Source organism: Callionymus lyra, chromosome 18 (genome assembly GCF_982586985.1).
Source record: "Callionymus lyra chromosome 18, fCalLyr1.hap1.1, whole genome shotgun sequence".
NCBI lineage: Eukaryota > Metazoa > Chordata > Actinopteri > Syngnathiformes > Callionymidae > Callionymus > Callionymus lyra.
In genome coordinates this window covers 19,315,657-19,436,027 of record NC_141835.1, presented here as the reverse complement: position 1 = coordinate 19,436,027, position 120,371 = coordinate 19,315,657, and the positions used below count along the sequence as shown (strand labels likewise).

Below are 120,371 nucleotides of genomic sequence, written 5' to 3'. Positions count from 1 at the left end.
CGCAAGGCTACTGTACATTAAAAAGGTAGTTGTTACGCTCTACTGTATAATGAAAGTTCAAGTTGTTTTTGTGGTAAATCAACAAGGAAAACGCAAGGCTTATTAGAAAATATTTATTACCCTCTACTCCTGAATGAAAGTGCGTGTGTGTGACCAGTTATGTCATTACAGTACACTGTTCTTTAACTTGTTACTTTCAAAAATCAAGTTATAACTTTGTTATTCAACACTTCTTGTTGTCTGCAGAGGTGTGTGTGAGGGGGGGTGTTTTTAACACCTTGGATGGCCAGTGTTTTGCACAACAAAGCTGGGGGGAAGGGAAGGAATTTGCTCAGGACAGACACTTGTCTCCACTGTCTCACTAACTCTGCCTGCTGTGTACGGGAAACTCCATTTTCCTGACAGGGATTAATAAAGTCTATCAAATCTAATCTATCACCAGAAGTAACAGTCCCTTTTCCCTTTTCAGAATAATGTATGCATATCCGGTTTTTCGGCGGGAGTCGACCCACAGACTCCTGATGGCACCTTCGGAAGAGGTGCAGAGCCGCGCCTCCTGGACTCCACCTCTTCTGACACCACCAGCGTCCTGGGTTCCTTCCTGAAGATGGACTCCACCAAAAAGGTATCACAGCACCTATTATAATGTCATATAATACTATGTTTTATTTATACACAGAATAGTGAGTGCATACACACCGAATAGTTTTTGACTCTACTCTTTCGTATTTCGTACCGCTGCTCACGGTTCGCCTGGACATATGGCACTTAATGCACCGCTTCTCCGCCAGCGTCACCACGGAGGCCCATCCACTCTATGGCATTTTCGTGGCCTGCCTCTCGAGGTGCATCTTCGAGTGGGATCCGGAAGTTGCATGCCAAAAAGGACGAGATGGCGGCGCGGGGGGCCGGTCACGTCTTGGTGGACGCCGTCGACGGTCTCATCAGCCGGAAGGGTTCGACACGCCACTGCCAGAGGAGGACCAGGGGGACGAGGAGACCATCAGACAGATCGGTTTGCTGATCAGTCTGTTTGACAGCGCGAGCGGGAAGGAAACTTTGGGCATTTCGTTGAAGGGACCACGAGCGGATCCAGCAAATGTGGAAGGAGCAGCGGAGAAACGTGCCATTTATTCAGGAACCCAAGGGTGTGTCTTTGAACGTGAAGACGGGCACCTTGAGGAAAGGCGTGGAGCTGCCATGCTACAGGTGTGCCCGTGGCTCCACGTCCCCGGAGTCCTTCCACCTCCACCTAAACTGGTTCATCCCAGGTTTTATCAACCTGTCATACTAAAAGATATACAGTTATCATATAACTTTATTACACAGCCACCTCTCTCTGTTACATCTGAACAGGTGAGGAGAGAATTAAGGCGACTGAAGATCAGGAAAGCTGCCGGTCCAGATGGACTCAGCCCCAGACTGCTCAGGGACTGTGCTGATCAACTTTGTGAGTTGGTCACACACATCTTCAACCTGAGCCTCAAACTGGAGAAGGTCCCGGTCCAGTGGAAGACCTCCTGTGTGGTTCCGGTTCCCAAGGCGGTGCACGCGAAGGAGCCAAGCCACTTCAGACCAGTCGCCCTGACCTCCCATCTGATGAAGACCTTGGAGAGGCTGGTACTCCGCCATCTACGCACGACGGTGAGCTCTGCGTTGGATCCGCTGCTGTTCGCCTACAGGCCAAAGATGGGGGTGGATGACGCCGTCATCTACCTGCAGCACCGGGCAGTGACTCATCTGGAAGCCGCCGGTAGCACTGTGAGAGTCATGTTTTTTGACTTCTCAAGTGCTTTCAACACCATCCAGTCGGCGCTGCTAAGGAAGAAGATGGAGGACGCAGGAGTTGGGACACAGCTGGCAGCATGGACGATGGACTACCTACTTATTTCATTGTATTTTTTTTTTTTTTTTTTTTTTTCATTTCATTTCATTTCATTTTATTTTATTTTATTTTATTTTATTTTATTTTATTTTATTTTATTTTATTTTATTTTATTTTATTTTATTTTATTTTGTTAATAGTGTTAAATTTCCAATATTGTAAATAATTTGTATATTTTTAAGATTGTTTTACTTTTATTTTTTTTTTATTATCTCTTTTATTATTTCTTTTTTCCTTGCACTTTATTTTTTTCAACTGTGCTGTTGTAAAAGTGTGTTTCCCCTCTGGGGATGAATAAACATTTTCTATTCTATTCTATTTTCATTTTTTTAGCATTCAATGGTATCAATTATAGGCATCTCTGATGTTACAACTGCATTGATGGTTGGGATGAATACTATGGGAGCATTATTCAAAATGACATTCATCAAATTGTGCTTTATTGCAGGTTTCATATCAAACAATTGTTCACAAGTCATTACAAATGTCACGAGTAACCATCAGAGGGAATCTGCACGACGTTGATGGTCTCATCCTCAGCGAAGACTAAGTATATATCATTTGTGCCCTGCTGATGAAAAGAGTAGAAACTTCAAATGATGAACGGTTATATGTTTTTTGATTTTTGAAATGATTTAAATAATTTGTTTGTCTAATACAATATTGTCATTTTTGTTGATTGTATGCAGCGGGACAGCCGCAGTGATGTCGCTGTACATCGTTAAAGTCCTGGTGCTGATGGAGACGATCCGGTGGACGCATCCGTCATCCTTGAAGGCGTGGAGATGCTGTCGGGATGTCGCAACTGTGTCAATGCTTGCGTGATGCTTATGGGACTGATCTACACCCTCAATCTTGTTTACCCATCAAAACTGTCCTGCTGCATACACATTTGAGGTATTTCAGAAACTTTTCTTTGAACTGGATGGGATCAAGCTCTCCCCAAAAGTGCAAATTGGGAAAGTTGCTGTCTTGAAGGGTGCTAATACACACACAAACATGCCCACCCATTCACCTGTTCACTTTTTTTCGGTTAATGTTGACTTTCGGAAATGTGCTGAGGCACTTGTTTGCACTTGCTTCTCAAGTTAAAATTTCATGGAAAAAAAATGCATCATTGGTGACAATGTTGTGATTGTGCAGTTTCAGTGCATCTGTGTTTTGATATGCTTTTTTTTAAGATTGGTTTACTTTAGTACTACTCCAGATTTTTGTCTTGCTTCGTTATTAATCTGCCATTATGTGAAATGTGTTTTTGCACTTAAAGGAGAAGTTCTGTGTAAAATTACTCCATGAGTGTTAAAACATAAGGTGTAGTTATCTGGTGTAGAGCAAAATTTTACTAGTGTACAGCAAAAACAGATGATTTCGTGAACTGGGGACAGAACTGGAGGAGCGGACAAGCGGCAACAAGGCACAGAGAGGGAATGTTAGTACCGCGGCTGCTAACGGCTTCTAGCTCCATAGGCTGCCCCAGGACACATTGAGTGGTTTGGTCTGCGACTCAGCTCGGCGGCTGGACGTGTGTCCCCTCCTCTGGTTCAGTGCCCCGCAGGCTGTGTGTCTAAGCAACGCCAAGCTCAGATTAAACAAACATAAATAAATCTAGGAAACATTTGGTTAAGACATCAACACAGCTGATCTTTTGTCAGGGGGTCACTCCACAACTTTCCTCAAACTGATCCAAGCGAGTTCTGTTCCTCTTCACGTCGGCAAAACTCTGGTGTATGTTGCAACACAGAATGTCACTGTTGTGAGCGAGTAGACATGTTTTGGACAGATGACGAGGTTTTTAAACCTGTGGGAATAACCGGTATGGATCAAAATGAATGCAAGAGAAATGATACATCCCCACTAGAATTAAAGGAACACTATAAACGTCAGACAACTTGATATAATGCGTGTTCTAATGTTTTATTAGATGAACATAAGAACATATACAATAAAAAAAATTAAAAAAAAACTGTATATGGAATACAATGTACAATAGACAAATAACGGTGATAAAATATCTTCAGATTGCAGTGGCGGGCCGTGCATTTCACACGTAGGCCGTCACTGGTGTCCAATATGAACTAATCCACCTCTTAATGCCATCATTATGACTCCACGGCTATAGAAACCATTAATATCACACAGAAATGCAGTATAATAATAATAATAATGTCTACTTAAATAGCGCCTTTCTCGACGAGGGTCATAAAGCGCTTTGACAGCCATTCACAAATACTGATGGGAGGAGGCTGCACACATGCAATAAAAAATAATAAATAAAAAATAAAATAAGAAGAAGAACATAAAGAGAAAGAACAAGATGACACAATCTAAGTCTAAAGATAAAGACAAAGAACATAGGTCAAAGAAAAACAACAAAGACAAAGGATACAAAGACTAACATAGAACAGAACATCCAGATACTCTCACTCCACTCCTGCCCCCGAACTCAGAAAATGATGATATGATCCTACATTTACTTGTTTTCATGCTTTTTTGCTAATCTCTGGATGAATATCTCTATTCTAGAGAAAATACTGTGAACTGGCTAATCTGTAAACTAAGAACCAACATTTGAAACTCAAGCTGGGAAGTCTTCAAGGACAGCTGGCCCAACAGAATGAACAAATAGAGCAGTTGAAAGGACAATTTACATCTCCTCAGCATCCAGAATCTCCACAAAAAGGTTCGTACTTACATATTGTATTCTTAGTCAAAAACATTTAGTGACATATATGCTGTTCCATCGGTTCTATCAGTCTTTATTTTAATAGCAATTCCATACAGCAACTGAGAAAAAGTGCGCAAAGAACCAAGCTTTATTTAAGGGGTATTACATGCATATTTAATAAGTAAAAGTTACGCTTAAAAAGGTATTGCTTCTTAATAAATGTATTTGCGTCCGCCAACCTAAAGAGTTTTTTAATGTCAGAAATTGGTAGAATTATAAGGTAAGGTAAAAGGTAAAACTTTATTGATCCCTCAGGAGGTTTTGGAACCCAATGGTACAGAACTAAAGCTGTGTGCCTTGTTTTCCTTAAACTCGGATAGTATGTATTTTTAATATTTTGCATTCTGGCTTTATTCAGTATCTGGTTCAGGTTTAACATTCACAGTTATAAATGTTAAAGTCAAGAGTTGTACTTTGTTTTTATTTTGCCCTAGCATTTTAATAAATCTTAGTAATGCTGCTACACAGGTTGTAGACCATAGTTAATTTTATTTATTATTATTTAGCACATGCCTTAAAACATGTCAATCTGGAAGGTAAGGGCCGGTGGTGAGATAAGGTGCAGTTGTTGTTGCTAATCGCAGTAATAATATTTATAATTTTTACTGTAGCTCAAATAAGCTTCGGTTTGAAACTGACGACAATGAGTCTTTATTCTTTGGCACTAGTGGAACCCAGTCTAACTCTTGTGTGAAATGTCGCAGGCCATCAAGGAAATATGTGCATTTATAATGTGGCATTCATCTTGGAAACATTCATCTTACTCAAATAATACTTATATTATAGCTCAAAGTATCTATGGGTTAAAAACCGGATCAGGTATAAATGCTATTTTTTTTTAAGTCGACATTTCAATATTTAACCTAATCACGACTTGTATCATATTTTGGTTAATCCTCACAATTGATCTTGTTTTTTTTTTTATTCCAACAGTGTTGATGCTGCCAGCGTTGGCCAGAGGGACCCAATAGAGCCGAAGAGAAGAAGGCGAGGTTTGTGTGTCCAAGACTAAGTGATAACAGTAGATTTTATTTCAAGGCACCATTCTGGACACTCAAGGTCACCTCAGCGCAGGAGGTCTCCTTCGGGAAATTGTTTTTTTCCGATAGCCAGCAATTTTTCATAAACAATAAAAAATAATAAATAAAAAATAAATTAAGAAGAAGAACATAAAGAGAAAGAACAAGATGACACAATCTAAGTCTAAAGGTAAAGACAAAGAACATAGGTCAAAGAAAAACAACAAAGACAAAGGATACAAAGACTAACATAGAACAGAACATCCAGATACTCTCACTCCACTGCTGCCCCCGAACAAACAAAAAGGTTCGTACTTACATATTGTATTCTTAGTCAAAAAAATTGAGTGACATATATGCTGTTCCACCGGTTCTATCAGTCTTTATTTTAATAGCAATTCCATACAGCAACTGAGAAAAAGTGCGCAAAGAACCAAGCTTTATTTAAGGGGTATTACATGCATATTTAATAAGTAAAAGTTACGCTTAAAAAGGTATATTAAAAACATGTTTTTCCTTTCCAATACCAGGGTGTGTCTCTTATGGGAATAGATGAGCTACAGACTTCTTGGCGATTCAATACTGAATGGAGGATGGGTAACTAACAACACCTTTTTGTTTTTTTTGTGGTTTAAAAAATATATATTCCACATGCAATAAAGTAAATACAAGCAAATGTTTGATAAAACATGATTCTGGTAGTATGTTCATGTTGACCTAAATGTATCTATTTTCAGTGGTTTGGTTTCATAAAATATTTAACTAATTAATAATGTGAGGATTGCTCAATTAAATTTACAAAAATGTTTTTTTTTTTTTTTTTCTTTTGCAGATAAAACGAGAAATGAGAGAAAGTCGTCTTTGCAGACTTCTTCGCCTCCTTTGGCCAGGAGGTTCAGGCAAGTGGTTTGTTGTTTGAAATCAAACCTTGGACTCTGATGGATTCACCAAGACCGTTGTTTTAAATCGATGTTTTCTTTCGATTCTGAATTATATTTTGACCATTCATAGTGGTACAGTGACCTCTGCTGGCCTCCCGGACATGGAGCGGAAAGGTTCCCTCAAGCTCCTCCCCTCACGACCCTCCCTTAAAGTCGGATCACAGAACCCTGACCGGAACTGCACAGCACTTGGACACAACCGTCTTAACAAGCCAAGTCTGACCGTGGAAGAGGTTATTTTGCTTTATACTATTATCTGTAGAATATTGATTGTAAACTGCACTATGTTATTATTCGGGGTATTCATTTTCTATTCGCTAAAAGAGTATTGCTTTTTTAAGTAATTAGCCCGTTGTTATTTATTTTTGTTTAAAAATGAGATTCTGTTCGGATAATATAAAGTAGTTGAACACAAACTCATAATCACAGTTTTTATTTTATTGTTCTCTTAAAACGGCTGCTGTGTGGTAAGAGTGAAGAAGCAGAGAAGGATGTCGAACACAACTTTATTCTTCACTCAGCAAAACCAACTGCAGGTGTCTTGCCCAGACACAACACCCTGATGGGTGAGATGAAACCGCGCAGGTCCTAGTGCCCGCCACACCACCCCCCCAGAACACCCAGAAGGGAAAACTTAGGGTCTATATGGTGCCTTTATAAGCCTCCCAAAACGGCTGCGTCGTCCGTCTGCTGAAGAGTGAGCTTCAGCACCAGTGTCCACACTCTGAGCAGCTTCAGTCACTCTCTTGGAAGGCGGTCGGCCCCGACGGGGAACCTGTGCCGGGGACAAAATCTCATCAGCCACCATGTGAGCAGGCTTGAGCCGGTCAACAGTCACATGCTCTCTTCGGCCCCCCATGTCCAACACAAAATACTTTGGGCCTGGCTCAAGAACCCTAAAAGGTCCATCGTATGGCGGTTGAAGTGGTGTGCGGTGCGCATCATGACGCACAAAAACAAAAAGAGCATTCTGTAGCTGAACAGGCACAAATATTTTAGGGAAACAGTGATGAACAGGTCCCGGGACCCTAGCTCCGTCCGAACTATCGGTCACACGGAACTGTGGAGCAGAGTTAACATGCAAAAATTCCCCAGGGATGCGCAGGGGCTGTCCAATGACCAACTCCGCGGCGGATGCCTCAAGATCCTCTTTCGGAGCGGAACGTAACCCAAGCAAAACCCAGGGTAATCGATCCACCCAGTTCAAATCCGTAAGCGTAGCGCGTAAGGCTGCTTTTAACGACCGGTGGAACCTTTCGCACATGCCGTTCGACTGCGGGTGGTACGCTGTAGTGCGGTGTGTCCGCACGCCTAAGGATCTCGCTAGAGTCGACCACAACTCTGAAACGAACTGGGGGCCCCTGTCGGATGTTATATCAGAGGGCACCCCAAAACGAGCAACCCAGGTTGAGAGGAACGCTCGCGCAACGTCTGCAGAGGTCGTGGAGGAAAGAGGGACAACTTCAGGCCACCGAGTTGTTCTATCCACCATGGTGAACAGGTGAGTGAAACCTTGCGATGGCGGCAATGGACCAACCAAGTCCACATGCACATGATCAAACCTCCTGGCAGGAATAGGAAAAGGCTCAAGCGGGGCCTTCGTGTGTGTGTGGACTTTCGCCCGCTGACACGCAACACAAGCGGCTGCCCACTCCTTAACATCCCTGCGTAGCCCTGGCCAGACAAATCTAGCACTGACCATCTTGACTGATGCCTTAACCCCGGGATGTGAGAGGGAGTGTACCGAATTGTAAACACGACGACGCCAAACTATCGGAACAAGGGGCCGTGGGCGACCGGTAGAAACGTCGCAGAGGAGCACGGGACCACCTTCTTGAACCACAGCTTCCTCCAGCTTAAGGCTTGTATCTCCCGATCGGAGAGAAACAATATCTGGGTCGGTGGCTTGGTCAGCAGCCATGGCTGAGACATCAAACCCCAGCTGAACAGGGCACACCAGCGCACGTGACAAACAATCCGGCAGTGGTTAGACTTCCCAGCTACATGTCGAATATCGGTCGTGAATTCTGAAACGGCGGCAAGATGGCGCTGTTGACGGGCTGACAAGGGCTCAGAGACCTTCGACATAGCAAACATCAAAGGTTTATGATCCACGTACGCGGTGAAAGGCCGACCTTCGAGCAAGAACCGAAAATGGCGTGTAGCCAGGTACAGTGCCAGTAACTCTCGGTCAAAAACACTGTACCTGCATTCACTGTCTCGAAGCTTGCGGCCAAAAAACGCTAGAGGCTGCCACACACCTCCAACATGCTGCTCAACCACAGCTCCCACAGCTATGTCCGAAGCGTCTGTTGACAACGATAAACGCGCAGCCGGTTTAGGGTGTGCTAGGAGGGTTGCTCGAGCTAAGGCCGATTTGGCCGACTCGAAGGCCTGGATCCGTTCCGGGGTCCAGTCGACAGGATCCTTAGCTGCCCGCTTGCGCAAAGCGTCGTACAGGGGCTTCAGGATGTGGGCGGCATGGGGAAGAAAACGATTGTAAAAATTGACCATGCCCAGAAACTCCTGAAGGCCTTTAGTCGTGCTGGGCAAGGGAAATTCCGCGACGGCCTGAACTTTTAATGGCAAGGGAACCGCACCTTCTGCCGAAACGTGGTGGCCTAAAAAATCAATAACGTGCAGACCAAATTGACACTTGGTATTATTGATAATCAAGCCATGTTGCTCGAGCCGCTGAAAAACCTGCTTCAGGTGGTCTATGTGCTCTTCAGCCGACGTGCTAGCCACCAATATGTCGTCAAGATAGACAAACACAAAAGCGAGGTCCCGCAAAACAGAGTCCATCAATCTCTGAAATGTCTGCGCTGCGCCTTTAAGACCAAAAGGCATGCGGAGGAACTCAAATAACCCAAACGGGGTTATTACTGCGGTCTTTGCTACATCGTCTGCATGCACCGGAACTTGGTGATAACCGCGCACCAGGTCCACTTTTGAAAACACACTAGCACCGGCTAGGTGTACAGAAAAGTCCTGAATGTGTGGAACAGGATAACGGCCGTGCGAAGTGATGTTATTTAGACGCCGAAAGTCACCACACGGTCGCCACGAGCCATCAGCCTTAGGTACCATGTGAAGAGGCGAGGCCCACGGGCTGTCAGAACGCCTGACTATGCCTAAACGTTCCATGGTGGCAAACTCTTCTTTGGCGATGGACATTTTCATGGAATCAAGACGACGTGCACGTGCAAACACTGGAGGACCAACTGTTGGAATATAATGTTCCACACCATGGCGGGCCACTGCAGCCGAAAAAGCAGGTTTAGTAAGCGATGGAAACTCAGCAAGTAACCGTTGATAAACATGCCCGCAGCTAAAAAGTTAGCGTGTGGTACATGCACAGATCCCCCAGTAACACATGGAAAAGTGGTGAAAGACACAGAATGAATCAAACGCCTGTTAGCAACATCTACAAGTAACCCATTTGCACACAGGAAGTCTGCGCCAATAATAGGAACAGTAATTGAAGCTACTACAAAGTCCCACTTGAATGTGTGTCCCTGAAAATTCACAGTCACGAACCTCGATCCAAAAGTTGAGATGCTAGATCCATTTGCTGCGCTCAACTGCAACCCACATCCCTGAGTCTTCAAGTCCCGGTGGGTCGCAGGGAGCAAACTTTTCTGAGAACCCGAGTCCACCAAAAAACGAGTCCCGGAGACTGAATCTTTGATGAACAGCAGCTCTTCATGGTCACCAGAACCCACAGCTGCTACTGGGTGCTGGCGCTGGCGTTTCCCGAAGCCTCAAAAGAGCAAGGTGGAACACATCGTCGTGCTCTGCGGCCAAAACGCTGATGGAAATGACACCAGCTGCTCTCGCGCCTCTTTCTCACTCCCGCCACCACTCCAGCGTCGCCGACCTCCGGAACAGTGGAGACACTCTGCACGTGGAACTGTGTTGTCGCCAGCAGGACACGATCCGCTTCTTCGGCCAGAGCACGACAGTCTCCCGCGGTCAAGCACGCGGAGTTTGCCAGTGCAGCGCGCACAGGAGGAGGAAGTTGACGCAGGAACAAATGAAGAAAAAGAAATCCACCTTCATCTGGTCCCATTAGAGAAAGCATTCTGTCCATCAAATCCACCGCCGACCCGTCGCTCAGACCCGACAAGGACAGCAGTCGTTCTGCCCTCTCGGCCGCCGAGAGAGAAAATCTCCGGAGCAGAAGATCTTTGAGCGCGACATACTTGTGACGTTGTGGCGGATCTCTAAGCAGCGCCATGGAGCGACGAGTCGTCTGTTGATCGAGTGCAGACACGACCAGGTAATACTTGGAGTCATCGTCGGTAACTCCGCGAAGGTGAAACAGCGCCTCGACATGCTGGAACCAGGACGCGGGATCACTTTGCCAGAAGTTCGGGAGTTTAACAGCGGAGGCGGGGGCAGGCTGCGCAGGTGAGCGAGACACGTCGGAGGAGGAAACTCCGTGGTCTTCGTCACCAAACATGCTCAAAAACGGGGTCACCAATGTGGTAAGAGTGAAGAAGCAGAGAAGGATGTCGAACACAACTTTATTCTTCACTCAGCAAAACCAACTGCAGGTGTCTTGCCCAGACACAACACCCTGATGGGTGAGATGAAACCGCGCAGGTCCTAGTGCCCGCCACAGCTGCACCTTTAGCTGTTTTGTCTCCCTTCTGTCCTCCGATGCATGTGATATCAATGGAGTTCTACGTTTTTATTTTGCCCTAGCATTTTAATAAATCTTAGTAATGCTGCTACACAGGTTGTAGACCATAGTTAATTTTATTTATTATTATTTAGCACATGCCTTAAAACATGTCAATCTGGAAGGTAAGGGCAGGTGGTAAGATAAGGTGCAGTTGTTGTTGCTAATCGCAGTAATAATATATATAATGTTTACTGTAGCTTAAATAAGCTTCGATTTGAAACTGACGACAATGAGTCTTTATTCTTTGGCACCAGTGCAACCCAGTCTAACTCTTGTGTGAACTGTCGCAGGCCATCAAGCAGAACAACAAGGAACACTACAGGCGCTTGCTGGAGATGTTCAAAGAGAAATACAGCAATAGTCAACCGCTACCCTTCAATCAAACCAAACCACAAGCGTGAGTGTGATCTGCTACTTGGAGGAAGGGAATTCAGGTGAAAACCTTTTCGATTCTCAACCAGCTTTATTGCTTCCATCCCACTAGGCTGTTGACGTCAAAGAGGGAACATAAGAGGACATTTTTAGACAAAGCATTTGAGTCGGCGCCAACACGGACTGGTTACTCTGGTGAGTAATGTTACATAGATATATTTTTTTCCGAATTATTTTATCTATTTCCTCTTAAGAATTAGTTTCAATGTAATTTCTACATCAATTACGGTAAAATCAAAGGAACATAGGAGATCTGACGACACCTTCATCTCCAATTGGCTCGACGTCTTCTATCAGCAACAGAATGGGCCAGTGATGGATATGGCAGCAGTGAGTAGTGTTGGAGCAGAGGAGTGAATCTCCCAAGATCTTTTAACGGTTCGAGTCGTGGGGTCGAACTAAATATATCTTAAAACATTATCTTATTATATTATTATTATTATTAGTTGCTCAGTCTATTTTGATTATATCCCAGTTTGTCCCATCAAATGCCATCAATCTTATTTGAAGTCATGATTGTTGACATCCATAATCTCTTTTCCTTACTTTATCTTAACATGGACATTGATTCTGAGCCAACCTTATTTAATAAAATTACAAATGTGTTTGAGGCTGAGCAAATAATTTGATTAAATTAGTTTTTTAATTATTTTCATCGTTCATTTTCAGACGTGAGCTCTGAATTGGGAGCAAGGTCGCGAGAAGAGCTGGAGCAGACGGAGCGCCACGACGCTCAGTTCGTGAACTACCTCCGCTGTCGTGGCATGAACCCTGCCACGAACACAGACAGTGCTGCTGGCAGCATGAGCTACAGTGATGACCTCTTGTCACCTGAACTTCAGGTATGTATCAATCACATGGATCCCTTTTGTGAGCTCCAAGTTATCACCATCTGATGATTTGTTTTTCCCCAGGCTTTGTGGAATCGGGGGAGATGCCGATTTCTTACTCTCTCCCAACGTCCCGCTACATCCTCCTCTCAAGCTTTCGTGTCAGATCTGGGGTCGCTGTCACTGAATCATGCCGAGGCGTGTTCTAGTTTTCTGGATCATCGCGGTGATTCAAGCAATGTCGCACCGATGACCTGGCAGCAGGAGAAGAGGGCTCTGCAAGAGACCGTGATCGCTCTGAGAGAGTTGCTGGCGCAGAGACGCACAGACGTTAGTAGTTTTCCTTCACACACTTTTGTTTGTGGTTTTTATAGTTGTATGACTTGTAAATAGAAGTATATGAGTGCCATCCTAGTATTTAATGGTTGAATTCAATTGATTTTATTTTTGTATATATATATACATATCGTTTTTAATTTTAGAAATGATTCAATTCAATTATTCAATATTCTGATTACGCTTATATATCCCTGTAAAAATATGCTTTTTTTTCTTCTCTAGAATGACTCCAGAGTGGATGGTGAGAGCGACGAGAGCCAGAAACAGTTGGAATGTTCCCATGAAATGCAACAAGAGCAAAGGAGTAAAATACAGTCACTGAGGTGCAGTTTTCTTTTTTTGGGGTATTTTGTATTGTAATTTCAAGTTTTGATTTCTGTCGTAGGTCGACTATAGAAGAAGAGCAGGAAGCTTTGAAGAGTGCCCAAACCACAGTTGAACACATGGAGCAACTACTGGAGCAGGAAAGGGTCTTGAACCATCGCAGAGAGCGGGAGGTGGGACATCTGCGAGAGGTTCGTATCGCAGGTTTCACCTTCTTTTCCTTTTTTTAATCTGTAACCATCTTCCCCATGCAGGCCAAACATGAATCTTGTGAGCAACAAAGGTCAGAGGTCATGACACTGAAGGGTCAGGTGGAGCAGGGGAATGTAGCCTTCAGCAGCCTGAGACGTGAGCTACAGATGGAACAGTCCCGCAGAGTTTGGCTGGAGAAGCGCTTGGCTGAGACTCGGACCCAAATGCAAAAATGCAATCAGGCCTTTGAGTCGGAGAGGGAAAGATCAGGGCTCTTAAAAGTGGAGGTAAAAGAACTTGAGAAGAAAATTCAACTGATGAAAGGGAAGGAAAAGGAGTGGGATGATAAGTGGGAGAAGGAGAGAAGAAGATGCAGGCAGGAGGAGATTGATGGGGAGAAAAGACAGGAGCGGATGAACAACAAACTGGTAAGACTTGAAAGTTCTATTTAATGTTCAGACCATCTGTATGACTTGAATATCTCGCACCACTAACTACAGTTGGAGATGTTGAGGCAGCAGGAGCAGCAGCGCATGCAGGAACTGAAGGAAAATCTGGAAGCGCTTGGCGAGTTAGATAAAGCAGTGAGGATGTTTGAACAGACATCTTCTACCTCGCGACCTTTCAATGACCTCCAGGGTGGAGGTTCACTGCAACACAGCAAGGTACCTCCTGCCTCTTAGGCCAAGCTTTTAGAAACAAAACCTTTTCTAAAAAGCTACTTCTTATAACTCAGATGTCGCCAGCATCTTCCCGCTCCCTGCTGGACACCCTGATGAAGGAGAACTCTGAGCTGTCGGAGAACTTGAGATCCCTGAGTCAGAGGAAATCTTACAAACGGAAACTCAGCTGCACCAAACCGAGAGGTCTCCGTGGAAAAAAGAAAAAATAGCCGTGCAACGGCGTTTGTAGGATCCAGAGGAGGTGAGCACAGAGGGTGTGCATGTGCTTTAAAGCTGACACGGTGTTAACTTATACTTGCCACGTGGATGAATTGTAAATCTGCACTGGTTTTAGAGGGTGCACTGGTTTCAAGGTCCTGCTCCGAGATCAGAAAACATAGTCTTTTGTCTTACAAATCAACTTAAAATTGGCTGATAATTACAAACCAAAAGGTTTTTATGATTTAAAAAGTTGAAATACTGTGTATCTGATCTCATCAGCTGCGTCAATAATACAGTTTTACCTCAATCAGCAATGCTTTGGTGCTTCTGACCAATTCTGCAGAAAGTTATTTTCCATCGTCTGTAAAAGAGACTCATTTAGTCCCGCCAGCAAAAGAGGACAGGAGGATACAGTCAGCCTGTTCCCCTGATATGATTGGTTATCGGCGCTGGTTGCAGGAGAATAGGACATGGGTGTACCTGAGCTGCTTGTCGCCCCTATACCTGGACGGTCCAGGTGAGTGTGAGTGTGCAGACTCACTCCAGCAAACACTCGAGTCATCGACAGATATGAACAAGATCACTTCTGGGTTTATTGGGAGGTTTTATTTAGTTGACAGAATTTCCCCACATGTTTAGAGAAGAACTAATTGAGGTTGATGGGAAAAACCCAATAGTTCATTAGAATGGGAGTGTTTCCAGTCTGCTTGACAGGACTTAAAAACCATAAGCATCACTGTGTAGGTCAGACTGACAACTGTATACCAACTTGGTTACAATGTTGCGTTTTGATTTTGATTCAGGCAAAAATATTTGTCTAAATGTGTATGTATTTATATTGGCTTTCCCTTCAATCAATGGTATTCACCCTGAAATAGTTTGGTTTCAATTAATATTCTCGAATTCTTTGTCTTCACAGATTCGTCCGTTTCACCATCCGACCCAAAGAAGCTTGACCACTGATTCAAATGGAGTCTGCAGACCCATATTGTTTTTTAGAGCTCTTGATGCCTTAAACAACTGCACTAAAATGATTAAGCCGTCCATGTACAAGGGATTTTCTTCCATTTTGTTCTATATTTTTTTTTTAATGTTTTTTTACTTTATTTTTCTAAAGTATGTTCTGAAGGTCATACTGGTTTTCAATTGATTTATTTTTAATAAAAAGTTCTAATTGCTTATTTTCTCAAGATTGGTCGTCGTGAAAACCACTTGGATTTTTCCTCACATATGTATAGCAATGTTTCCTGGTGCAATAGCCTCACAATATTTGAGTAATTCCTAGGGAGACACTTAATCAAATTCTATTTAATTGTATTATTTCGTTATTATATTTAAATATTGAAACCTGCTTTTTTTTTTTAAATAATTTAAAACCCATTTATTGGGTGACAATCTTAAGTCGTTTAACAATCAATAGATATTGCAAAGATAAATGAACTAATAAATGATAAGATTAACAAACGTACATTTAAAACATTTCATTTCAGAGAATCAGGGATAATGGAAATACAACTGATGGTCATAATTCGAAAGCCGGACGTTTATTTCCTCCTTAACGACGTTTGGGGAATTTATTGCACACTTTAGATAAACTTTCCAAATAGAGTGCGGCTCATGACAGGAGAACCACTGGTAGGTTGACAGCAATTTGATTCCGTTAATGTACGATGAGTCGACCACTCACTGTTTCCATAGACATGTATACATAGACGCCGCATCGACTGTAGACGGATGTATATAAAGCGCCACCATCTTGGTAAGTAAGTCTCGTTTGAGCAACTGCGATCGGTCCATATCCCGAAGAAAGATCCAAAGTAAGCTTGTTCAACCACGCGATTGGTCGTTTGGTCCTACATAGACTTGCATTGGTGCACACATCGGGCTCCTGTAGACACTGTTGGGACTCCTCCCTTCACCCCCTCCTGACATACAAAAACTGATTATTTACCCTCTATTCTTGAATGAAAATGTTTTTTTTGTGATAAATTGAAAATAACGCTAGGCTTAAAAACGATGGTTTTTCAATGAAAGTTTAGCTTGTTTTTGTGGTAAATAAACATGAAAAATGCTAGGCTACTGTACATACAAAAACCTATTATTTACCCTCTATTCTTGAATGAAAGTGTGGGTTGTTTTTGTGATAAATTAAGGTAAGGTAAGGTAAAACTTTATTGATCCCTCAGGAGGTCTCCTTTGGGAAATTGTTTTTTCCAGTAGCCAGCAATTTTTCATAAACAATAAAAAATAATTCATAAAAAATAAAATAAGAAAAGAACATAAGAGGAAGAACAAGATGACACAATCTAAGTATAAAGATAAAGATAAAGAACATAGGTCAAAGAAAAACAACAAAGACAAAGATACAAAGACTAACATAGAACAGAACATCCAGATACTCTCACTCCACTCCTGCCCCCGAACTCAGAATTGTACAATTTAATAGCCCAAGGGATGAATGAGTCCCTGAGTCTATTTGTTTTGCACCTGGGTAGGAGCATTCGTGCACTCGTTCTGCTTCTCTGCTCACTGATGACAGAGTTCAGAGGATGACTGTCATCATCCATGATGGACAGTAGTTTGTTCAATGATCTCCTCTCAGCAACTGTCACCAGTGAGTCCAGCTTCATTCCAACCACAGAGCCAGCCCTCCTGATCAACCTGTCCAACCTGTTGACACTCCTCTTGGACACATTTCCACCCCAACACACCACAGCATAGAACATGACACTGGCCACCACAGACTGGTAGAACATGCAGAGGAGCTTCTTGCAGATGTTAAATGATCGAAGCCTCCTCAGAAAGTACAGTCTACTCTGAACCTTCTTATATACATGGTCTGTATTGCAGGACCAGTCCAGTTTACTGTCCATCCACACACCGAGGTACTTATAGTTGTCCACTATCTCCACCTCGTCGCCTCTGATGGACACTGGACGTGGCTTTGTCCTGGACCTCCAGAAGTCCAAGACCTCTCACTCCAGTCCACAAAGTCACTTATCAGACTCCTATACTCGTCTTCGCTGTTGTCCCTGATACATCCAACAATGGCAGTGTCGTCAGCATACTTCTGGACGAGACTCAGCTCTGAGTTGTAGCAGAAGTCTGAAGTGTAGATGGAGGAGAGGGGCCAGTACTGTCCCCTGAGGTGCTCCTGTACTGCACACCACAGTGTCAGACTTGATATCCTTAAGCCTGACATACTGTGGTCGATCAGTAAGATAATCCGTAATCCAGGAGACCAGACCAGGGTCCACATGCATCTTAGTCAGTTTGTCCTGCAGCAGAGTGGGTTGGATAGTGTTGAAGGCACTAGAAAACTCCAGGAACAGGATTCTCACTGAACCGCTTCCTTTATCCAAGTGGGAGTAGGTCCGATGCAGGAGGTGAAGGATGGCATCTTCCACACCAACTAACAATAACAACGCTAGATTTCAATGAAAGTTTAGCTTGTTTTTGTGGTGAATAAACGTTAAAAAAAACGCAAGGCTACTGTACATTAAAAAGGTAGTTGTTACGCTCTACTGTATAATGAAAGTTCAAGTTGTTTTTGTGGTAAATCAACAAGGAAAACGCAAGGCTCCTCTACATTAGAAAATATTTATTACCCTCTACTCCTGAATGAAAGTGCGTGTGTGTGACCAGTTATGTCATTACAGTACACTGTTCTTTAACTTGTTACTTTCAAAAGTCAAGTTATAACTTAGTTTTTTCTGTCCATTTTCCATTGTTCGATTGTTGTTTTTCAACACTTCTTGTTGTCTGCAGAGGTGTGTGTGAGGGGGGGTGTTTTTAACACCTTGGATGGCCAGTGTTTTGCACAACAAAGCTGGGGGGAAGGGAAGGAATTTGCTCAGGACAGACACTTGTCTCCACTGTCTCACTAACTCTGCCTGCTGTGTACGGGAAACTCCATTTTCGGTTCTCGATCGGTTTGCTGATCAGTCTGTTTGACAGCGCGAGCGGGAAGGAAACTTTGGGCATTTTGTTGAAGGGACCACGAGCGGATCCAGCAAATGTGGAAGGAGCAGCGGAGAAACGTGCCATTTATTCAGGAACCCAAGGGTGTGTCTTTGAACGTGAAGACGGGCACCTTGAGGAAAGGCGTGGAGCTGCCATGCTACAGGTGTGCCCGTGGCTCCACGTCCCCGGAGTCCTTCCACCTCCACCTAAACTGGTTCATCCCAGGTTTTATCAACCTGTCATACTAAAAGATATACAGTTATCATATAACTTTATTACACAGCCACCTCTCTCTGTTACATCTGAACAGGTGAGGAGAGAATTAAGGCGACTGAAGATCAGGAAAGCTGCCGGTCCAGATGGACTCAGCCCCAGACTGCTCAGGGACTGTGCTGATCAACTTTGTGAGTTGGTCACACACATCTTCAACCTGAGCCTCAAACTGGAGAAGGTCCCGGTCCAGTGGAAGACCTCCTGTGTGGTTCCGGTTCCCAAGGCGGTGCACGCGAAGGAGCCAAGCCACTTCAGACCAGTCGCCCTGACCTCCCATCTGATGAAGACCTTGGAGAGGCTGGTACTCCGCCATCTACGCACGACGGTGAGCTCTGCGTTGGATCCGCTGCTGTTCGCCTACAGGCCAAAGATGGGGGTGGATGACGCCGTCATCTACCTGCAGCACCGGGCACTGACTCATCTGGAAGCCGCCGGTAGCACTGTGAGAGTCATGTTTTTTGACTTCTCAAGTGCTTTCAACACCATCCAGTCGGCGCTGCTAAGGAAGAAGATGGAGGACGCAGGAGTTGGGACACAGCTGGCAGCATGGACGATGGACTACCTACTTATTTCATTTTATTTTATTTATTTATTTTTTTTTTCATTTCATTTTATTTTATTTTTTTTTATTTTATTTTATTTTATTTTATTTTATTTTATTTTATTTTATTTTATTTTGTTAATAGTGTTAAATTTCCAATATTGTAAATAATTTGTATATTTTTAAGATTGTTTTACTTTTATTTTTTTTTTATTATCTCTTTTATTATTTCTTTTTTCCTTGCACTTTATTTTTTTCAACTGTGCTGTTGTAAAAGTGTGTTTCCCCTCTGGGGATGAATAAACATTTTCAATTCTATTCTATTTTCATTTTTTTAGCATTCAATGGTATCAATTATAGGCATCTCTGATGTTACAACTGCATTGATGGTTGGGATGAATACTATGGGAGCATTATTCAAAATGACATTCATCAAATTGTGCTTTATTGCAGGTTTCATATCAAACAATTGTTCACAAGTCATTACAAATGTCACGAGTAACCATCAGAGGGAATCTGCACGACGTTGATGGTCTCATCCTCAGCGAAGACTAAGTATATATCATTTGTGCCCTGCTGATGAAAAGAGTAGAAACTTCAAATGATGAACGGTTATATGTTTTTTGATTTTTGAAATGATTTAAATAATTTGTTTGTCTAATACAATATTGTCATTTTTGTTGATTGTATGCAGCGGGACAGCCGCAGTGATGTCGCTGTACATCGTTAAAGTCCTGGTGCTGATGGAGACGATCCGGTGGACGCATCCGTCATCCTTGAAGGCGTGGAGATGCTGTCGGGATGTCGCAACTGTGTCAATGCTTGCGTGATGCTTATGGGACTGATCTACACCCTCAATCTTGTTTACCCATCAAAACTGTCCTGCTGCATACACATTTGAGGTATTTCAGAAACTTTTCTTTGAACTGGATGGGATCAAGCTCTCCCCAAAAGTGCAAATTGGGAAAGTTGCTGTCTTGAAGGGTGCTAATACACACACAAACATGCCCACCCATTCACCTGTTCACTTTTTTTCGGTTAATGTTGACTTTCGGAAATGTGCTGAGGCACTTGTTTGCACTTGCTTCTCAAGTTAAAATTTCATGGAAAAAAATGCATCATTGGTGACAATGTTGTGATTGTGCAGTTTCAGTGCATCTGTGTTTTGATATGCTTTTTTTTAAGATTGGTTTACTTTAGTACTACTCCAGATTTTTGTCTTGCTTCGTTATTAATCTGCCATTATGTGAAATGTGTTTTTGCACTTAAAGGAGAAGTTCTGTGTAAAATTACTCCATGAGTGTTAAAACATAAGGTGTAGTTATCTGGTGTAGAGCAAAATTGTACTAGTGTACAGCAAAAACAGATGATTTCGTGAACTGGGGACAGAACTGGAGGAGCGGACAAGCGGCAACAAGGCACAGAGAGGGAATGTTAGTACCGCGGCTGCTAACGGCTTCTAGCTCCATAGGCTGCCCCAGGACACATTGAGTGGTTTGGTCTGCGACTCAGCTCGGCGGCTGGACGTGTGTCCCCTCCTCTGGTTCAGTGCCCCGCAGGCTGTGTGTCTAAGCAACGCCAAGCTCAGATTAAACAAACATAAATAAATCTAGGAAACATTTGGTTAAGACATCAACACAGCTGATCTTTTGTCAGGGGGTCACTCCACAACTTTCCTCAAACTGATCCAAGCGAGTTCTGTTCCTCTTCACGTCGGCAAAACTCTGGTGTATGTTGCAACACAGAATGTCACTGTTGTGAGCGAGTAGACATGTTTTGGACAGATGACGAGGTTTTTAAACCTGTGGGAATAACCGGTATGGATCAAAATGAATGCAAGAGAAACGATACATCCCCACTAGAATTAAAGGAACACTATAAACGTCAGACAACTTGATATAATGCGTGTTCTAATGTTTTATTAGATGAACATAAGAACATATACAATAAAAAAATTTAAAAAAAAACTGTATATGGAATACAATGTACAATAGACAAATAACGGTGATAAAATATCTTCAGATTGCAGTGGCGGGCCGTGCATTTCACACGTAGGCCGTCACTGGTGTCCAATATGAACTAATCCACCTCTTAATGCCATCATTATGACTCCACGGCTATAGAAACCATTAATATCACACAGAAATGCAGTATAATAATAATAATAATGTCTACTTAAATAGCGCCTTTCTCGACGAGGGTCATAAAGCGCTTTGACAGCCATTCACAAATACTGATGGGAGTAGGCTGCACACATGCAATAAAAAATAATAAATAAAAAATAAAATAAGAAGAAGAACATAAAGAGAAAGAACAAGATGACACAATCTAAGTCTAAAGATAAAGACAAAGAACATAGGTCAAAGAAAAACAACAAAGACAAAGGATACAAAGACTAACATAGAACAGAACATCCAGATACTCTCACTCCACTCCTGCCCCCGAACTCAGAAAATGATGATATGATCCTACATTTACTTGTTTTCATGCTTTTTTGCTAATCTCTGGATGAATATCTCTATTCTAGAGAAAATACTGTGAACTGGCTAATCTGCAAACTAAGAACCAACATTTGAAACTCAAGCTGGGAAGTCTTCAAGGACAGCTGGCCCAACAGAATGAACAAATAGAGCAGTTGAAAACACAATTTACATCTCCTCAGCATCCAGAATCTCCACAAAAAGGTTCGTACTTACATATTGTATTCTTAGTCAAAAACATTTAGTGACATATATGCTGTTCCATCGGTTCTATCAGTCTTTATTTTAATAGCAATTCCATACAGCAACTGAGAAAAAGTGCGCAAAGAACCAAGCTTTATTTAAGGGGTATTACATGCATATTTAATAAGTAAAAGTTACGCTTAAAAAGGTATTGCTTCTTAATAAATGTATTTGCGTCCGCCAACCTAAAGAGTTTTTTAACGTCAGAAATTGGTAGAATTATAAGGTAAGGTAAAAGGTAAAACTTTATTGATCCCTCAGGAGGTTTTGGAACCCAATGGTACAGAACTAAAGCTGTGTGCCTTGTTTTCCTTAAACTCGGATAGTATGTATTTTTAATATTTTGCATTCTGGCTTTATTCAGTATCTGGTTCAGGTTTAACATTCACAGTTATAAATGTTAAAGTCAAGAGTTGTACTTTGTTTTTATTTTGCCCTAGCATTTTAATAAATCTTAGTAATGCTGCTACACAGGTTGTAGACCATAGTTAATTTTATTTATTATTATTAAGCACATGCCTTAAAACATGTCAATCTGGAAGGTAAGGGCCGGTGGTGAGATAAGGTGCAGTTGTTGTTGCTAATCGCAGTAATAATATTTATAATTTTTACTGTAGCTCAAATAAGCTTCGGTTTGAAACTGACGACAATGAGTCTTTATTCTTTGGCACTAGTGGAACCCAGTCTAACTCTTGTGTGAAATGTCGCAGGCCATCAAGGAAATATGTGCATTTATAATGTGGCATTCATCTTGGAAACATTCATCTTACTCAAATAATACTTATATTATAGCTCAAAGTATCTATGGGTTAAAAACCGGATCAGGTATAAATGCTATTTTTTTTTAAGTCGACATTTCAATATTTAACCTAATCACGACTTGTATCATATTTTGGTTAATCCTCACAATTGATCTTGTTTTTTTTTTTATTCCAACAGTGTTGATGCTGCCAGCGTTGGCCAGAGGGACCCAATAGAGCCGAAGAGAAGAAGGCGAGGTTTGTGTGTCCAAGACTAAGTGATAACAGTAGATTTTATTTCAAGGCACCATTCTGGACACTCAAGGTCACCTCAGCGCAGGAGGTCTCCTTCGGGAAATTGTTTTTTTCCGATAGCCAGCAATTTTTCATAAACAATAAAAAATAATAAATAAAAAATAAATTAAGAAGAAGAACATAAAGAGAAAGAACAAGATGACACAATCTAAGTCTAAAGGTAAAGACAAAGAACATAGGTCAAAGAAAAACAACAAAGACAAAGGATACAAAGACTAACATAGAACAGAACATCCAGATACTCTCACTCCACTGCTGCCCCCGAACAAACAAAAAGGTTCGTACTTACATATTGTATTCTTAGTCAAAAAAATTGAGTGACATATATGCTGTTCCACCGGTTCTATCAGTCTTTATTTTAATAGCAATTCCATACAGCAACTGAGAAAAAGTGCGCAAAGAACCAAGCTTTATTTAAGGGGTATTACATGCATATTTAATAAGTAAAAGTTACGCTTAAAAAGGTATATTAAAAACATGTTTTTCCTTTCCAATACCAGGGTGTGTCTCTTATGGGAATAGATGAGCTACAGACTTCTTGGCGATTCAATACTGAATGGAGGATGGGTAACTAACAACACCTTTTTGTTTTTTTTGTGGTTTAAAAAATATATATTCCACATGCAATAAAGTAAATACAAGCAAATGTTTGATAAAACATGATTCTGGTAGTATGTTCATGTTGACCTAAATGTATCTATTTTCAGTGGTTTGGTTTCATAAAATATTTAACTAATTAATAATGTGAGGATTGCTCAATTAAATTTACAAAAATGTTTTTGTTTTTTTTTCTTTTGCAGATAAAACGAGAAATGAGAGAAAGTCGTCTTTGCAGACTTCTTCGCCTCCTTTGGCCAGGAGGTTCAGGCAAGTGGTTTGTTGTTTGAAATCAAACCTTGGACTCTGATGGATTCACCAAGACCGTTGTTTTAAATCGATGTTTTCTTTCGATTCTGAATTATATTTTGACCATTCATAGTGGTACAGTGACCTCTGCTGGCCTCCCGGACATGGAGCGGAAAGGTTCCCTCAAGCTCCTCCCCTCACGACCCTCCCTTAAAGTCGGATCACAGAACCGTGACCGGAACTGCACAGCACTTGGACACAACCGTCTTAACAAGCCAAGTCTGACCGTGGAAGAGGTCATTTTGCTTTATACTATTATCTGTAGAATATTGATTGTAAACTGCACTATGTTATTATTCGAGGTATTCATTTTCTATTCGCTAAAAGAGTATTGCTTTTTTAAGTAATTAGCCTGTTGTTATTTATTTTTGTTTAAAAATGAGATTCTGTTCGGATAATATAAAGTAGTTGAACACAAACTCATAATCACAGTTTTTATTTTATTGTTCTCTTAAAACGGCTGCTGCACCTTTAGCTGTTTTGTCTCCCTTCTGTCCTCCGATGCATGTGATATCAATGGAGTTGTACGTTTTTATTTTGCCCTAGCATTTTAATAAATCTTAGTAATGCTGCTACACAGGTTGTAGACCATAGTTAATTTTATTTATTATTATTTAGCACATGCCTTAAAACATGTCAATCTGGAAGGTAATGGCAGGTGGTAAGATAAGGTGCAGTTGTTATTGCTAATTGCAGTAATAATATATATAATGTTTACTGTAGCTTAAATAAGCTTCGATTTGAAACTGACGACAATGAGTCTTTATTCTTTGGCACCAGTGCAACCCAGTCTAACTCTTGTGTGAACTGTCGCAGGCCATCAAGCAGAACAACAAGGAACACTACAGGCGCTTGCTGGAGATGTTCACAGAGAAATACAGCAATAGTCAACCGCTACCCTTCAATCAAACCAAACCACAAGCGTGAGTGTGATCTGCTACTTGGAGGAAGGGAATTCAGGTGAAAACCTTTTCGATTCTCAACCAGCTTTATTGCTTCCATCCCACTAGGCTGTTGACGTCAAAGAGGGAACATAAGAGGACATTTTTAGACAAAGCATTTGAGTCGGCGCCAACACGGACTGGTTACTCTGGTGAGTAATGTTACATAGATATATTTTTTTCCGAATTATTTTATCTATTTCCTCTTAAGAATTAGTTTCAATGTAATTTCTACATCAATTACGGTAAAATCAAAGGAACATAGGAGATCTGACGACACCTTCATCTCCAATTGGCTCGACGTCTTCTATCAGCAACAGAATGGGCCAGTGATGGATATGGCAGCAGTGAGTAGTGTTGGAGCAGAGGAGTGAATCTCCCAAGATCTTTTAACGGTTCAAGTCGTGGGGTCGAACTAAATATATCTTAAAACATTATCTTATTATATTATTATTATTATTAGTTGCTCAGTCTATTTTGATTATATCCCAGTTTGTCCCATCAAATGCCATCAATCTTATTTGAAGTCATGATTGTTGACATCCATAATCTCTTTTCCTTACTTTATCTTAACATGGACATTGATTCTGAGCCAACCTTATTTAATAAAATTACAAATGTGTTTGAGGCTGAGCAAATAATTTGATTAAATTAGTTTTTAAATTATTTTCATCGTTCATTTTCAGACGTGAGCTCTGAATTGGGAGCAAGGTCGCGAGAAGAGCTGGAGCAGACGGAGCGCCACGACGCTCAGTTCGTGAACTACCTCCGCTGTCGTGGCATGAACCCTGCCACGAACACAGACAGTGCTGCTGGCAGCATGAGCTTCAGTGATGACCTCTTGTCACCTGAACTTCAGGTATGTATCAATCACATGGATCCCTTTTGTGAGCTCCAAGTTATCACCATCTGATGATTTGTTTTTCCCCAGGCTTTGTGGAATCGGGGGAATTGTAACTTGTAAATAGAAGTATATGAGTGCCATCCTAGTATTTAATGGTTGAATTCAATTGATTTTATTTTTGTATATATATATACATATCGTTTTTAATTTTAGAAATGATTCAATTCAATTATTCAATATTCTGATTACGCTTATATATCCCTGTAAAAATATGCTTTTTTTTTCTTCTCTAGAATGACTCCAGAGTGGATGGTGAGAGCGACGAGAGCCAGAAACAGTTGGAATGTTCCCATGAAATGCAACAAGAGCAAAGGAGTAAAATACAGTCACTGAGGTGCAGTTTTCTTTTTTTGGGGTATTTTGTATTGTAATTTCAAGTTTTGATTTCTGTCGTAGGTCGACTATAGAAGAAGAGCAGGAAGCTTTGAAGAGTGCCCAAACCACAGTTGAACACATGGAGCAACTACTGGAGCAGGAAAGGGTCTTGAACCATCGCAGAGAGCGGGAGGTGGGACATCTGCGAGAGGTTCGTATCGCAGGTTTCACCTTCTTTTCCTTTTTTTAATCTGTAACCATCTTCCCCATGCAGGCCAAACATGAATCTTGTGAGCAACAAAGGTCAGAGGTCATGACACTGAAGGGTCAGGTGGAGCAGGGGAATGTAGCCTGCAGCAACCTGAGACGTGAGCTACAGATGGAACAGTCCCGCAGAGTTTGGCTGGAGAAGCGCTTGGCTGAGACTCGGACCCAAATGCAAAAATGCAATCAGGCCTTTGAGTCGGAGAGGGAAAGATCAGGGCTCTTAAAAGTGGAGGTAAAAGAACTTGAGAAGAAAATTCAACTGATGAAAGGGAAGGAAAAGGAGTGGGATGATAAGTGGGAGAAGGAGAGAAGAAGATGCAGGCAGGAGGAGATTGATGGGGAGAAAAGACAGGAGCGGATGAACAACAAACTGGTAAGACTTGAAAGTTCTATTTAATGTTCAGACCATCTGTATGACTTGAATATCTCGCACCACTAACTACAGTTGGAGATGTTGAGGCAGCAGGAGCAGCAGAAGCAGCAGCGCATGCAGGAACTGAAGGAAAATCTGGAAGTGCTTGGCGAGTTAGATAAAGCAGTGAGGATATTTGAACAGACATCTTCTACCTTGCGACCTTTCAATGACCTCCAGGGTGGAGGTTCACTGCAACACAGCAAGGTACCTCCTGCCTCTTAGGCCAAGCTTTTAGAAACAAAACCTTTTCTAAAAAGCTACTTCTTATAACTCAGATGTCGCCAGCATCTTCCCGCTCCCTGCTGGACACCCTGATGAAGGAGAACTCTGAGCTGTCGGAGAACTTGAGATCCCCGAGTCAGAGGAAATCTTACAAACGGAAACTCAGCTGCACCAAACCGAGAGGTCTCCGTGGAAAAAAGAAAAAATAGCCGTGCAACGGCGTTTGTAGGCTCCAGAGGAGGTGAGCACAGAGGGTGTGCATGTGCTTTAAAGCTGACACGGTGTTAACTTATACTTGCCACGTGGATGACTTGTAAATCTGCACTGGTTTTAGAGGGTGCATTGGTTTCAAGGTCCTGCTCCGAGATCAGAAAACATAGTCTTTTGTCTTACAAATCAACTTAAAATTGGTTGATAATTACAAACCAAAAGGTTTTTATGATTTAAAAAGTTGAAATACTGTGTATCTGATCTTATCAGCTGTGTCAATAATACAGTTTTACCTCAATCAGCAATGCTTTGGTGCTTCTGACCAATTCTGCAGAAAGTTCTTTTCCATCGTCTGTAAAAGAGACTCATTTAGTCCCGCCAGCAAAAGAGGACAGGAGGATACAGTCAGCCTGTTCCCCTGATATGATTGGTTATCATCAGCGCTGGTTGCAGGAGAATAGGACATGGGTGTACCTGAGCTGCTTGTCGCCCCTATACCTGGACGGTCCAGGTGAGTGTGAGTGTGCAGACTCACTCCAGCAAACACTCGAGTCATCGACAGATATGAACAAGATCACTTCTGGGTTTATTGTCAGGTTTTATTTAGTTGACAGGATTTCCCCACATGTTTAGAGAAGAACTAATTGAGGTTGATGGGAAAAACCCAATAGTTCATTAGAATGGGAGTGTTTCCAGTCTGCTTGACAGGACTTAAAAACCATAAGCATCACTGTGTAGGTCAGACTGACAACTGTATACCAACTTGGTTACAATGTTGCGTTTTGATTTTGATTCAGGCAAAAATATTTGTCTAAATGTGTATGTATTTATATTATTAATATTCTCGAATTCTTTGTCTTCACAGATTCACCGTCCGACCCAAAGAAGCTTGACCACTGATTCAAATGGAGTCTGCAGACCCATATTGTTTTTTAGAGCTCTTGATGCCTTAAACAACTGCACTAAAATGATTAAGCCGTCCATGTACAAGGGATTTTCTTCCATTTTGTTCTATTTTTTTTTTTTAATGTTTTTTTTCTTTATTTTTCTAAAGTATGTTCTGAAGGTCATACTGGTTTTCAATTGATTTATTTTTAATAAAAAGTTCTAATTGCTTATTTTCTCAAGATTGGTCGTCGTGAAAACCACTTGGATTTTTCCTCACATATGTATAGCAATGTTTCCTGGTGCAATAGCCTCACAATATTTGAGTAATTCTTAGGGAGACACTGAGTTAATCAAATTCTATTTAATTGTATTATTTCGTTATTATATTTAAATATTGAAACCTGCTTTTTTTTTTAAAATAATTTAAAACCCATTTATTGGGTGACAATCTTAAGTCGTTTAACAATCAATAGATATTGCAAAGATAAATGAACTAATAAATGATAAGATTAACAAACGTACATTTAAAACATTTCATTTCAGAGAATCAGGGATAATGGAAATACAACTGATGGTCATAATTCGAAAGCCGGACGTTTATTTCCTCCTTAACGACGTTTGGGGAATTTATTGCACACTTTAGATAAACTTTCCAAATAGAGTGCGGCTCATGACAGGAGAACCACTGGTAGGTTGACAGCAATTTGATTCCGTTAATGTACGATGAGTCGACCACTCACTGTTTCCATAGACATGTATACATAGACGCCGCATCGACTGTAGACGGATGTGTATAAAGCGCCGCCATCTTGGTAAGTAAGTCTCGTTTGAGCAACTGCGATTGGTCCATATCCCGAAGAAAGATCCAAAGTAAGCTTGTTCAACCACGCGATTGGTCGTTTGGTCCTACATAGACTTGCATTGGTGCACACATCGGGCTCCTGTAGACACTGTTGGGACTCCTCCCTTCACCCCCTCCTGACATACAAAAAACTGATTATTTACCCTCTATTCTTGAATGAAAATGTTTTTTTTGTGATAAATTGAAAATAACGCTAGGCTTAAAAACGATGGTTTTTCAATGAAAGTTTAGCTTGTTTTTGTGGTAAATAAACATGAAAAACGCTAGGCTACTGTACATACAAAAACCAAGGAGCTGGTCTTGGATTTCGGGAGGTCCAGGACAAAGCCACGTCCAGTGTCCATCAGAGGCGACGAGGTGGAGATAGTGGACAACTATAAGTACCTCGGTGTGTGGATGGACAGTAAACTGGACTGGTCCTGCAACACAGACCATGTGTATAAGAAGGTTCAGAGTAGACTGTACTTTCTGAGGAGGCTTCGATCATTTAACATCTGCAAGAAGCTCCTCTGCATGTTCTACCAGTCTGTGGTGGCCAGTGTCCTGTTCTATGCTGTGGTGTGTTGGGGTGGAAATGTGTCCAAGAGGAGTGTCAACAGGTTGGACAGGTTGATCAGGAGGGCTGGTTCTGTGGTTGGAATGAAGCTGGACTCACTGGTGACAGTTGCTGAGAGGATATCATTGAACAAACTACTGTCCATCATGGATGATGACAGTCATCCTCTGAACACTGTCATCAGTGAGCAGAGAAGCAGAATGAGTGCACGAATGCTCCTACCCAGGTGCAAAACAAATAGACTCAGGGACTCATTCATCCCTCGGGCTATTAAATTGTACAATTCTGAGTTCGGGGGCAGGAGTGGAGTGAAAGTATCTGGATGTTCTGTTCCATGTTAGTCTCTGTATCTTTGTCTTTGTTGTTTTTCTTTCCTTGACCTATGTCCTTTGTCTTTGTCTTTAGACTTAGATTGTGTCATCTTGTTCTTCCTCTTTATGTTCTTCTTATTTTATTTTTTATGTATTATTTTTTATTGTTTATGAAAAATTGCTGGCTATTGGTAAAAAACAATTTCCCAAAGGAGACCTCCTGAGGGATCAATAAAGTTTTACCTTACCTTACCTTACCTTAAACATATTATTTACCCTCTATTCTTGAATGAAAGTGTGGGTTGTTTTTGTGATAAATTAAGGTAAGGTAAGGTAAAACTTTATTGATCCCTCAGGAGGTCTCCTTTGGGAAATTGTTTTTTCCAGTAGCCAGCAATTTTTCATAAACAATAAAAAATAATACATAAAAAATAAAATAAGAAAAGAACATAAGAGGAAGAACAAGACGACACAATCTAAGTATAAAGATAAAGATAAAGAACATAGGTCAAAGAAAAACAACAAAGACAAAGGATACAAAGACTAACATAGAACAGAACATCTAGTTCAACTAATGTCTTTCCACGAGTGAGATCATCTGCTGGATTGTTGACTGTGTCTACATATCGCCACATGTGTGTCGCTGTTAAGACTTGGATCTCAGAGACTCTGGTTCCAACAAACACTTTGAATTTGCAGGACTCTGATGTCAGCCATGTCAGGACGGTGGTTGAATCTGTCCATAGCACAGTCTCAATAATCTTCAAGGAGAGTTCTCTGTGGATGAGTGATGACAGTTGGGCCCCTGTCAAAGCCGCACACAACTCCAACCTTGGTATTGATTGCTGGCGTTTTGGAGCAACTCTTGATCTTGCCAGTACGAATGACACGTTGATCGTGGCTCTGACTCTGTTAGTGAGGTAGGCGACAGCACCATATGCTTGCTCTGATGCGTCACAAAACACATGCAATGTGTACTCTACAGTTTCAGTGGCATCTACGGGAAGAGTGTAGGCCCGTGGCAGAGTGATGTTTGTCAGCTCGGGGAGCTCCCTTTCCCAGTTGGACCAGGCCTCAAGGATATCTGGGGGGAGATTTGGGTCATCCCAAGTCCTCTTCTTTGCCCACAGTTTCTGAACAAGAACCTTTGCTCTGGTCGTAAAGGGTATGATGAGGCCTAGAGGATCATACTGTCGGGCAAGCACCTTGTATATGTAACGCATAGTGGGAGCCTCTGTCCTTTCTGGTTTAGACTTGTACCCTAGTTGATCTGTGGTGCAAATCAATCGCAGACCCAGGGTTGGTTCCTGGGGGTCGGTACATTTCTCGGTCAGCCACAGCTCAGCATTATCAGATCTGGCCTCTGTAGGTAGATGAGCGACAACAGATGGGTCATTACTTGTCCACTGACGGATCTCGAAACCCCCTGATGCCAGGCATCGTCTCGATTTGTCTACAAATGACCTGGCAGCTTCTGGTGATGAAAAGCTATGCAAACAATTGTCTACGTAGAATGACTGTTCTATGGCTTGCATGATATCTTCGTTATCTGCCACAAAGTCCCTGACATGCTTCTGCAATGCAAACGTTGCGCAACATGGGCTGCATGTCGTACCGAAGGGCTGTACTTGATATTGATAGATATCTGGTCGAGCATCTTTGTCGAGGTTTCTCCACGCAAACTTTAACAGTGGCTTGTCTTCATCAAGGAGGAGAACTTGGTGGAACATAGCTTTTATGTCTCCACTGATTGCAATAACATGCTGGCGGAACCGGAGGAGAACCCCGATCAAAGATGGTCCAAGAGTTGGTCCAGCTAGAAGTTGCTGGTTAAGAGAGAGACCATTGTACACAAAGGAACAGTCAAACACTAAACGGGACTTTCCATTGTGGCTGACAAGGTGATGAGGAATAAACCAAGATTCGTTATCTGCAGTCATCTCATCCCTTTGGAGCTTTCTCACTTGACATCATCAATGAGTTTCTGGATTTCTGCTTTGTAAACTCTGGCTTGATCTGGGACCTTTAACAGGCGCCTTTCTGTGCTGCGAAGGAGTGGCAGAACTGCTTCGATAGGAGCCCTCAGACGCGGTGCATTCTTTGCTCGTAGCAATGGTGTAGCATAGCGGAAGTCGCTATCCACCTGTACTCTTTCTGTGCGTGTCTCCAGGGTGTTTACAGCTTCTTGATCTTGGCGGGACCTCACTGCTAATCGTTCACTTTTAAATGGCATAATGTCAAGTTGCCAGAGACGTTCAACATGCTGGTAGAGATCATCTGAGGCAGGTTTCAAAGTGGTTAGGTAGCATGATGCTGAGGTTGAAGTGAGGCCATCGGGGCCCTGTAGCGCCCACCCAAGTGCTGTGTTGAAAGCTGCAGGTCCCCCATTAACACCGACTCTTACAGGTTCTATTGCAGTAATCAGATGTGTACAATCCGCACCAATCAACAACAATGGTTGGACTTTAGTGAGGCTCACTATCGGGAGGCCTCGCAAATGTTGGTAGCGTTTCTGAAGCATTGCTACAGGGTAAGACTGTTCAGAGAGGGCCAGCTGGTCTGCTGTCAAGGCATTCTGGATCGTATAGTGCTCATCAGGTTGAGCCGAGGATGCAACTTTGAAATCCACTGATGCCCCTTTAAGATGAGCTACATCTTGCCTTATAGTTCGCAAGGACAGAAACTCTGCTCGACCATCAAGTCCAAAGTGCTGAGCAGCATCAGGCAATAATATCGTTCGCTCAGCTCCATCATCAAGAATGGCAAAGGTTTGTAGTGACTTTCTTTCGTGGCTGATAATAACGGGCACAACTTTGAGGTAAACCTTTCCTCCCTGCTTGGAGTTGGCAAGGGTTGCTCTATTCTTTGGTGTTATTAGATAAACTCCAGGGCCTGGTCTTGGTCGATTTGCATCATTGAGAACTCTGAGGTGTATTTCTTGACACTCTGAACAGTTCTTCTTTAAAGTGCATGCTTCCCGTTTGTGACTAGTGCGACCACAGTTCCGACACCACTTCCCATCTACTAGCCACTTGCTCACCTCCTCCGGGCTACGCTGGATGATGTCTGGACACTGTGACAAGTAGTGATCTTCACCTTTACAGAAGAGGCACATCTTTTTAAAGCGCTCCTGTCTGGCCTCCTGACGCCTGGATTCTCCTGGGGGACCACCATCTGATTTCCATCTGTTTGAGCTGTGGTGAACTGAGACTGGCTGATTGTGTGGTCTTACAGGAGGATTTTGCTTTTCTCTTTTGCTTAGTTGTGGCGTTTCTGAGTGATGCCGTTGTGCCAGGTTTGCAGACAGTCGCTGAGCTTCTGCCTTGACCTTCAACCATTCAGAAAGGTCACGTAAGCTATATGGGTTGAGGCTTCTTGTCCGTAACCGTCCCTTCACCTGTAGGTGCTCAACAAAGCTGTCTCTATAGTTCCTTGGGAGTTTGCTAAGGAGCCGATCTACATGGCCAGTTGACATGGTTTCCATCCCATTAGGTCCTTCTAATGAAGTTAACATTCCCACTAGTAGGTCAACACTGAGGGCAAAGCTCTGGAACGCCTTAGAGTCTCCTGCCTTCAGATCAGGGGAGTTCAAGATGGCTGCAATCTCACTTTGAGCAAGTTGATGTGGCTGTCCATATTGCAGTTGAAGTGCCTGCATAGCTTCAGTGTAGGGCTGGCTGTAATGTCAACAGGACTGAGCAATTAACTTGGCCTCCTCCAGGATTAGCAGTTCCATCAGTACTCGGTACTTGTAATGCTCAGAGAGTTCAGTATGTGGATCCAGAAGGTGATCGAGCGCCATCTTGAGATCAGCAAACTCTCTTTCGCTGTCGTGGATTAGCTTTGGAAGTTCAGGTACTGGTACAGGTTGACTTGGTGGTGGAGACACAAAGTGTACTGGTGGGATTTGGTACTGTGGTTGAAAGCTCTGCTGTGGCGGAAGGAGAGGTGCAGGCTGATATTGTGTCTGGTCTGGATGCGCAGAAACAAACTGATAAACAGACGTGTTTGGTAAAACCTGCTGAGGTTGAAAGTTTGTTTGTTGATTGTGATTCACTTGATACATCGGCAGGTAAGGAGTCTGTTGCATTGGTGTGCTGTGCGTAAGTGGAGGCACGTTGTTCCAAGATAGAGGCACATTCTGTAGGGGGCTAACCTGCGTGTTGGATATTTGATATGGCCCCTGGTGAGCTTGTACGTTGCTCCTAACAGTGGTATGGTCACCACTGCTGTAAGGCGTTGGTATCTGCGACAGTTTAGCTTGGAATGTAGCAATAGACGTAGGAGTGTATTGGTAGGAAGCCAGGGTAGGCTTTACTGATTGATCAGTATGCATTGGAACTATTCTTGTTGAAGTATGCCCATAAACAGGGGCTTGAAGGGTGGATGGTGATGTGGCAGGATTGTTGATCCGAAGCGATGCACCGAATGAAGGAGCTGACGATAGTGTAGACGGTAGAGCTTGGGTTAAAGAGTAATGTTCTTGTCTTTGGCCTAATCGCAAGGCAGAGGTGGTTTGATATGGTTGAGCTGTTGTGGCTATAGCTTGACTGTGGGGTATGCGACGCCAACTGTGCTGGTGTTCCTAACATCAGAAGATGATGTGGCGAGGCTATACTCACTGGTGTCAGGTTCGAGCAGCTTGAAATGTTCCTCTCAAATGGTGTCATTTGTGGTATACGAGGAGATCGTGGTTCGCCTTTGCTTGAACTATATTCTGTGGGACAATCAAAGGTCCGATCAGAAAGAGCTGGTGAGTGAAGTCTGACACCTGCCTGTGGTTGGTCATAATGTCCTGTGGCCCACATTGAGTCTTGAGTCATCTTATCGACTGCTCATGGGACTTGGTCACAGAATTGATGCTCGAGCATAGTTTGGGGCTGGTCACATGTGGCAGAACTTGTCTGAAGGTTTAGTGACTGCAGCTGACTTATGCTAGCTATCTGACTGTCGACATGACTGGAGGCAGTAAAAGGCATCAAGGACTGTGGTAGGCTGACCTGGTAGCTCTGCAGATGAGCTGGTAATTGTCGGATACGACCAACACTGTGCATGTCGAGTCCCTCCAGTGATCTTGTCCGGATGTCCATGGCGAGGTTGTGGGTAGAGGATCCGGCTCGAAGGACCAAAATGTTCTGAATGTTTTGTATCAGATGAATAATTTGCCGGGTGAGTGTCTACTCACAACCGCCGCTCCGATTAGAGAGCCAATAAGGACACCAGATTTGTCACAAACGAGTTATATTTCAAGGATTCATCCAGAGAATGGTATCTGTAAATAACAATACAAACATATTACAATATGTACAAAACAAATACGGTATATGTTGACATTAACACTGTATGAGAATTCTATTTCTAAACAATCAAAAGGCGTTTAATATAAATAAAGATGTCGTCAAATCTCTATTGAGGCGCATCTATAATCACACAAGAACCGCAGCTGCAGCCGCCTGCACAAACACACATACACGCGGCTGACACACCCCCCACGTGCAACGTCCCGCATGTAAACATTAACATCACGCATGTAAACATTAACTTTACATTAACTTGCGCGTTTACCAAACTACAAGTTAGACTTACTTCCTCACAAACGCATTCCTAGCTGGACTTTCCGTCGAACAGGAGGGACAAACTTTTCATGGGAGGGACAAACTTTGCACGGGTCGACTCACTTTCTACTCGTGTCACTTTGATCTAGGTCCGACCTAAACATACAACGTAACGAACAAAAAAATATGAGAATCTAAATAATCGCGAGATATTTAAGCTGGTATCAGCAGCGAAGACGTGTTTATCCTCCTACTGCTGCTGAAAGTGCACCTGTAAGTATATGCATATATATGCATTTATATATGACGTAACTTCCGTTTAAAACGTCACTAAGATGGCGGCTGTTTAGTGTGGTTAGTGTCCATCGAACCATGCTCAGTTTTGTGGGCGTGTTAGTACGCCAATTTAGTGTGCATGGCGCACTAAATTTCGCATACTAAGAATTGAGACGCACTAACGCACTAAAAATACTAACTTTTAGTACGCTAGTATGCGATTTGAGACACAGCAACTGTAAACACTTGATTCTAAGATGGCCACACCTGGTCGTCGTGGAAATTTACCAAAGGTTGTTGTCTTCTTAGAGAGAATCTGTTCCCAGCGACTTGCTGGCCTGTTGTGTCTTTCAGTGCGAGTTCTCAAACAGGTGTCCAGAGACTTGCTGGGAATCTGGGATTGTTTAATCTTTGTTTGTGTGTGCAAGGCTTAATTTGACCCGGGCCTGTGTTGCAGTCAGTGAATGCAATGCAAGTAAAGGATTATTTAATATGAAATAAATATGAAAGATTATCTGGTGATTGCTCCTGATGATACGATTCCAGGGTTGAGTCAGTACTTGGGTGACTTAGGTCAGTCTGTCAAACTGAGCCTGAGAAACCTGGGTGTTGTATTTGATAAAGACATGTCTCTTGTTCAACACTGTAGAAAACTGACCAGAAACTGTTTCCTTCAACTGAGAAAAATCTCTAAACTTAGGAAAATGCTGTCACAACATGATCTGGAGCTTGTAATCCATGCGTTTGTTTCTTCTCGTCTGGACTATTGTAACAGTTTGTTTTCATGTCTTAACAAGAAGGAGCTGTCTCGCCTGCAGTTGATTCAGAACTCTGCAGCGAGAATTCTGACCCGCTCTAGTAGAAGAACTCACATTTCTCCGGTCCTTAAAACTCTTCACTGGCTTCCAGTTTCTTTCAGGATCAACTTTAAAATTCTGGTTCTTACTTTCAGAGCTATTCATGGTCAGGCTCCTCCTTACATCACTGATCTGATCCAGCCTTACACCCCAGCTCGGTCTCTGAGGTCTGTGGATCAGAATCTACTTATGGTTCCACGCACACGGCTCAGGACCAGAGGAGAGAAATCTTTTCAGGCTGTTGCTCCTAAGCTTTGGAACAATCTTCCTCTCTCTTTGCGCTTGATGGAGTCTACTGACTCCTTTAAGAAACATCTTAAGACGTTTCTATTTGTTCAGGCTTTTCCTTGAATTTCTCGAACTCCTGTGTTGTTCTCGGTGTTGTCTTGATCTTTGAAGTATGTACTGTTTTGAGTATTGTTTTGATTGTTAAAGCGCTTTGTGACCCTGGTCTCGAAAAGCGCTATATAAATATATATTACTTACTTACTTACTTACTTACTATTTGAAATGTGTGTTAAATCTAAATGATTGATTACAGTAAAGTTGTCATTTCCTTACACTGTAGAAAACGATAATATGTGTTTTAAATCGCCATGACTTACCTTTTGACATGTTGCGTAACATTTAAATAGCTATTCCTCAGCAGCCAATCCATGAACGAGTTCACGAAGGTGCCTCGACTTCTTGGGTATGCTCGTTTTATTTTTACTATCACAGCGACGCATGAACGCGCGGGTGGAGTTTGATCCTCCCACGTTTACACTCCGCGTGTATAACTCCGCTACGTCGTGCGCTCCCGGTAAGCAAAACGCTCGCCTTAGTTGAACCCCCTCGTCACATGACGCACATCCTCTCAGAACAGCATGCTAGGCTAAGGTAACGGTAGCTCGCCAGTGGCGCACATCATTGTCTGGTCGTGAACCGAGGCCGTTAAGCGACCTGGCCGGCGTAGAAAACATCGCTACACTACTCTTGTATTTGTCGGGGATGTATGGATGGATAGTCGACGGAATCTCGTCGCTTTTTGAGCCCCTGACCGGGCTAATTCCCATCGAGGAGAGGTCCGCGCTCCACACTGACAGGACCCAGCCGCAGCAAAGGCTCGACAGACCGGCTAAACGTAACTACCAGAGGTCGGTGCTATTTTATTGGAGCCACTCTCATGTCAACAAACAACCTTTTGCAAAGTTGCAGCTCAAACCAGAACTTCTGCTGTTACATACGTGCTTTTAAATGTGACGAGACGCAGTGGTAACAACAGTAAACATGTGACTATTATAACTCTATGTGGTCTTTGTTGCGAAATAGTTTATGTGTCGCACCTGCCGGTTCTTGTACATATATTTAACGTAATGGATCGTTTATTCATAGTTATTCTTGGATCTAGAGGGAAAATAGGAAAGTGGAAATATGTGCATTCATAAAGTGGCATTCATCTTGGAAACATTCATATTACTCAAATAATACTTATATTATAGCTCAAAGTATCTATGGGTTAAAAACCGGATCGAGTATAAATGTTATTTTTTTAAGTCGACATTTCAATATTTAACCTAATCACGGCTTGTATCATATTTTGGTTAATCCTCACAATTGATCTTGTTTTTTTTATTCCCACAGTGTTGATGCTGCGAGCGTTGGCCAGAGGGACCCAATAGAGCCGAAGAGAAGAAGGCGAGGTTTGTGTGTCCAAGACTAAATTATAACAATAGATTTTATTTCAAGGCACCATTCTGGACACTCAAGGTCACCCTACATGTACGTTTAAGCCAGCAAGGCACATTTTAACATTATAAAAATGCATTAGGAATTTATACTAACCCAGATTTCCTTCCATGAGCCTCCCTGGACTCTGCTGCTCTACTCTTTACTCTCCTCCCTTCTTTCACTGTATCCTCTCTCTCCTTTTTGTTCATCTCTCTGTCAACCCTCCTTCACCCTCCCAGCGGGCCGTTAACACTAAGTCTGGTTCTGCTTGATGTTTCTGCCTTTTAAAGGAAGTTTTTCCTCAGCACTGCGATGTATTGATTCACTCTTTATTCAGTTGCTAGGATCTGTTTTCTTTTCTACCATATAGTCCTATTTCAAATGTTAAGCGCTTGAGATAACTTTATTATGATTTGACACTTTAAATACATTGAATTGAACTAAATGCATTCAAAGAGAAAAGGCAGCTGCAAAGAAAAGTCTATAAAATGGCAGAAAAGGTGGAGAAAATGAAATCCGGTGTCACATGTCATTGTACACAAGGGACTTTAAGAATTGTGTTTATTGTCATTGTACCAGTACAATGACGATAACGGTGTATTTAACAATTGTGCATTGTGTTCCAGATGTAGTGGTGAGCTTTGTGAAGAAGACTGTTGCTAGTGTGGCAGGTCTGCTCAGGATACCAAAACCACAGATGACCAGTTTTGAAAGACACAGACTCTATGAAGACTCGCAGGTTTGCTGTTCACAATTTGAAAAATATTTTGTGTTGCAAAAGGGACATGTGTTCAAGTATTTGATTATCGTTGTTTGTTTTCATTACAAAAAATGTTCTATCCAAAATAATAAACGTATCTAATTATGTGAGAAAAGTTGGTTTTGCATTTCTAAATATTGAAAAAATATATTAAAAACATGTTTTTCCTTTCCAATACCAGGGTGTGTCTCTTATGGGAATAGATGAGCTACAGACTTCTTGGCGATTCAATACTGAATGGAGGATGGGTAACTAACAACACCTTTTTGTTTTTTTTGTGGTTTAAAAAATGTATATTCCACATGCAATAAAGTAAATACAAGCAAATGTTTGATAAAACATGATTCTGGTAGTATGTTCATGTTGACCTAAATGGATCTATTTTCAGTGGTTTGGTTTCATAAAATATTTAACTAATTAATAATGTGAGGATTGCTCAATTAAATTTACAAAAATGTTTTTGTTTTTTTTTTCTTTTGCAGATAAAACGAGAAATGAGAGAAAGTCGTCTTTGCAGACTTCTTCGCCTCCTTTGGCCAGGAGGTTCAGGCAAGTGGTTTGTTGTTTGAAATCAAACCTTGGACTCTGATGGATTCACCAAGACCGTTGTTTTAAATCGATGTTTTCTTTCGATTCTGAATTATAATTTGACCATTCATAGTGGTACAGTGACCTCTGCTGGCCTCCCGGACATGGAGCGGAAAGGTTCCCTCAAGCTCCTCCCCTCACGACCCTCCCTTAAAGTCGGATCACAGAACCCTGACCGGAACTGCACAGCACTTGGACACAACCGTCTTAACAAGCCAAGTCTGACCGTGGAAGAGGTTATTTTGCTTTATACTATTATCTGTAGAATATTGATTGTAAACTGCACTATGTTATTATTCGAGGTATTCATTTTCTATTCGCTAAAAGAGTATTGCTTTTTTAAGTAATTAGCCTGTTGTTATTTATTTTTGTTAAAAATGAGATTCTGTTCGGATAATATAAAGTAGTTGAACACAAACTCATAATCACAGTTTTTATTTTATTGTTCTCTTAAAACGGCTGCTGCACCTTTAGCTGTTTTGTCTCCCTTCTTTCCTCCGATGCATGTGATATCAATGGAGTTGTACGTTTTTATTTTGCCCTAGCATTTTAATAAATCTTAGTAATGCTGCTACACAAGTTGTAGACCATAGTTAATGTTATTTATTATTATTTAGCACATGCCTTAAAACATGTCAATCTGGAAGGTAAGGGCAGGTGGTAAGATAAGGTGCAGTTGTTATTGCTAATCGCAGTAATAATATATATAATGTTTACTGTAGCTTAAATAAGCTTCGATTTGAAACTGACGACAATGAGTCTTTATTCTTTGGCACCAGTGCAACCCAGTCTAACTCTTGTGTGAACTGTCGCAGGCCATCAAGCAGAACAACAAGGAACACTACAGGCGCTTGCTGGAGATGTTCACAGAGAAATACAGCAATAGTCAACCGCTACCCTTCAATCAAACCAAACCACAAGCGTGAGTGTGATCTGCTACTTGGAGGAAGGGAATTCAGGTGAAAACCTTTTCGATTCTCAACCAGCTTTATTGCTTCCATCCCACTAGGCTGTTGACGTCAAAGAGGGAACATAAGAGGACATTTTTAGACAAAGCATTTGAGTCGGCGCCAACACGGACTGGTTACTCTGGTGAGTAATGTTACATAGATATATTTTTTTCCGAATTATTTGAACGTACATTGTTCATATGTTTGTCTTTCCTTTTTTTTTCAGCAACTCCAAATAATTTTTCCTGGAGAAATCCATCTGCAACAATAGAGAGGTGAGTTAAGATACGGGCTCTCAAGGTGCAACATCTCTAACCTCTATCATTTTGTTCCAGAAAGGAAAGTTTGACTAATGGCAAGCAGTTCACTGGAGCCTTCGAAAAAACGGAGACGGTGCGGCGTGCAAAGGTGAGTTTTACATTTTTATATTTCCATTTGGTTATTTCAATACTAAAAGTCCATTTTTGTCCCAGTTTGACGTCCATCATGAGTGTGACCTCTCTGCTGAAGTAGCATCTCGCCTGAGTCTAGAGAGCAAGGATGGTCCATCTGAGTCGAGCCACACACGCGTTACTCATGGAAGACACAGTGATGAAGAGATTCCACGACTTACGAAGGTGATATTAAGCTCTTATTCGGTAGCTTCTGAGCTCTGACAATGATTTGTGTTTGTGTGCAGGAAATGGCTGCTCAAGTGAGTGCGTCCTTGGCTCAGAGGGATACCAACCTGGTTTTGAGTTCCGCTTTTAAACTGCGTATTACACAGAGGGACCTGGTCACGCTTCAGGAAGGAGGTTGGCTTAATGATGAGGTACTGTCGACATGTTTATATTTTTGCAGTTTGGGTCAGTCCTTGATATAAACAAGTTCCTATAGTGTGTATCATTTAAATATTGGTCATGATTGTCTTTTGTTATTGGCTATATGAAATTATTTTTCCATAAATTATTGAGTTTAAAAGAGAAATTATTTCGTATCAAGGGAACCATGTTTGTTGGCAATTATACGTGTGCGATATATTATAACCATATTATTTATATATAAGGTTTCTCCCCTAGTGACGGATTAGTGTAACTGCAATTCCAATTCTTCATTTGGCTGTTGCTATTTTACTGCGTGAAAATTTGTTTATATAATGGTATAATAGTTTAGTATTTAAATAATGGCTAGAGTTATCAAACCCAGTTATTACTATTTAAAATTAAATTTGGTCATTACAAGAAATATGTATTGTGATCAGGTCAGTGACGTGCGTTGAGGTTCATGGTTGAGGCACTGACTCCTTTACTGTCAGTTTACAAGTGTACAATTTATTCAATTGGCTACTGGTTATTTCATATCTCATCAGCATCCTTTACACACACACACGCATGGTCTTGGATGACATTTTTAAAAGCCGATATCTACGATTTAATATAATTTTTATTAGTCTACATTAGATCTTTGGATGTATTCGATTGTGGTTAATTATTGATTTATAGCTTCATAAACCATCTGTCATCTTTGACATTGACATAAGAGTCATAGCTGAAATATTATATTATAATTATCAATGAATTTAAAGTTATGTATTCAAAATCTTTAACCTCCCTTTTTTAATTATCTGAGACCTTTCAATTGGCTGAAAATCTGAATTTGTTATAAACAATCAATAGATGTAGAAAAAATTAACTGATAAATAATTTTAAAAGGATTAGCAAACATGGATTTAAACTATATAGAGTATTACTGTGATGATAAAGGATTACAAGGAATACGCAGCTGATTAAATGCTCTTAATTTGAAAGCCGGGCATTTATTTCCTCTTACTGAAGGGAATTTACCTTAAAGTTAAGCTAGAACTCTCCAGATTTAAATTGGGTTCAAGTGTGAACAACCCCAAGCGATAGTTATCTTGACAGAATTATGATGACAGCACTGTATTTGTATAAAAATTTTAAGTCACGATGACTCGACCACGCGTTGTTGTCAGTGTTGACTAGTAATGAAGGATGGACCCGCCATATGTTGTTTCTGATTGGTTAATATTTCATTGTGCCTTTTGTGATTGGCTAGATCTATGCAAAAAGGCCTAAAGTTTATTATCATGAAAAGATAAATATTGAGTATTAATATAAGGGTGAATAAAACGAATCATATTATATTTAAGGCCAAAATGCAGTTTTGAAATATTCTATTGTAATTTTCTTATCTCTTTTTTATACCATTGAAATTAAAAGCGTTTCTGCTCTTAATTTTATCTGTAGATAAAGTCCATACGCCTTTCCTTCACCACACTAACCTCCGTTACCTTGTTGTAAAAGTCCCCCTTATTTCCTTTAGTTTTAAAAGTCTCCACCTCATTGGAGATGTGACGTATCGTGTGGAGGCACAGTAGTGTGGGCCTCAAGCTTTGCCTTTTCACTTCGGTTGTAAGTGTTGTGCAAATAAACGTATCTGTTAGCATTATATTGGCGACGTACAGAGATAAGGCAACCGGCGCGTCACTTGCATGTATCAACACAGTTTGTGATGGATTAGCATTGAGAGGTGAGACATTGCCTCACCTGCCTCCCCTGACCGCACGTCCCTGCATTCAATGTGATTCACATTTTTTTTGTTGTTTTCTCAGAGGCCGTTTACAGTTTTGGTTTCAAAGACTAGATTCTTCTTTATATAATTCTTTAATGATTTTAAGGATGAAACGAAGATACAATTGTGCTTGTGTTCTGTTACTAATGAATCACATTGCATTATTTTCTCCAGGTCATAAACTTCTACTTCTCTCTACTGATGGAAAAGAGCAGAGACAAATCATCCGGCCCGAAGGTCTACTCCTTCAGCACCTTCTTTTTCCCGAAACTACAGGGTGGTGGACACTCTGCAGTGAAGCGCTGGACTAAAGCTGTTGATCTATTCCTGCATGACCTTATTCTTGTACCCCTGCATCTTGGCATCCACTGGGCACTGGCTGTGAGTTTAACACCTAACTACATAACTTTTGGCATCACATGAGAGTATTTTTCAGCATAAAACTGAAACTAATGGGGCTTTTTCTTATTAATTATTTAACTATTGTGAATTAGCAATATTTCAGGAATATAGAGCACATATGAACATAAGCCAGGCCAACTAAATATAAAAGGAAAAATGTACGTGAATAGGCTGCAGTCGGCCTCAAAAGGTTCATGGGATAAGGCTTATAATCTTTTACTTGGGGAAATCAATTATTTGCAAATACTGGATAAATGTTCCTCCATATCGCCTTAATATGGTATATTTATTTATTTGAATGTTTACTATAAACAAAAAAAGGTTTTCAAAAGAAACGCCGCTTGTTTTAAGAAACTTGTTTGACTTATTTAAAAGAAAAGTTTATTTTGTTGGTCGTGGAAGACAAAAAAGAAATAAGGAACTGCGTGAAACTATTGATCTTGATTTTCACCAACCCTACGAATAATATAATAAGGGTTTTAAACCAATCCAATGAAGCGTGCCTCACTCCATCCATTACTCTATTTTCAGGTAATAGACCTGAAGTCCAAGACTGTGAAGTCGTACGACTCTATGGGTCAAAGGCATGATGACATCTGCAGTCTGCTTCTGTGAGTTTTAAAAAAATATAAAAAGAAGTTACGTTAATGTAGGATGAATCTGAAACCATGTTGTTGTTTTCCAGGCTTTACTTGGAGGAAGAGCTGAGAATAAAAAAGGGCAGAGAGCTGGACAGGGTGAAGTGGAGCGTCTGTAGCATGCGAGCTTCTGTGAGTTCAACATTGATGCATAACAAACCTGAATATTATTACTTTGTAGTCAATTATTCGCTCTGTTTTTCATCAAAGGAGATTCCACAGCAGACAAACGGCAGCGACTGTGGTGTATTTGCCTGTAAATATGCTGAGTATATCACAAAAGAACAGCCGTTCACCTTCAAGCAGGTATGTAGGTTAATCAGTCGGTTAGGATAAACACTAACTGTTACACGTAACTTTCGTTACAGTGTCACATGCCTCTTTTCCGGAAGTTAATGATCTGGGAGATTCTCAATCGGAAGCTGCTATGAAGATCTTCTGATCCACGCTGGAATGATGTAAAACATGCCAAAAAGAACTATGACTGAAAACTCTGGAGGAAGGAAAAGTCTTAAGTGTGAACTATACTGCTACATTTTTTTTGTTACTTAAACAATCGATCTCTGAGTTGTAATTGGAGACATTTATTCACCCTACGGATTTAATGCATTGTTCGTTGTACATTGTTTAAGTATTGCCTTAAGTGCCTTCTCTTTAACATTATTTTACTTGATGACTTAATCAGAGAGTTGGTTGGCCTCTCAGTAAGATCAACTTGTCAAGAGTGCGTGTGTAAATAAGTGCTAAGAGTTTTATTTAAGATATTGTTTTGCCTTTTCTCATGCATTAATTTACAGTATTGTGTACTGTTGAGCAAGCTATTGTACATGCATGCATATTTTATTTCATGCTTTAATATTGTATGTCCCTCTGAAATAAAATATTTTGTTACATACATGTTTTTCATTATTTCAAAGAAGAGTTTGATACATATTTGAATTCATATTTTTAGATATATCTGCAAGTATAACTTATATTTGTTTTGTTCACATTTTAACGAGTGCTATTGTGTAGACCACCTCAATGGTTTTACTTTTGGAAAACCGGAACAGGAAATAATTTATCCGAACTTTACGAATCACGCCGTACCTACTAGTAACATTGAGGTCTTTCTTTGAGTTGCTCATCTGTTGTCACGGTTGTCTGGTTTTGTGTTTGTGGGGCTTTTGTTGTCTGCTATTGTTAAAAATGAGCGATAACGAAAAAGACTTTGCGGATCGGGTGAGTTGTTTTTGCCAAAAAGATATGTATCATCGTTCGAGGAAAAAATGCTAACTAACGTCGTTATTTGTATTGAATGCTAGTTCTTTGTATTTTGCATTATTTTTTAAATGTGTAGCTTTTAAATGTGCATATGATTTTGCCAATGCTGTTATCCGATAATGTTAGCATTTCGTACTAGCATGTTAGCTTAACCGCACGGCCTACTCCAACGATGTCGACGCCATTGCATTATTTTCTGTTTAGAATTGTGTCCTTGATGTAACTCCATGTTATTTAAACACGTGTAATTGTATGTTTAAGCTAACACTCATGTTATGAAAATATGTACATTTGCAAAAATGTGTAAATAACATTACAGTGATGTATAACGTGCTATCTTTTTGTACCTATTGGTTTTCTTTTTACAGAGAGCAACTTGCCTTATCATCCTTGTTTGTTCTTTGTTAAGGTTGAGTTTGGAAGAAGGATAAAGACTGAAGACGTTTCAGATGTGAACTTGTTAATGATTGATGCATGCTAATATTTTGGCTGCTGAACAGAAGTCATCAAGATCTGAAGCCCCTGCTAGTGTTTTAATGGCTGGTGGTAAATTGGGCAAGAGGAGGAAAGAAGTCGTAATGTCAAAGAGAAGAAAGAAGAAATGAAGTTGTGTTGTATGAAGTAATGAAGTTGTGAAGTTAAGATCAGAAGTTGGAAAGGGTATGAGTGATTTTTTTTTAAAAGTCATTACTCAAATTTCATAATGTTTCTCTCTGAACAAATGCATGCTCTTCTTTTCTGACTGGCCAATAATGTATCTCTTCACTTTAAATGCTATCATTTCTGTAAAAATGTTTCACAGCTAATCTATGTTTTAGTCTCATATTGGCCTTGCATACTATGATTTGCTATAGTCTTGTTTTTAGAACTCCCTCTTCAAAGAGGGTTTTAGGGACGAGGACTTCTGCCCTCTGTCTCATTTTGTATTCAACCTTGTCAGATGTTGACAGTTTTAACTCCTGATGTGGCGTCTCCAGGACTCGAGGCATGACTCAAGGAGCGTGTCTCCTAGGGGCTCAAGGAAATCTGCCAGCCGCTCACCAGCTCGCTCTAAAGATGACTCGCACCATTCGAGATCAAGGTCTCGTTCGCGATCCAGATCCAAATCAAAGTCGAGGTAAAGCCATGTTTCCTTCTTTTTAAAAAAAATATTTGTATAAAATGTCACTCATTTATCGTTCTTTTGGAATATGCAGATCCCGTTCTCGCCGAAGCTCACGCAGACACCACTCACGCTCACGCTCTCGCTCTCACTCTCACCATCGTCACTCCAACAGCCGCTCGCGCAGCAGGGGTCGGCGCCGAAGCCACAGTCGATCTCCCATGTCAAATCGTCGCAGACATGTCGGCAACAGGGTATTTTTTTTTTTCAGTCAATTATCACAAGTTCCAAAATGTTGTCCTTGCATAATTTTTACCTTATTTTCTCTTTCTTTTTTTTTTTTAGGCCAACCCAGATCCCAACACCTGTCTGGGTGTGTTCGGACTGAGTCTGTACACCACCGAACGGGATCTGAGAGACGTGTTCTCTAAACATGGGCCTCTGAGTGATGTCAATATTGTGTACGACCAGCAGTCCCGCCGCTCGAGAGGCTTTGCATTCGTCTACTTTGAAAACTCTGCGGATGCAAGAGAGGTAAGCCTCCTGGTGTTGTAGCTGACGGTGTATAAAGGTGGTGGGTGTGTGTCTCTCAGGCTAAAGAGGGTGCTAATGGAATGGAGCTGGATGGGCGCAGGATTCGAGTAGACTTCTCCATTACAAAGCGAGCGCACACCCCTACACCCGGAATCTACATGGGGCGGCCCACCTAGTAGGTTCACGAAACGCACATTAGGAACGAATAGTTTTGTAAAAACTGTGTACAATTTTTCATTTTTTTATTTTTTATCAGTGGTGGTGGTTCCTCAAGACGGGTGTCCAGGGACTGTGACAGAGGCTATGATAGGGGATATGACAGAGGTTATGAGCGAGATTATGATCGTAATGAATATAGATCGTACAAGTGAGTTCTGTCCTACCTTTTTATTTCAATACATCTCGTTACCAGTAATTACATTTTAGACCCATATTTTTCCCTAACAGACGCAGATCCCCATCCCCGTATGACAGCAGAGGCTACCGCTCTCGGTCCCGGTCCAGATCCTACTCCCCGCGTACGTTGAAATATTTTTGCTTCTCACGTCTTCAAAGTATTTCCTGAAATTTCTTTCACTTTTTTTTTTTTTTTAAACCCAGCGAAATATTGTGTATGTTAACCCTTGTGTTATCTCAGGGTCACAGTGACCCAGATGCCAGAAAACAACCTGTGTTGTGTTGTCTCTGGGCAAAGGTAAACGATCTCCCTGGCTTGCATAAATACATATGCAGAGAGTAGACGCTTTTCATCTTGACCCAGAGACAACACAAGGGATACCACAAACACACTTGTTTTCGGCCTTTGGTTCACCTTGATCCTGAGATAACACAACGATTAAAAAACTATGGATGTGCAAAATTGTATTTTATGATCCATTAAAGGTATTGGCTCCAAAAAATTGGACCATGTGTTGAAATTATTATTTATTTATTTTGGTGAATTTTATAAATTTCAGAATAAAATCTGTAGCTTTGCAACATGCGTTATTTGTTGGCACTATAAAAAAGTGTTCTTGTATACATATGCTAATCTTTCTATCTCTATCCCCTCACAGGTCACTACTAAACACCAGAAATCAGATCCCTATTTTTGTTTGTTTTTGATGAAATGAATCGCTCAGAAGTCAGTCCAAAGTAAAACAACTTCCTACTTCTTTTAAAATTGGCTGCCATTTCAAGGTCACTGGCGGGACGATGAACATTGTTGCAGGCCTTTTTTTGAAAAACAATCTGCAGTGTTTTGTATCAAACCCGAATGTCACAAGCCCGCAGGATTTCCCATTCTTGGTCCTGACTTTGACCTGCAGACGAAGAACTCAATTGCGGGCGATGATGAAAGGAAAGCTGGACCAACGACAGAGCAGTTTCTTTTTCTTCATTTTGTTGGTCATGTGTAGTTTTCAACGACTGTCAGTATCTCGGTTTGACTTTTCTTCCAAATGAAGTGTTTTTTTTTCTTATCTTCACAGTGAAGTTTTCTGTTTTGTACATAATAAAGTATGTTGATGGTTATTTACCAAACAATGTATTATTTTTTAGTTACAGTGAAAATGTGTGTGTGTAAATATATATATAAGTTTATTAACACTCTTGATCTTTTCATCCTTAAAATCTGAAGTAAAAAAAAATGTTGTTTGGAAGTAGAAGTTTCTTCAACGTTGTACTCAATTCCCAAGTAGACAGAATGAAAACCCACTTGAAGAAACGTCATCTTGATCAGTACCGCTGTGTATAATCTTCTACCCGGGATAGTAAAAGAGAGGGAAAGTCACTCAGTGACTGAAAGGTTGTTGGGTCGAATCCTATCATAGAATGTTAGTTTGCTGCTGAGCAAGATATATGAACCCCAGATTTCATCTAAATGGATGTAAAAAGTTCACGCACACGGCTCAGGACCAGAGGAGAGAAATCTTTTCAGGCTGTTGCTCCTAAGCTTTGGAACGATCTTCTCTCTTTGCGCTTGATGGAGTCTACTGACTCCTTTAAGAAACATCTTAAGACGTTTCTATTTGTTCAGGCTTTTCCTTGAATTTCTCGAACTCCTGTGTTGTTCTCAGTATTATCTTGATCTTTAAAGTATGTACTTTTTTGAGTATTGTTTTGATTGTTTAAGCGCTTTGTGACCCTGGTCTCGAAAAGCGCTATATAAATAAATATTACTTACTTACTTACTTATACAACATATTTTTAAACCAGGTCATAAAAGGACAAGATTTAACTTCCAAATAAAAGACTTGATGAATATTAATCAAATGCCTATATCTGGACAAAATTTTTTTTTAAACGTTTATAATGTAAACAAAATATATATATAATAATAATATATAATATATTTAAACAATTTCCCGAAGGAGACCTCCTGAGGGATCAATAAAGTTCTTTTTACCTTACCTTATATATTTGCCAAAAAATGTAAATATACTTTTAAACGCGACTATTTCAATGCGGCATGAATTGAAAACTTTTGAAATAAATGTATTTGTTTATGGCAAATATAATGTGAAAATATATTTTTTATTACATTCGTGCTATGACCTGTTATGCGTAAAAAAACGTCATCTTTCGTGTAACTGGACACGAAACCACTTTGATCGAATGGCTTTAGTCCACTTATATGGGCTCAAATGAAAGGTGTATTCAGTGCATAAATGCGGAATTTCCTAAACCTCAACACTCCAGTCATAGTAAAATGAATGAGGACGGAAAGGATATCGAGGAACAGGCGAGTTAATACATGACTATCGTAGATACGAAAATATACATACTAAACTGATTTAAACAACAAAAAAACGAGGGAGGAAAACGAACATCGGCAGAAGGTTAACGTTATCTTTCTGCTCATTTTCTTTAAAAGAAAAAGTACATTAAGACTCTGAAATCAAACCATACACACTGTATATTATATCAAAATAAATTCAAAAAAATAGTTTTTTTATTTTACTTTGATATCGAACGACTCCAGTATTGAGTCGCCATCTTTTATTTAGCGTGTAATAGCTAACTTAATGACGCTATGAGGCTATAGAAACCCTAATGTCCTTTCATTTTTATAAAGTTATTTCCTTAATTTATTTGCCTATTTGACCACCAAACTCAACGGACACAAACTATTTAGTAGTGGCTCCAGAAAAACAAATCAAATAGTTTTTGCTCAATAATAGAGGCAGAATTGTGGGACGAAATGAATGGATAAATAAATACTTCCATAATTAGAAAATATAAAGACACTTGTTTTACTATTGGGGTACAAAACATTGTCAGTCATTTATCATTGTCAATGATTTTATTTTGTTATACATACAAATCAAAGGAAGAAAACACTTGTTTTTATAAGGGTGCAAACAATGTAAGTAAGTAAGTAAGTCATTTTTATTTGTATAGCGCTTTTCTATACCAGGGTCACACAAACAACACTTAAACAATCAGAACAATATTCAATAAAGTATATACTTTAAAGGGCAAGATAAAACTGATAACACAACAGGAGTTCCAGAAAATCAAGGAAGATGTCAATAATTTATTGTTGTCTTTACTAATTTAATTTATTTTTTATACTGGCCCACACTATTATCTGTTCTCCCATTTTTAGGATGAGCTTATTGGCAAGTGAATGTTGTCATAAACTTGAATTTCGCCCGTCAGTTTTATATATTTCTGGTTGTCCAGGATGGGGAGCTTGAGCTAAAAAGTCTACCCAGTGGGGGCTCGGAGAAATCAGCCAGCCCGTCGCCCTCACACTCTGATGGTTCCCAGCAATCTGCGTCGAGATCTCGCTCGCGATCTAAACCCAAATCTAAGTCCAAATCAAGGTGAGACAAAGTATGTCCGAACGAATAGAGCATTTGACAAAAGCTTCTTGTTTTGAAATGTGTTTATTTTTGTTTGTGTTTGTTCAAAGGACTCGCTCTCTTCGTGGCTCTCGCCGACACTACTCACGCTCCCGGTCTCGCCACCGTTCAAAATGCCGCTCCAACAGCCACTCTCCATTGTCAGATCGCCGTAGACATGTTGGGAACAGGGTAACTGAGCCTTTCAATGTCTTCTTTTTATTTACTTTTCGCATTGCCCATCAGGGGTTGCCACACCATCCTCTACTTTAATCCATCTTGATAACCCTCACTAGTCACTCCCCAATTTCCCAAAGGAATTCTTAACGTTATATCTATCTTGATAGTGATAGAACCTGTAGTCTGAAGATTTTTTTTTTCTATCCTCTCTCTAAGACCAATCCACAACCTAACTCCTGTCTGGGTGTGTTTGGTCTGAGTTTGTACACCACCGAGAGGGAGCTGCGAGAAGTTTTTTCTAAGTACGGAGCCCTGGACAACATCAACATCGTGTACGACCAGCAATCACGTCGCTCAAGAGGCTTCGCTTTCATCTACTTTCAAAACTATGAGGACTCAAGAGAGGTGAGAAGAATTAGAGACTGAAGCAAGAGTGTTTTTTTTCTTGCTTTTTTGTTTTTTTTTTAAGTAATTTTTAGCCTTTTTTTGGTACTTTTTCCAAGAGATGCTATAACTTCTGTGACATGTTGTCTCTACTGTAACTAAATGTTAAGATAACAAACCAAACCTCGTTTTATTTGTATTCAAGTCCGGACCCAAGATTTCCTCCCACAGTCCATTAAGTGTTTAACAAACTACAAACTAAGCCATTTTGCACATTTTCTCTATATATTGAAAATAAACATTGAAGATTGGCTCATATCTAGAAAGTGCAATAAAGAGTTAACATATTCATTCAAAATATAATTACATTCCTTAAACCACTTGAAACCAAACTCTTTAGAATAACAATTATTTATTATATACAAATAAATTGGAAAAAATTAAGCCAGTCCTTCAGTTTTACATACAAAAAAACAACAACATATTCTTCAGTTTCTTCAAGTTTAATCACACACAGCAGATGACATCAGAGGCTAAGATCTCCATCAGGCAAGTCCCCACACAACTGTTTTCAAGAGTAAGGAATGGTGGGTTCATAAACCGTCGGTTTTAAACTCGTGGTGTACTTGCTAGTTTGGCTTAACACTTTGTATATTTATAATTTCAAACATCCAATCGTGGACATGATATGGATGACTGATGGCTCTGCTGTAGATTATCTAATAGTTAAATGCCTTTTGCTTTCTATACTACTGTAGTCCAATCAGGATGCCTGTTCAGATTAAGTATTCCAAATATGGAAGCAAAAGCTTCATGAGCATGGCAGCTGTAACAGTGAGACATAGTGAGCATGGACATACTAACCGTTCTATAGACGACAAGTCTCCCCCACTGTGTGTTCTGGAGCACTTGTAAAAGTGGCAAATCCTTTTTGCTTTAGGTTTATAACCTTGGGCCGACTTGAACCCGGACTTCCAGGTAAAACTCTACTGTATGTGCTTCAAAGTTCATCACAAAGGATCCTTTATGATGTTCATCTGTAAAAGTTAACGATTTCGCCATGGTTATTACCATTACATGTTATTAAGGGGCAACTAACATAAAACTCCGTCTTTCCTGTCTCACTCACGTTTTAAATGTTCAAGTCTGCCTCTCCAAGATGCAGTAAGTCCTTCATCATGGCCATGTATAAAAGTTATTACTTTATAAAGTTCGCCCCCGGCCAACGAGAGGTTACGAAAGCTGAGTCCATTATGACGTAATAATGGGCTTCACTACTGCAGCCAGCTGTAATCACACCCCAATTTTTTTAGACAACGAGTCACTTTCCGGGATTGATGATGCGTGGTGACGTACATTGATGTTTGACCAATCACAGCAGAGTGGGTGTGATTATGGTAAACAAGATTTAATTTCCAGAAAGTGTTTTCGTTGGTCGGGGCATAATTACATTCTCTAATGTAAATATTTCAATGAAACGAGAGTTTTGTACAAACAGACACATATTGATGATACAATAGAGGTTCAAGATCCGTTTAAGAAACGCTTAAATCAACACAGGTTGCACTTTAAAGATAAATAAAGGTCAAAAGTCGATCAAGTTACAAAAAAGTAACCATGTAGAAAAGACTTACATATTTAATTTAATATTTATTAGTAATTTAAGTTTTGACTAAATGCCGTGAATCCAGAGGCAGAACATGCTTATATAAATAAGTGATAATACTAAATGTAATGTCTGAAAATAATATTTTGATATATTTATAGTACTGTAATATAGTTTGTGTATTTACAAAAATTAATATATCTAGAAATACAAATAAATAAATACTGCTTCAATGGTAAATGTTGTTTTTTAAAACAAAGGTAAAGTCAACACAGATTGGCTTTGTAGCTTCATGTTCTACGGTCTGTGTCTCATTCAGGCCAAAGAGCAAGCTAATGGGATGGAGCTCGATGGACGCAGAATCCGGGTGGACTTCTCCATCACCAAGCGGGCTCACACTCCAACTCCTGGCATCTACATGGGGCGGTCAACCTAGTCTGTGTCCATTGCTAGTGAGGAACTGCGATGTATGTGACGAACCATGTCCGTTTTTCAGCGGCAGCAGTGGCTCATCGAGGCGGTCTTCGTTGGATTACGACCGGGGCTGCGACAGAGGTCAGAATAGAAATTACAACCGAGATTACAGTCGCTATGATGACAGGGAGTGCAGAACGTACAGGTGGGTTCTACCTCAGACCTATCAACATCAATGGATATATTCATAATGCCTCATTTGAGGGGTTTGATTTTTCCTCAGGCGCAGATATCAGTCTCCTCAGTGCTACACAAGAACCTACTGCTCTCGATCCAGATCTTATTCACCGCGTATGTTGGTTATGATCACACATGATGAACTTTTCTGTGACTTCACATATACAGTATATATATATATATATATATATATATATATATTTAACTACTGCTTCTATTCTACATTATTTACAACAGCAATGTTATATTTTATCATTAGATAGACAGCTAATATTGAACTTAATATAATCTTTTTTTCCCACAGGTCACTATTAGCTCCAGAGGAGAAACTGGAGTCAACATGGTTTTCAATTCATAGCTTAAGAGTGTTTGTAGCAACTGTTTAATGAAATATATTTCAACAATTAATGTGACATTTGAATCTTGTGTACAGTGAAGAGCGTCTTCCCCATCACATAACTGGACTATTAGAACTGAAATGTTTGTTTGAGTTGCTGTGTAAAAATATTAGACATCTTTTCATCTATATGCATTTCAATCTTGTACTTATCTCAACATTTAAAGTTGTAAGTGAATGAAAATGCAAAAAATAAATTTGGAAATAAGTATCTTGTATCTGTCGTATCTAATGTTGGTGGCCACCAAAAAGTATTTAGCAATGACAAATTCTACATGACAGAATGTAAAAAATCAAGATGTTATGTGTCTAATCGTGCAGAAACAAATATTTGGTCAATAACAAAAATGCAATACTTTATAATATAACCCTGGTTGTCAGTGCCAGTCAAACGGTTCCTGAAGTTTACACACACTTTAGCTGATGTTTTGGTACATTCTTACATCCTGATCTTCACAAGAACTGTGATCTTTTATGGCTTGTCACCAGGCTTTCAACTCCCTCTACAGATTATCTATTGGATTGCATGTCTGGGGACTGGCTGGGGGAGATCAATCCAGAATCTTGAACTTTTTTTTTAAACCCACTTCTTTGTTGGCGATCCAGTGTGTTTGAAATACATTTCATACAGGAGGATCAATCTACGTGTCAGCCTCAATACTCTTACTAATAGAAGGTATTTGCACAAGGTCTCAAGATACATTCATTCTTATCGTAATACAGAAACATTTATTTTGTCATTATTGCCAACAAAGTACTTTTTTACTGAGAAAAATCTCTAAACTTAGGAAAATGTTGTCGGAACGTGATCTGGAGTTTGTAATCCATGCGTTTGTTTCTTCTCGTATAGACTATTGTAACAGTTTGTTTTCATGTCTTAACAAGAAGGAGCTGTCTCGCTTGCAGTTGATTCAAAACTCTGCAGCGAGAATTCTAACTTGCTCTAGTAGAAGAACTCACATTTCTCCGATCCCTAAAACTCTTCACTGGCTTCCAGTTTCTTTCAGGATCAACTTTACAATTCTGGTTCTTACTTTCAGATCTATTCATGGTCAGGCTCCTCCTTACATCAGTGATCCGATCCAGCCTTACACCCCAGCTCGGGCTCTGAGGTCTGTGGATCAGAATCTACTGATGGTTCCACGCACACGGTTCAGGACCAGAAGAGAGAAATCTTTTCAGGCTGTTGCTCCTAAGCTTTGGAACGATCTTCCTCTATCTTTGCGCTTGATGGATCTACTGACTCCTTTAAGAAACATCTTAAGACGTTTCTATTTGTTCAGGCTTTTCCTTGATTTTCTGGAACTCCTGTTGTGTTATCAGTTTTATCTTGATCTTTAAAATATATACTTTATTGAATATTGTTTTGATTGTTTAAGCGCTTTGTGACCCTGGTCTGGAAAAGTGATATATAAATAAAAATGATTTACTTACTTTTGTTATGTCAGTACAGAATAAACGAGTAAAATAAGAGAACAAAAAAGGCAAGATAAATACAACCAAGCAAAAAAAAAAAAGCAGCAATTTTTAATTAATGTAAACGATTTAACAACAAAGACAAATACTGATAAATTGTAAGAAATGCTTTATTGGGTGACATCCGTCTCTTGGGTTGTTCTGACCAATCAGGAAACGCCAATGTCAAAACACTTCCGGTTTTTCTTCCCATCTGCCTTTTCCAGCAGGGGAACGGCCGGTGTGATCACACATCCACTCAGTCCATACCACGTAGAGCTAAGGCCCGCGCACAAACAGAACAGGTACACTGCTAGAAAAGTTGGGATTATAAAAATAACTTTTAACGAGTGAAACCAGCGGTCGTGGACGAGCCACATGTTCGAGCTAGCACGTTGCGAGGACTGGCTGCAGCTAGCCACAAGCTAACTTTAGCACGTCGCCTCAATGGCTAATGGATATTAAGGCATACACTTGACAATAAGGCTGCAGTCAAATGAACAGTTTAAACTTGTCATTACATTTTCCTGGAGCAGATCGATCTTTTTTTAACTACTGTTTTTTTAACACAACAGATGGCCCCGAAGAAGGCAGACGCCCCAAAACAGCCTGTGTTAATCGGGCGTTTTGGTACCTCGTTAAAAATTGGAATTGTTGGACTACCTAATGTTGGGTGAGTAACTTGGGCAACACATCTGAGTGGATATGGTTACTTTCTTACTCACTGTCTCCAAAATGCCCCATTTAGAAAATCAACATTTTTCAACGTATTGACCAAAAGTCAAGCCTCAGCTGAGAACTTTCCATTTTGCACCATTGATCCAAATGAGAGCAGAGTTCCTGTTCCTGACGAGAGGTTCGATTTCCTCTGCCAGTACCACAAACCACTCAGGTATTTTAGAAAAACATCGAATTCAGCCTGTCAAGGTTCAATGGCAACTTCTCACTGGCCTTTGTTCATGTGTTGCAGTAAGGTCCCTGCCTTTCTGAATGTTGTGGACATCGCTGGTCTTGTGAAGGGAGCCCATGCAGGACAAGGTCTTGGAAATGCTTTCCTCTCTCACATTAGTGCATGTGATGCCATCTTCCACATGACACGTAAGTTATGACCCCCGCAGCTGTTTTAAAGTGACTGTTGAATGACAGGTGTGTCCAGACTGTCAGGTTAGGATGGTTGTGTGTTTTCATGGAATAGAGCTACAGCTGCTCTTGTTATTATGTTTAGTAAGTTCATTTTATTTTTTTTTAAATCATGCTACATCTCCTAAACCTAAAAAGCTCAACAAAATATTCATGTTTTAATGTAATATATTTACTTGAAGTTGATGCTGATATTTTCAAAACATTTGTAAATAATGGTATTAACGCAATAGTAAACGTGAACGGAGGTCAAACACTGTACGATCTTTATCCATTGTGTACGTATTACAAAAACATCTGTTCATCGTGTCACACCATTTCTGACGTAAGTTTTTTTTTGGATTACTAAAACGGTGTTAGCCAGAAACAAACCTATTAATGCATACCAGGGATTCTTCCAAAAGTCGCATTTTTCTAGTGGCGCAATGATTGTTAACCTCAGACACTCGCATATATATATATTTTTTAATTGTCAAAATAAGTCTCGAGTGTTGTGCATACACTACAAAGAATATGCAGCAAAGAAGATGATATGGAGAACAAAACGTATATAACAGCATGTGAGACAGACATAAGCTATTTTAAAAATTCTAATAATGATAAAATTAACATATTCATTAAAAGTGTCTACAGACCAGAGCTGCATACAAAATTATGTTATTAGCACTTGATAAAATGTATATCCCGAGTCCTGTGATATGTTCTATTATTATATAAATAAGTTATATGTATTCCTTTCCTACATTGCTTAGTAACTCCAGATATATCAGTTTATATATTTTGTATTGGATAACATTCAAATTACAAGGCTCGTGCTGTTCAGTATTCTCAGTGTAAAAAGGTTTTGTGGGTTGTCCTGGCTAAATGGCAGAAGTCTCAACATAGTTTCTATAAATAATGTTTTATTTGACTAATAAGTGTAGCGCTCAGCGTCAATACTTTAAGTGCCATCTTGTGGTGTAAATCACAGAAATGTGCTAACGAATGTCTTTTATGTGTGCTTGTGAAATTGATTTAATGTGCAAGCCATGGAAGTTGTTGGTTCTTTTTGTATCGAGTAATATCTGGATCGTCTCGCCACAGGTGCATTTGATGACGAAGACATTATCCATGTGGAGGGAAATGTTGATCCTGTGAGGGACATGGAGATCATCCACGAAGAGCTGCGGCTGAAAGACGAGGAAATGATGGCTCCCATTGTTGACAAACTGGAGAAAATGGCAGTCAGGGGCAATGATAAGAAACTCAGACCTGAATATGTAAGTTGTCTAAAGTTCACCTCTAATAAATTACATCTAGACGAAGACAACCATTTAATGTCCACATCTTTTGCTCAAGGATGTCATGGTGAAAGTCATGAAGTGGGTCGTGGAGGATAAGAAAGCAGTTCGATTTTACCCTGACTGGAATGAGAAAGAGGTACGTTGCTTCATGTTGTTTATTTTAATTTCCATCCCTCCTTTTATCTATAGTTACACGAAGGATTTCTGCTGTTTTTTGCAGATAGAGGTGTTGAACAAGTATCTCTTCCTGACATCGAAGCCAATGATCTACCTTGTCAACCTTTCTGAGAAGGACTACATCAGGAAGAAAAACAAGTGGTAAGTAATGTTGAAACTGTTCATTCACATTCAAACCCCTCTTTTTAATCCGCCAGCAATAGATTTTTTTTAATCATCCCCAGCTTGCACGAGTATATTGATGAGCAAAATAAACACTATGACTAAATAACATCTTAGTTGACAGTCAAAATAAAGATTTTCAACTGGAATATATATTTTCTTCAGTTAGATCTATATCCTGGTTTGAAGCAGTTACTGTATTGAGCTTATGTCCATATACTTTTTTTTTTTTTAAACAGACACGTGTCAAAGAATTCATTGATTAAAAACACAAGCAAGGATTTCTTATTTCAGTTGCTCAGGTATGTCTGCAAACAATAGTGTCCCTAATTTCAGTTAAATCTTTTTTTTTTTCAATCAACAAAAGCTCACTTTTGACTACTTTGTGTGATCTACCATTGAATGACATCTTCCTTAGGATGGACCTTTTGTGCTTGTTCCAAATGGCTCCAGCATTGTAAAAAATAAAAAATGTCCTCATGATTCTGTGCAATCTTACAGTCCTATAGGTGGCGTCATTGTCTCCCATTGATCAGTAAACAACTATCTGGGGTCTTTCTTGCACTAGGATTCTCTTTTCTTTACATGTCCAGCCTAAAAGTTATTATTATCATTCACCAAATACTTGTGTGCTGAAATAAATAAGATAAATCATGACTTTATTTTCAGGTTGGTGAAAATCAAGGAATGGATTGATGCCAATGACCCCGGCGCTATAGTCATTCCTGTGAGTGGAGCGTTGGAATCCAAACTGCTGGACATGAGTGAGGATGAGGGGAAGAAGTATTGTGAGGAACTGAAAACCCAGAGGTGAGACAAAACAAAGGTTACTGTATTGCCCTCAAGTTAACTGAATTTTGAGCATGTAAATAATTGGATAGGATTAAATATAACTTGATTGAACCCTTGGGAATGGTCTGCATATGAGGTGTTCCAGGAGAATAGTCTCTGGCCTTTAATAAGCCAAATTTGACAATTTCTTGAATTTATTTATTACATTTTTATACTTAAATTAAGAGTTGATGTTCATCCACATTCTAGTAAATAGTTGTTTTTTTTGGATTAAATTTGAATTAAATGGATCAATTATTTAAACAAGTCAATTATTTGTTTCACCCCTATTTGGAAGTTTGTGTTCTTTCTAATGGTCTTTAAATTGTGTTTTTAAGTGTTCTGACCAAGATTATAAAGACTGGCTACGCTGCACTCCAGCTTGAATACTTCTTCACAGCAGGACCAGATGAAGTGCGAGCGTGGACTGTGAGGGTGAGTTTGGTTTACATGATCCACTTGTACTTTCAATCAGGTTAACGTGGATCATCTCTTGAAGCTGAAGATCTCACACTTGTTCTCCACAACAGAAAGGTACTCGGGCTCCTCAGGCAGCTGGCAAGATCCACACTGACTTCGAGAAGGGATTCATCATGGCAGAAGTCATGAAGTACGTTGACTTCAAAGAGGAGGGCAGTGAAAACGCAGCCAAGGTTTGTCTGTTGTTTTACTTCTCATTATCATTACAAAGACAATTAACAAATGTATGCGTCTTGCTTCACAGTCTGCTGGAAAATACAGGCAACAAGGGAGAAACCATGTTGTGGAGGACGGAGACATTATCTTTTTCAAATTCAACACACCCAACGCACCCAAGAAGAAATAAAAAAATTCAACAGGAGAAGAACTATAAACTAATCTGGTTCTGGTCAACAGAATGTATCGGATGCTGCAGTTTTTATTTAAAAGATAGTTCCCCACTCTGTATTCAGTAATACTACTGTCCAGGCATATTTGATCAAATATATTATATCTGAACATGCTTAAACCTAAACATGAATTCATCACTTTCATCTGTAATAAATTACAAGGATAATTCAGAGGCATCGTTCACTTCTTAAGAAGAAAGTCGTCAGACTTGTTGGCCCACAATGTGGGGAAAACTAGCAGAGATACTTTGGAACTCAGCAAAGTAACTGCTAGTTTCCAAGTCATAGATCTTGATTGACACCTGTAATCTTATTGACATGAAAAAGTCTTTCGTTTTTGATCAATGATTGATCACTTGAAGTTTATCTCACGCAGTACAAACGGAAGCTATGTTGTTTATAACAAGACACAAATAATTGTGAGACTCTCCTCAGAATGTTGATCCAGGTTTTGCTTTATCATCTCACCATCATCACAAACTTTCTTTAAAAAAAATAGTGAGCCACTGGATAAACCATCCGATGCTTCTCGTCCATCTTCACTGCCTTTCATCTTCATGTTTGTACACCGAACATTCAGCTACATTGTGGGACACAAGCCTGTGCTGGGCCATGTTGAGCTTTCTGTGTGATGCACCAAATAAAGTAACCAGGTTCTTCAATGAAAAAGCGTTAATAAAACAAAACTCAATATACCTTTTGTAATGACAGAACTAAGATTTGTTGGAAGTTGAATGCATTTTATTATTTTAGGCTTATGAAACATTAAATCAGGTTAAATTATATATTACTTACAAAGTACAACGATTTAAGTGAGGTTTTACCTTTAAATACGTATCAAATTGGAACCGGAAATACTTTACTAAAAGTTTAGTTCACATATATTCTCTATTAAATTCAAACTTCAATTCAAAACTTTTTTTTTCCAGATTGATGGAACCTTATGTTAAACTTTAGGTAGTATTCTTGATTTTTAAATAACGAGTAGTCCACAGTGTCAAAACGCACTTTTATTTTTATTGGCCAAATACTTTTAAAACAGTTTGATATGCAATTCTGATTAAAATAAAATGTAATAATGAATAGCATTTGCTCAGCTTACAATACATTTTGTTCTACTTTGTTTCAGTGGACATTAAAGTATGAGACAAACTTAGTTATATCGACATAAGTTCGTTTCTCGGCAGAGAATTAAACGTCTGCATTCCTTCTCCGGGCCATTTCGTCAACAAACAGGACGTAGTTCTATGAAAATGAATGACACCTCGTTAAGCCAATCACATGTCAACGAGGCGATATCTCAGCCAGTCACGCGGTACTCCATATCCACCGCGGCCAATCGTCTTAGAGAAGAAAGGCGGGACGTCCTGTAATGTGATGCAAATTGCTAAGTCCCGCCTTTTTGTGTTTCCCGCACCGTCAATCAAAATAGAAAAAAAATCGACCCGAATTCTCCGATCAACACTGGCCGCCTTTGATTAAATAATCAAGTTCGGAGTTTAGTGGACCCGGTTCTCCCCTCGGATGCAAACATTAACCCCATGGATGTGAACATTTAGCGCATCGACGCGGTGAGTTTGCGTTACTGCGTCTTTTTATTATCTTTGGCTCCGCGGCTAACAGGCTAGCTATGGGGGAGCTAACGGAGTTGACAAAGTAAACAGTCGAGCTGGGCCCCGAAAGCGCCGCGCAATATCCGCCGCAAAGTTTAAAAATCGCAGTCGTCTGCCTTCGGACTGAAGAGTTGGGGATGCTTTGCGGGATTTTCTGGCACATTGGAGTTGAAGAGTATAGAGTTGTGCTGAGTTTCCCCCGCGTCTCTCCTTGCTAGCGCCAGAGCTTCTGTAACAAGGAGAAATGGCGTCCGCGGACGTGGACAGCAGTCAGAGCGAGTTCCTGCAAGCCGGCGGATCGACGGACACACAGGTAAATCCCGGGACTCTTTGTTCGTCTTTCTCGCATGCGGGTAGTGTAGTTTTTGATCAGAGCACAGAGTTCACACGTTTTAAGAATTTGATGGCATGGGGTGAAAGCCGTACACTTCCTGTGTTCCCCTCAATAACGGCCACCCACTTCTACCCCTGGAAAACCCGCCCATAGTGGGGAGGACGCTGGAGTTAGTCACTCGGGTCGACTGGCTGGAGGATCGCCGGTATACCGTGTCCACGGTTAAAGGTGTTTTAAAATGGGAGCAGAACACGACCAGAACGAGAAAGTGTAGCGATCAGTTGTAAAGGGAAAAAAGTCACCCATCCCCCACCGCTGCTCTCCACCATTACTGTGCTTGTTATCTCCGTCGCTGCTAGCATGTAGCTGCTGGCTATTGATGCAGCAATTACTGCTTTTTGATCTACATGGAAGAAGGCATTGTTGTTTGACTTTTAACCACGATTTAATCTTTGGTCATGGTCCAAAACGGTCGAGAACAGGGCTCTCCAATTTGACCCGTGGCATATTATGTGGCCCTCCATTTATTGTATTTTTTTATGAGTGCAGTCAGAGCAAAGCGACTGACTCTAAAATTGATATACATAGCTTTTGATAATATAGTTTAGTTGACTATTTTCAACTTACAATGGAAAACGCACAAAAACATTAAACATCAAAATGTGAATGGAATTTGCCAAAGATCCCCCCCCCCATCCTGCAACCTCTCCACAAGAATTGACCACTGCTCAGGTCTACATGGTGGATGGCACCACACTGTACACTAAAGTAGGAATGCTTGTATTTTTCTTTATCAGACCATAAAGTTGGAACGTAAGGTTTTGGCTTGTGATATCCAGTTTTGCGCTTACAATCACCGTAATTTAACCCACAAATAGTTAATTTGTATGTTAAATTCCATGTCTTAACTTTATGCACTTGTACTTCTGTTTATATTATTATTTCTATTCTATATTTACAAAGTTTAACGTACGAAACATTGATTTCTGATCCATTTTTACAACATAAAGAGACCAGAAAAGGGGGAACGTAAGATGTAAGATGTGAAGAGGAGAGCTGCCAATACTTTAAATACTTTTTTGATGGATTTCTTTCGTGTCTGTTAAACGCACATGTGTAATGCCTTAACGCCTTCCTGTGATTCATTCATTCATTCAACCCTGTGACAGGTTGCCTCACAGGGCACTAAAAGACCATTCTCGCACAGCTCAGACAATTTAGAGTACTCACTAGAGTGCCTTCAAGCGAGGAGGAACATACAACCTCCACACAGGAAGCACGTAGGCTTTCTCAAGTTGTAATTGATCCTGCATCCTTCTTGGTGTAAACAGCTAGCAGCACATACTTTGTTGCACTGTTTTCTCTGACCACAGTGATGTGAGACAGAGGTTCAGAGTTTACTTCTAACCTTCCTTTCTTTAAGATGGATCTGTGCTAATCTGCTGTCTTATGTTTTCCTTTCAGACCACAGACATGTCCTCCATCCAGCTGACGGGATCGGACCGATGGGAAGTGTTGACTCCCGTTTCGTCTGGCAAGGATGATCAGGGAGTCGTTCACATTCAAAACTCTGGCATCGTCACGTCAAACGGGCAGTACGTGCTTCCTCTCGGGAGTCTTCCCAACGAGCCCATCTATGTCACAGCATCCGGTGACCAGGCCACTGTCAACGGAGTGTCAGGAATTCAGTACCAGGTACGAGCAGATGATCTCCCTTAACCGCCGTGGCATGTTTGTGACGTAGTTTGTGTCACAGGTCATCCCGCAAATCCAAAATGCAGACGGAACGCTCGCAGGATTCACAACGCAGGGCCTGGATGACGGCACGGGACAGATCCAACTCCTTCAGGATGGCAGCCAGGGCAGCATCGGGATCAGCTGCGCCACCACGACGACCACAGACCTTCTCTCGCAAGCGGGCCAGGTGCAATCCATCCCGCTGGCTCCGGGCTCGGCCTACAACAGCACCGTGGGTCTCCCCGGCAACATCACCTTCGTGCCCATCAACAGCGTCGACCTGGAGTCGCTGGGATTGACGGGGGCACACACTGTTCCCATAGCGACGGGGGTGACGCCAGAAGGTCAGCTGATCATGAGCGGGCAGAGCCTAGAGAGTCAGGGTCAAGACAACGGCACCAAACAGTCTCTAGTAGCCGTCAGTGACTCGAGCACCAATCAGGAGCTGTACGTGCCAACCACCACCAACTCGTCCATCGTGCCCCACCTGCCAGAGACTATTGACGGCACAGGAGTCTTGACCCAGGCTACCGCTGTGTCTGCAGGCGTGTCGGACCCCTCCACAGACAATTTTAACTCCCATCACAACCTGCAGCAAATCCAGGTGAGTCAACATCGATGATATGAAATGAACCGGAATATTGAACACAGTAACAATCAACCGTGGCAAGATAAAGTAGAAGACAAAGTTATTATTGTTATTTCACTTCTGTCTTTTTATTTGGCACATCTGAATTTCACTTTAATCACCTTACATGTCGCTTCACGCATAGTTTTTTTATCGCTTGGTCAAACACTCTTTCTTGCCTATAAGTAAGTAAGTCATTTTTATTTAGCGCTTTTCCAGACCAGGGTCACAAAGCACTTAAACAATCAAAACGATATTCAATAAAGTATATATTTTAAAGATCAAGATAAAACTGATAACACAACAGGAGTTCCAGAAAATCAAGGAAAAGCCTGAACAAGTTTGAGTACTTGAAATTTTACGTTACTTTTTATGTTGCTTATTTTATTTTTTGGTCATTATTGTTCCATTAATTCAAATTCAAATCCTGCAGGCAATGAGTAGCATTAATTTCCTCGTGTCATTCAAATCCTACATTCCCAAAGTATTTTAAAGTGGTTTATTCCTATTTTATCTTTCAATCTGGAATATTTTAAGCTGTTTAATGAATTGCTCTTTTCTGAGCTTAACTTTAGTAGTTTCTATAGTTTCTCTTCAAAAATTAATTTAGCTATAAGAGGGGATAGATCTACCTAATTGTTATATATGTTTGCAGATCCCAATTTGTGTTGTTGGATTTTTCTTTATTCTGGTCTTTGGGTTGAAATAAAAACAACTTTCAAATAAATAAGAATTTAAACCAGATTATTGTAAATTATTTTCTATTTATTGTAATAATCTTCCTTGAACAAAAATGTACAAGAAAAGAGGAAATGTGTTTATTTAAAACATTAAACAGTCGGAAATTACGTTTTTTTTCCACTCAAACGTTTATCCACATTTCTCTGGCCTTGCTATCAACTTTTCACCAAGCTACTAAGACAAAATTCTGTCCAACAGAAGCGTGATCATTTGTTGATTTAAATAAAGTATCACTATAATTTAGTGACTATAATTAATACAAAGTCAAAAAGCCAATCTCTAGAAAAATTGAAGAAAAACTTTGACACTGATCTCCAACTAATTCTGATATTCAAACACTAAAAGTGAGTACATACCCGGACACACACGAGCACACAATGTGAAACGGAAACAAAATGTCTGGTTGATCAGGTGTCCTCCTCAAACTCCAACACCATCTCACAGCCCATCCTGCAGCTCTCCGGGGACGGCCAGGCCCAGGTGGCAGGCGGCCAGGACATGACGGGTCAGGCACTACAGAGTGTCCAGATGGTCAACTCCGGGACCTTCCTCTTCCAGGCCCAGACGGTGTCTCCGACCGGACAGATCCAGTGGCAGACCTTCCAGGTGAGTCCCGGGAGAGACTTTGTCTTCCCTGCCCTCTTACACCTTATTCCGTTCTTCTTCTAGATTCAGGGTGTTCAGGGGCTTCAGCTGCCTCAGGGTCAAGGTCAGCAGCTGACCTTAGCCCCCGTCCAAACCCTCCCTCTAGGCCAGGCTGGTCTTCCAAACTTGCAAACGGTAACGGTGAACACCGGCGCACAAGGTGGAGTCCAGTTCACACAGGTTGAAGACGAGAGCAGTCCATCAGGTACCAGACTCGCCTCCTCCTTCTTCACGCCACTGTCCAGCGTCCCTCACACTGTCATCACCCCTGCAGGTATTCATATCAAAGAAGAGCCGGATTCGGAAGAGTGGCAGCTGACCGGAGACTCCACGCTGAATCCCAGCGACCTGAACAATCTCCGAGCTCAGATGGCGGACGACGACATGGACACGATGGGCGGCGAGGGGAAGCGGCTGCGCAGAGTGGCCTGCACCTGCCCCAACTGTAAGGAGTCGGGAGGAAGGTACGACGACGACGATGATGATGATGATGATGATGATGATGATGATGATGATGACGATGACGATACACACAAAGTAGCAGTGACCTGTAGCTGACCTCTCTGTGGAACGCCTTACAGAGGTTCCGGCCTTGGCAAGAAGAAGCAGCACATTTGCCACATCGCAGGATGCGGGAAAGTCTACGGGAAGACGTCTCACCTTCGAGCCCACCTGCGCTGGCACAGTGGCGAGAGGCCGTTCGTCTGCAACTGGATGTACTGCGGGAAGAAATTCACCAGGAGTGACGAGCTGCAGAGACACCGGAGGACACACACAGGTGAGTGGACCACTGTGGCTGCAGCTCAGAGAAAGTCCTGATTCAAATATTCCATGAATGTCACCTTTTTAAAGTAGCAGCATTAGCCAGTGACTGCCAACACGTCTTCCTCAGACATCGTTAAACCACCAGTGCAGACTTTAACTTTAACAAGAAATCCCAATATTTGTCATTTTTCATACAGTATAGCAATTAAAATGTATTTAAGAACATTCAATGTTTTTCTGTCATAATCTCCTCCGCAATTTGATGAAGAAATCAAAGGTTTGTTGTTTGGAGGGAAGTGTGGCCACTAAAGAGGATTGAACTAACTAGTTCTGCTTTTTTCTGTCGAAATCAGCACTGCTACTGCTACGTGTAATTTAATCATCTTAAAATATCTGACATGAAAATGTGTGAAGGGTTAGTTTTAGTTCAGGTCACACTGATTCATGACAGTTCAGTGCAGGAATTTAAAACCATTTAATTTCAATGTTTTTCAATATTTGTGTGAATTCTTTTGCTTGTCAGGATGTCAAAAGAAATCCGGATCAGAAGACTTTATTCCCTACGTTGTGAACACAACACTGTAATTTATTGTGATGTTTATTACAAAATATAAAAATGAAATGCTGTGAATTGAATAGAAGGATTAATTCAATAAAATACAGTAATCTCTTTTAAACAAAGTGCATTTTCACTTCTCATGAAGCAGTCAGATCAAATCTCTAACAAAAAACACAAAGCTTAAGTAAGATAACTTAAATGAAGTAAATTAATATCAAATCACACAGGGATTTTGGTGGAATGAAAAATGACTTAAACCGTGTTATTGCTAAATGGCACCATCTAGTGACTAAATCAATTGTATTCATGGGGCGTTTATAATGTTCATTTTTATGGTTAATTGCATCCTGATTAGCAATTTTACTATGATTAAATAATATTTAGACTAATGGAAAGATGATTCACACGTTAAATCTGCACTTTGGTGTAGTTTTGTTATTAATCCTCAGCTGTCGTCTCACTCTCCTTGCAGGCGAGAAGAAGTTTGTGTGTCACGAATGTTCGAAACGGTTCATGCGAAGCGACCACTTGGCCAAACACATAAAGACTCACACGAACAAAAAGGTCCTGGCCGCGGCACAGACACCCACCGACACCCTCATCACCGCAGACGGGACCACGCTGATCCTCCAGACCACCACCACCCACGACCTCGTAGCCAACCAGGACATCCCGCTGCAGCTGGTCACCGTGGCGCCCAGTGAGGTGATGGAGTGAGTGGGAGAGGGCAGGGGAATTGTGAGAACCTCAAGAGACTTCTCGGCTTCTTTATTTTAGTTTTTTTTTTTTTTCTTTTTTTTTACATATGAATATATACGTAAATATATATGACAAATATATATATTTTAAGTAAAAGTTGTCATGACTTCGTTTTTTGCAGTCTTTTTATAGGCCAGCAAAAATATTAACATTAATACGTGGTCGCAATGTACACACACACAAACACGCACACACCCACTGACACAAAGAAACACTCAACACAATGAAATGCCTTATTTTGTATCATACTCTTGTATAAATTGCTGGAGGTGCATGTGTTTTTTAAGCTTTGACGATGTAACTGTAACGACACACGTGTTTGTGGAACACACGCGACACTTGTGATGATGTAATGATGGACGTTTTTTTAAAGAACTGTCACCTGGAATGGACATAATGTTCAAAATTCAAGACTTGTTCACAGGTTTTGGGAAATCCATTGGTATAACGAAAGGATCCAGAGTGTCTTTTTTTTTTGTTTAGAATCCACACAAACTACTTTTTATTTTAGTGGTGGCAATCTTTCTTGGCCATTGTTGGTGTCCTGAACTTGTGGTGGACTTTTAATCATGTATCTTAAGTTTGTTTCATTTATTTAAATTTTTTTAAGCGTTTAAATGATCAATTGAGGTGAATCTGCGTCACTAGTCTCATCCAAAATTAACTTTACCAAAATTACTAGTTTAAAAAAAAGGATGCAAATCATTTTGAGAAATTTTTCTCTTGCAATGTCAGAACATTTTTACTTGTTTTTTTTCACCCTGCTTTGAAAACGATCCAGTAAATCAATGGAACATTCCAGTCGATCTCAAGACAAATTAGTTTCTGCAATAATTAAGATGATAAAAACAATCATGTGTTTATTTGATTTAATGACCTCCGTTTGTCTTCATGTTCATTTACGTGTATATTCTCCTGTTTCCATGTGTTGATAGAAGCCATCGCTTAGTTACCCCGTTTCAATGTATCAAAATATTTTAAATGATTTTCTTTTTTTTTTTAATGAATTGGTGTAAAAATCGAATGTTACCTTTTTGTAAAACCTTTTTTTCAAATGGATCACAATAAAGTATGAAAGCCTGAGTGTGAACGTTTGGAGGGAAATGTGGTCACTGTCTGTGTGAAGGATTCACAAAGACATGCGCACTGGCCGATACCTTCATGTGTCTATAGCGACCACTGGGACAGCACCTCTTAGTCCATGGTTCTCAGTCGGAATAAGCTGATAAACCTCCTTTGAATATAGGATAGGATTAATTTTGTTTCTACGTGTGGCACTTTCAAAAACATACATTTATTGGAAAACATATTATGGTAAAATAGCCAGGCCATAATAATGACATTTTTATATATATATATAATATTCTTGCGTAAACTTATCCGTGCTGTCTTAAACTGGAAATATGTGTCTGGTCAAGAATGACGTCAGCCTTTAGTCTCCCATTCACTTCCTTAGAAACTATCGTGACCCCGGAAGTTGTTTAACTCCCCGCGAAAATAAAACCAACCATATTACCTTGAATTCGAGCGGGTTTCGTGCGTAATGTTTTGTTGTTTTTGATAAGATAATGCAGGGTAGAAAGGCTTCTGTGAGTCTGGAAGTAAAGCGCGTTATTGCGGCTCTTTGCAGACTGTTGGTCGCTGCTGGACTCACCTCCGTCCCAGCAGCAGACATTTTCAGGCGAGCAAAGTTCGGGGATGTCGCCGCGGTGAGTGTTTTTTTTTAAAATTCGAATCAAAATGTATAAACGAGATAGTAAACTCTCCCTGGAATGTTAAGATTATGATATATTATAGCGCATTTTTTAACAAGAAGTACCTTGAATAAAACCTTGAAGTACCTTGAGAATATCAGCTTTACTTCGCACTGAATGCTGTTGGGCTCGACATATAAAGTACATACAAATATAGTTCGATTTCTAGTTTTACTCTTATACAAACTAAACACTGCATTGAGGCGTTATTTAGTTGAAATGGGTAAGATAAATACTGCTTGTCATCAGCAGGTGTTACAACTTGATGTGTTTTTGTAATATACTATATATATATATGTGTGTATATATAATTTTCTGGCTGAATTCAATAAGTAATATCTTACAATTCTCATTACATTAATCCATGGAATTATTATTTCAGGTTTTGTTTTGTTTGACTATATTGAATTTGTACTAATCGCTTTGGTGTGATCACAACACAAGATGGGCAGAATTTACCATAAGTATTTTTTTTTTAATTAATAAAAACCTCCTAATGTGTTTGAAATAATCCTAAATAATTATCCTTAAAGGAGCTGAAACGCACATCTAAGCCTTGCAGGCATCTATTCAATTGAGTTTTTCAATTCAATTGTATTTAAAGTGTCTTATCATAACAAGTTATCAAGTTATCTCAAGACACTATACAGTTGTAGTAAGACTATAGTTGATTAAGGAAAAACAGATACAAGCAATGTCACTTTACTTAGAGGTTCAACTATGCATACAAATTCTCAAGTGTCAAGTAAAATGTGATAATATTCAATTAATTTTCTTTTTTATTCAGTGACAACTTAAACTCTTATTAAAATAGTCTTATTTTATCATGACCCAGGTGCTGTTTTTCATAGAACAGATACATTAATCTTGAAATGTACATCCTTTGTGAATCTCTAATATTTTTGTGTGAGTCTTCAATATATACAAATTTGGTACATTTAAGATCAGAATTACTGCTGATACCATCATGCCGAGCAAAAATACTTTTTAATTTAAAGATGTCCTTCACTCTAAATTGCAGAAACAACAGTTTCGATAATGGTAAGTAGAATTAAGGACCCAATATATCGACCCGAAACAACAAATAGAACATTTCTGGTGTGTGACAAAGTTGGCCCCTTAAAATCTTGGTTCCTGCAACAGTTTGAATGTAGTCATCTGCTGTCTGTGGTCACTTAAGAAAACGGTGTATTGAAAGTAAACGACACATATAATGCAAACCGAGAAATGACCTAAATAAAAAATGTTTTAATATAGAGTGTACAATTTATATTGAGATGGAGATGGATTACTTATTACATTAAGAGAATGGAGAAACCTGTGAAACAATCACAACATTATACATATATTTGTTAATTAAGTGTTCAGGGCTCCTCTGGCAGTCGTTGTCTTTTTAAAAAGCCGATTTAAGTGAAGGTTTTTAAATTGCCTTTTTTTGTATTTGAAGATTCAAATTATTCATATTTCGTTTATTGTTTGCACGATTAAGTATGTAAAAGATGCATGCTTTATCTTGTTTACAACGAAGTAAAAATTAAAAATCAATAAAAACACAGCAACTACTAGTACAAGTACCTGGTGTTGCCCAAGGATTTATTTAAGAAACAAAATCATGAAAAATGTTTTAAATGGAAAATGCCAATGCCATGTGATTTAGTTAAAAAAAATGTATTGTCCCTAATGCTTGCATGGACTTGAAAGGGTGCTAGTATAATCGTCCTCAAAAGCCTAATATTTGATCCAAAGAGCTTTAATTTAGTTTAAAACCTTTCTTGGAATGAGACGAAGAATTAATAATGAGCCAGTGGTGAACAATGTTTTTGAAATTAGGCCAACGAGAAAAAAATCTGTGTTAGTCCAGACGCGGAGCAGTTCATGGCAGTCATTTTGAGCCAGAAAGTATCTCTTTAGGACCCCCAGAGGGTAACATTTTCAGGTCGTAATCCATTTTGTATTTTTATTTCAGGAAGAACCACTTTTTAAGCTGCTGCTAGATATTTTTCAGACATCTTCAAATATAACCCCTGAATCCTGCAAAGAAGGTAAATAGTGGTGAAATTTAACTTCGTATTATCTGATTTTATGACGTTTTTCCTCTATGATAATGAACTTTTGGGGCAATTTGTCGAATTGGTTGTATTTAACCTGCATGTTTCTAATGGACATAAACCGATGTTCACTGGAGCCTTGTGTACAAAAACCGTCGTTGTTTACAAACTTTCCACAATGGGACAATCTTACAAGAAGTGTTTTCACTAGTCAGTGTTTAAAGTTTGATTTTCAGTTTTAGATGGTTTGACTTCCTCAAAGTTTTCCAGCAAGACCCTGGTTTTCTCTGTGAGAAAAGGACTTGATTGAGGGTCGATAGAAACCTTTTCCCTGGTGTTTGAAATTAAAACTCGAATGAACTCTATTGATTTTTCCTCTCTTTCCAAAAGTAGCAGTTATAGTCCAGGAATTATGCAATTTCTGTTTTTGTTCTTCCAGAAAGTAGAAAGCAACTGTCGACATGTCTTAGGCAGGCTGGTTACCATGCCAACTGGGTGCATGAGGAGGAGGTTGGACGGCCCTCCAGCAGAGATCTTCTGCTGGCTCTGGGCTGGCTGCTTGCGATGGAAATGCCAGAGAGGCTGATGACTAAACGAGTCCTGAAGCTGGACACAACTCTACAAACAATTCCCTGCGTAAGCTCGGCTCCAAACAACGATTCATTGCCAACTGTGAGATCCTAACTTCTTCATCGTTTCCTTGTCAGGTGAACTCTCAAATCAATGCCGGAGTGAACTGTGACTCGCTAAGGAAACTCAATTGGCTTGTTGGATCTTTAAAGAACCAGGGACGGATCCTGTTATCGATGATAGAGGAGCATGCTAGCATACTTCACGCTGTAAGTTATCAATGTGGGTTTATCTTCTTGGGATCTACAATATAGGCACTAAATTGGTTCCTTTTTTCAGTGTTTGTTTTCATACTTGTTGCTATTTAATTAAATTTATTGACATGTGTGTTTTATTTTGTAAACATCTCTAACCTTGATATTAGTCTCAGCAAAATAAAACTGTCAAAGCAAAATATGTCCATGAAGGTTCTCATTCTAGAGGTTCAAAATTGAGTCAACTAGACTTCCAACCTAAGACGACGACGTTCTCTGCTCCTCTATTGTCAAGAACCTGGTAGTACGATACATATCACGATACAGTATATCGTGAAATGTCTCGACTCTGGTTTTGTTGAATTTAAGCACGCTTTACAAATTCGTTACTGCTTTTATTTGTTTTTAAACCAAAAGTATGCCAAAACGCTTTCTTAAAAAAGCTGCTGGAGACTAATGTATCCTCTCGTCCTCAGTCAACACCAGAAGTTCATGTTCAGATAGCTGTGGTACACGTAAAGACTGCTGCAATCTAGCGACAGGATGTTTAATTGCAAAAAAAAAATGATAAACGGCGTGAATATTCGCATGTTAATTGTAAAAACACATTTCTTAACTGTAAAAAAAAAAAATTACGGTAACATAATATATGATTTGCAGGCCAAATATTCAATTTTGAGGAAAAAATATGATATATCACCATATCTATATTTTTATAACACTAGCAACTGAACATCATTTGTTTGTTTTGTTGTTTCTTAGGTCCTCTCAGCCAGTCAGAGTTCCAGTTTTCAATGTGCGTCTTCATCAGCTCATGCGTCTACTCTGAAAAAGGTAGAGGAAAATTGTGGAAAGCATTTTCTAAAATACTTCTGTCATAATGTAATATTTTTCTTCATAATTATGATGTTTTTCTGGCAGGATTGTGCTGTGACGTCAGATCTGTGTGAGCTTTTCCAAGCCTATTTGGAATGGAAATCAGGGGAGAACGTTTTCTGGACGTGGATGGTGAGTTGTTGAAACGACCAGACAAAAAACTCTTCCGAACTAAAACATGTAACCCTTACCCTGTTTTAACATTTGTACCCGTAGGACAGCGTTGTGGACTGCCATCAGAAAGATCCAAGTTTGGAGGTACAAACACATGCAGCGAATAGGAATGCATTGACCCGTCACCATGGTTACCAGGAGCCTCAGTTGCTGACAACATCGCAGGTGATGAAGCACATTTCACCAACATGTCACTTGGAAAAAGAAGTGATCACAACTTATATTTATTTTTTTACCATTTACAATGTGTCCCATTGTTCCAGGCCATGCTTATTCTGAAGGTTAATAGTTCATAAAATAGTAATGGTGATCTTGGTTAACTTGCAATCATACTTAATAACTCATCTTCATTCCCAGGATTTCTCAGAAGCCACATCTGTTCTCGCGAACGAAAGATCAGGACCTGTACTCTTCCAGACCTACAGAGCTAGGCTACAGGCAGAGGCTTCCAGCAGACACAGCAGTCTCACAGCTGAGGCCTCGACTGCTGTAGGTTTGCAAGTTATTCCAGCCTCAGAGATTAGGCTTAGTCTTGCCGATCTGGAGACACGACTGTTGGAGTCGAGGGACAGACAAAGACAGCGCACCAGGACACATCTGCAGGACATGATGGGCAGGTTGGAGGGACTGGTGTTGATACCACCCTAGATCCTCATCAGTGCTGGAGAGTCGACATACGAGCACGAGTTAATCTGAACTTTTGACGACTATAAAAGGTGATCCATAAAACGGGCTGAATTTTGATTATTAAATGTATTTCGTATTAATATCATCAAGAGGTGATGTAATGGTCTAACCTCATAACACGTACATAATGAAAAAGGCTTCTAGTTAAAGGGTATTTTAAGCATCGCAAGGTCTGCTAGAAATTTAACACATTGGGTTTGTGTACAGTGGCCTATTGCAGTCTTTCACATTAATAAATGTATAATGCACATACTGTAACTACCCCCACCTTACTTATGGTAATTTAAAACAAGAGAAAATGTAAGTGGTTACTACTTACCAGATTCTGTTTTATGCATGTTTTTTTTTTCAGAACACAAACCTTGCGATAAATGGAATGTCAACCATTGGAAATATTACAATATTTCTATGGTAGATTTTTTTTATTAAATGTTGCTTCAATCAAATAGTAATTATATTTTGTAATTAAAAATGTAATTCTTGATTATTTTTTTTCATGTGATTAATAAAGAAACAAATATATCTCTATAAAACACTAACACATTCATCATCAGTTTTACTCTTATTGGAATTATATGTATAATTTTTTTAAATCCATAATTTATGTTTCATATTTCATCTTAAACTTTTATCTCTACAGTTTACTGTTTCAACATTAAAGTAAATCTGCTTTGATTTTTAATAAATCTATCAGGTGGGCCACATAGAATGAGTTGGCAGGCAGGATTGGTTGCTATATTGCTATGCTATAGTAACAAGGATATATTTGTAGTATTAGTACTTAACTCTATTAACTCTATATTTACCGACCACATGACTCTTGACCAAGTCATAACCTTTTCCATTTGTTATGAAATCGAAATATGTCCAAATATCCCCTTTAAAAGCTGCTGGAGTATCCTCTTGTCCCCAGTCATCTCCGGGCTCTCACCTAGTTTCACTGTTCCTTTATCGGCAGAGGACATAATGACTTCCACCATCTAGGGGCCGGAAGTTTAAATGCAACACAAAGATGAACAAACGCTGTAAATATTTGCATGTTAATTGTAAATTTAAAAGATATTCTGAACACACTTTATTGAAATCTAAACCATAAAAGCAAAAACAGAAATTTAATACAGTATTGTACAACAAAGATGTGTATATTTTCCAATAAGAAATTCATAAAAATGTTCTACCCACAGACATGTTGTATTTGTTATAGACTTTTAAATTGAATGTGCAACATTTTATTCAAACTATTACTTGTTAATTTAGAAAGTTGAGTTTGTTTTTGAATCTCTTTGTACAGTTTTGTACTTTTATATCCACTGTATGTGAACTACGGTGTCTGCTTAACCTGTACCAAGATGGCGGTTGTACTGTAGGCACCATATCCACAGACAATCATGTTCATTTTCCAGTTTCAGTGAAAATGTAACAATCATCATTTCTTTGTATTTTTTTTTATATCTTGAAGCAGAAGAAATATTGAGCAAAACAACATTTGTCAACAAGGTCTCACTGAGATTTCACCACAAGAAGTTTCTGCATGTAGGAGTTGAGCCATTTCTGTCTCTCCAGTGAGGTGAGCAGTTTGCTCTTCTCTCTGAAGGCAGCGTCGTCAGCCACCACCATGTTCCTCTTCACCATCCCCACAGATGGAGGCGACCAATCAGAAGACCAGCCTCTCTCCAAGCTGGACAGACAGGTAAAGCGTCAGATGATGTAATGAATTCACCGAGTCATTTTGAATGACCTACCTGTCTTTTGTACTATCTGGAGGAAAGGGCCAGGCCTCCCTCATGAGCCCGGGTTTGAAGTTACTGATGGCTGTTGTGTCGATACTTGGCTGTGACATCATCTTAATGCTCCAGTTATGGAGGGACATGGACGGGAGGTCCAGACTCCAACCATTTTTTTTCTGCTCTGTGTTTCGGAAATCGGAAGAACTGAGAGAAACCAAGCAAAGTCAAACGTACATGCTATACATAGAACAACGGATACATTTGAATAATTGCTAAACTGATGGTCAAGAGCTTTATTTTTGAAGTAGATGAACAACAAAGTGCTGTGTTGTATTAAGTAATGAGTTATGAGTTTTTAAGTTATTTCTTTATAATGTTCTCCCCCGTCTGAAATCCAAGCGAACAAGGGGTTATGAGATCGGAGTCCATTATGACACAATAATGGCTTCACCTATAGCTGTAATCACATCCAGCTCTTCTTCAAGCTGGAAGTGACCCCGGCAACCATAGAAGATGGAGGTGAATTAGATGGAAATAAACAAAAGTTATATATATTTTTTATGTTTTTTGAATGCTGAGTAAAAATATATTCTAAAGAAGCGAGCAGTAACGGAGGAGACTCAAAAATATCTGTTCATGCTGGAACAAAGGAATGTCAAAGCTAACCAGGTTTATTTATTTTTAATTTGGGATAAAACATATTTGTGTCTGTATTCTCCTGACGTGACGCTACAAATGTGGTTTTCATAGAAGTCCTTCACTCTTTACTAAAAAGACTAATGACTTAGAGAGAATGAAATCCCAATCTAAGTGTCTTAAACTAACCTGTTTTATAAGACGTTTTCTCCCGACTGCTCTTTTTCAATCTGGACAAGTCAATATGAATGAAACAAAATATGAAAGAAATACTACAAAGATGCAAAAATATGGACATATTGATCCATCAACATAATAAAGAGTTTTAATATCACCTTACAGTACATCTGATGAAAAAAAAAAAAAAAAAGTTCCCTTAGAAGTGAGGTTTAGTAGTGTCCACCAAAAAACAAAACCATTTTAATATTATTCCAAAACGACACCAATAAATCAAATTTGAACCAGTGATTAGAAATCATATTAATTTTAAAATATTGTGAAGAATGAAATAGATGTTCACAGATATATGTGTGAGGCAAGGTATTGTGTTATAAATAATAATGCAAACAAATCGCATAACACACAAGATACACATTAGTCAAAATGATCAATTGAATCGAATAGAAAAGTACTTATGAAGACCACCTGAAAGAAAGTCGGGGCTGTGGGAAGCAGGAAGTCCTGGCGATCCAAATGGAAGTGAGCAATAGCAGAGACGTGGATTGCCAGGCAGGTGAATGCAGCATACTGGAGGGAAAGAAAAGTTTCTCAATTAGAAATGGGGACAACTGGAAACGCATGTATAAAGCGTCTCTAATTGACTAATTTTGTTCTTATTTTCCAGTGAAACATTGTACTTACAAGTCTATTGAGGAAGATAGTTGATGAATACAAGATAAAAATCATCTCACCTGCTTATCAAAGACATAGGATCCCAAAGAGAGTCAAAGGTCTTTCTGCTTTCCCCACGAAGTCCACTTTCTCTTTGACAAAAAAAAACTTTGTCTGAGACTCCTCAAGATTCAAGCCACTGGTGCGTTGTCTTATATACATATATTCTGCACTGTTTAGCCCCCCCTCGTCGCACCTTGCACACACCTCCTGCACGTTAACTAGGTCGCAGTAAGGGGTGCAGGGACGGCCTGCAGGAAATGCAGCTTGTTAGTTTGCTATTTCAAACGAGCTTGTCATGTTGTAGTCAGTAAACAACTCGTTATATGTTGGGGTTTTTTTATACATAAAACACAGTTTCTTGTGGACAGTCTTTCTCCTAAATGAGACGTTTCCGGGGAGTAAAACTGAGGCTTATTTAAACCCCTATAAGAATACAATGGTGCCATTTTTACCTTGGGTTTTTATCTTCTGGATGCTCTGGAATCATCCATTTTAAGAGTTAAACCTTACGTAGGATACATACAACTAACAATGAATTATTTTCACACTAAGCCCTTGTGTCATCTCAGGGTCAGGGTGACCCGAAGATCCGAAAACAAACGTGTTTATGGTATCCCTTGTGTTGTGTCTTTGGGTGAAGATGAACTTCATCCCTGGCTTCCAGAAATGCATATGCAGTGGTGGAGGTCGTTGACCTTGACTCTGAGTTAACACAATGGCTATGGCATAAACCAATATTAATATGAACCCTTTTTAAAAATGATGACCCAGTTGCCATTTTCAATAGAGATTTGACATTAGAAATTATAGGTTTTTAATTTAATTTAAAAGTATTTACAGAATTGAGTTAGTCTTAAATATATACAAAGTTTTAAAGCGTGACACTTTTTTATTATTTCAGAATGACTACCATTGCTATCAACTAGCTGAGCAAGAATACTTTTTATTTGAAACCGCTCCTAAAATAAAAACGTTTCCGCCATTGTTTGAAGAACCCAATATAATGACTTAAAACAGCAAATAGATCATTTGGAATGTGGGAGAAACTTGACTCACGCAAGGGTTTGGAGTATGTAATCTGCTGTCTGTGCTCACTAAGAGAAACAGTGTCTTTGTAATAGTCGAAACATGAAATGCAAGCAAAGAATTAAGCTTTTAATAAAGAGCGTACAAGTTATATGAACACAGAAACATGGGTTATTCTTTCAGAAACGCAGAAGTCTATGGGTTTGTAGAATGAATGATGAATACAACCTCAAACAAATGTGTCATGTGTACCAGTCTATGGTGTGGAAGTGTAGTGGTAAAATGGTCTGATAGAAAAGTGAAATTCAAATATTAATTAACTTAAGAGAGCTTAAAATGAGAAAGAGAGAGACACAAAATAGTATATTAAGCTGATGCTGCAGGATCGATATTATGCAAAATAAGTGGATAAAATATTTGAACAACCAACAAAATACGTTGTATAGAAACTGAATTTGATACTTAATCACAACATTCCAATTGGGACTAGTTCAAAAATACTCAATACACAAACTTAACTTAACATTTTCCAAACAATGCACAAAGAAAACCCTTCAAATACGGGCAGAGTAGAGGAAGCTGGTTACCAGGACCTCGTTATGTAGCCGGAGAAATAATGAAGCGCAAACAGGAAGCAGGTGGACCTGAGAAAGAGATGCGAGCAAGATGACTTCAGTCACTGAGCTGATCCCTCCCACCTCCGGCTTTCTTGTCATTGTCATTCTTAAACTTCTCTCCGACATCAGCTGTGACGTTTAAACACTTGTGCAAACAGTCACATGGTGGAAGTATTCAGTTCTTACCATTAGGTCGATGGTTTACAACATCAAACATATCAGATATATCTTAAATGACTGCAACAAGGTATCATTGATTTATATCTAATAGCTTTGTAATGTAAAACATCTAGTTCTCAGTTATTTCTGTCTTTCTTCTAGTCTGTCATTTTTCCTCACCAATACAGGTCATATGTAGAGGTTTTTACTTACTGGGATTTAAACACGTGTTGACCAATGATGGAAAGACATATTTTGCAAATACAGTGCAAATTTTCCTTTTATGTCTTTTTCATTTCTAATGTCTTGAGAGTTCACTTATTTGTGGTGTCTTGTCTTGGTCTTAATGGTCTTGGTCTTGGTCTCCATTTACTATCTTCTTGGTCGTAATGGTTCTGGGTTTGTCTTGTTCTTAATGATCTCTATCTTGTCTTGCTTTTAATGGTCTTGGTCTCAAGGGTCTACGGTCTCAGTCTTTTCTTGGTCTATGGTATTAATGGTCTTGGTCTTGGTTTCAATGTACTATTGCCTTGATCATAATGGTTTTGGGTTTGTCTTGGTCTAAATGGTCCCAGTCTTGTCTTGGTCTTAATGGTCTTGGGTTTTTCTTGGTCTTAATGGTCTCAATGGTCTATTACCGGGTCTTGTCGGAATGGTCTATTATCTTGATCTTCGTCTTAATGATTTGTCTCAATGAAAAAAATCTTCTGCATTTACCAACATTAGATTCCACAGCAAAACTGTTAAATAATAAACCACCACAAAAATGTGTTTAATGAAAGAAATTGCTTTATTTTACAACATAACAAAATGTAAACATGCAAAAAACAAACAACAAAAAGGCTGAATGATACAATTGCGGCATGTGTGCTTAAATCTTGAGTGCAAATATAAATTATAACACTGACTGCAAATTTGCAAACATTTTGAGATTCTTTCATGAAGTATAAAAATGAGCTTCATGAACATGACATACAGTATTATGCTGTTTATTTTACATAGGTCCATTAATCTGTGCAACCTCCAATAGCATTCCTAGAATGGGTAACAGATGCTCTTGTCGGTCAGACTGTCTTACTAGACGGATAATGGCAGATGTTGATTGGTTGTTCTAAATAGTGTTTAGAGTATTATGTAGGTATTATGTAAGAGTATTATGGTATGTGTGTTTTGAGGCTCAATCTATCTTAATTATCTCTGTGTATGTTCGCCAAACAAATTAATTTCCTTCAAAGCCATTTTTATTGTCATCTCTCTTCCTTATCTTACCACAACATCTTTAAAGTTTACCATATCAACATGAATCTGCTTTGATTTGGATAAGAATAAATGTCTGGCAAGCCATGTAAACGAACATGGCAGAGTTTGACACACTGTATAACATGGTATGGTATAAGAATAACAAACAAAGGCACTATAAAGTAATGTCGTATTTATGAACAGGACCGACTGCTACCGTTGAGACCATTATGAAACCTTTGATAAACAGAGGTCATTGGAAACTTTTACGGTTTTGTAAATAGTATAACGGTTTTAAAATTCTGTCAATAGGTTCATGGCCTTCGCGGTAAATAAAACCTTGACAGACATGCAAAAAACGATATTGGACGTTATTGATATTGATCGAAATGTGCTAACCAGAGCAAAAACAGTCACTTTTACTTAAGTGGCCCGATAGAATCATGAAGCCTAACACTAACAAAACATACAAAAAAGTATACTAACATGCTGTTAAGGCATTATTATTTCGGTTCAGTCGGAAAAAGTCATGATGGGACTAAAATGATTTGTACACCGGGTTGTCAAGGATGGTGCTGTGGTTTTGGTTTGGACAACCATTTACTAGAAGAGACTAAACTTGTCTTGTCTAGGTATGATTTCAAAAACCCAAACCCTTCTTCAGAATGGTAAACATTTTGTTACGATAACCATCAACTGAAACTGTTTTGTTCGTAGTAGAGATAAAGGTAATTCCGGTAGCGATAACCGTATTCGAAGATTTTAGTTGAATTATATATTATACAAGTATTTTCCTTCTGATGTAGTTACATCGTAATACAGTTAAAAACTGATCAAGCTGTTATCTTCTTCTTCATCTAAATCTGTAGAACCAGCAGTGGACGTTGGTTGTAAGAAGCTAACTGAGGGAGGATGATCAGAAGGGTCAGTGGGGCAGCTGGCTATGGGTTCTATGCCTGATTGGGAAGCTGGTTCAGTTGGGATGCTACCAATTAACTGTGGGCTGGATTTCTCAGCTGGTTTGGGAGACTGGTCAGTGGCGCAGCTAGTCATGGACTCTAGGCTAAACTGGTCAACTGGGAGCAGTGGTGTGTCGGTGGGGGAGCTAGGAAGGGTTGGTAGGATGGACCGGGACAGTGGGTGCGGGGTCAGGGCAATGGGGCAGCTTGGAATGGATGGTAAACTGGATGGGGCTGTCGGGTGAGAGGGTGGCTCAGTGGGGCAGCTTGCAATGGATGGTAGGATGGATGGCGCGTTCGGGTGAGGGGGTGGAGCAGTGGGGCAGCTTGGAATGGAAGGTAAACTGGGTGGGGCATTCGGGTGAGGGGGCGGAGCAGTTGGGCAGCTTGGAACGGATGGTAAGATGGATGGGGCGTTCGGGTGAGGGGGCGGAGCAGTTGGGCAGCTTGGAACGGATGGTAAGATGGATGGGGCGTTCGGGTGAGGGGGCGGAGCAGTTGGGCAGCTTGGAACGGATGGTAAGATGGATGGGGCGTTCGGGTGAGGGGGCGGAGCAGTGGGGCAGCTTGGAATCAAAGGTACGCTTGGCGGGGCTGTTGGGTGAGGGGGCGGAGCAGTGGGGCAGCTACGGGTGGATTGTTGACTAGGTCGTCTAGCTGGGTGCGGCGGTACTTTGGAAGGACGGGTATGGATGGACTGCTGGACAGGTCGGTCACTTGGGTGAGGCGGCGGGTCACTGGGAAAGCTTTGATTTGAGAGCTGGTTGGGTTGGTCAGCTGAGTGAAAGACGAAGCAGTATGCTCCCCGTTTGCAGTTGCTCTTGACAGTCAGTGCCAAATCTGTTTGGGCTAGTGGCTGGCACACACCGTCCACGTAGATGCTGAGAACGTAGGAATCTGGAGGAGAGAAAACGGTAGAGATGGAACGATGATGCATAAGAACAATAAAGTCAAGGGACGTCTAACCTTGTTCAAACCGTGCAGCACACTCTTCTGTCAACTGCTGGATGGTAGTTGTAGGAAGAACTCCAAGAGTTTTGGGGTTTGATCCAATATCAGGAGAGCAAACGGTCAAAAAGTCCTGCATAGCCCCCCCAAAAAAGTTTCAATACATAGATGAGGAAAATCCATCAAATGATGTTGTTGAAGTGTCTCAATAGTTACATATTCTCTCGGTTCAACAAATAACAAGTTAAGCCATCATGTTCACCTGCACTGAACTCTGAGCAACCCTCTCCTGGTTAAGTGTCCGTCTTCTCTCCCAGCGATGAATAGAGTCTTGGATTTCTCTGCTGAGCTGTCGTGTTGCTGACCTCTGCTGGTCAAATGTCTTGATGTGCTCCAGCGCTCCATAAGTAGTGGTGAGGTAATATGAACCTAGACGTGCACATACAAGAAGAACGCTTGATGAAAATAGAAAATCTGAAATGTATAATATGTTTCCTATATAAGAGATCTGATCCTCACTAAGAGAATCTAAACATACAGCATGAGAACATATTATTTTGGTTGAACCTTCTCCATGTGTGAGAGCAGGATCCATCAGCTCCATCATGTACTCCACGTCCAGCTGCAGGGCAGACAGATTGGATCGAGCCAGGACGTACATCATCACAGGAAGCAAGTCATCAGCGCCGTGGGCCCGCCCTAAAACACATGCAATTTCTTTTTAAACACAGGTATTATTGAACTCTGGCTTGCTTGACATCCGAATTTGGAAAACGGAAAAACTGTTAGAGAGATAGTTAAGATAATATGAGACTGAAACTTCCTGTTAGGTAAATATACATTTTGTTTGGCTCTTGAGCTTGACGGCTTTCTCTTTAAAATATTTTAATAAAATCTATTAGTGCAGGCATTACCACTTAAAAAAAAATCAAAATACATGCGTATCAAATACTTTATTATTATAAATAATTTGCGTTTTTATTTCCGTATTCTGCTCATTTGTGGTACAATTCTATATAATACTTATTATTAAACTATTCTGCTTTTTCATTTGACAGGCTTATCAACAGTCCCGCTACACCATACGTGTCAAACTCATTGCCCCCCGCGGCAAAATGTGGTCCTGCAAGTCATTTAATGTGGCCCGCCAGATGGTTTGCTCAAAATGAAAGTAGATTGATGTTCTTGCTGAGGTTTTTACCTGTAAATATGCCAGTGGTTATGCTAGACTGAGACAGTGATTAATGGATGTCAACAATTATACAGAGACTTACAAAAATGATAAAACTGAGGTTGAAAGAAAGGAATTTGATGTAAAGGACAATAAAATAGTTTGTAGCTGATGTGCCTGATAGACGGTATTCTATTAATACTTAATCAATAAAAGTAATTTTACTTCTATACTTTTAATGTGATTTAGTTTAATGTACGAAGAAAGACTTCTTTGATTGACTAAGTATATTTGGGCATTTAAAAATAAAGGCTTCCTATAATTTAGCTCTCGATCGAGGAAAATGTGGACAGCTCTGGTTTAGAGAAGACGTTAGTCAATCGTTAACCATCCTGACCTGGGCTGCTGACAGACATGGAGTCGTAGATAATCTTGCAGGCCTTCAGCAGGAGCTCCATCTTCTTCTGTGGTGAATATTCCAAATGCAGATTATTCAGCTTGATGTTGATTTTTTCCATGGAGGAGGCCTCGGGGATAGCTGTGCTGATTCCTAAAGAAGTGGTTGTGCTGCTCATGACCACAGACTGACATAAAAACAACACACACGTTAATACTTTTATTAAATAATAAAGACTGGCGAGTGCAATAGTGACTTACTTGGTTTTGTGCCAGTTGTTTGAGGTCACCGTTGTCCGTGTAGAGTTTCTCTAGACTTTGATAGATGGACTCTCTCAGAGGTTTCAGGACACTCTTGCACAGTGCTGCCTCTACAATACTCTCTAAATACACACAGAAGCCCAAATGTTATTAATAATAGTTCTAGTTTTATTTATAAGGCCCCTTTGGAAACACACAAGGACACTAAACAGGCAAATTAAAACAAAATACAAAGACAGCAGTAAGACAGTTTTTTTTTAAAAGTTTTAAATGTTTGGTATTTTATAGTGAGTATGCAACTTGCTGTACATGGAATATTTGACGATAGAGTTTCTGTATAAGGACATAACAACCTTCACCAACTCCTGTTTATAATTGTTGGCTTTGAGCTACAATTTCAATTAAGCTGCAATCCATTTCAAACTTAGAGTGTCATCTAGTGGCCTTTTAAAATCATGACATTGAATCATGATACCTCAACAGCTGTTTCATGAGGCCTCATCAACCCATGGCTTGTTACTTCGAAACAATATTACTTTGCAACAACAACTTTGATGTTCTGACACTTAAGTTTCTGTGTCACTGTCATACAGGAGTATTTACCTTTGTCTCTCTGTCTGTTAACTGAATAACTGGAAAACAAGCACATTTCTACTGTAGTTAAATACATACATTTGTTTGTTACTGCTAGAGGTTGATTTGATATGTAAAATACTGTCAGGCCATCTTTTGAGTGTTTTTTAGAATGAGTTCCCCTTCGGTTCTAAGACTAAATCAATCCTCTTCAAGACAGACGGTATTTTGGTAGTAGGGCTGCATGATGTATCGGAAAGATATCGATATCACGATATTGGCACGTGTGATATGCATATCGAAAACATGTGCGATAATTTATAATGTTTTATTGTATAAATCAAGCATTTCTTAAATGCGCACTTTGACTAAACAGTGTCTCGTTCTGTAACGTTGTCAATTTGTACTTCTATGTCTCGTTGACGTTTACGTCTTGCCTGTCTGTGAGCTGTGCGGTGCAGCTTGCTAGGCTCGGATGCTATGGCAAAGCGTCTTGCTGTCACGCTGAAATAGCACGGCTCAGTACATACACGGAAGTAAGACTAACTTATGAGCTACTTAAACATTAGTAATCCAGTCATTCATCCATTTCAACCCCCTTTGCTAAAGCAACATATTGTGAGGAATTTTCATCTCGCCTCAGTTGTTTTCAGCGTTTTTTTTAAGATCGTGGCACTTCCAAACATGTAAACCTGTCTGTCTTTGCCGTATGCTAATGAGCTAAGTTGTTAGCATCAGGTCATTTCTAAACTGTTATGTATGCGTTTACAAGGAGTTGGGATTTATTATTGATTTGGTGATATTGCGACGAGCCGGCGGCTCCTCTCTGATGTCGCTCTGAGCATTGTAAGTGATATTATGAAATGGAAATATTGCATCGTTTTCCTGATCTAAAGCCCCGGACCTCCCCTACAGTACTTGCACCTGCGTGTGCACACGGGCAAGTTTTTTTTGTTTGTTTTTTTTTTTTTTAGGTGAAAGAAAAAATATCGCATTTATATCGATATCGCAATTCAAGACACCAATAACAAATATCGCACATATTTCCAATATCGTGCAGCCCTAGCGCCAAAGTATTTTTTCAATTCAGATTCATTAGAGTCATTTGTACAAAGGAATTGCTCATCAGTGAGAACTTGTTGTATTAAAGCAGAATCTACTTACCCAATTTGTCCTGTGTGTACTGGTGCTGTGGTTCCAGCATGCCCTGCAACTCAGCACTCTGCAACAGGTAGCTCTTCAGTTGAGTCATCATCTGTCTGATCTCCTGCAGCATTTCCGTGGACGTGTTGTGTTTGGACATGCTCTCCAAAGTGAACGCCCTATGCTCTTTTACCTAATGCAGATGCCATCTTTATTGACCGCTTTGAAAAACAGTTCAACAGCAACTTGTTTGTGGGTGCTCACCAGGTTACCAAAATAGCTGGAATGGTCTCTGGCCAGCTCCACGAGGCGCTGCGAGAGTCGCCTCTCGTGACTGATGAGGCCCGTGAGGACAGTGGACAGTCGGTGGCGAGCTCTGTCTAGAATGATAGTGGTGGGTTTTCTCTTCACTGTCACCTTTGGACTACGGCTCTCTGACGAACAACTGGAAATGGTTGGAAAGTAAAGCCATATTTTAGGATCCGCTATTAACCAAAAGAACAAGTAGATACTTCCGTAGTCTAAATATTTCCAAGCTGAGTGTCTTGTCTCTCACTTTGAGCTCCTCACCTTATCTCTGTCTGTCACACAATTTTAGATTTTCCACATCTAAAAATGCCAATTAATCCAGTACCTTTTAAGGTCCCTATTTCCGAATGTTTTTCAGGTAAGTCCAACTAGGATGAGACCTCTGGGTCCAACCACAAAGACTATATACTTCTTGGAAGCGTTTTTTGTAGAGAAGGTTTGAGCCTCTCCGCCCCAATTGTTACCCCTGCTTTAAGACTTAAACTACGGTCTTAGCCCCACTTTGTGTTATTTCCTTTGACCATTTTATCAGATAATTTCAGATGACCATTTATCATGTCCAAACCTACCTGTGTTTCACCTCTCCTTCTTCCTCTGTGCTGCTGTTTGTGCCAGAATCAGGGTCAGCATCCAACACAGCGCCCCCTTCAGGCGAATACAAAGAAACATCTGGTGGACGTGGAGGTGTTGCTTTGGTGACAGCCTGCTGGTGGGTTACCGACTGGCTAGGGGTTGTAAGGGTTTCTGGAGGGCAGGGTTTTCTCCGTGGTGGTGGTACAGGACGAGTTGGTCTTTTCACCAACGGTTGCTTCAAAGAGTTTGATTCTGTAGTGTCTGCTTCTCTCACCTCCTTATCCTGTTCTGTTTCCTTCAACTTCTTATCTTTAGTTTCTTCTTCTCCTTTGATACTGTTGTTCAGGACATCGTTGCTCTCTTTCATCTTCTCGCCCTCTCTGGTTTCTCTTGGGTCCTCCTCAGCTTTTGTGAGCTGTTCCTTCCCTCTGTCGGCAGCAACTGGTCCTTCCTGATCTTTGACTTTCTTTTGGGAGGGTGTGCAACGGAGAGGAGCAGGAGGTAAAGGCGGAGCCGAGCGTGTCTGCGGAGGAACAGGAGGTCGGGATTGAGATGGTGACGAGGACGCCAATTTTCGGTTTTCTCGCTCCTCTACTACCTTCACTTCCTCTGAGAAAAGCAAACCCATTCCAGAGGTCGTTCCCAGGCTCGGGGGTCGTGGTGGTGGCCTCTTGAACTTGGTTTCCTGATTGGATGATTTGACAACAGGGGTTTTCTTCTCTGAGGACCCTCCATTTTGTATCAAGGAGTCTGCAGGAAGACTAGTATCTTTTTTTGGCACCACCGGGTCCTTGTTGGGCGTCCTATCCACCAACACTGGGTCAACATGCAGGTACATACTGAAGCTGTTCAGGTCCTGGTTCTTTGACTGACGGTTCAAATTGGATTTCCAGAAATCTGTAAGAGATTCGGTGAGGGTCATGCCAAATCTGAGCTGCAGGTAAATTTATATGGCCCACCCTATGGTGGCCCAAATCAAAGAAGATAAATGTTGATATTTCCCCTTTGTTTGAATGAGTTTGACCACCTTCCTGCTATATCTTTTCAAGTAATGGTCAATGTTTTTTATTTTCCTCAAGCAAAAATGTATATTTACCAGTTCCCAAGGCAGAGATGGCCTCCAGCTCCTCTTGCTTGGTTATCGTTGTAATGGCCTGGGGTAACCTCAGGGGGGCGTCCAATATGTCTCTGGCGAGGGGTGTAAAGAGAAATTCCAGTATCAAAGCATCATTCTTGTATCAAAATATTAAGTGAGTATTACCTGCTTATACAGTAGAAGGAGACAAGTTTAAAGATGTTGTCAAACAGTAACAAAGACCCATCCAGGTAAAGACCTGAAATGGAAAACAAAGTAAGAATCTGTGACAGCTAGTTTTCATTCTAAGCATCCACTTACTCGACTTGTGATGTTGTACTTTTAAAGTGCGCACACATTCTGACTCCGACTGCCTCAGCAAGAGCATCATGTCCCCGCTCTCCGTCCTGTTGATGAGGAAGGCCTGCAATGGTGGTCGGACCGGTTTTTAGTTACGGAATGGTAGATAACAATTATTCGTTTTGTACCCCTGGCGTCTCATCCTCAAGTATACGTGTCGTCTCGTCTTGGCCCAGTCCCGTCGTCTGCCAAACGGGGGCGCTACCCTTTAGCTGATCGAGGACACTAAGTTTTGCCGGCGTGTGAGAGGAAGGAGAGACGGGAAGAATAGAGGAGGATAAAATAGTCGTGGGTGATATCAGAGGAGCACATGGTGCTGAAGGTTCTGTGTCGACAAGAGGCTTTGGTAAGGGTTGGACTGATACCACGGGAGTCGGGGAGAGGGGCACAGGGAGACCTGCGGGAGGGAAGAAGGTTGGAAGAGCGACGTTGGATAAAGTGGGGGAATTTAAACGTTTGGAAATTAGAGGTGGTGGGGCGCACGGAGGCGTGGATGGACCAAGAGGAGGTCGAGAAGGGAGCTGGGTGGACTTGGCAGGAGGAGGTGGTTTGGGGCGACTTGGTCTTAAAGGAGGGTGAGAGGGAGGCAATGACGGTGGTACGAGGGGGGCAGGTGAATTGTTGAGGGCTTCTTTAGGGGGGATTGTGTGGCTGAAAGTAAACAAGAGAGTTTTTATCAATGAGTGTCCAGACTGTCATTCCTCTAGTCAGAGGTGTCCTTGGTCATAACATTTTAACCCTGGTGTTCTTTCTGGGTCAAGGTGACCGATGGCCTGAAAACAAATGTGTTTGTGGTATCCTTTGTGTTGTCTCTGGGTCAAGATGAACAACCTCCACCACTCCATATGTAATTCTGAAAGCCAGGGAGGTTGTTCACCTTGACCCAGAGACAACACAAGGGTTCAATATAAATGTATTGAATTGAATAATGTGAGAAAATCACAGTTATTTAAGACAAAAGGCGATGAGATACATTGACAAGGATGTTGTTAAATTTTTGAATTAAACAATTTACTGTATCTTGAAAAATGTAGTTATTATGGATTATTGTTTTTATTTTTCTGCTCACACACATATGAAAAGAAAGAAAAGCTTTATGACACACAGTCATCATTCTATAACATTAAATAAAAAAATGAAAGCGTAACTAAATCTACTTTTCAGAGTAAAGGAAAAGTATGCAGAATGTTTTTTAAAAGGTAGTATGTTTGTTTACCATTGAAAATAATTTGATTACATTTGTAAGTTTTATCATTACAGTGGTGTTTAAATATGGTTGAAAATGTAATTAAATGTAAATTGGTTAATTAAGGTGTAAAACGTTTAATCCAGTTGAAAAAGGTGTAATTACAGTTGAAAATGTGTCTAATAATTGTAAAAATGTTTACTCTAATTGGAAAAAGGTGTAATAACAGTTGAAAACTTGTTTGATTACGGTAAAAAAACTAAATGTTGAATACAGTTGAAATGGTGTAATTACAGTTGTAAACTTGTTTGATTACAGTTAAACAAATGTTTAATACAGTGAAAAACGGTCTAATTAAGGTTAAAAACCTGTTCAATTACAGTAAAAAAAAGTTTAATCTGGTTGAAAAAGGTGTAATTACAGTTGTAAACTTGTTTGATCACAGTTAAACATACGTTTAATACAGTGGGAAAACAGGTAATTACAGTAGTAAACTTGTTTAACTATGGTTACATTTTTAAAATACAGTTGAAAAAGGTGTAAACATAGTTGTAGACAGTTAAACAAATGTTTAATCCGGTTGAAAAAGGTGTAATTACAGTGTTAAAGTTTGATTGTCGTTCCAAATATTGTTTTGCCTGCAATAGACCATGTTAGATTGTAATTGAAAATGATACGATTGTACTTGACTGATGTGAAAGTGTATGACTGGATAAAAACTTACAAATAAACTGAAACTGATGTGAAAGACTAGAGTAGATTTGAATAATCCCAAAATACATCAGAACTTTTGGCTCACATTTCAGAATGTTGTTTCACTTCTGCATTAGTGTGACCGAAGAATATATTTTCGATGCACTTACTAAGTGATAAAACAGTAGGACTGCACTCAGTGGTGATTGTTATTATGGGCTGCTATTGTTGAAAAACGTATAGTAATAAATTCAAGCTGAGGCCACACTGTTGTTGCCATAGTTACCATAAGAACATTTTGAGTAACTTTTTACTGCTGTCTTTTTGGATAATGGGTGAAAACCAAGCTTTTCCTTGCTCTCAGTCATTTCAGTGTCAATTAAACTATATTCTATCTTAGCTTTCAGTTCCTGAATCTTGTTCTTCACCTTGTCGGACTGACAAGATCTTGTTCAACTCAGGAAACCACATTTTACCCACAGAAGTGTTGAAGTTTTTGGTCGGCCTGCATTTGAACTACTCTTATCCTTCATAAAAAATGTATTTACATATATTTTTAATATATACTTTTTAAATATAGATTTGTTTTCTTTTTCTGTCATTATTTATATCTTTATATTTAATCCCCTGTGATTTTCTCTCTTCTTCATTGTATGCTGTCTAGATTCCTGTGGTGTGGTTTGTATAAGACAGTATTCAACTTCAAAGTGTCAAATCACAACAAAGTCTTACAGTTTAAACGACAATATATAACAGAAATTGAAAATGTGGCGAGTGAATCACAATGAGCGACAGCAACGAGGATAAAGGAGGAAAACCTTAAGCATAACCAGACTTAGTGTGCACTTATATTTATATAATTTTCTTGTGTATAAATACATTTATTAATATATAAGTATAAAGAATGGTGACAGAATTGGGACACAAAAAATATATAAAAAGTTGGACAAAGTGACCATGTGTTCTATTTGGGATGAAGCCATTCATCAAGACTTTCAGCCAATAATATAATTTCCCTCCACATTTAACTATAACATTGTCATTCATTCACACGTCACATTTTAAACAGTGCTTGAGTCTTGAAAAAGAACACAAAATAAATCATTAATAAGAAGCACCGACCTCCATCCTTTTCTACAGACTCTATGTTTAATTTTACAACTTAGATTTAGGCACTTAAGAGATATGTGTACGCTTTTGTTATTAAAAGATTTTGACTTCCTGGTTTCAAAATAAAAGTCATATAGGTAGGCATAAAGCTCTGCAGATGTGTGTAGTAAATATTGTGTCAACATTAGAAGTAAACAATTGTGTTTATTGGCATGAGGAGGCTAGTTTGATGAACCAGTTATTAAGTCGATCAGAGGAAAAGGGTCACATCAGCCCACACAGAAAAAAAAAAAATGAGTAGCAGAAAAACCATGAGATCAGCAGTTGGTGAGGAAACAATTTGGACTGGTGTTGCTGACTCCTTCATAAGAAAAGATTTATCAGCTGGAACTTCTACACTCTCACATCAACACAGATTGTATCAATTTTAAACATCTGTCAACTCATTTCCATTCATTGACCATTTCATCTGACATCACCACAGCAAAGGAACAAAAAAAAAAGAAAAAAGAGGAAATTAAAGGGAAGTGTTATACAGATTCTAGTCTTTTTTCTACTTCCTATATAACGGTCTGTGAATAAACACCCTCTGTGTTCACGTGACGAAAAACTTCCTGTTTGCCAGGCAGCAACAAAATAAACGTTTTTCCCCCCCCCCGACATATTTCTAGACTCATAATCTCCCAGACCTTCATACATCTGTTTTTGCTGCTTGAGGCTTTAGAAAAAAAAAGTTTCAAGTCTGACTTCCTGACTGCGATTCACATTGATTGACAGCTAAGACTTCCCACCGTCCTACACATCCACCGCTCGCCTCCTCAGCTGTGTGTCAAACTCACCTTGTGTCTTGAGCGATGACGCTGGCCTCCATTCTATTACCATCAAAGTTAAGTTTTCGACTTCACCCCGTCTTTCTCGGCTACATTGACAACTCCTCCTCCCCCGTCACTCCCACTCACGTAACCTCCCACCCTCTTTTTCCTACTGAGCAAAACAGGACTGAATAAGGCAAAAGTCTGTGAATGGAAGATCCGGTGTTAATGAGTGTGTGTCCATGGGGGCTTTTATCTCGCTTTTCCTTTTACTGCATTCTCATGGATGACGTCCTCATTGTCTGTAGGACACATTGACTGACCCCCCCTCATGTAAATCTTTGCACATCTGACCGTAATATGAAACTTCTTGCAGGCTGAACATGTGGCCTAGATATGCAGCAGATCCTCCTCTTCTGTTTCCCCCTCCTCTTAAATGCTCCCCCACTCAAGCTGTGGAATGTGGGACTTCAAGGTTTCCACCCTTTTCTTGTCACCCGTTACGTCTTCACTTTAAGCAAAACATGTAAATCTTATAAATGTATGTATGTATTTTGCTGTGCTTGGTTATCCCCCTCTGTGAAATGGTCAGTAATAATGGTGGCTAGGAAAGAGTGAATTTTTTTTTTTTTTAACTATTCAAAGAAATGTAGAAACTCGGAAAAAAAGGTAAAACTCTGGGTTAAAAATAAAAAAGTAGTCAAGTTTAGAAATTCTTTATCAAATTTTAAAAACTGCAGTTTGTGATTCAGAAAATAATAAACTGCAGAAAATGTGTTTCTTTTTTTTAAATTTTGTTTATTTAAGTTTTTATCCCTTGTGTTATCTCAGGGGTCAAGGTGGCCCGTAAACAAATATGTTTGTGGTATCCCATTTGTTTTTGACTTTGTGCTTGACCCTGAGATGACAATAGGGTTTGAATGGTTTCTGAATGTATTTTTTACATCCCAGCCAACGTAGGACAGACTACATCCGTCTCGTGAACTGTAAAAAATGGAGAATTTTTTTTTTGAAATGGTTTCAAATTCATTGATTCATGAGTTTCTCAATGTAGAGTAAATCTTATTGTTTAGTAGCCATTCTATCGAGTCCATCTTAAAAAACACAATTGTAACATTTTTAATTTGGGTGCATACAAATAAAAACGATAATAAGTTGGTATTAATGACAACAACATGGTATCCCAAAATGTTGCCTGATTAAACATCAGGATCCATAAAATATTATATTATAAATATTTAATTATTATAAATAATAAAAAACTAATTTATAGGATTAGATTCAACTTTAGAAAAATTGGGAAAAATAATGGAATTACAAACATCTTTTTGTTTTTTTCAGAGACAAAACGGCAAGAAATATTCACCAAAAGTTTAATAAAATTCCGTGAGGAAGAAATACAGAAACAATGCTCTCCATATGGCCCCAGGACTGCACTTTGCTCAGGTATGTGAGCTTGGTGGTGCTTGTGTTTGTTCAGGTGTCATGAAATAAGTGATAAATATCATATCTAGATAACAAGATATCTGCTAAAATAAATATGAAAATACTCGCACTTATATTAAAGCAGCTCTGGGTAGTTTGGGGTACCTTAATATTTTTGTACTAAAATAACTTGTGATGACACATCAACTTAAAACTAGTTGAATGACTCATCTACCGTGACTTCAGGTGTTTTGTCTGATTTTTATTTTCACTGTAAAAGTTCTTGGGGATGGTGTGAACATGCTACATGTCGTGCCGGTTGTGTTGGGGGGGCGGCCGAATTACGGTACAAAATTAAAGTTATGTTATTTACAAAGCCGTCATAATGCATATCATATTTCATTATCCACAGTCTGATTCATTACCTCATCGGTATCCATCCTTCATTCAGACAATAGAAGTCTGGAAACAGAAAATTCGTCCAACTGCTGCAAACCGGGACATGTTTAGCAAGTGCTCATGGGAAATGTGGTCTCCCGTCGGGCTAAACACTACCACTTTAGTCCATTGGCGTCGCTCGACTTCAAATCGCATATAATCCCTCAAAACAAAGAAATGCAATTTTATAGAATGACATGAAAACTACTATTACTTAATTGAGTGATTGTTGTTTTAATGAACAAACTCATCGCCATTTAATATACTGTATACCGAAATCCGCTTTTTGTTGTTTTTTCCGTATCTGAATTAGATATTTATTCTTCAGTCATTATTGTCTACATTGATCAGGCCACTAGAGGGCAGCAGCGCAGAGTTAAAATGTGACCAGAAAGACATTGTGACTCTCAATTCGAAAACAAATATAAATTAAACAAATATGAGTTATGTTACTTTGGAAGAAAATGACAGATACATCTGAGACTAACTTATAAACATTTATACGGCTTTTCTGTTGATAATTAAGAGCACAGATCGCCATTTAAAAAAGGTCCATTATCTCCTAACACGTATTCTCACAATTACCCTTAAGTATCCATGACTATTTAACTTTCAAGTGATAAATGCAAACCTAAAATCATTCGTAATAAAATACCCAAACGGACACTATTTAAAGAAAAACTAAATGTCGAAATTGACAGTGGGATTGACACTTTGGTGAACTAGTATATGTTGGCTGTGTAAAGGTGGCTTTTTATCAGTTTTAAAGCTTTTATTGGAAAGGAATAAATAGCTAACTTTACATGCAGACATTAACCACAATGTCCACTAAGCCCTCTTCTGATAACAGAAGTCACCTTGAACTTTACGAATATTTTTTTTAATGTATTTATTTGCCCCTTGTTTGTTTGTAGTCCAACATTTGGACGAGGCACGAGGATGAACAAATAGTAGTGGCTCAAGTAAGAGGCCAAACTGGATGTTTTAATAAGGGAAATGCATGTTTATTAAAAGACAACGATCGTCTTTATTGTAAGGAGCTCCAACATGATCAATGTTGAAAATAAAGGCTAAAACTAGTCAATTGGTGCTTGAAAAAGCACTTTAAAGGTGCAAACCTCTGTCAAGAAGCTCAGGACAGAGACAGATTAATGTGGGCAAACACACCTCTTTGACAAAAGGGTTCAATATGAAGTCCCTGATCTTATGCAATTGTTACTCTGAGGAGAATTTTTTAATTACCCACTATGTGAGTATTATTGTTCCTCCTTCATATCTCTCAGTCCAGCTCTCCATGCCGCCTCCACAATGATGCGTATTGCATTAACGTGGAGGTGACGAGTAGGAGGTAGAGGCCAAACTGAGAGGAGAGATGCACCACTGTGTGGAAGAAAGATGGATAGATAGATACTGTAAGTAGATACAGTAGATAGATACTGTGGGTAGATACTGTAGATAAATACTGTAGGTAGATACTGTTGATAGACACTGTAGGTAGATACAGTAGTTGGATACAGTAGATAGACACTGTAGGTAGATATAGTAGATAGATACGGTAGATAGACACTGTACGTAGATACTGTAGATAGATACAGTAGATAGACACTGTAGTTAGATATTTTAGGTAGATACTGTAGATATATACAGTAGCTAGACACTGTAGTTAGATATTTTACGTAGATACTGTAGATAGACACCGAGATAGATACTGTAGGTAGATATTGGAGCTAGACACTGTACATAAACACTGCATGTAAATACTGTAGATATATACAGTAGATGTACACTGTAGGTATATATTTTAGGTAGATACTGCAGATAGATACAGTAGAAAGACACTGTAGGTAGAAACTGTAGTAAGATATTTTAGGTAGACACTGTAGATGGATACTGTAGATAGACTCTGTAGGTAGATACTGTAGGTAGACAGTTTAGGTATATACTGTAGATAGACACGGAGATAGACACTGTAGGTAGATACTGTAGAAATATACAGTAGATAGATACAGTAGATAGATACGGTAGATAGACACTGTACGTAGATACTGTAGATAGATACAGTAGATAGATACAGTAGTTAGATACTATAGCTGGACACTGTAGATAAACACTGTAGGTAGATACTGTAGATAGATACTGTAGATAGATACAGTAGATAGACACTGTAGTTAGATATTTTAGGTAGATACTGTAGATATATACAGTAGCTAGACACTGTAGTTAGATATTTTACGTAGATACTGTAGATAGACACCGAGATAGATACTGTAGGTAGATATTGGAGCTAGACACTGTATATAAACACTGCATGTAAATACTGTAGATATATACAGTAGATGTACACTGTAGGTAGATATTTTAGGTAGATACTGCAGATAGATACAGTAGAAAGACACCGTAGGTAGATACTGTAGCTAGATATTTTAGGTAGATACTGTAGATGGATACTGTAGATAGACTCTGTAGGTAGATACTGTAGGTAGACATTTTAGGTATATACTGTAGATAGACACCGAGATAGACACTGTAGGTAGATACTGTAGAGAGATGCAGTAGATAGATACAGTAGATAGATACGGTAGATAGACACTGTACGTAGATACTGTAGATAGATACAGTAGATAGATACAGTAGTTAGATACTATAGCTGGAAACTGTAGATAAACACTGTAGGTAGATACTGTAGATATATACAGTAGATAGATACAGTAGATAGACACTGTATTTAGATATTTTAGGTAGATTATGTAGATATATACAGTAGCTAGACACTGTAGTTAGATATTTTAGGTAGATACTGCAAATAGACACCGAGATAGACACTGTAGGTAGATACTGCAGATAGATACAGTAGAAAGACACTGTAGGTAGAAACTGTAGTTAGATATTTTAGGTAGACACTGTAGATGGATACTGTAGATAGACTCTGTAGGTAGATACTGTAGGTAGACATTTTAGGTATATACTGTAGATAGACACCGAGATAGACACTGTAGGTAGATACTGTAGAAAGATACAGTAGATAGATACAGTAGATAGATACGGTAGATAGACACTGTACGTAGATACTGTAGATAGATACAGTAGATAGATACAGTAGTTAGATACTATAGCTGGACACTGTATATAAACACTGTAGGTAGATACTGTAGATAGATACTGTAGATAGATACAGTAGATAGACACTGTAGTTAGATATTTTAGGTAGATACTGTAGATATATACAGTAGCTAGACACTGTAGTTAGATATTTTACGTAGATACTGTAGATAGACACCAAGATAGATACTGTAGGTAGATATTGGAGCTAGACACTGTATATAAACACTGCATGTAAATACTGTAGATATATACAGTAGATGTACACTGTAGGTAGATATTTTAGGTAGATACTGCAGATAGATACAGTAGAAAGACACTGTAGGTAGATACTGTAGCTAGATATTTTAGGTAGATACTGTAGATGGATACTGTAGATAGACTCTGTAGGTAGATACTGTAGGTAGACATTTTAGGTATATACTGTAGATAGACACCGAGATAGACACTGTAGGTAGATACTGTAGAGAGATACAGTAGATAGATACAGTAGATCCATACGGTAGATGGACACTGTACGTAGATACTGTAGATAGATACAGTAGATAGACACTGTATTTAGATATTTTAGGTAGATTATGTAGATATATACAGTAGCTAGACACTGTAGTTAGATATTTTAGGTAGATACTGTAGATAGACACCGAGATAGACACTGTAGGTAGATACTGTAGATAGATACAGTAGATAGACACTGTAGCTAGACACTGTAGGTAGACACTGTAGATAGATACAGTAGATAGATACGGTAGATAGACAGTGTACGTAGATACTATAGATAGATACAGTAGATAGATACAATAGTTAAATACTGTAGCTGGACACTGTAGGTAGATACTGTAGAAATATACAGTAGATAGATACAGTAGATAGACACTGTAGTTAGATATTTTAGGTAGATTCTGTAGATGTATACAGTAGCTAGACACTGTAGTTAGATATTTTAGGTAGATACTGCAGATAGATACAGTAGAAAGACACTGTAGGTAGATACTGTAGCTAGATATTTTAGGTAGATACTGTAGATGGATACTGTAGATCGACTCTGTAGGTAGATACTGTAGGTAGACATTTTAGGTATATACTGTAGATAGACACCGAGATAGACACTGTAGGTAGATACTGTAGAGAGATACAGTAGATATACACTGTAGGTAGATATTTTAGGTAGATACTGTAGATAGATACAGTAGATAGATACAGTAGAAAGACACTGTAGATAGACACTGTAGCTAGACACTATAGATAAACACTGTGTGTAAATACTGTAGATAGATACAGTAGATATACACTGTAGATAAACACTGTATGTAGATACTGTAGATACAGTAGATATACACTGTAGGCAGATATTTTAGGTAGATACTGTAGAAAGGTACTGTATATAGACACGGTAGATAGACACGGTAGATAGACACTGTAGATAGATACTGTAGATAGATACTGTAGGTAGATACTGTAGGTAGATATTTTAGATAGATACTGTAGATAGACACTGTAGATAGACACTGTATATATTTACTGTAGATAGATATTTTAGGTAGATACTGTAGATAGATACAGTAGATAGACACTGTAGATAGACACTGTAGATAGATAATGTAGATAGACACTGTAGATAGACACTGTAGGTAGATACTGTAGGTAGATATTTTAGGTATGTATTTAAGGTAGATACTGTAGATAGATACAGTAGATAGACACTGCAGATAGACACTGTAGATAGATACTGTAGATAGACACTGTAGGTAGATACTGTAGGTAGATATTTTAGGTATGTATTTAAGGTAGATACTGTAGATAGATACAGTAGATAGACACTGCAGATAGACACTGTAGATAGATACTGTAGATAGATACAGTAGTTAGATACTATAGCTGGACACTGTAGATAAACACTGTAGGTAGATACTGTAGGTAGATATTTTAGGTATGTATTTTAGGTAGATACTGTAGATAGACAATGTAGGTAGATGCTGTAGATAGATACAATAGATAGATACAGTAGTTAGATACTGTAGCTGGACACTGTAGATAAACACTGTAGGTAGATACTGTAGATAGATACAGTAGATAGATACTGTAGTTAGATATTTTAGGTAGATTCTGTAGATATATACAGTAGCTAGACACAGTAGTTAGATATTTTAGGTAGATACTGTAGATAGACACTGAGATAGATACTGTAGGTAGATATTGTAGCAAGACACTGTATATAAACACTGTATGTAAATACTGTAGATATATACAGTAGATGTACACTGTAGGTATATATTTTAGGTAGATACTGCAGATAGATACAGTAGAAAGACACTGTAGGTAGATACTGTAGCTAGATATTTTAGGTAGATACTGTAGATGGATACTGTAGATAGACTCTGTAGGTAGATACTGTAGGTAGACATTTTAGGTATATACTGTAGATAGACACCGAGATAGACACTGTAGTTAGATACTGTAGATATACACTGTAGGTAGATACTGTAGATAGATACAGTAGAAAGACACTGTAGATAGACACTGTAGCTAGACACTATAGATAAACACTGTATGTAAATACTGTAGATAGATACAGTAAATATACACTGTAGGTCGATATTTTAGTTAGATACTTAAGATAGATACAGCAGGAGTAGATAGATACAGTAGAAATACACTGTAGATAAACACTGTATGTAGATACTGTAGATACAGTAGATATACACTGTAGGCAGATATTTTAGGTAGATACTGTAGAAAGGTACTGTATATAGACACGGTAGATAGACACGGTAGATAGACACTGTAGATAGATACTGTAGATAGATACTGTAGGTAGATACTGTAGGTAGATATTTTAGGTAGATACTGTAGATAGATACTGTAGGTAGATACTGTAGGTAGATATTTTAGGTAGATACTGTAGATAGATACTGTAGATAGACACTGTAGATAGACACTGTATAAATTTACTGTAGATAGATATTTTAGGTAGATACTGTAGATAGATACAGTAGATAGACACTGTAGATAGATACTGTAGATAGATAATGTAGATAGACACTGTAGATAGACACTGTAGGTAGATACTGTAGGTAGATAATTTAGGTAGATACTGTAGATAGATACTGTAAATAGACACTGTAGATAGACACTGTAGATAGACACTGTAGGTAGATACTGTAGGTAGATATTTTAGGTAGATACTGTAGATAGATACTGTAGATAGATACTGTAGGTATATACTGTAGGTAGATATTTTAGGTAGATACTGTAGATAAATACTGTAGATAGATATTTTAGGTAGATACTGTAGATAGATACTGTAGGTGTATATTTTAGGTAGATATATTAGGTAGATACAGTAGATGGACACTGTAGGTAGATACTGTAGGTAGATATTTTAGGTACATATTTTAGGTATATACTGTAGATAGACACTGTAGGTAGATATTGTAGATAGATACAGTAGATAGACACTGTAGGTAGATATTTTAGGTAGATACTGTAGATAGATACAGTAGATAGACACTGAAGGTAGTTACTGTAGATAGATACTGTAGATTACTACTTTAGGTAGATACTTTAGATAGATACTGTAGATAAATGGATGGATGGACGGACAGACAGATGGACAGACGGATGGACAGATGGAGAGGAGAAGTTGGTCTCTTTGCAGTTCCAAAGCTCTCTTTAAGTCCAAAGCTGTGTGCAGTGCAAAGGAGGAGATAGAGAGAGAGAGAGAGAGAGAGAGAGAGAAAGTGTGAGGTAAACGGAGTGCAAGAAAGAGAGAGAGGGAGGCGGGAGTGCGTTGGTGTGCTGGTTGGCAAAGAGAGCGCTTGTCAAAAAAACCTCTTTCTGACAGAAGGCATGATTCACAGCAGGGAGAGAGAGAGGTGGAGGAAATAGAGGGAGGTAAGCAGCATAGAAAGATGAAGGGAATAACGACATGGGCAGCGATGCCGGTAAGAAAATGATGCTTGGAGACAGGAGGACAATATAAGACTAAGATGGGACTGCGTAAGATGGACGGGATAGATGGAGCGACACAACTGTGACTGTCATTCTAAGGTTTCTTGCTTCGCCATCGGTTGAAAGAAATAGGGCAGATGGCAGTGCTGAAGAGGGAGAGGATGCTTGGAGGCTCTGAATGGACAGTGAATGCGATACAGAGGCAAAAGAAAAAGAGATTCACGAACGTCAACAGGCTCCTTTACAGAGCTCCTTCTAATTTGAGGGGGGATGTGCATTTTAATTAGAAGAATAGAAGTGTTTGATACAATCTGCAGGATTTCTGTAGCTCCTCAAGTAAGTAGTTGTGTGTAATGAGCATTTGTTTGTGCTAACTTTCCTGCGCTCGTTGTTTGCTGGATACGATGATTATAAACTGTCATCAGTGGCTGAACCACTGTTTGATGTATTTCAATGGAAAGTGGATTTAGCTCTTGTCAAATATCTGATGAATAATTCCTTGAAAAGAAATGCGATGTTGACGTTGTAAACAAATGTTTTTGGTACACATTTTGCAAAGATTATTTAAGGTTCTTCAGGGAATGTTGTCACTTGAATTTCATCTTTAATTTATGTTGAGAAGTTTCTGATATTTGTTTTTTCTTTCACTAATTCCATATAAGCGAGTCTCTTCAACAAGTCTCTTGGCAGTTTGTTCGTATCTGGTGATGCTTTTTAGCCTGGTTCGCTAGATGGTTTCCATATAAAGAGCAGATTCGGTTATGCAGAAGCTTCCATAAGTGGAGCAGCTCTTCTTTGTACCTCCCACAATCCTGTCCGACTTGTCTCTAAGATTATCAGAAAAAAAAAAAAAACCCATTTTAGCCAAGCAGTATTTCATACTTTTCTTGGTAATTATCCAAACTTCAAGAGGATAAATGTCATTTACAATATTTGGCTTCTTACTTAGCTGTCGTTTGGTTTTGTTGTTTCTTCTTGTCACTAAACACTTAAGACATTCGTTGTGTCACATTTAGATGAAAAACTGTTGGTGTTAAAGCAAAGATAAGATCATCAAGAAAGATGATAAATATTTGAGTATTTATCTTGACTCGAACTTCAGTTCAGTTCAGTTTATTTAAAAGGACAAGGTGCAGTTACATTAAAATCTCATTCTTATGCACAGAGAATGAAACTTGTGATGACACTTGATTGCTTTTACAATTCATGAAACACAGCGTTACCATACCATGAGCTGAATAATATTTTTATGTACAATGATTCTATGTTACAGATATTACGTACCATTACGGTTAATAAAAATAGGACAAATAAACTCACCTAATCTCAAATGAATATTTATAATATTTATAATGAATATCTAATCGATTAACTTATGATAGGCTCCAGCCCCACCCTGACCCTGATAAGGGAATCAGGGTAGAGAATTAATTAATATTATTATTATTAATAATTATTTATATTTTGTTCCAGGCTGTTTTTTTTCTGGCAGAGAACCGTTAAACAAAGCCTGATCATATGGTTTTATCAGAGTATCACAGCACATAAATCACTTACAGATATAATTTATTTAATTTCTGTATATTTTACTTTACAAAATTAACTCATACATTCTGGGGTAAACCAATTTAGGCGTTGCACCCATTGATGAAGAAGTGAGATTATATATTTTTTCTTTGTGGTATTTAAACGAGCTTCAAATGCAATGTCCAAGTAGTTCCTATTTATAGTTACGCTTTCTATTCCAAACCTTCATTAATGAATTGCAAAATGTTTTTCAACTCAAGCCTATAGGTTATGGATTGATCGGTGTCACTTATTTTTTTTATAAAGAACTGGAAGAAGCCGTTAGAGACATCTGTTCTTACTGTTTTTGTCAAATTTCGTCTGGTTGCTTCTTAAACCTCAATACTATATTATGTCTAACTTTCAGATTTAGATTTTGTCTTCTTAAATGTTCACTTTAAGAGAAGACAAACCTCAATTTGAACAATACACAGTGATATCACACAACTGTAATAATGCCACTTTATACATGTACATTTCAAATTACTTTCACTCTATTTTAAGCATCACATTTTCTTTGTCATGTCCTTTGTTTTCCCACAGATGGACGTCCCTAATCTCCAAACACAGCAAGAATGAACTGAGAAGCTTTAGCTGGATTCAGTCCTCCTTCAGCGTGTCCGGTCCCTCTGTTTCGTCTTTCTGACTCATGCGCTGCTGGATGAAGGCCTAATTGGTGCTGAACAGACAACAAACCGCAAGCGTTATTTCAATACAGACGATCAGCTAAAGAAGTCACTGAGAGGACAAGAAAAGTGGAACTTTATTCATGCTAACATCTGTTTGGAATATACCTTGATTTGCACATTTTGGGAGAACTATCCATTTCTTAAGGCACTGACGGAGGGAACCTCCAAACTCTGCCTCATGGCTTCAAACAATCTTCTCAATAGTTTGTCAAAATAAGTCCTCACGATTCACACTTCAAACTATTCACGTGCCTCCCATCATCCCCTCCCACCATCAGCCATCCATCCAAACATGGGCAAGCCTCTGAGCCGACCCGGTTGCTTCAGAAAGAGCTCCTGTTGCCTGGAGAAGCATGGAGCAGGGGATCGAGGAATGGGAGGACGAGATGGCGGAGTCGAGGGGGGATATGGAGATGGCTATGTCCCCCAGCGCTCAATCTACGACACTATGTGCATCAATCAACAGATAGACAACCACCATCACCACCACCACCATGGAGGCTCTATGAGGCAAGAAGGAAGTGGTGACGGGAGTTTTAACTACTCTGCAAGTAGCTCCCTTAGAGTAGCAAGGTCTCCAGGAGACATGTTTGACATGCAGCCTCGCTCTTTGACCCCAAATCCTTCTTTTGTGCGCCGTCTCGACGAAAGGGTCATTTATGATTCACTGAAACTCGGTGCTCACGATGTTGATGGAGGCAACTGCCATTCACCCAGAAACTTTAATCGCTCTATTTCTCCATCGGTGTCCACCTTCTCAGCACCAGGGATGTCCTCATCGTTATCAAAAAAGCACCACAATCACCACCACCACCATCATCATGGAGACAGCACAAAGAGCAGGGATGGGAGACAGTCATGGAAAGGCTTGACACCTCAAAAACACCTTGAATGTGTGGAGGTTACTACAACGGATATGATCGATAGAGGAGGAAGTGGGTATCTGAATCCAGGTCACTATGTTCATCAGGGGGGACAGTCATCCTCTCTAACATCCCCCCTTATTTCCCCCTTTTCTGGGTCACCAATGTCCTCAGGTTACCACACACCTGTTTTCTTTTCACCTGGCAAGCCTCTACCCAGTCAAAGTCAAAGTTTGCGCTGTTCACCTCCTCAAGCTGTTCACCTGCGACACTTCTCCCAAACCCAGAGTCTCAGGATGTCACCAACGCATGAACTAAGAGGATCCCCCTACAGAACCCCTTTGGTACAACTTTCTGCTCATGACCTCGAGCTGGAGATGAGGGATCGTGCGGGATGGGGCCGGAGTGATCGAGAATGGGAGAGGGAGAAGGAGCGGGAGATGGAGAGAGGGTGGGCACAGAGGGAATGGGAGAGAGAAAGAGAAAGGGGCAGGTTAGAAAGAGAGAGGGCAAGAGAAAGAGAAAGAAGGGAGACAACCTTTGGGACCTTTGGGTATAACAGACAAGTTCCTTTGCATTCAGATTCCGTCTTTATAGAACCTGAACATGTATTAGACACGACACCACTTTTGCTCCCTCAGCCTTCACCTTCACCTTCTCCCTCACCAAATGCTGCTCCACGAATGGGAACTGGAGCTGTGGGGAGAAATAGAGCTGGTTCTAGACTCGGTCATGATTCTGTTAGTGGGCCCATCACTACAAAATTTGGTGATAATGGTAATGGCGGTATTTCTTCAGTTGACAGCAGATCTGGATATGTATCCAGACAAGCGAGTGAAGTTGGAGTTGTAAATATGTCTGAGGCTGACATTCAGGTTGTATATCAAGAAAGAAATCATGCAGGAAGTTGGAACAAGCATGAAAGTGGAGCCAGGGTAAGTGTTAAAAATGGTTGTGAAACAAGAATGGGTTCACAGGTGAAAACAAGACCAGGGGGAAGAGATTTGGAGGGAAGGGTGCAGGCAGGAATGCAAATGGAACATATGGCTCATGCCATAAACAAAGGGGTTCAAATGGGTGGGGCGCGAAATGAAGCAAGAGATGTAGAAAAAGCCTATCACATCCCTGAAAATATCACTTCAGATGTGGCAGATTTTGAGAGAAGAGACAACAGTGGTAATAATGGTATGACACTTCAAACTGAGGCAGAAGCACCTGTAACATCAAACCAAGCTGAGATGAGGCCAACAATTGAAGCTGCACTACAAACGGAAATTGATCCTTTGAAGGAATCCAGAACAGAAGCTAACCCTAAAGCAGAGTTAAATGTTTCACCTGTATCTGAACATGTGATTGATCCTAAAAATGAAATGAATCTCAATTTGGTGCCTCAGAGTAACACAGAGACCATAATTGACAGTAAAACCAAGAGTACTGTAGTTGCTGCAGACAAAGAAGAAATTGATGTTCGTACTGATGTTGGTGAAGTTCAGCAAAAGGATGTAGACGTTGACAAATCTAAGCACCCTAAAGTTGAGAAAGTATCTAAATCTCAAAAGTCCAAATCCTCAAAGTCTTCATCATCGTCAAAATCTAGCTCCCGGACTCGACCTGGTACAGCCACTGGTATGCGGCCAGGTGCAGTCAGTCCAAGAGTTAACCGTGGGCTTCCAGAACTGGAGACAACAGGTCCAACTGAAGGCATTGAATTCACCTGGCCTCGTCGCGTGATGGTCCGGAAAAGGACCGTTCGACAAGGTGGGGCTCTCCACAATCTCCCTATTCTCCCACCTCTACCATCAGTCCTCTCCGCTTTGGAAAAGAGACGCCCTCTGGGTAGCTTCCATCCACGTACGGGTCACTTCTCTGAGAACCCTCTTATTAACCCAGGTGATCCCATCAGTTTTGTCGGACGTTGCTCCCTGAAAGAGCCTTCTAATCCAGAATCTGCCCAGATTGCTGGTTTAGTTGGGAGAGCTTCTTTAAAGGAACAGAACTTGGAGCACTGGAGGGTCTGTAGAGAACAAGATGAGCCCAAGAGAGCCAGAAGCAAGGAGAAACAGGAATTGCCAAAAATGGATCAACCAGAAGATGCAATGAAAAAGCAAGAAGAAGAAAAAAGAAAACATATTAAAAGCCAAGCACCAACTGGAAAAGAAAACATTGTTATTGTTATTAAGTCTCAAAATGAGCCCACAGCACAAACCGAGGATGTAAAAACAGCTCTTCAACAAGAAGATATGGAAATCAAAAGTGATAGCTATGGATACACGAAGCATAAAAATATAGATTTCAGAGAAAGTAAGAAGGAAATTATTGAATTAGTCGAGCAAGATGCGGACGAGGCTGATTTCAGAAAGGGAGACGTTGTTATAGAAGTAGTAACAACTGAAGGACAGCAGGAGGGGGAAGGTTGGGATGCTGTCCTTGACATGGTAAACACATTGTGGGATGATGGCTGGGAGAAAAGAGGAGAAGAGGGAGATGATACAGACTCATTCCAAGGCTCCCTCCAACGTTGGCCTCTCCTTCGACCCCCAGTTGGCTTTGGGGGCTCCCACCCTCCTTCCTCAGCAGCCTCTGAGCTCAGCTTGACTGAGTTAGAGAGGCGAGCAAGAGAGCTTGACTCAGACCTGGAGCACCTTGATCTATCTCAGCCGAACAGAGAAGGCCAGGAGATGTTCCAAACATCATCTGAAACTCAAAAGGAAAGGGGTGACATGTACCAAACCCACCCTGGGCCTCAGAGAGAGAAAGTTGGACTCTTTACAGGTATGGTTCTTTTTTGTGTATCCTGATTCAAATGTATATTTTCCCTTTGGAGGAAGTGTAGAATCTGAATCTGAAGGTCACCAGTTGACAGATATATGAGGGTAAATGCATAATATAAAACAAAGACTCAACCTATGAAAGAGATGCATTCTTCAAATTCAAATTTGACCATTACAAATAAATTAACAAATAACACTGGTGTGTTAAGACAAACATTCAACTATAAGAATTGTTTAGTAAATTCAAGACAAGGACAATACCATGTGTACAAAAATAACAACTTCTCACCAAAGACTTACTTACTATTCTCTAGTTCCTTTGTTAAAATGTGTTATCCTCTGATTTTCACAGGAGTGGCCAGCAGATCCCAAGTCAGTTTGGAGCTTGGTTCCATGGCATTGTCAACTCAAAACCCTGACAGATCTCCTGGAGGGTGGACTGGAAAGACAGTGGCTGAGAGTCTTGGTACTAGGTAAGTCAAAATCAGGCTGTTTGGCTGACCACTTTTCAAGCATGTGGAATATTGGTGGGGATTTACGGTACAGGTATAAACAGCAACACATGGAGAAGTTAACAGTGTTGGGCAAAAACTTATTTTAAGTATTTGTTACAATTTAATATTACTTTATATTGTATAACATAACATAACTTTTAAATTAATTTAGCAGTATTTTTACAAAGAAAAATGTAAATATGGATTTCGTTTTTTTCACTCTTGCTATTGCTTGTTTCTACACATCCAGCAAGATTTGATTCTGTATACCATTATAACTAAGCAGGAGTCTTAAGGCTCGTAACAATTGTTTTCATTATTAACGTATTTCCTTACTTATATACCTCATGGCACAATACACTGGTACTGTAATTATATTCAAATTAACACACTGCAGCATATTTTAACAGACAGGGCAACACCAGGTTTCCAGCGCTCTACAGTGTGGCCAGGCTAATGTGGTCGGCATCTCTTGTCACTCTTGACACGTCATATATCCTGGTCGTTGATCCCAAGAGTAGACAGACTCTGCCCTGACAGTAACAGCGATGTTGTGGCTTGTTTCCCCGTTCCTATTATTCTGACCATTTCAAAGCTAGCCTACTGGACAATGTAGGGTTAAGGAAAGACATATACATCCAATCCAAGAGGCTCCTTTTGACACAAATACCTGTTGGTACAAGAAACCCATCAGGGTTATTCCCTCATGAGCGTCATTGGCACCTTGAAAGGGTTCTTAGCTTCCACTATCAATTGAGCTGTTTTGCTCACATAATCCAAGGTGTGGATGTGGGGAAGAGGTGGCTCTTTTGTGTTGAGCCTTTTGAGGTTGTTTTGTTTCCCTACGTACAGGTCTCTGCATTCGTCATGGAACTGGACAGTGCTTTGTGCTATGGATGGATGGGGAGTTTAAAGGCTTGAATTGAACAGGAATGAGATACACTTTAGTCTTCACTGACATGCAGGCAATGTCGTGTTGGTTCTCCTTCCATCCAGGAAATGGTTATTCGAAAGGTTCTAAAGAGTGGCAACAAGACGGTGTAGGGTTTTTGGGAAGACGTTGCACCTCTCATCCAAGAGGCTTCTTCATTTCCAAATAACTCGTCTGAGGAGCAGACTTAGTAGTGGCGTAGTGGCGTAGTGGCAATACCAGAAATGGAAGTAGGTTGTTCTGAGATATTGATCCAGTAAAGAACAGATGTTTTCAAAATGTTGTTTTGGTATCGCTTGGGTGGCCTCTGTCATAGAAATGGTGATGAATAGTGATGTGACATCATAGGACACCATGGTTCCTTCTGGACCCAGCACAATATCCTTGTTTTTCTATATAGTATTGCGAGTTCCTGCAAGAAGAGTAAAGATGGTGGCTAATTATTTAAAGTTTGATACTTCTCTGTTGATACTTCTCAGGGAGCATCTAGCCTGTGTTTTCTGGGAAATCAACAAATGCAAGTGTATGTAAGTAGTGATTGGTCAACCCCAATTTTCAAGTTAGTTCCAGTAAGTTGATTACATTTTTGTAGCTGTTGGTGTGAATCTGTTTTAGAGTAAGAGTTTAGAGGCTGCAGTGTCACTGTTGAGTAGTATGGGGCTTCTCTAATTTCCTGGATGATGAGGTTTGGAGGATGGTTTTGTCAATGGTCAGCGCAGCCATTACCTTCAATCTGAGTTGCTGCGCCTCTGGACCAGCTAGTTTGGTCATTAACCATCTCAAGGCGCCAATGTCCCTCACCCTAATGGGTTTCTAGAACCCTCACATTACTCCCAACTCCTCAACACTCTGTCTTGCACCTAGTACCATGTACTGTATATTATACCTACTCCTTTCACTAATTATTTAAATCTGTAGAATCCCTTCTGATTGGAGGCAAAACTTCTTTCCATACTCATTTCACTTGCTTCACTTTAGAACCTCCAAATAAACCATGATGTATGAGAATCCATCTGGCAACGCCCCTATGTTCTGGTATGGTCAAACAGTGTTCCACAGTGGTATATGTAAACGAACACAGTCAATGATGTGGACAAACGGATGTGGACCTGGTTAAACAGTCATCTCCTCAATCAATGGAAGAAGGTTATACATTTGCAAAATATTCCACATTTTTTGGGATCTTCTAGCCGTAAAGACATGATAGACTGTATGTCTGTAATCACCACACAACCTCACTGAGCCATCTGGTTTAGACATTGAGACAAAAGGCACTGCCCATCTACCAAACAACAGATTGTCACAGATCTCAAGAGCTGACAGACTCTCCAGGGGTACGCATTGCGACACATTTGTGTTGTTTGCCAGAAGGGATAAAGTTCTGTTTCCATAGCATTTCTCCCTGCATCAAACAGAAAATTATCTCATCCCGCTCCTGCTTAGAGTGACGCTTCAATATCAGTGTGATGGTGGTGACCCCGGATTTTCTAGTAGCTCCTTGATTCTCCGATATTAGGTAGCTGGTGAAGGAAGCACGTGGTCCAGTCCCAACCTGCCGTCTGTCTCTGCACCTGGTAGTAGAGACACTGACTACACATTTATTCTGGGAGATTCACTGATTGTGAGTCAAGCTCTGTGTTGAACATGTGGGCATTGTCAGATGATCGCTTATGACCTGTCCACTGCCAGGATTGTTCTTCCTTAAGTCCCAGCTGATCACTCAGGACAAGTTCTGTAACACTCTTGATTATTCAACTAATGAAGTTGCACCTTATACAGTGGTCCTGAGAGGAGTTTCAGCTAAGTTCATCCGCCTCACTGCCTTCTGGTCTTTCTTGTTACATCAGCTGTCGAGCTCATGCAGTGCTGGACTACCTGCTTGTTCTGCACGATGGTTCAACGTGTTGATCACAGGGCGCTTGTGGCTGTGCTTTCGTCAATGGGTTAGTTAACATAAAATTAAAACTTCACTCATTTTCCACTCACCCTCATGTCGACTAAGGGTTGAGATTAATTTCAAGGTAATCTGTTCCTTTTTAGAGTTATAGTGCTCAGTTGTTTCCTAGGAAAGAAATGACTTCCTCTTCACCCCAATCTAGAACTGAAACATTTTCAAAAAATGTTCTACTTTATTTTTTAGCGAGTAAGATATTGCAGTTAATCGTAACACCTTGCTGTATTGCAGCCCAACGTAGTCAATGACAAAAGGAATTAGTTTAGCTTTATTTTCTTGCCCAACACTGCTATTATTTCACTTCATGTTAATTGAAAACACAGAGAAAAAATACTACAAAATTGACATACACTGTATACTTGTAACTGAAGAAACCTAAGCAGAAATTTTGTCTATGAAGATTACTATTCTCATGGGTCTGTTTGGTTTGTTTCATAGTTCCACCAAAGAAGACAGCTCACCAGACTCAAATCTTACATTGGAATCGGACTCCAGTGGTGTGTTTCTTTCCCTCTCAAATCAAAGTCAAGAGGAGACAGGCTCCGACAGCGACCAGCCGATCAGTGGTTCTGACCTTGGTAGTACTACATCTCTGGAAAAGGATGGGGATGAAGTTGGGATAAAGGAATGGGGCAGAGAAGAGAGTTCCGAGATGCAGTGGTGCTATCCCTCTCTTCTGCACACATCCTCACACGAAGATGTAGAATGTGAACAGGAGCATATGTATGGAAAAACAAGTGTGGAGGAGTTGAAAGGGACAGAGGATTCAAATGAAGGTCACTTTTCCACCCCAAGACCATATTCAAGTGAAGAAATGCAGCCCAGGAGAAAAGTCACCATCATGAACACTGACACTGGTCTGTCTCCCTTAAGGAAGCCAATCAGACGTCTTATAGACCCACTTCATAAGCCAGTCAGAACCTCTGGGTTGGACTGCGGTGACATTGACCCCTATGTCCAATCAGACAGCTTTGTTTACCTCGCTGTGTCTGCAGGACCAGGAGCCCTCGGAGAACGGCGTACAGATATGGAAGCATTCACTCATCACATAAAGCATGCAGAGAGTCGTAAAACCCAGGTGGAGCATGATCCCAAGCTAGCACACCTGATGCCTGAAAAACCAGAAGAAGGAGACTTTTTATGTACTGACAGCTTTGTCTACCTGGCAGCTCCTGATTGTCTACTGCTGGGTCCTGAGGGGAGTACATCCTACAGTGGACGGTAGGTTAATTAGATCTACTGGAAACCACATGAATCCCTAAAAGTTGATGGGAATTAAAACGTTACAGTTGAGGACAAACCAGCAAATACTTTAGATAGAGGGTAGACACACATTGCGGGATAACTTTATACGCACTTGACTTTCTATGTCCATGGTTGACCTGGCCAAATATTTTTCTGTTTCTGAGGTAGATGTACATGTTTTAGCAAACAAATACATCTCTAGATCCCCTGTAACTGTATGGTATGGATTTCTGTAAGACAAAACCATTTTTGCCACCTCGATACGCTGCCCCTTGTGTTCATTGGTGTTATTTGATTTTTTCTGGTGTCAAAGACACGATGTTGCCTGATATAATCTTCTTGGGTATCTGTCCTTGTATTCTTAAAAGTAACACTTTACACAGGGTTGGGATTAACGGATTACTCTGAAAACTATCCCAACCCTTAGTCGACATGAGGGTGAGAAAAAAAGGTGTTGAATATTTGGTTAACAAACTTCTCTTAGTCTTTTTACAAACTAAACCATGGCTAACACAGATTGACGCTTCAGTTCCACATACATGAACTATTTACTGTACATGTTCGGTTTGAACTCCCTTAATGCCAGCAAGAATCTTCTGAGTGTAACTTACTAGAAAGTACTTTTACTAAACCATATGTGACCTGTGAGAATTGGAGATGAATGCATTAATTTCAAATTTAATGGAAATATAAAATATATTTTGTACAAATGTAAGTAAGTAATTTGTATTTATATAGCGCTTTTCAAGACCAGGGTCCCAAAGCGCTTAAACAATCAAAACAATATTCAATAAAGTATATACTTTAAAGGTCAAGATAATACTGAGAACAACACAGGAGTTCCAGAAAATCAAGGAATAGCCTGCACAAATAAAAATGTCTTGAGATGTTGACTTGACTTGACTTGTTCTTCCATAATAATCTAGTTGGATGTCAATGAACTGGACTTTTTCATTTGAACCCACAATTTTTTAAGGGGGTTATTATGAAGTCCTTCAGACAAATGGTCTGCTAAAAGAAACATGTTTTTTTTCCTTTCTAGGGACTCCGACTCTGAAAGTTCAGACTCCGGCCCTGTGGACCTGTCTGGACTTGGTTGTGAGATGGTAGCAGGAGACAGCGATTGGGATTCAGACCTGTCTGACTCTGACCCGAGTCGCCCCTCGAGAACCTCCTCCAGGTCGCATGCTGCTGCCCGATCCAAGCGTCTGCCGCAGGAACGAGAGTGGGACGAATTTAGAGTCAACATGGAACCCGAGGCACAAGGCGTGCTTTTCATGGATCAGGAAAGCAGAAAACCGCTTACCACGAGCATGACGGGACCCACCGACGTTTCCCTGGACTCACCATCCACGTCTCGAGCTACTACCCCCGAGCAGCAGCTGCCCAAAAGGGTCACCTGGCAGTTTAAACCAGCTCAAAGGTCAGTCTGCACAGGAAGCAGAAAGGAGAAGGACAAGGAAATGTCATCTTTTACAAGGCTAGCAGATTTGGAAGGAGAAAGTCATGGACCCCCGTCACTTTCATCCTCGTCATCATCCTCAACATCCTCATCTGATTGATTTCTCCATGACCTTCCAGGGGAGGATTTTAAATATCACATGATGCATCCAGGGCTGAAGAGCACTAAGGGTAAGGAAAACTAGAATGTTAATTATAATTATGGAATCTAGCTGCCTTTTGTGACTTATCAAAAACCCAGTCGAGGTATTTGTGAGGTCACCATTTCTTTATAGAATGAAAAAATGAAATTAAACACTTTCATTTGCCTAAGTTGCAACGTTTGAGATATGAAATGATCCCTGTTACTGTTGTTAAAGACTTTAATGGACTGACCTTCTAATATGATTGTGTATTTTATATCTTTATTATATTTTATTGAATTGTTGATGATATTTACAATAGTGAATGTACAACATATATGAAGAAAGAAAGTTATTTTAACATGTTTTATTTATTGATTAATATATGTGTGTGTGTGTTTGCGTGCATGGGTGTGTTTTCTTTCTTGAACAAGCTATACTTGAGTGATGTGTATATATGATTACTTCATTGACTACATGTAATTGCATTTTTTGATCTGGACCGTTTTATCTTGACTGTAAGACATTCTGAAAGGTTTTATGAAGAATGATTGCAAAATGGCTAAACAGCCATTTTAACATGGCTGTCGATGATTGACGACGATTGACATATGTACAGTTTTCATGTAAATATATCTTTTTTTATCGTGTCCTGCTCACGTGTTTGGCCGGAGAGAACTGAGCTACGACGTTTCTTTTGCTTCAAAATCTCTCCTCATTTGTACGAATGAAGAGATGGTAACCATTCTAGCAATGGTATTGACTCAGTACTTTAAAGGCTTATTAAGATTTTCTTTTTTTATTATTTACTACAAATACTGCACAATATAGGATTTGTTTATGCTTAATACTATTGAGCCAAAGTCAATGTTGTGCTTGTAAGGGAAATGATTTCCCTCTGAAATAGAAAGTATTCTACTCTACATAATATTTAGTCTAAAGCTCTTGGCATGATGGCTCATGCTGTGTATTTGCCTGTTTAAGGTGTTTCCTTGAACCTGCAGAAGTTATCATCACAGAGCTTTAAACAATCTTTTTGACTGATTTATCACTTTCCAATCATTTTAAACGGATTGAAATGATTGGACAATGTTTTACGGAACTGTATGTTCCACTGGTGACTAAAAGGTCCCATTCTTTTGTTCAGGCATTTCATTATTTGGGGAGTAAAACCTTCCTTTTCTACCTTGAACAGTTGGTCTGACACATCAAAGGTTGCAAATTTCCTTCCATAAGTATATATATATTCCATTTAATTTACAAGATAAAAAAGCTGTCAAAATTGACTAAAACAAAGTACATTCACTTGCTATATATCTTTACAAAATGTTCTGGTTGTTGTAGTTTGAATGCTTGTATATGCATTAGCTTCTTAGCTTGATGCTGCTAAAAATAGAATACACATTTTGTAGACTAGAAGTAAACATCATGGCTACTAGTATGATATGTTAGAACAAAATTAGATTTATAAATAATCTGTATAAAATATAAGTACCCCTGGTTTTGTGCTCGATTTTCAAATTTGTGGTCAGTACAGCATGTCTACATTAGCTTGATGTCGCTAAATAGAGCATTCCGATATTATAGAATAGAAGTCTACTTCTGCGATGTACTACAATTAAATTAGATTAAGTAAAAGAAGAGTTAAAATTGTGTAAGAAAGAGGCATCAAACTCAGTCATACCATGGGCCAAAATCCTTTAGTAAACCAGGTCACACAAATGTGTTTTTACTTACGTACTTACTTACTCAATAACAGGAATTACAAATGTGATATTATCTTTGCATTCTTTGAGGCTTAATCTATTTTAATAATCTCTGTGTTTTTCTTCCTTTTAACACCCATCAAATTCCTTTCTGTCAACATTAGTTCACCTCTTTTTGAAAGTCTCTGTTTAAATGTTGACATTAATGATCGCTCTTGTTTATCTAATCTTTGAAACTGGCATCTTAAAGGGTCACCATATAGTAGTTTAATAGTACTAGCAGAATTCTGAAATAAATAAATAAAATAAAAATACATGTCAACAGGCCCTGACTGAGCATATCTTAAAAGTGAGGCCCCTTTCAAATGTCTGTTGAATTATTTTGGACCAAGACCTAGTCAGTAAGAAGAAGTGATGCTTTTCTTATTCTGTGTTGACAAAGACATTCAATAAAATATTGTTTGCATACACTGCCATGTATTGTGATAAAAACTATTTCCGATGTTCTCAGTGGCTCAACAGTGTAATGAGTGGAACCACAGGGCGGCTGAGTACAGTGAAGTTGAGGAAGTTGTGAGTTATATAAACCAAAAATCTGTGGAAAGTTTTTTGAGGAAGAAATTGTGGTCCTGTTTGTCTGAACCATAATGTTCAGGAAGCGATGATGACTCAAACTTGTTAGAGGATGAAGATACTAATGGCAATAAGACCATTCATTCTGAGTCATTCTTCTAAACTTGGTTCATATTTGAAAATGTTGTTTACATTGATGCAGAAAGATCATAAATCATAGCGCAGCTCTGATTTCAATTTGTATTTGAAATTGTTTTCCACTCATACAGTATACGTACAAATTCATTAGAAGGAACTTTGTGGACAAATAACTTAATCTGAAATATTTGTGCATAGTTCCAACCTTGTATAATATATAAAGCAAGACAAATACAATTTCACATTCCAATATTGATTTTACATTTACTCATACATTAATTGTGCTTAAAAAGAGATGAACTGCCTTTATCTGTCCACCTAATGACAGAAGCAATGTTTATTATTGCAGCTTCCCCATCTTATTTATTTGCATAGTTTTTGGCTGTGTTGGGTAACAAAACGCAATAAAATATATAACAATGATTAGAAGAAAGAAAAAAGTTTTTGCTTCAGACCAAATTCTTTTTTAGCGATGATTGAATTTTTTTTTTCAGGGCAGATGTTCATGTTTGCACATATTCTGGGAAATGTTTAATTAAGAAAAACCTGCTTCATTTGTCACAAAATTGTAGATGTACTGTCCGTGAGATGGAATTCATTTCTGAGATAACACAGAAGAAAGCACTTCATCAAATGTTGCCTCGCAGGATATGATTTATCTAAATTATTTAGGGGATAATAGCATTTATGTTGTAAGAATAACATGCAAAATTCCGAAATTATCTTTGTGAGGTTTTGAGGCTGATGAGTTTAAGAGCAGCAGCTTGAAATAATTTTTCATAATGATTCAGCACTTTTATAAGATCTGTGTGATCAACAGACCCTGATGAGAGCTAGTCCTCGCCTCTATGCGTTACTTTTAGGGATTATCTTCTGAAGATTAGATGATATTTTCCCGCTTAGAAAGCATTAGTCTTGGTGTCGCCATGATGTCAAACTTGAATCAAGTTGTATTAGTTTGTGAGATATCCCCCCGCATCGGTTTGTCAGCCAATCCATTCCTTCGCAGAGCATATTACCGTGACAGTCGCATCACTTTCCAAGCATTTGTTCCAGTCCATTTCATTGCCTGTAGATACATGACATTTAACCTCAGCCATTTTCTCCCTGATCCCAAAAAGGAAGAACGGTATCGTCTCTCCTTGTCTCCTCGCTAGAATGTACTACCTTAGTGACAGCACTACATCATTGGTGGTGAGGGATGCTTCATGAGCTGTAGCAATAGTTTGCAAAAATCCTCGTTGTCATAGCAGCTGCGTGTTGGTGTACTAGTTTGATAACACTCCGAGTACAAGAAAATGTAAGTAACTGGGTTCCTTTTTCTCAACTTTATCTCATGCAGGCATAAATTCCCTGCTGTTGTCAGGCTATTAAAAAGGCGCCAGCATTACCCAGCCCTGACGAATGTGCCATTAGGGGGTATTAAACCTGGATTCAGGAGGGGCGGTTGGGGGGCATGTTCTGACCTTAGCGTAAAAATAGTCCACGAAGATAAATTAATATAAACTATCTTTAACCTTAAGCATGATTTGTTTGATAGTGCCTGGTAATTGGTGCTTAGGTCATGGCAGATTAAAGTTAGTAATGCCTAAGTTTGCATCGTCAATCTCAGGGCGGACAGAATTACATCAATGTTAAATTCCCTTTGTTATTCACATGGCCTTAATTTTAGGATTGTATTTGTTTATACTTCTTTTAAAAATCTCTCTTATCGAACGGGTCATCCATTTTTCACTCTCCATACTATAAACATATGTTAAATGTGTTTTCTTTCTGGATGTATTCCAACGTTTGTTATTAAGTTGCCAATGGAATTTTTAGTTAATACCTAATTTCTATTGGGGAAATGTAGTGCTTCTGTAAAACGTTCTCCAGTCCTCATTGCAAATAGAATGTAAAACAATCAAATCCTATATTCAGATGAAACAAAAAAATGTACATTTTGATATGATTTTGTTATATATTTTTAAATTACTTTAAAAAATGATTTTGAATTATTTTCATGTTACAGGTTAGGTACATTTGTGGTAGAGGAGGAAGTTGAAGAAACTTTATTACAGATGTTTAGTTCACTATTGAACACGTTTTCAAGTGTGACTATTAAAATAATGCATATACAAAAAAATGAATGATGCCATTGACTTTTAGAATGTGTAATTTTCCTAGCACTGATACAGTTGTGGGCGGCGATCTGCCCTATTTCTCTATAGTGTTAGCATCAATGCAGGCTAATTTATTTTGCGCTGTGTTGTGTTTTAGAACTGGAACAAGGACATGACATTTATAAATGAAGGTGCACTGGTGTAGGTCCACACAGGCTATTTTTAAACACACTTTTGTCACACCAATCCAGGGTTCTGGCTCAGATGAAGTCCTGAAATGACTGCTCACCATGCTGTTAATGAGCAAAAACTGTGTGGGGTTTCTTCCACTATCTGACACATTCAAGCTGTGATGAAATCTTCCTCCCTCTGCAGAGAACCGAAGAGAATTATGAAAAGGTATTTACTGTTTTGCAATGTAACAGGGTTGTAATTGAACTGTGACAAAAGACCACTGTGATGTATCGAGAATGACCTTGAAACCTGGATGCTCGGGTGTGTGATATTTGACTCTTCTTGTAAATGCTGATCAGTGGTTGAGCTTCAACTGGAGACGTACAAGCAGCTCCTGGTGGAACACCATGATTTATGTGAAGTCATATTGTGTGCTGTATTCCCAAGCCTCGCTAAACTGCATTTATAAACCAATAAACATTTGTTGGTGCAACAAAACTGTAGTGTTGACTTTATTCTTCCTTTTAATTTTATAATTCCATGGATAAGTATGGATTGTCGTGTCGGAAATGGAACGGTAGAACCCGCAGGAACAGATAGCAAGTCCACACTTCTTGTTTCACGTGTATTTTGCTGGAATACAGAAGCAGAAGTTTCAGATTAAGTAATGATAAACATCACTAAACATCCGTTAGGAGGAGGCTTTTCATTCACAAGAAACGTCCTCCTCATACCATGAATACTGAGATGTTCTCTGACCCAGAGTGAGATGTAACCCCTCCAGCATGTCTGAGCAGTGGCTTTACACCTGACTAGCATCCCAATTGCTTACAGATATCCTGTGGAGAAAACTAATCTTATTCCTGCAGCCCTCATCCAAATCATAGATCAGAGCATTTGATTAAAAACATTATTGTGTTTATTCAATTTGGGGGTTAAACTGGATCGGCATAATTCCAATGTTCTTATAGATCTATTTAATTTGTTGAAGCAAATACGATTGAACGACTACAAAAACATTTTTTTATTTGAGCCTTCGGGTCACCTTGACCCAGAGATAACGCAAGGATTTCAAAGGCAGGTTTCTGCTTTCTAGAGCTGCTGTACTTCTTATCAGCAGTAGCGAACAGGAGCCATGTAATTGTAAAGGCGCGTTTAAAAAAAAAGAAGTTCTAAATCCAAAGGAAACAGATCACACAAATACATGAAGTCATATTATCCTTGTCCCATTGTCAATTCTGCATGAAAATCATATTTATAAATGTTTAAAACTTCAGCAATTCTTATCTTAACAAAACAGACACAAGGGAAGAGAACAACCTTTTACACAGTTAATCCTTTTATACACTTCTACATTGTATACTGGATTAATATGGTGAGAAGTGGGTCTCACTGTGGGGGATTAGTTTCCCACTCAGTGAGAAAAGAGTGAAAATTGTTCCTGACACCCGATGGCTTGACAGAAAATAAATTAATAATAAAAACGAAAAGCTAAGTAGCTAACTAATAGAATAAAGCTAAATACAAACCGGGGCAATTGCCTGACAGCAAGAAGGTTGCTGGTTTGCTTCCAGGATGGAGGGGAGCCAACTTTCTGTTTGGAGTTTGTATGTTCTCCCCGTGTTGCGTGGGTTTACTCCGGGCACTCCGGTTTCCTCCCACAGTCCAAAAAAATACAGAGGTTAATTGGGAACTTGAGGAAATTGTCCATAGTTTTGCGTGTCTGTGTGAAGGGTTGTATTTCAATCATCTCTTCAACTTCACTATACAACAGCTCGAGTTGTTAGTGGTGCAGGTGAACAGAAGGGGGCTCAGCACACAACCCTGAAGACAGGATTTGTGTAGTGTGAGAGTGGAGGTGCTGTGGATCTGTTGGTCATGAAAAAAAGCAGCCGTTACAAAGGATAACTCGAGATTATGTGTGTAGTTTCTGGACGAGGGTTTACAGGATGATGGAATTAGAGGCATATTTAAAGAAGATCAACTTTATGTATATATTGTGTGAGATTCATTCTTTATAACGAGTCTTAAAAAAGAGACATTTGTTCATTTTGCACATCAGTGCGTCAAACAAGACGCGCCTTTTTTCATTTCAATAATAATTGCTGTCATTTTCACCGTTTGACAAGTGAAGCAAAAGAAACCTGCTGAGCACATTCTAATCTTGGCATGTTATCAACTGTCTAATCATGAGATAAGAATTGTGGAGGAAAGAAAATGTCCTTCTCTTGTGTTATTTCACTGATGCAGAGAAACAGTCACGGTTTACTGACAGAGCAGATTCTCTGAAGTGCCTAGTTTCCATGGAGACCTAGAAAATGCAGATAAGCAAGTTGTGAGTCTGTTTTCTTGTCTTCTAGATTTGACAATAGGTTGACCATAGTTTTCCTTCCTCGTGACAAACAAGTAGTGATGAAATAAGAGACATGATGTACTTGAATATTGCACTTAAATTCTGAGGCAAACCAACAATATATCATAATACAGTTATACGCTGTCCTCAAAAATATTTGCAATGCTGTGTCTCTGCAATGGTTCTACAAGTGTTACCATGTCAGTAATCCTTAATGTGTACACATGTATTTTGTATAAAATACTGTGAATTACATGATATGTTTTGTCAAGAGAAAAAAGTATTCCGGAACGCTTTAAGACAAAAATTCTACTCAGGCATGCTTGTGAGTAAAATTAGAAGTTTTGTAGCAGCGTACTATACTAAAGGTACTTTTTTTTTGGTTAATAAAAAAGACTATTTCAATAACTGTGTGAAAACGTGTTTGCGCTGCAAGATAATGAATAACCTTTACCCCAAAATAAACATCAAATCTCAAAATTCATTTCTTGGTAGATTCGTTTCAAAACGTTCAACATGTTCGA

At 39.6% G+C, this 120,371-nt stretch overlaps 10 protein-coding genes across 23 annotated transcripts; 8 read left to right on the top strand and 2 right to left on the bottom strand.

Moving 5' to 3' along the window:
* Window positions 1–3,842: 3,842 nt before the first annotated feature.
* LOC148060868 (uncharacterized) lies at window positions 3,843–15,451 on the top strand. 4 transcript variants are annotated; one of them, XM_087780038.1, is made up of 15 exons: window positions 3,843–4,565; window positions 5,544–5,602; window positions 6,160–6,226; window positions 6,462–6,528; window positions 6,641–6,803; window positions 11,551–11,657; window positions 11,745–11,827; window positions 12,362–12,534; window positions 12,607–12,852; window positions 13,084–13,184; window positions 13,247–13,376; window positions 13,440–13,805; window positions 13,878–14,042; window positions 14,114–14,301; window positions 15,181–15,451. In XM_087780038.1, exons 3-14 carry the CDS (start codon window positions 6,172–6,174, stop codon window positions 14,267–14,269), a joined length of 1,812 nt encoding a protein of 603 aa, XP_087636164.1. In that variant the 5' UTR covers window positions 3,843–4,565; window positions 5,544–5,602; window positions 6,160–6,171; the 3' UTR covers window positions 14,270–14,301; window positions 15,181–15,451. The 4 variants fall into 4 exon arrangements, with proteins under 4 accessions (XP_087636164.1, XP_087636165.1, XP_087636163.1 ...); XM_087780039.1 differs by having other exon boundaries at window positions 5,544–5,936; XM_087780037.1 differs by having other exon boundaries at window positions 5,544–6,080.
* A 5,321-nt stretch (window positions 15,452–20,772) lies between these two features.
* On the top strand, window positions 20,773–28,123 carry LOC148060867 (uncharacterized). 3 transcript variants are annotated; one of them, XM_087780035.1, is made up of 14 exons: window positions 20,773–21,722; window positions 22,701–22,759; window positions 23,317–23,383; window positions 23,617–23,683; window positions 23,796–23,958; window positions 24,539–24,645; window positions 24,733–24,815; window positions 25,350–25,522; window positions 25,801–25,901; window positions 25,964–26,093; window positions 26,157–26,522; window positions 26,595–26,768; window positions 26,840–27,027; window positions 27,862–28,123. In XM_087780035.1, exons 3-13 carry the CDS (start codon window positions 23,329–23,331, stop codon window positions 26,993–26,995), a joined length of 1,575 nt encoding a protein of 524 aa, XP_087636161.1. In that variant the 5' UTR covers window positions 20,773–21,722; window positions 22,701–22,759; window positions 23,317–23,328; the 3' UTR covers window positions 26,996–27,027; window positions 27,862–28,123. The 3 variants fall into 3 exon arrangements, with proteins under 3 accessions (XP_087636161.1, XP_087636162.1, XP_087636160.1); XM_087780036.1 differs by having other exon boundaries at window positions 22,701–23,093; XM_087780034.1 differs by having other exon boundaries at window positions 22,701–23,237.
* An 8,908-nt stretch (window positions 28,124–37,031) lies between these two features.
* senp2 (SUMO specific peptidase 2) lies at window positions 37,032–44,815 on the top strand. The gene is made up of 17 exons (XM_087780222.1): window positions 37,032–37,437; window positions 37,925–37,983; window positions 38,638–38,750; window positions 38,953–39,019; window positions 39,254–39,320; window positions 39,433–39,595; window positions 40,175–40,281; window positions 40,369–40,451; window positions 40,536–40,584; window positions 40,645–40,717; window positions 40,783–40,926; window positions 40,989–41,120; window positions 43,055–43,261; window positions 43,814–43,893; window positions 43,968–44,052; window positions 44,131–44,226; window positions 44,289–44,815. The coding sequence occupies exons 1-17, from the start codon at window positions 37,292–37,294 to the stop codon at window positions 44,349–44,351; spliced, it is 1,734 nt and encodes a 577-aa protein (XP_087636348.1). The 5' UTR covers window positions 37,032–37,291; the 3' UTR covers window positions 44,352–44,815.
* A 182-nt stretch (window positions 44,816–44,997) lies between these two features.
* LOC148060865 (uncharacterized) lies at window positions 44,998–54,073 on the top strand. Its single transcript, XM_087779402.1, has 16 exons — window positions 44,998–45,141; window positions 46,161–46,300; window positions 46,380–46,539; window positions 46,631–46,819; window positions 46,879–46,994; window positions 47,076–47,186; window positions 47,267–47,341; window positions 47,457–47,463; window positions 49,425–49,541; window positions 50,486–50,628; window positions 50,718–50,838; window positions 51,043–51,231; window positions 53,136–53,251; window positions 53,313–53,435; window positions 53,514–53,581; window positions 53,772–54,073. The coding sequence occupies exons 1-16, from the start codon at window positions 45,109–45,111 to the stop codon at window positions 53,780–53,782; spliced, it is 1,719 nt and encodes a 572-aa protein (XP_087635528.1). The 5' UTR covers window positions 44,998–45,108; the 3' UTR covers window positions 53,783–54,073.
* Window positions 54,074–55,500: 1,427 nt separating this feature from the next.
* Window positions 55,501–60,477, top strand: LOC148060864 (obg-like ATPase 1). The gene is made up of 11 exons (XM_087779270.1): window positions 55,501–55,624; window positions 55,895–55,992; window positions 56,068–56,211; window positions 56,290–56,417; window positions 57,543–57,718; window positions 57,798–57,878; window positions 57,963–58,060; window positions 58,751–58,891; window positions 59,251–59,347; window positions 59,443–59,565; window positions 59,637–60,477. The coding sequence occupies exons 2-11, from the start codon at window positions 55,895–55,897 to the stop codon at window positions 59,736–59,738; spliced, it is 1,188 nt and encodes a 395-aa protein (XP_087635396.1). The 5' UTR covers window positions 55,501–55,624; the 3' UTR covers window positions 59,739–60,477.
* A 691-nt stretch (window positions 60,478–61,168) lies between these two features.
* Window positions 61,169–68,652, top strand: LOC148060863 (transcription factor Sp3-like). 4 transcript variants are annotated; one of them, XM_087779268.1, is made up of 9 exons: window positions 61,169–61,352; window positions 61,613–61,707; window positions 63,193–63,423; window positions 63,485–64,069; window positions 65,291–65,440; window positions 65,504–65,684; window positions 65,754–65,943; window positions 66,061–66,257; window positions 67,276–68,652. In XM_087779268.1, the coding sequence occupies exons 2-9, from the start codon at window positions 61,639–61,641 to the stop codon at window positions 67,518–67,520; spliced, it is 1,848 nt and encodes a 615-aa protein (XP_087635394.1). In that variant the 5' UTR covers window positions 61,169–61,352; window positions 61,613–61,638; the 3' UTR covers window positions 67,521–68,652. The 4 variants fall into 4 exon arrangements, with proteins under 4 accessions (XP_087635394.1, XP_087635392.1, XP_087635393.1 ...); XM_087779266.1 differs by having other exon boundaries at window positions 65,246–65,440; XM_087779267.1 differs by having other exon boundaries at window positions 61,170–61,352; window positions 65,279–65,440.
* A 401-nt stretch (window positions 68,653–69,053) lies between these two features.
* On the top strand, window positions 69,054–74,274 carry tedc1 (tubulin epsilon and delta complex 1). The gene is made up of 8 exons (XM_087779939.1): window positions 69,054–69,271; window positions 71,283–71,358; window positions 71,804–72,000; window positions 72,072–72,203; window positions 72,951–73,022; window positions 73,110–73,196; window positions 73,281–73,403; window positions 73,596–74,274. Exons 1-8 carry the CDS (start codon window positions 69,131–69,133, stop codon window positions 73,884–73,886), a joined length of 1,119 nt encoding a protein of 372 aa, XP_087636065.1. The 5' UTR covers window positions 69,054–69,130; the 3' UTR covers window positions 73,887–74,274.
* Window positions 74,275–75,425: 1,151 nt separating this feature from the next.
* Window positions 75,426–77,282, bottom strand: pth2 (parathyroid hormone 2). Its single transcript, XM_087780064.1, has 4 exons — window positions 77,200–77,282; window positions 76,934–77,035; window positions 75,668–75,856; window positions 75,426–75,603 (listed from the first exon to the last, which is right to left on the bottom strand). The coding sequence occupies exons 1-4, from the start codon at window positions 77,214–77,216 to the stop codon at window positions 75,426–75,428; spliced, it is 486 nt and encodes a 161-aa protein (XP_087636190.1). The 5' UTR covers window positions 77,217–77,282.
* Window positions 77,283–79,751: 2,469 nt separating this feature from the next.
* rin3 (Ras and Rab interactor 3) lies at window positions 79,752–91,925 on the bottom strand. Of its 2 annotated transcripts, XM_087779994.1 has the most exons (15): window positions 91,820–91,925; window positions 88,120–88,642; window positions 87,953–88,055; window positions 87,818–87,890; window positions 87,653–87,744; window positions 87,155–87,453; window positions 86,553–87,079; window positions 85,939–86,119; window positions 85,696–85,867; window positions 83,959–84,080; window positions 83,699–83,885; window positions 82,698–82,829; window positions 82,393–82,559; window positions 82,149–82,263; window positions 79,752–82,079 (listed from the first exon to the last, which is right to left on the bottom strand). In XM_087779994.1, the coding sequence occupies exons 1-15, from the start codon at window positions 91,849–91,851 to the stop codon at window positions 81,046–81,048; spliced, it is 3,759 nt and encodes a 1,252-aa protein (XP_087636120.1). In that variant the 5' UTR covers window positions 91,852–91,925; the 3' UTR covers window positions 79,752–81,045. The 2 variants fall into 2 exon arrangements, with proteins under 2 accessions (XP_087636120.1, XP_087636119.1); XM_087779993.1 differs by having other exon boundaries at window positions 86,553–87,453.
* A 1,219-nt stretch (window positions 91,926–93,144) lies between these two features.
* LOC148060859 (uncharacterized) lies at window positions 93,145–117,992 on the top strand. 5 transcript variants are annotated; one of them, XM_087779597.1, is made up of 5 exons: window positions 93,145–93,238; window positions 102,815–106,595; window positions 106,947–107,067; window positions 110,412–111,194; window positions 112,261–117,992. In XM_087779597.1, the coding sequence occupies exons 2-5, from the start codon at window positions 103,253–103,255 to the stop codon at window positions 112,778–112,780; spliced, it is 4,767 nt and encodes a 1,588-aa protein (XP_087635723.1). In that variant the 5' UTR covers window positions 93,145–93,238; window positions 102,815–103,252; the 3' UTR covers window positions 112,781–117,992. The 5 variants fall into 5 exon arrangements, with proteins under 5 accessions (XP_087635723.1, XP_087635722.1, XP_087635721.1 ...); XM_087779596.1 differs by lacking the exon at window positions 93,145–93,238 and adding an exon at window positions 100,561–100,648; XM_087779595.1 differs by lacking the exon at window positions 93,145–93,238 and adding an exon at window positions 100,638–100,698.
* The last annotated feature ends 2,379 nt before the right edge of the window (window positions 117,993–120,371 follow it).

What these genes read in the sequence shown, in the direction of transcription:
- tedc1 (XM_087779939.1), top strand. Translation starts at nt 69,131, where the DNA reads ATGCAGGGTAGAAAGGCTTCTGTGAGTCTGGAAGTAAAGCGCGTTATT. An exon ending in AGTTCGGGGATGTCGCCGCG is followed by an intron (nt 69,272 to 71,282) that starts GTGAGTGTTTTT and finishes TTTTTATTTCAG; the next exon opens with GAAGAACCACTTTTTAAGCT. An exon ending in CTCTACAAACAATTCCCTGC is followed by an intron (nt 72,001 to 72,071) that starts GTAAGCTCGGCT and finishes TTTCCTTGTCAG; the next exon opens with GTGAACTCTCAAATCAATGC.
- rin3 (XM_087779993.1), bottom strand. Translation starts at nt 91,851, where the DNA reads ATGGAGGCCAGCGTCATCGCTCAAGACACAAG. An exon ending in GAAGGAGAGGTGAAACACAG is followed by an intron (nt 86,120 to 86,552) that starts GTAGGTTTGGAC and finishes AACCATTTCCAG; the next exon opens with TTGTTCGTCAGAGAGCCGTA. An exon ending in GTACACACAGGACAAATTGG is followed by an intron (nt 84,081 to 85,695) that starts GTAAGTAGATTC and finishes GTGTGTATTTAG; the next exon opens with AGAGTATTGTAGAGGCAGCA.
- LOC148060868 (XM_087780038.1), top strand. Translation starts at nt 6,172, where the DNA reads ATGGGAATAGATGAGCTACAGACTTCTTGGCGATTCAATACTGAATGG. An exon ending in CAATACTGAATGGAGGATGG is followed by an intron (nt 6,227 to 6,461) that starts GTAACTAACAAC and finishes TTTCTTTTGCAG; the next exon opens with ATAAAACGAGAAATGAGAGA. An exon ending in GTTCACTGCAACACAGCAAG is followed by an intron (nt 14,043 to 14,113) that starts GTACCTCCTGCC and finishes CTTATAACTCAG; the next exon opens with ATGTCGCCAGCATCTTCCCG.
- LOC148060863 (XM_087779266.1), top strand. Translation starts at nt 61,639, where the DNA reads ATGGCGTCCGCGGACGTGGACAGCAGTCAGAGCGAGTTCCTGCAAGCC. An exon ending in TGTCAGGAATTCAGTACCAG is followed by an intron (nt 63,424 to 63,484) that starts GTACGAGCAGAT and finishes TTTGTGTCACAG; the next exon opens with GTCATCCCGCAAATCCAAAA. An exon ending in AGACGAGAGCAGTCCATCAG is followed by an intron (nt 65,685 to 65,753) that starts GTACCAGACTCG and finishes TCACCCCTGCAG; the next exon opens with GTATTCATATCAAAGAAGAG.
- pth2 (XM_087780064.1), bottom strand. An exon ending in CAGCCCCGACTTTCTTTCAG is followed by an intron (nt 75,857 to 76,933) that starts GTGGTCTTCATA and finishes GGTTTCTCTCAG; the next exon opens with TTCTTCCGATTTCCGAAACA. An exon ending in CCAGATAGTACAAAAGACAG is followed by an intron (nt 75,604 to 75,667) that starts GTAGGTCATTCA and finishes CTGTCTGTCCAG; the next exon opens with CTTGGAGAGAGGCTGGTCTT.
- senp2 (XM_087780222.1), top strand. Translation starts at nt 37,292, where the DNA reads ATGTATGGATGGATAGTCGACGGAATCTCGTCGCTTTTTGAGCCCCTG. An exon ending in GACATCTGCAGTCTGCTTCT is followed by an intron (nt 43,894 to 43,967) that starts GTGAGTTTTAAA and finishes GTTGTTTTCCAG; the next exon opens with GCTTTACTTGGAGGAAGAGC. An exon ending in TCTGTAGCATGCGAGCTTCT is followed by an intron (nt 44,053 to 44,130) that starts GTGAGTTCAACA and finishes TTTTCATCAAAG; the next exon opens with GAGATTCCACAGCAGACAAA.
- LOC148060865 (XM_087779402.1), top strand. Translation starts at nt 45,109, where the DNA reads ATGAGCGATAACGAAAAAGACTTTGCGGATCGG. An exon ending in AGATCCAAATCAAAGTCGAG is followed by an intron (nt 46,301 to 46,379) that starts GTAAAGCCATGT and finishes TGGAATATGCAG; the next exon opens with ATCCCGTTCTCGCCGAAGCT. An exon ending in AGGGAGTGCAGAACGTACAG is followed by an intron (nt 53,436 to 53,513) that starts GTGGGTTCTACC and finishes ATTTTTCCTCAG; the next exon opens with GCGCAGATATCAGTCTCCTC.
- LOC148060864 (XM_087779270.1), top strand. Translation starts at nt 55,895, where the DNA reads ATGGCCCCGAAGAAGGCAGACGCCCCAAAACAGCCTGTGTTAATCGGG. An exon ending in TGCCATCTTCCACATGACAC is followed by an intron (nt 56,418 to 57,542) that starts GTAAGTTATGAC and finishes GTCTCGCCACAG; the next exon opens with GTGCATTTGATGACGAAGAC. An exon ending in CTGACTGGAATGAGAAAGAG is followed by an intron (nt 57,879 to 57,962) that starts GTACGTTGCTTC and finishes TGTTTTTTGCAG; the next exon opens with ATAGAGGTGTTGAACAAGTA.
- LOC148060859 (XM_087779597.1), top strand. Translation starts at nt 103,253, where the DNA reads ATGGGCAAGCCTCTGAGCCGACCCGGTTGCTTCAGAAAGAGCTCCTGT. An exon ending in GCTGAGAGTCTTGGTACTAG is followed by an intron (nt 107,068 to 110,411) that starts GTAAGTCAAAAT and finishes TTTGTTTCATAG; the next exon opens with TTCCACCAAAGAAGACAGCT. An exon ending in AGTACATCCTACAGTGGACG is followed by an intron (nt 111,195 to 112,260) that starts GTAGGTTAATTA and finishes TTTCCTTTCTAG; the next exon opens with GGACTCCGACTCTGAAAGTT.
- LOC148060867 (XM_087780035.1), top strand. Translation starts at nt 23,329, where the DNA reads ATGGGAATAGATGAGCTACAGACTTCTTGGCGATTCAATACTGAATGG. An exon ending in AGGTGGGACATCTGCGAGAG is followed by an intron (nt 26,094 to 26,156) that starts GTTCGTATCGCA and finishes TTCCCCATGCAG; the next exon opens with GCCAAACATGAATCTTGTGA. An exon ending in GTTCACTGCAACACAGCAAG is followed by an intron (nt 26,769 to 26,839) that starts GTACCTCCTGCC and finishes CTTATAACTCAG; the next exon opens with ATGTCGCCAGCATCTTCCCG.